The 127,235-nt window shown below is 41.3% G+C and overlaps 1 protein-coding gene across 2 annotated transcripts; it reads left to right on the top strand.

Annotated features, from left to right (window-relative positions):
- The first annotated feature begins 12,937 nt into the window (after positions 1–12,937).
- On the top strand, positions 12,938–123,092 carry LOC128697043 (endoribonuclease Dicer). 2 transcript variants are annotated; one of them, XM_070095264.1, is made up of 13 exons: positions 12,976–13,093; positions 23,195–23,388; positions 28,271–28,332; positions 31,584–31,727; positions 36,692–36,850; positions 37,932–41,099; positions 41,405–41,611; positions 54,086–54,280; positions 54,622–54,740; positions 73,171–73,348; positions 88,251–88,334; positions 92,873–93,052; positions 121,807–123,092. In XM_070095264.1, the coding sequence occupies exons 2-13, from the start codon at positions 23,325–23,327 to the stop codon at positions 121,939–121,941; spliced, it is 4,695 nt and encodes a 1,564-aa protein (XP_069951365.1). In that variant the 5' UTR covers positions 12,976–13,093; positions 23,195–23,324; the 3' UTR covers positions 121,942–123,092. The 2 variants fall into 2 exon arrangements, with proteins under 2 accessions (XP_069951366.1, XP_069951365.1); XM_070095265.1 differs by lacking the exon at positions 23,195–23,388 and having other exon boundaries at positions 12,938–13,093.
- Positions 123,093–127,235: the final 4,143 nt, after the last annotated feature.

Raw genomic sequence — 127,235 nt, 5'->3', positions numbered from 1 at the left:
ACCCCCTAAACGTAGGTGTTACAAATGCCAGCACTATGGCCATGTTGCAGTAGACTGTGGAATACTACATTCTTGGTGTGGTAAGTGTGCTGGGAAACATTCCACTAGAGAATGCACAGTAGGCCCTGACAGCCAAAAATTTATGTGTATTAACTGTAAAGAAGTTGGGGTTACAGTTTCCCACAAGGACTGCAGTCAGAACCCAAACAACCTTCGATATAAACCTGATAACAGTCCTTTAATGGTAACTGAGGATGGGGCCATCCAGTCTACCACAGCCAGATCTGAGACTGAACCTCTGCAAAGTGTGCAAGAACCCCACCTCACTGCAAAGGATTCTGGTTCTCCCAATACACACAACTACAACAGTCAGACGGACACCACACAGGTAACCTCCCTGGAAATTGGAGATGAGTCAGATGCACAGGACCTACCTGCAATGAATGATGAAACAGAGAACACTAATGTAACCATGGTACCTGTTAAGGTGATAGGTGTTAAAGAAAGCACTAACCCAGAAGTGCCATCCTCCGGAGAGGCATTGGATTCGCCTGACCTTCCTCATATTATAACAAATTTCCAGAAAAAAATTGAGCATCTTGAACAGATCCTGATAAGTTTAATAAATATATGTAATCAGGATGATGCTCTTGAGCATGTTGATGATGTCAAAAGTGCAGCAATCTCCGTTCAGCTTCCAGCAATTTGTGAGAAAGAAGCCTTCAAGACTTGCCTTTTAACTGGCTACCAAAATGCCGAAAAATGCTTAAAAATAAAGGTCCTGAAGATAAAGACGTACAAACTATGCTATTTGCTCTTAAGTGTCTGCACACTGTAGTCAAAGCATAATAGTTTTACCATCTTATGAGCAAGAGATTGTAATAACTCACTACAATGGATACATTACAAATCTTTTCATGGAACATTGCTTCCATCAGGAAGCGGTTGCTTGACTTACATCATATTAGTGCAACCAAGAATATTGATGTCATCTGTTTGCAGGAATGTAGATTGAAAGATGGAGCACCTCCACCAAACTTGCCTGGATATGCAGCTTATAACCTAAGGTCAACCAACTGTTGTGTGATGTATGTCAGAAAGAACTTGCCACATTCACTCCTTTCCTTGCAGAGTCGAGTTAACATGCAGTATCATGGTGTCAAAGTATATGCAGGCGATTTTTCCATAAACATTTTTAATCTCTATGCCCCAGCGAACCAGCTTCGACCTGATGCTTTACCAGATCGCATCAATAGTGAACCTACCATCATTCTTGGAGATTTTAATGCCAGACATAAGAATATTGGTGGGTCTATAACAAACACCAATGGAACTAAACTAGTGAGATTGCTAAATGAGCATGATAATGTTCGAATTGTGGGCACTACTGAGCCTACTCACATATATGGTGGCATACTAGATCTGTGTCTTGGATTTAATACATCATATACGATGCATGACTCTGTCATAGTTGATGATCTTCTATCTGATCACTTCCCAAGACTAACAACTGTCAATCTTGATCACATCTCCAGCAATCAAGGAGCTAAATACAGAAGGAGGAAACTTATTCTCAAACCAGAACACAGAAATGGTGAAGCTGGAGATACTGTCCTGGGAGACAGTAATGATGAAGCTGGAGATTTTGTCCAGGTAGTCGGGAATTATACGCAGGAAGGAATACATATAAATGACCACATAGGAGATAGGAGCCATAGTAGGGAAACAAGTGTAGTCAAAGATAAGATAAAACCAATATTGCAAACTAGAAATACCGCAGGAAATAGCAAACAAGAGGACTCCAATAGCAATAGTGAGGATAAATTACCAAAAACAACTGGTGGGAGCTCCATTGTTGGTGCTAGGGAGGATAGAAGTAAGACAGGGAAACATGCACCAACAGGGAATACAGTCACAGAAACCCAAGGCAAGCGGAAACCAAGCCTGTGCACATACTATGCACTTGGTATCTGCTGGCATGGGAAATCTGGAAAAACAGATGGGACGTGCAACTATGACCACCCTAGAAAATGCCATGCCCATATGACAACAGGAAAATGCAAACTCCCTTCCTGTAAGCTTTTTCACCCTGAAATGTGTACCTCTTCAGTACAGGAAAGACTGTGCTATAACTTAAATTGCCAGGCATACCATCTAAAGGGGACAAAAAGATACAAAACATCCAGGCCATGGGAAAACCTGGGTAGCCACAGCCACTCAAGAGGGAGAGGTTTTTTAGTGCCAGGAAGGAAAAAAAACTGGCAGGAAATGGCAGAAATCGTACACCAAATCCAGTCATTCCTGGAGTGGAACCACAGTCGATGGCCTCCACTCCAAACCAACAGATACAGATACTAATGCCGGAAAAAAAATCCCCCCCCAGTACCAACAATACCACCAGTCCGATAACATTCTTCTTTGCAAATATACAGGGTCTAAAGCCAGCAACAAACAACAAAATACCTTTCATCCGTGGACTGCTTGCAGAGGCAAAGGCAATGTTCGCGGCTTTCACTGAGACCCACATAAAGGATCACTTGGACAATGAAATATGGATCCCAGGTTACAACCTATACAGATGTGACAGAGTGAACAGGCAAAAGGGGGGGGTTGGCCTGTACATTGCAGAGTCACTTGTTTGCACAGAACTGCTTAATGCCTCAAATGACGTAGTGGAAGTTTTAGCAGTAAAGGTCGAGAACCAAAACCTAGTCATTGTGGTAGTCTACAAGCCTCCGGATGCAACATCCCAGCAATTCCAGGAACAGCTGTTAAAAATTGACCACTGTCTGGAAAATCTTCCAGCTCCTGCACCCAACATCTTGCTCCTGGGGGATTTCAACTTAAGGCACCTAAAATGGAGGAATATAGCAAATAATATTGTTGCAGAAATAACACCAGGAGGCAGCTCTGATGAAAACTCACACTCACACGAGCTTTTAAATCTCTGCACAAAATTCAATTTAAACCAGCAAATAATAGAGCCTACTAGACTGGAGAATACACTAGACCTCATATTCACTAACAATGATGATCTGATAAGAAATGTCACCATATCAAAAACAATATACTCAGATCACAACATAATTGAGGTTCAGACATGTATGCGAGGAGCCCCAGACCGACAAAATGAGACTAGTCACGAGGGAGCATTCACCAAATTCAACTTCAATAACAAAAACATAAAGTGGGACCAAGTAAACCAAGTCCTAACCGATATAAGCTGGGAAGATATACTAAGCAACACAGACCCAAACTTATGCCTAGAACAGATTAACTCGGTGGCACTCGATGTATGCACAAGGCTTATTCCTCTAAGAAAAAGGAGGAGTAGATGTAAAATAGAAAGAGACAGGCGCTCCCTTTACAGGCGACGGAAAAGAATAACAGAGCGGCTAAAAGAGGTCAATATATCTGAAATGCGCAGGGAGACACTGGTCAGAGAAATAGCAAGCATCGAACTTAAGCTAAAAGAATCCTTTAGGAGTCAGGAATCGCGGGAAGAACTAAAAGCTATAAATGAAATCGAAAGAAACCCAAAGTATTTCTTCTCCTATGCCAAATCAAAATCGAGAACAACGCCCAGTATTGGGCCCCTACTTAAACAAGATGGGTCCTACACAGATGACAGCAAGGAAATGAGTGAGCTACTCAAGTCCCAATATGACTCAGTTTTTAGCAAGCCGCTAACCAGACTGAGAGTCGAAGATCAAAATGAATTTTTTATGAGAGAGCCACAAAATTTGATTAACACAAGCCTATCCGATGTTATCCTGACGCCAAATGACTTCGAACAGGCGATAAATGACATGCCCATGCACTCTGCCCCAGGGCCAGACTCATGGAACTCTGTGTTCATCAAGAACTGCAAGAAGCCCCTATCACGAGCCTTTTCCATCCTATGGAGAGGGAGCATGGACACGGGGGTCGTCCCTCAGTTACTAAAAACAACAGACATAGCCCCACTCCACAAAGGGGGCAGTAAAGCAACAGCAAAGAACTACAGACCAATAGCACTAACATCCCATATCATAAAAATCTTTGAAAGGGTCCTAAGAAGCAAGATCACCACCCATCTAGAAACCCATCAGTTACACAACCCAGGGCAACATGGGTTTAGAACAGGTCGCTCCTGTCTGTCTCAACTACTGGATCACTACGACAAGGTCCTAAATGCACTAGAAGACAAAAAGAATGCAGATGTAATATATACAGACTTTGCAAAAGCCTTCGACAAGTGTGACCATGGCGTAATAGCGCACAAAATGCGCGCTAAAGGAATAACAGGAAAAGTCGGTCGATGGATCTATAATTTCCTCACTAACAGAACACAGAGAGTAGTCGTCAACAGAGTAAAGTCCGAGGCAGCTACGGTGAAAAGCTCTGTTCCACAAGGCACAGTACTAGCTCCCATCTTGTTCCTCATCCTCATATCCGACATAGACAAGGATGTCAGCCACAGCACCGTGTCTTCCTTTGCAGATGACACCCGAATCTGCATGACAGTGTCTTCCATTGCAGACACTGCAAGGCTCCAGGCGGACATCAACCAAATCTTTCAGTGGGCTGCAGAAAACAATATGAAGTTCAACGATGAGAAATTTCAATTACTCAGATATGGTAAACATGAGGAAATTAAATCTTCATCAGAGTACAAAACAAATTCTGGCCACGAAATAGAGCGAAACACCAACGTCAAAGACCTGGGAGTGATTATGTCGGAGGATCTCACCTTCAAGGACCATAACATTGTATCAATCGCATCTGCTAGAAAAATGACAGGATGGATAATGAGAACCTTCAAAACTAGGGAGGCCAAGCCCATGATGACACTCTTCAGGTCACTTGTTCTATCTAGGCTGGAATATTGCTGCACTCTAACAGCACCTTTCAAGGCAGGTGAAATTGCCGACCTAGAAAATGTACAGAGAACTTTCACGGCGCGCATAACGGAGATAAAACACCTCAATTACTGGGAGCGCTTGAGGTTCCTAAACCTGTATTCCCTGGAACGCAGGAGGGAGAGATACATGATTATATACACCTGGAAAATCCTAGAGGGACTAGTACCGAACTTGCACACGAAAATCACTCACTACGAAAGCAAAAGACTTGGCAGACGATGCACCATCCCCCCAATGAAAAGCAGGGGTGTCACTAGCACGTTAAGAGACCATACAATAAGTGTCAGGGGCCCGAGACTGTTCAACTGCCTCCCAGCACACATAAGGGGGATTACCAACAGACCCCTGGCAGTCTTCAAGCTGGCACTGGACAAGCACCTAAAGTCAGTTCCTGATCAGCCGGGCTGTGGCTCGTACGTTGGTTTGCGTGCAGCCAGCAGCAACAGCCTGGTTGATCAGGCGCTGATCCACCAGGAGGCCTGGTCACAGACCGGGCCGCGGGGGCGTTGACCCCCGAAACTCTCTCCAGGTCTCCAGGTAAACTACTGAGCCTACTCACATATATGGTGGCATACTAGATCTGTGTCTTGGATTTAATACATCATATACGATGCATGACTCTGTCATAGTTGATGATCTTCTATCTGATCACTTCCCAAGACTAACAACTGTCAATCTTGATCACATCTCCAGCAATCAAGGAGCTAAATACAGAAGGAGGAAACTTATTCTCAAACCAGAACACAGAGACAACTTTATTAACCACTTGGATCAATGGTATAAGAATTACGAGCCCATTGGCACACAAAAATTTAATGATGATTTAATTACCACTATTGAGAGTGTTCTCATAGATCAAGTGGGCAGGAATAGGAAACAAAGACCCTCCACTATAAATAACAATAAAAACCAATGTAAATACTATAATGATCCACAGCTGCGCAATCTAACACATGCAGCTAGGAGGATTGGTAAAGCATACCGTGAATGTAGAACCCCAGACCTGCTCAGAACGTTCCAAGCTGCACTAACAAATGCAAGGAATAGAAAGGAAGAACTTAGGCAACAGGAATGGGAACAGTTTGTTAGTGGATTAAATAGGTCCACCCCTTTGAGTTTGGCTTGGAAAGGTATAAATAAAATAACCAGGAAAAAGACTGGCAATGTTGCTCATCCCTTTCCTCTTGAAAAAGCAAATGACCTCATAAATGACTGGTCCAAAACATCCAGGCATGAAAACCTTCCATCTCATATTAGAAAAAATTTAGAGAGTACTTCTGAAGAAATGTTGAAACTGATTAATTTTATGAGCCAAAATATTGATGAGAGTGATTGCCTCTTTACCGAGTATGAATTAGATAATGCATTAACCAAAGGTCGATCAACTGCTCCTGGAGAGGATGGTATAACCTATGATATTCTCAGAACTCTAAGGCACGTACCTGATAACCCTTTGTTGGCACTGTATAATCTCAGTTACATTGAGGGCGTTCTTCCTACTTCCTGGACCAATAGTCTCATTGTGCCTATCCCTAAGCCCAACAGCCTGATACATTTAGGCCGATCTCCTTAACTAGTTGTCTTTGTAAAACTTGTGAAAGAATGATGCTTAACAGACTGTACTACAGAATCAGACATCAACTTTCCCCCTACCTCTATGGGTTCATGAAAGGTAAAAGTGTGCAGAACTGTATTTCCACCTTTCTCACTGCACACACCTCTACTAGTTTTACCACTTTTCTTGATCTAAAATCTGCATTTGATATTGCGAACAGAACCGTTATACTACATGAACTAGCCAAAATGAATATTGGTGGTAGCTTACTCTGCTGGATAATAGGATACCTGTCAAATAGAGTATCCTCTGTCCTTTACCAAGGCTTCAGAAGTGATTCTAAAGAAATGTCTTTAGGTACACCGCAGGGAGGAGTTCTTAGTCCCATGCTATTTAATATTCTGATTAATGCTCTCCTAAATGCTCTACCTGCCTCACCTAAACATATAGCTATAAGCTATGCTGATGATATCATGATCCATACAACAGGGCATAAGAAGATGAATATCATTCTTAATGAAGTTCAAGCAATTTGTAATCGACTAGGCCTCATAATATCTTCCTCTAAAACAAAGATATTAACAAGCAACATCCCCCACCCATCTATTTGCAGGGTGAAATCATTAGCTACGTTAAAACTTACAGATATCTTGGTGTAGATGTACCCTTTAACAATTGCACTATACCACAACTAAACAAGAAATGTAAAGCTAGGCTAAATGCTCTCAAAGCTGTTGCTGGCTACAATCCCAACTATGGTGCTAATGTGAGAATCGTGAGAATGATGTACATAGCCTATGTTAGGTCCTTAATTGATTATGCTGCTCCCATGTTGATATTAGCTAGAGAAAGTTCTCTCCGACCCTTGGAGTTAATGCAAAATGAAGCTCTCAGGATTATTCTTGGCTGTCCCAGATCTACAAAAGTTCTTAACATGAGGAAGGAGCTTGGTATTTCTAGTATCAGTGATAGGATTGTTGAAATTAACACTGTACTCGGTATTAGAATGTTGAGAAACGAACCAGACACTCACAGTGAATCTTACCAAGTGTCTAGAGGTAAATACACACAGATCTAAATGGATTGTGAAAACGTGCAATTGCATTAAGTTCTATAACCTGCATGAACTGTATCACTGTAGGCAACAAGAGCATTTCACCCCTCCATGGAAGATGTGTTCATTTAATATCACGTACCTACAAGTCCCTCCCAAGAAGCTCATTGCTAGTAATCCCTTCCTTAAATCTCTTGTTAGAGCAACTGCTCAAGAAGAAATTTCTCACCTAGCTGGTAGTAATAAGTTATCACAAGTTATATACACTGATGGATCTAAACAGGAGTCTTCTGGCAGGGCTGCATCTGCTCTTGTTGCCACCTCCCTAGTTAAGAACGATAATAAATTTGTTGAGTTAGGCATAAGAATTAACAACTGGGCGTCTACACTGCAAACTGAATTGTTTGCAATCCTAATGGCGCTAAAGCTAACCTATGACACTGAGCTTGACTCTATCATCATTACTGATTCTATGTCATCAATGAAGGCTCTTGACTCATATAATGACTCCAACAACATGCTCATTGGAGAAGCCAGGTATAGATACTCAAAAATTAGGGACAAAGGAATTAATGTACAATTGCTATGGATCCCATCACACATTGGATTACTCCTTCATGATAAAGTTGATATGTTAGCCAAGAAGAGTACCCAGAAGGAGAATGTAGAATATAACTTTGGTATAACTGTGTCTAGCATTAGGAATAATATTAGGAGAGAAGTAAATAATGAAAATGATTGTTATAGGAATGCAGTTAGAAGCCTGAGTAGATCTATAACCCACTATGATAACATGAACGTAGATAAGTATGTTTATGGAGCAACTTGCAATGTGAACAGACTGACTGATGTTGTAGTGGCCAGGCTTAGGCTTGGTTACAAGTACTTCTGGCAGTTTGGGAGACACACAGATGATGATCAAACTAAATGTAAATTATGTGATCAGGCATATGGTCACTCTCTTGAACACTATGTGCTTAATTGTCCACTCATTGAGGAATACAGAGACAGACAGTATAATAACCTATGTGACATGTCAAGATATCTTATTAATGAAAATAAGATACCAGATATACTAAGCAAATTTCCTAAATTTGCTTGTAACAGATAAGTGAACTATAGATATGTAGATATAAATCCATATGTATTCCTGTTAACCCTTTGGGGCCTAGTTCCTAGGCCTTTTGTGTATCCATATGCTCTCGCGCTACCGTCCACAGGATGGATATGGGGTGCGCAATAAACTAGCCACTTCTGTGGCAAAATCTAATCTAATCTAGGAGATGAAAGAAGCAAATATGCCTCTAAGGATGTGGAATACAAATTCAATGCAATTAAGGGAACTTATCAAAGAAGATTTCCCTGAAACTGAAATTCCTGATTGCAACAATATGCTGGGACTTAATTGGAACACACAGGAAGATACTTTGAGTCTCAAAAGGATAAACAATAAATAATGCAGTACACTCACTAAACGTAGTTTACTGTCAGAGGTATCACAATGTTTTGATCCTCTAGGACTCGTCTCACCAATTACCATAAAGGGTAAAATGCTTATGCAAGATGCATGGAAGCTCAAAATTGGATGGGATGAGAACTTGAACTCTAGAAATGAGTCAGGCATGGGATGAAATATCCAAGGAGTTTAAACAACTTCATCAAATTAAATTTCCCAGACAAATAGGTCAAGAGGGAAACAATTACACATTACATGTGTTCTGTGATGCGTCAACCAGAGGTTACAGCGCTGTAGCTTACATGAGTAATGCTGAAGGAAGTACACTAATTACTTCAAAGGCCAGGGTAGCACCCTTGAAGGTCAGAACAGTACCACAATTGGAACTGACAGCACTCTATGTAGGTACAAAATTAGCTGTCTATCTCAACAAAGTACTTGATCATCTCACTATTGAGAAAACCGTGATCTGGAGTGATAATGAGGCAGTTCTCCAGTGGTTAAGAAATAATAAGAGTAAGTTGGTCTATGTACAGAACAGAGTAGCAGAAATAAAAGAGATGCAGAGAAATTATCTCTTTCTCCACATCTCTACCCAAAAGAATCCAGCTGACATGTTGTCACGTGGTGTCCCACTCAAGAAATTTGTGGATAATAAATTATGGCTCCACGGACCGAACTGGCTCTCTAATGAAAATAACTGGCCTCAGGAAAAAGCTCACATTATGCCAGAAGAAACAGTCTGCTTGAACACAGCAGAAATAAGTTGTGTAAATACTGCAGACACAACAGAAATAGTCATTGATGGATCTACATACTCATCTTTGGGTAAACTCTTAAGAGTTACAGCTCTTGTCTTTAAATTCATTAAAGGAATAAAACCTGATTATGAATGTCTTGAACCCATTAAATACTGGGTGAAACTAATACAGAAAGATGTTTTATCTACAGAATATAAATTTCTGGAAACACAAGATAAACCCCCAAAGAAACCTGTTATGATTAATTCTTTAGGACTTTATCTCGACTCAGAAAAGATTATAAGATGTCGAGGAAGAATTCATAATTCTTCACTACCTAAAGAAGCCATACATCCAATATTGATCCCCAAGAATCATTGGCTAACAAAACTGTTTGTGCAAAACGCCCACAGTAACGTGTTACATGGTGGGGTAGCTGACACACTTTGTCATATACGACAATCCTACTGGATACCTCAAGGTCGACAAAGTGTGAAAAAACAAATAAAGGACTGTATTACTCGTCACTACGATATGCGAGTATGTCAGTATCCAGGTCCACCTCCATATCCCTCTGAAAGAGTTTGTCATATCACTCCATTTGAGGTGACAGGTGTAGATTACACTGGACCAATAATTTTAACCAAAACAGTTGACAAAGTTCCCATCAAGGTGTACATCTGTTTGTTCACTTGTGCTACAACTAGAGCAGTACATCTAGAAGTAGCCATTGACATGTCTGCTGAAACTTTTATCAAATTATTCAGAAGGTTTGCAGCCAGAAGGGCATGTCCCAGACTGATGATTTCAGATAATGCAACGAACTTTGTTGCTGGTGCTGCTTATATAAGCAAGATCTTTGATCAACCAGAAGTACAACAGATGCTGAATCAACGCAGATGTCGTTGGAGATACATTCCTCCTAAATCTCCATGGCACGGCGGATTTTATGAAAGAATGATCGGCATTGTAAAGCGTTGTTTAAGGAAGACTCTTCATCGTCAGAGAATAGACTTAGAAGAATTCCGTACAGTTGTGACTGAAATAGAAAATAGAGTCAACAACAGACCTCTAACTTATGTTACCAATGATCTGGACAATTTAGAAGTGTTAAGTCCATCTCATTTACTCCATGGCAGAAGGCTCGAACCTGTTCCTCCCATGAATGATAAAGAAATCATAGAGGATCCTACTTATTTCGAACCTGAGCAACTCAGAAGTAAATTCAAACACCTTAATAAAGTGATTGAATGTTGGGAGAAAATTTGGCGAGAAGACTATCTCACCTCATTGAGAGAACACTTCTATGGAGCTGGTGTTCCTGAAAATCATAAGTCCTTAAGACCTGGTGACATAGTGATTATTGACAATGATGGTCCGAGGTCCCAATGGCCACTTGGAAAAATTGTGACCATATATCCTGATGCAAATGGAATCATCAGGACAGTTGATGTTTTGAGCAAAGGTGTAGTGAATAAGCGGACAATAAATAAACTAGTGCCGTTAGAATTACACAGAGTTGGAAACAAAATTAGTGATTCTCCAGAAACCACACAGACTAAAGCTGTTCAGAAAAGACAAGCAGCAGTGGTGGCGAGTGAGAAAATCAAATTAATGTTAAGTGATGAATAGTTCACTTGCAGCGAACCTCTGCCGCCCCCCAGTGTGGAGAAATTTTCTTCAGGAGGGGGGTATCAGCCCCCTTCAGTCCTTTCAGCCTCTTCAGCCCCTTTCAGCCCTGAGGGGCCAAGCCCTCTCAGAAGGGGCGAGCGTCTTGTTTACTGCTAGAGTAATTGATCACAGATGCCGTACTGCTACGTGGTCAACTGACCGCTGATCCTTGCAGTCCAGTGTTGCAAAGTATATTTTAATAAGAGACAGTATATTTCTTATTTTAGCAGGACAATTAAGGAAAATCCTGCTCCCATTTTATTACCATAGTAAAGATAGTGTACATTGTTGTCTATGCTTAAGACAGCAAGAATCAAACATTCTGCTTTGCTTCATTGAGGAAGTGGCAAGGAAACAAGGAGTACTAGGTCAGCTTTTTTTTGTGCTGGGGGCAGTGACAGCAGGGAGCGCTGTGGCGTCATCAGACTAACTTTGACTCTACTACGAGAGACACTGACGCCAGGATAACTAGCAAAGAACACTGATCTGTGCGTTAGTGTGGACAAAGTGTCTCACAAAACACGATAAACACTTACAGAGAAGTGTGATCAACTTCTTAGTGATATTGTGTGAACAGTTATTGATGAGCAGTGTAACAACGAGTGTTGCGATCCAACAGAGTGTAGTGCGACATTCTTCAAAGAACACTATTCTTCAATCAACTCAACAGATATCCGGGCGTAATTACGGGTCAGATACATATACCCAGGTAAGTGTTCTAACTCGTGATGTACTACTATTGACTGTGCAGTTGAGTATAAAGTCGTGAGTTAGAAACTTATCATAAACCCCGGTGATATGCGAACCATTGAGTCCAAACAAGTAGGTATATTGTCAGCCACCAGTGTATGAAATATGCTGACATAACACCCCCTAGGGGTAATTTATATACTTACAAATTATATTTCTTGACAGCCCATGTTGAGATGGTTCCAACAGCTTCTAGACCTCGTCTGCAGGGGCGGCTGTGTAGACGATTTGCTGTCTTTTATCAGCTAAGTGTTCATATTTAAATTTATAAATTAAACATAGCTGGTAAGGCCAATATCTTCAACAATTTCTATTATTATTATTATTATTATTATTATTATTATTATTATTATTATTATTATTATTTTTATTATTATTATTATTATTATTATTATTATTATTATTATTATTATTACTATTATTATTATTATTATTATTATTATTATTATTTTTATTATTATTATTATTATTATTATTATTATTATTATTATTATTATTATTTTTATTATTATTATTATTATTATTATTATTATTATTATTATTATTATTATTATTATTATTATTATTATTAATATTATTATTATTGGTTTGAACTTGGCGCTTCTACCTCATGTTAATGCCGCATTAAACCGTTTATCGTTTATATGGATTTAACGAAGGCATTGCATTATCCATTATTAACAACAGTCCATGAGGGTTTGTTGACAATATTAGGAAGCTACAAATATACAAAAGTAGCATAATATGGGGATGGTTGTATAAAACAGCAGATATATTAAGCGGTGCTGGTGTTACTGGACCGTACATAAACGGTACAGCAGCAGCAGCCTGGTGATAACACGTCTGTCTTATATCCTGGTGTCAGTGCCACAGTGGAGTGCCACCACAGTGCCACCACAGTGCCACCAGTGCCACCAACCATCATACTGGTGGTGCCACAACAACCTGACAACATTAAATAAGGTAATACCAGTGTTACTTCAGCCTCTCAGGTCGACACTAAGATAAATAAGTCTATTTAGGCACGAGATGTGTCACCCGTGTGGGTTTAGCGCTTCATTTTGATTATTATAATAATAGGCACAAGTTCACATAAGTCCAGTTATCGTACGTAGTGTAAATTACCCAGGATAACCCAGTTTCAGGGCAGGATAACCCAGTTTCAAGGCAGGATAACCCAGTTCCAGGGCAGGATAACCCAATTTCAGGGAAAGATAACCCAATTTCAGGGAAAGATAACCCAGTTTCAGGGTAGGATAACTCAGTTTCAGGGCAGGATAACCCAGTTTCAGGGCAGGATAACCCAGTTTCAGGGCAGGATAACAGTTTCAGGGCAGGATAACCCAATTTCAGGGAAAGATAACCCAATTTCAGGGAAAGATAACCCAGTTTCAGGGTAGGATAACCCAGTTTCAAGGCAGGATAACCCAGTTTCAGGGCAGGATAACCCAGTTTCAGGGCAGGATAACACAGTTTCAGGGCAGGATAAGTTTCAGGGCAGGATAACCCAATTTCAAAGCAGGATAACCCAGTTTCAAAGCAAGATAACCCAATTTCAAAGTAGGATAACTCAATTTCAAAGCAGGATAACCCAATTTCAAAGCAGGATAATCCAATTTCAAAGGATAACCCAATTTCAAAGCAGGATCACCCAATTTCAAAGCAGGATAATTCAATTTCAAAGCAGGATCACCCAATTTCAAAGCAGGATAATTCAATTTCAAAGGATAACCCAATTTCAAAGCAGGATCACCCAATTTCAAAGCAGGATAATTCAATTTCAAAGCAGGATAACCCAATTTCAAAGCGGGATAACCCAATTTCAAAGCAAGATAACCCAGTTTCAAAGCAGGATAACCCAGTTTCAAAGCAGGATAACCCAGTTTCAAAGCAGGATAACCCAATTTCAAAGCAGGATAACCCAGTTTCAAAGCAGGATAACCCAATTTTAAAGCTGGATAACCCAATTTCAAAGCTGGATAATCCAATTTCAAAACATACTGCTTTGAAATTGGATCTATCGTTTTGAAATACCCTGTATTTCCATTGGGGTCCTTGATTTTTCAATCCAGTTCTCTGAATTAAGTCTGAATGCCTTCCAACCCCCACACACAGGCACTGCATATTCCATACAAGTTTATCGCTCCCCATGATTATAATACATTTGATTTTTCTTTAGGACTATAGAAAATTATATATTTTTACAGTGGTGTGGTGGGCAGACATGTTGTGAACACGTAAAAAATTATATTGTACGGATTTATCAAAGGATAACCAGTGGAGGCAGGTGCTTTATTCAAATTCAAACTTTATTCTCTATAAGTATTACAATGCTGAGTTTACAGAATTTGGTTATTGTGTGGTTTACATGTAGTAAAATAATAATTACAGAGTGTACCACTGTGAATAGCTTTTGATCCAAAAAACTGGATGTGTCCTTTCCTTTGGATCAGCCCTCTTGCCTAACGGGTTTAGTGCTTCCACACATTATAATACAATCCTGAGATAACACAGTAAAGTCCAGCAGTGATTTATTTTGACGTCGGAGAGATATCCAGGCGACACTCAACCCAGGGGCGAGTTATCCAGGTGACACTCAAGCCAGGGGCGAGTTATGAAGGTGACACTCAACCCTGGGACGAGTTATCAAGGTGACACTCAAGCCAGGGGCGAGTTATCCAGGCGACACTCAACCCAGGAGCGAGTTATCCAGGTGACACTCAACCCAGGGGCGAGTTATCTAGATGACACTCAACCCAGGGGCGAGTTATCAAGGTGACATTCAACCCAGGGGCCAGTTATCCAGGTGACACAACCCAGGAGCGAGTTATCAAGGTGACACTCAACCCAGGGGCGAGTTATCCAGGCGACACTCAACCCAGGGGCGAGTTATCAAGGTGACACTCAACCCTGGGATGAGTTATCAAGGTGACACTCAACCCTGGGACGAGTTATCAAGGCGACACTCAACCCAGGAGCGAGTTATCCAGGTGACACTCAACCCAGGGGCGAGTTATCAAGGTCACACTCAACCCAGGGCCCCAGTTATCCAGGTGACACAACCCAGGAGCGAGTTATCAAGGTGACACTCAACCCAGAGGCGAGTTATCCAGGCGACACTCAACCCTGGGACGAGTTATCAAGGCGACACTCAACCCAGGAGCGAGTTATCCAGGTGACACTCAACCCAGGGCCCCAGTTATCCAGGTGACACAACCCAGGGGTGAGTTATCAAGGTGACACTCAACCCTGGGATGAGTTATCAAGGTGACACTCAACCCTGGGATGAGTTATCAAGGCAACACTCAACCCAGGGGCAAGTTATCAAGGTGACACTCAACCCAGGGGTGAATTATCCAGGCGACACTCAACCCTGGGGCGAGTTATCCAGGCGACACTCAACCCAGGGGTGAGTTATCAAGGTGACACTCAACCCAGGGCCCCAGTTATCCAGGTGACACAACCCAGGAGCGAGTTATCAAGGTGACACTCAACCCAGAGGCGAGTTATCCAGGCGACACTCAACCCAGGGGCGAGTTATCAAGGTGACACTCAACCCTGGGATGAGTTATCAAGGTGACACTCAACCCTGGGATGAGTTATCAAGGTGACACTTAACCCAGGGGCGAGTTATCAAGGTGACACTCAACCCAGGGGTGAATTATCCAGGCAACACTCAACCCAGGGGCGAGTTTTCAAGGTGACACTCAACCCTGGGGCGAGTTATCCAGGCGACACTCAACCAAGGGGCAAGTTATCAAGGTGACACTCAACCCTAGGGTGAGTTAATCAGGCGACACTCAACCCAGGGGCGAGTTATCAAGGTGACACTCAACCCAGGGGCGAGTTATCAAGGTGACACTCAACCCAGGGGCGAGTTATCCAGGCAACACTCAACCCAGGGGGGAGTTATCCAGGCGACACTCAATCCAGAGACGAGTTATCAAGGTAACAACCCAGGGGCGAGTTATCAAGGTGACTCTCAACCCAGGGGCCAGTTATCCAGGTGACACTCAAACCAGGGGTGAGTTATCAAGGTGACACTCAACCCAGGGACAAGTTATCCAGGCAACACTCAACCTAGGGGCGAGTTATCAAGGTGACACTCAACCCAGGGGTGAGTTATACAGGTGACATTCAACCCAGGGGTGAGTTATCCACCCAAGATAACCCAGGGGAATGTTATTCACCCAGGATAGCCCTGGGGAGGATTATCCACCCAGGATAACCCAGGGTAGGGATATCCACCCAGGGTTACCCAGGGTAGGGATATTGCAGAGTCACTTGTTTGCACAGAACTGCTAAATGCCTCAAATGATGTAGTGGAAGTTTTAGCAGTAAAGGTCGAGAACCAAAACCTAGTCATTGTGATAGTCTACAAGCCTCCGGATGCAACATCCCAGCAATTCCAGGAACAGCTGTTAAAAATTGACCACTGTCTGGAAAACCTTCCAGCTCCTGCACCCAACATCTTGCTCCTGGGGGATTTCAACTTAAGGCACCTAAAATGGAGGAATATAGCAAATAATATTGTTGCAGTAATAACACCAGGAGGCAGCTCTGATGAAAACTCACACTCACGCGAGCTTTTAAATCTCTGCACAAAATTCAATTTAAACCAGCAAATAATAGAGCCTACTAGACTGGAGAATACACTAGACCTCATCTTCACTAACAATGATGATCTGATAAGAAATATCACCATATCAAAAACAATATACTCAGATCACAACATAATTCAGGTTCAGTCATGTATGCGCGGAGCCCCAGACCGACATAATGAGATTAGTCACGAGGGAGCATTCACCAAATTCAACTTCAATAACAAAAACATAAAGTGGGACCAAGTAAACCAAGTCCTAACCGATATAAGCTGGGAAGATATACTAAGCAACACAGACCCCAACTTATGCCTAGAACAGATTAACTTGGTGGCACTCGATGTATGCACAAGGCTTATTCCTCTAAGAAAAAGGAGGAGTAGATGTAAAACAGAAAGAGACAGGCGCTCCCTTTACAGGCGACGGAAAAGAATAACAGAGCGGCTAAAAGAGGTCAATATATCTGAAATGCGTAGGGAGACACTGGTCAGAGAAATAGCAAGCATCGAACTTAAGCTAAAAGAATCCTTTAGGAGTCAGGAATCGCGGGAAGAACTAAAAGCCATAAATGAAATCGAAAGAAACCCAAAGTATTTCTTCTCCTATGCCAAATCAAAATCGAGAACAACGTCCAGTATTGGGCCCCTACTTAAACAAGATGGGTCCTACACAGATGACAGCAAGGAAATGAGTGAGCTACTCAAGTCCCAATATGACTCAGTTTTTAGCAAGCCGCTAACCAGACTGAGAGTCGAAGATCAAAATGAATTTTTTATGAGAGAGCCACAAAATTTGATTAACACAAGCCTATCCGATGTTATCCTGACGCCAAATGACTTCGAACAGGCGATAAATGACATGCCCATGCACTCTGCCCCAGGGCCAGACTCATGGAACTCTGTGTTCATCAAGAACTGCAAGAAGCCCCTATCACGAGCCTTTTCCATCCTATGGAGAGGGAGCATGGACACGGGGGTCGTCCCACAGTTACTAAAAACAACAGACATAGCCCCACTCCACAAAGGGGGCAGTAAAGCAACAGCAAAGAACTACAGACCAATAGCACTAACATCCCATATCATAAAAATCTTTGAAAGGGTCCTAAGAAGCAAGATCACCACGCATCTAGAAACCCATCAGTTACACAACCCAGGGCAACATGGGTTTAGAACAGGTCGCTCCTGTCTGTCTCAACTATTGGACCACTACGACAAGGTCCGAAATGCACTAGAAGACAAAAAGAATGCAGATGTAATATATACAGACTTTGCAAAAGCCTTCGACAAGTGTGACCATGGCGTAATAGCCATCTTGTTCCTCATCCTTATATCCGACATAAACAAGGATGTCAGCCACAGCACCGTGTCTTCCTTTGCAGATGACACCCGAATCTGCATGACAGTGTCTTCCATTGCAGACACTGCAAAGCTCCAGGCAGACATCAACCAAATCTTTCAGTGGGCTGCAGAAAACAATATGAAGTTCAACGATGAGAAATTTCAGTTACTCAGATATGGTAAACATGAGGAAATTAAATCTTCATCAGAGTACAAAACAAATTCTGGCCACAAAATAGAGCGAAACACCAACGTCAAAGACCTGGGAGTGATCATGTCGGAGGATCTCACCTTCAAGGACCATAACATTGTATCAATCGCATCTGCTAGAAAAATGACAGGATGGATAATGAGAACCTTCAAAACTAGGGAGGCCAAGCCCATGATGATACTTTTCCGGTCACTTGTTCTATCTAGGCTGGAATATTGCTGCACACTAACAGCACCTTTCAAGGCAGGTGAAATTGCCGACCTAGAAAATGTACAGAGAACTTTCACGGCGCGCATAAAGGAGATAAAACACCTCAATTATTGGGAGCGCTTGAGGTTCCTAAACCTGTATTCCCTGGAACGCAGGCGGGAGAGATACATGATTATATACACCTGGAAAATCCTAGAGGGACTAGTACCGAACTTGCACACGAAAATCACTCATTACGAAAGCAAAAGACTTGGCAGACGATGCACCATCCCCCCAATGAAAAGCAGGGGTGTCACTAGCACGTTAAGAGACCATACAATAAGTGTCAGGGGCCCGAGACTGTTCAACTGCCTCCCAGCACACATAAGGGGGATTACCAACAGACCCCTGGCAGTCTTCAAGCTGGCACTGGACAAGCACCTAAAGTCAGTTCCGGATCAGCCGGGCTGTGGCTCGTATGTTGGTTTGCGTGCAGCCAGCAGCAACAGCCTGGTTGATCAGGCTCTGATCCACCAGGAGGCCTGGTCTCAGACCGGGCCGCGGGGGCGTTGACCCCCGGAACTCTCTCCAGGTAAACTCCAGGTAAATAACCCAGGGTAGGGATGTCCAGCCAGGATAACCAAAGAGAGGGCTATCCTCCCTGGGAAGGGTTGGATGTGGATATAAAATTTCAAGTTGCAGTCAAAGTGTAGACCTAAGAATTTTTCCTTGGTGTGTTTTACGATGGGAGGACCGTTGATCATTAATTGTGACGAAACAGGCTTGTTTTGGAAGAAAATGCCAAAAAGGACCTTCATCATACAGGAGGAAAAGGAACTGCCAGGACATAAACCTATGAAAGACATGCTTACTCTTTTGTTCTGTGCTAATGCTAGTGGTGATTTTAAAGTGAAGCCTTTACTTATGTATCATTCAGAAAATCCCAGAGTGTTTAAGAAAAACAATGTCTTTAAGAACAAGTTATGTGTCTTGTGGAAAGCTAATCATAAGGCATGGGTCACAAGACAATTTTTCAAAGAGTGGGTCCATGAAGTGTTTGGCCCCAGTGTGAAAAAATACCTCCAGGAAAACAAATTGCCACTCAAGTGCCTCCTGTTAAAGGACAGTGCTCCTGCTCATCCTCCAAACTTATTAGATCTCTTGTCTAAGGACTTCAGTTTTATAAAAGTGAAGTTCTTGCCTCCTAACACCACTCCTCTCCTCCAGCCCATGGACCAGCAGGTCATTAATAACTTCAAAAAACTCTACACAAAAGCAGTGTTTGAAAAGTGCTTTGAAGTGACCACAGACACTAAGTTGACCCTAAGAGAGTTCTGGAGGAATTACTTCAACATCTACAGCTCCATAAGCCTTATAGGTAAGGCTTGGGAGGGAGTGACTTCCAGGACTTTGAACTCTGCTTGGAGACAATTGTGGCCAGATTGTGTCCAAAAGAGGGATTTTGAAGGGTTTGAGGCTGACCCTGAGCCTGACCCAGCTCACCCTCTGCCTGTTGTGGACTCTATTGTGGCATTGGGGAACACCCTGGGGTTGGAGGTGAGTAGTGAGGATGTGGAAGAGTTGGTGGAAGACCACAGGGAAGAGCTAACTACTGAAGAGCTGCAAGAGCTTCATCTGGAGCAGTATCAGACCACAGCTGAGGAACTTGCTTCAGAGGAGGAGGAAGAGGGAGTGGATGAGGTGCCTTCTTCAAAGATTAAGGAGATTTGTGCCAAGTGGAATGATGTCCAAATGTTTGTGCAGAAGTACCACCCTGAGCAAGCTGAAACAAGCCATCTTTGCAACAAGTTCAGTGACAGAACCATGTCCCATTTTAGGGAAATGTTAAAGAGGTGCCAGAAATAGAGGACTGTGGACAGTTATTTTGTGAGACAGGGGTCCAGTGACTCTCAAGCTGGTCCTAGTGGCATTAAAAGACAGAGAAGGGAAGTAACCCCAGAGAGGGCTTTACCTGAAGTCCTCACAGAGGGGGATTCTCCTTCCAAACACTAACCCCAAACCCCTCTCTCCTCCTCCCTATCTTCCAGATGCCATCACCAATCTTCAATAAAGGTAAGTAAAAATGTTATTTTATATGTATTACTATACATAATTAAAAACTATAGTATTTGTTGTATGTTTACCTGGAGAGAGTTCCGGGGGTCAACGCCCCCGCGGCCCGGTCTGTGACCTGGCCTCCTGGTGGATCAGAGCCTGATCAACCAGGCTGTTGCTGCTGGCTGCACGCAAACCAACGTACGAGCCACAGCCTGGCTGATCAGGAACTGACTTTAGGTGCTTGTCCAGTGCCAGCTTGAAGACTGCCAGGGGTCTGTTGGTAATCCCCCTTATGTGTGCTGGGAGGCAGTTGAGCAGTCTCGGGCCCCTGACACTTATTGTATGGTCTCTTAACGTGCTAGTGATACCCCTGCTTTTCATTGGGGGGATGGTGCATCGTCTGCCAAGTCTTTTGCTTTCGTAGTGAGTGATTTTCGTGTGCAAGTTCGGTACTAGTCCCTCTAGGATTTTCCAGGTGTATATAATCATGTATCTCTCCCTCCTGCGTTCCAGGGAATACAGGTTTAGGAACCTCAAGCACTCCCAATAATTGAGGTGTTTTATCTCCGTTATGCGCGCCGTGAAAGTTCTTTGTACATTTTCTAGGTCGGCAATTTCACCTGCCTTGAAAGGTGCTGTTAGTGTGCAGCAATATTCCAGCCTAGATAGAACAAGTGACCGGAAGAGTGTCATCATGGGTTTGAAAACCCCCAAGTTGAAGAATTGAGACACTTATGCAACACATGGAAATCTTTATTGAAGAAACGTTTTGCCACACAGTGGCTTCATCAGTCCAATACAAAGTAGAAATGGGTAAAGAGAGGAGAAGTTCGAGGTAATCAGTCCCTCAACCTGGAAACGATGTGTTCAGTCCATCACTCTTGTAGGAAGTGCAGCATAGGGCCAGAGAGGTGGCTTATGTACTGCGGTGAGATGAGTTGTATTTTTTGTGTGAATATTTTTGGGTTTCTGGAACGGATTAATTGTATTTCCATTATTTCTTATGGGAAATATTGCTTCGAATTTCAGACTTTTCGAATTTAGAACTAGCTCCTGGAACGGATTAAGTTCGATTTTTGAGGTTCCACTGTAACAGTAAATCTAACCTAACCAAACCTTCAAAACTAGGGATGCCAAGCCCATGATGACACTCTTCAGGTCACTTGTTCTATCTAGGCTGGAATATTGCTGCACACTAACAGCACCTTTCAAGGCAGGTGAAATTGCTGACCTAGGAAATGTTCAGAGAACCTTCACGGTGCGCATAACGGAGATAAAACACCTCAATTACTGGGAGTGCTTGAGGTTCCTGAACCTGTACTCCCTGGAATGCAGAAGGGAGAGATACACGATTCTATACCTGGAAAATCCTAGAGGGACTAGTACCAAACTTGCACACGAAAATCACTCACAACAAAAGCAAATACTCGGCAGGCGATGCAACATCCCCCCAATGAAAAGCAGGGGTGTCACTAGCAAGTTAAGAGACAATACAATAAGTGTCAGGGGTCCGAAACTGTTCAACTGCCTCCCAGCATACATAAGGGGGATTACCAATAGACCCCTGGCTGTCTTCACGTAGGCACTGGACAAGCACCTAAAGTCGGTACCTGACCAGCCGGGCTGTGGCTCATACGTTGGATTGCATGCAGCCATCAGTAACAGCCTGGTTGATCAGGTGCTGATCCACCATGAGGCCTGGTCACAGACCGTGCCGCTGGGGCGTTGACCCCCGGAACTCTCCAGGTAAACTGCAGGTAACCTAACCTAAAATGCTGAGATCGCTAACCTCGTGAGAGCGTAATTCCATAAATTTTCCATCAAATTTCATACTTTTGGTGTCATTACCATTGGGAAAGGATTCTCCATCATTTCATAAGAAAATTTTTTTTTTTTTTTTTTTTTAATATTTTGCAACACAGAGAGACACTTCATGATTTGGAGTCTCAACAGTCAAAGGGTTAATATCTGTTAAGCAATACAGTGGACCCCCGGTTAACGATTTTAATCCGTGCAAGAGGGCTCATCGTTATGCGAAATAATCGTTATGCGAATGAATTTTCCCCATAAGAAATAATGGAAATCAAATTAATCCGTGCAAGACGCCCAAAAGTATGAAAAAAAATTTTTTTTACCACATGAAATGTTAATTTTAATACACACAAACTGAAAAAGGCATGCACAATTAAATGACACTTACTTTTATTGAAGATCTGGTGATGATTGATGGGATGGGAGGAGGGGAGAGCATTATCTTCTTACTGTTTAGAAGGGGAATCCCCTTCCATTACGACTTGAGGTAGCAAGTCCTTTTCCGGGGTTACTTCCCTTCTTCTTTTAATGCCACTAGGACCAGCTTGAGAGTCACTGGACCTCTGTCGCACAACAAATCTGTCCATAGAGCTCTGTACCTCCCGTTCCTTTACGATTTGTCTAAAATGGGCCACAACATTGTCATTGAAATAGTCACCAGCACGGCTTGCAACAGCTGTGTCAGGGTGATTTTCATCTATAAAGGTTTGCAGTTCAACCCACTGTGCACACATTTCCTTAATCTTTGAAGTAGGCACAATGGATTCCACAACTGGCATAGGCTTCTCAGGGTTAGCCCCAAACCCTTCAAAATCTTTCTTAATTTCCATACTAATTCTCACCCTTTTTACCACAGGGTTGGCACTAGAAGCTTTCTTGGGGCCCATGGTCACTTATTTTCCAGAAACAGCACCGAAAACACTGTAATAATACGAAATATTCCGAGTGTATGCTTGGATGTTACCGCGGAGGCTGGCTGGTAAACAATGGGACGGCCGGCACATGTGAGGCTAGCTGAGGGCACATTGGACGCGTCTCGGACGAAAATCGGTAAGCGGGTTTTTAATCGGTATGCGCGGCAAAAATTTTGCGATAAAAGTAATCGGTATGCGGAAAAATCGCTATGTGATGCCATCGTTATGCGGGGGTCCACTGTATTCAGTTCTTTGTGTGACCCAATTTGTGTTCTCTTCCTTGATTCCCAATTCACAAATTATTATTTGTTAATAGGATACTTTATCTTTAATAATATCTGTATTACCTTTTTCTTTCCTTCTTAAGCACTTAAAATTCTCTTATAATCATACCTAATTTTCCCTTTTCTCCCAAACTACAAATAACAAACTAGTGTATGTTCCTACTACACTACTGTGCAATTCCTTGAACCATCCCTCACTAGCTAGTATCAACTACCTCAAATAATATTCCTATAGTGATACTAATTGCTCAAACTTTATGCTATAAGGCAAATCCTACTCTCAGATTATTTTCATATCTTAGTGACTATATTGTGTGTGCAATTAGTATATATTTCAATTACATTATTGTTCAAGGCCCAAAACTATCTTTTGCTAGCTACTACCAACTACCTCATATTATTTGTACTTTTTATAGTACAATAAATTGCTCAACTTATTATATATAACAAATCAGATCTTACTCCCAAATCAATATTATATCATAGTGACTATCTGTCAATTTAACTTTGTTTACCATTATTTAATTTAGTCCCTTTATATATTTTCTCCTTTATTTTAGTTTTATTTTAACTTTATATAACAACCTTAGTTCATATATTCACAATTGTTAAAATAATCATGGTGCTATTCTCAGATGCTAAAGTGTAATAAGTTCACTATTTTGCCATTATATTCCCTAGCTCATTTATTTGATTACCACTTTATTTGTTCACCACAAATTTTTTTAATCCCTTTTATATTGTCTCCTTTATTTTAGCTTTAAAGAACTACCTTAGCTCAAATTTTTACATTTGTTAAAATAATTCAGGTGCTATTTTATAGCTTTAGAATATTTACTTTGTCTTATACTTAATTCTAACTATAGATTCACTATAAATCTTAGAATAACAAGCATTGATCCTGATACCAACCTCTTATCGAATGACTTAAATGAATCAAACAGTCTCTGTAATTACTACACATCAGAACAATCAAAGGCACTTCTCAGAGCCAATAACAACATAACTGTCTTTAACTACAATATCAGATCTTTAAGCAAACATTACGATGACCTCATAGCATTACTAAATTCTCTGCATGCCAGTATATCCATCATTACTCTCACCGAAACCTGGCTAAAGCCTGATACTACAGATGTCTATGCCATTCCTGGTTACACAGCCATACACAACTGTAGGCCAGATCAACAAGGGGGTGGCACAGCTATATACTACTCAGAACAACTAGAATGTATCACTAATACTTGCACAAGGGATGAACATGGGGAATATATAATAGCTAAATTCAAATCCAAATACTACCTACAAAAACCTCTCACAGTGATAAACATCTACAGAGTACCACAGTCAAACATTAGCCGTTTTAGTGAAAACCTAGGAAGTATGATAACTGATGCACGCATGAACAAAGATCACTTACTACTCTCAGGTGACTTCATTATAAATCTCCTGCAAGACCAGGACCCACACGTTACTGAATTCACAAACTCTATGAGTAACTGCATGTTGCTACCAACAGTAACAAAACCTACAAGAGTTACAGAGACTAGTGTTTCCCTACTAGACCACATCTGAACCAACACCATATTCCCTTTAAAATCAGGCATAATCACAGATAATACCACAGACCACTACCCTACCTTCCTCATAACAAATCTTGGCAAATTACCCCAAGACACTACTAAAGTCACTTTCAGACTTCACAATGAGGCAGCCATTAATAACTTCACAGCAGCAGTGACAAACATTGACTGGCACACTGAGCTAGAAATCTATACAGATATTGACGAATGTATTAATAATTTTCTAAAAAAGACCCGATACCTCTATAACAAGCACTGCCCTAAAAAAAACTAAACAGATGACAGCTAAGAGACTGAACAGTCCCTGGCTAACACCCAGCATCCTCAAATCCATAAATACAAAGCACCTATACGAAAAACAGTACAGAATGGGTCATATAACCAGAGACCAAACAAAACGTTACTCGTCAATCCTAACCAGCCTGATAAGAAGGGCTAAAACATTGTATTATGAGAACAGATTATCCAACTTGCGAGGTGATATAAAAAAGACCTGGAAAACCCTATCAGAAATTCTAGGAACAAAAAAGATATAACGACATAGCGAAATTGAATTAACAAAACCAGATGAACCCCAACTCCCACCAACTGAAACAGCAGACAGACTCAATGATTTCTTCTCCACTATAGGAAAAAAACCTTGCCAATAAAATCCCAAGCTCAGATACCCCACCCAATGACTACCTCACTGGCAACTACCCGAACACACTGTTCCTAGCTCCGACTAACCCAACTGAAGTCTCTCTTATTATCAACACACTAAAAAACAAGACAGGTGATTTAAATACCTTACCACCCTATATATACAAAAAAGCATCACAAGTGCTATCACCAATCATTGCAACATTCTTTAACAAATCCATTGAATCCTCTACCTTCCCTACAGTTCTCAAAATAGCAAGGGTCACCCCGATCCATAAAGGAGGGGACCAAACAGACTTGAATAACTATAGGCCAATATCCAACTTACACCCTCTCTAAAATCTTCGAAAAATTAATTCATAAGCGAACCTATTCCTACCTCATCTCCCACAACATACTCAACCCCTGTCAATTTGAGTTCAGGCCTAATAAAAATACTAATGATGCTATTATACACATGCTAGAACATATATACACCGCAATAGAGAAAAAAGAAGTCCCACTGGGGATCTTCATTGACTTATGTAAAGCTTTTGATACAATTGACCATGACTTGCTCCACATAAAATTGTTGCACTATGGTATAAGAGGGCACTCCCTCAACTACCTAAAGTCGTACCTCAGCAACAGAAGCCAATATGTGTACACAAATGGGGCAAACTCTTCCGCACAGCCAATTACAGTTGGTGTCCCACAGGGAAATGTCCTAGGCCCTCTTCTCTTTCTCATATACATAAATGACCTTCCAAATGCATCGCAACTACTCAAACCCACACTATTTGCAGATAACACTACATACGTCTTCTCTCACCCGAGCCCAGTCACGCTAGCCAATACAGTAAATACCGAATTACAGAAAATGTCTACCTGGATGAGGACTAACAAACTCACTCTAAGCATTGACAAAACCTACTTCATTCAGTTTGGTAACAGAGCTACAGATGTCCCTCTTAACATAATGATAAACGGATCACCTATCACAAAACTCACAGAAGGAAAGTTCTTAGGAATCCACCTTGATAATAGACTCAAATTTCAAACACATATACAACAAATTTCCCAAAAAATTTCCAAGACCGTAGGCATACTATCGAAGATACGGTACTATGTTCCACAGTCAGCCCTCCTGGCCCTATATCACTCACTTATTTAACCCTATCTCACCTATAGAATTTGTGCATGGGGCTCAACAACAATAAACCATCTCAGACCACTAATCACCCAACAAAAGGCTGCAGTCAGAATGATAACAAATTCCCACTATAGGCAGCACACTCCACCAATATTCAAAACTCTAAACCTACTCACAATACAAAACATCCATACTTATTACTGCACCTACTACATACATAGAACACTTAACTCTGATATAAACCCTCCCTTCAACCTTACCAACCTCAACAGAACACATGACCATAACACAAGGCACAGATCACTCTTTGATGTTCCTCGAGTCCATCTCACGCTATGCAAAAACTCAATGCACATAAAAGGCCCTAAAATCTGGAATTCATTACCTGTGAATATAAAAGAAACACTGTTTATAAATTCAAGTCTCTTCTCAAAAATCACTTACCCACAACTAAATAAAAGCTGAATAATTGTATCTCATAAATTGTATCTCATAAATGTTTCTCATTATTGTATCTCATAAATGTCTAACCTGTGACCCAATCAGACTTTGTTATTTTTTAATTACATTACCTAACAAAATACTCCATTCTACTGAATGCTCAGCAACACAGTAAATGACCATATGACCTGTCTTTGTAATACTCATTTGTGCTAAATTGTTATCTGTTTACAATAATGTTTTTACCACTGAATATATCATTGCTTAGTTAATCTTAAGTTAATTTTAAGCCTGCTCACAATGCTCTCCTTACAAGGGGCTTTGGCATGCTGCACTTTAATAGCTGTATTCCTTTGTACTTCTCTGTATCATGTTCAAATTAATAAATAAATAAATAAATAAATAAATAATTATCATAATTTTAAAGATAAAAGAAATTGAAAAAGCATTGATATCAACCAAAATTTTGGTATCTTCCCCCGCTGGCACTTTTAGATGTGGTCTCCAAGTTTTTAGAAAGGATGACATTAGGGCTTTGAGTTGTTTGTTGTGTTATTTTGAAAACTTGGTTAAGTAACTTAAGAGTTACTACATATACACCTACCATCCGACTTACGACCTGCTCGACTTGCGACCACTCGACTTACGACCGTGTTTTTTATGCCAAATTTCTGGGAAATAAACAACTATTTGTGTTGTACACAGTGTTTATCCTAAACCTTACAGTATAAAATACAGTACTAACAACATAAAAAGTAAAGTAAAACATGAAATACCAAAATAAAACAATAAAATAAAGTCATTACAAAAATGTTTTGTTGATATTCAGTAGTAAAGTTTGACTTACGACCATTTCAACTTACGACCGGTTTCTCGGAACTGAACTCGGTTGTCAGTCGGATGGTAGGTGTATATTGACTGTTTGATGTGTTACAGGTGGTTGTGCGATCACCATGGCTACCACACACCATGGTACAAATGCTGAACCGTCAGAGCCAGTAAGTTATACCACACACCTTGATGACCCTCATGATACAACTATCAGAGTCAGTAAGTTATACCATACACCATGACGACCTTTATGGTACAACTGATGAACCATCCGAGCCAGTAAGTTATGCCACTCACCATGACAACCTTGGTACAGCCTTCAGAGTCAGTAAGTTATACCACACACTGTGATGACCTTCATGGTACAACTGATGAACTGTCAGAGCCAGTTACTTATACCACATACCATGATGTCCTAATGGTACAACTGATCAAGCATCAGAGTCAGTAAGTTCTTTCTCATAATTTACTAAGCAGCTATACAATATAGTGCATATTTTGGTACACCAAAGTTTTTTAAATGTAAATCAACCCTGTGCAGCAAGCCAGTCTACCAGAATAACTGTGGGTAGTGGGTGGCTTGTAATAGTGATTATGGTAGATAACAATGAGAGTTGAAGAATAAGACACTTGTTTCACAGGTGTCTTATCTTCATCTTGTTGATTTTCTAAACCATTTATATCATACAACAGTGAGAATGTTTTAACCAATGCACTTTGTCCGTTGATTATGAATCAGTTGGCTCAGTGGATTTTGCTTCATATTTCTAGTGTTAAACTGAAGTGCATTCAAGGATTTTGTGTCATTCATGGGAGGTTAGGTTGCCAGAGCTGCAGTAAATCCTGAGAATGTTGATAGATAGTTTTTAATGTATGATTTATCTTAATGTTTTTGGTTGTACCTTTGATATACCTTTGAAGAATTTCGAGAGTATATTTACTGTCTGAGCCCGGCCATGGGCCAGGCTCGTCTGGTGCAGTTCTTCAGATATTTCTCTGATGAGTTTAACTCTTCAATTGTGGTAGACCCAGAAATAAAAATATGCTGGATGTGTGGCAGAATTTTGAAAAATCTAAAAAAGTGTGTGATAGATTGAAGGGGCACATTTTTCAGAATAGAATAAGATCAAGAAAACTGAAATTTTGTAATTACTTACCATTTTATGGCCTATTGAAGTTGGCATAAATTGATGGTATCTGCAACTTTGTTGTGATGCTGCCTAGAACTATTTACATTTTCTTTGTTTCAAACCATTTTTTTTTTACACATTGTCCCTCTTCCACTGAGGCAGTGTGACCCAAAAAAGAAGAAGCGCAAGTTTCTCTTTTTACATTTGTGTCCCTCTTCCACTGAGGCAGTGTGACCCAAAAAAGAAGAAGCGCAAGTTTTTCTTTTTACATTTGGTTACTAGCCCCTTGCTCCCGGCGTTTTAGTCGCCTCTTACAACATGCATGGCTTACAGAGGAAGAATTCTGTTTCCACTTCCCTATGGTAATGCAATTTTTTTTTTCTTGTTTTGAGTGTATAGTACTAATACCACATTTTCTAATGCTAGTAGAGTTTGTTATTAAAATAAGTTGACAAAGACAACACCATCATAATAAATGTTTACAAATACAATACCTACTTATTTTCTCTTAGTTTTAAAAATAGTTTTTCCACTCTAACACTATATATTGATAAATTTTCATATATTACAGTGTTTCAGGTTATAATATTCCTCAGAAGACTTATAAATTAGACACAGGTGCAACATTTGGATATCTATATTGTGGGAATATTTTGTCACATAGTGGCTTCATCAGTCTTATACAAAGGAAACTGGTGAAGATCAGGAGTAGATTGAGGTAATCAGTCCCTCAGCCTGGAGTTGATGTAATAAGTCCATCAGTCTTGATAAGAATCAAGACTGATATACTGATTACATCTATCTTGATAAGAATCAAGATCGATGGACTGATTACATCGACTCCAGGCTGAGGGACTGATTACCTCAAACTTCTTCTGATCTTCACCATTCTTCCTTGTACTGGACTGATGGAGTCACTGTGTGGTGAAACGTTTCCACAATAAAGATACCCAAGTGTTGCACATATATCTAATTTATCAACTTGTCAGTTCTCTGAACCATTTATCTACAAACAAAAGACTGACTGAGGACTCGAAGTGTCTTTGCCCAGTCTTCTCTTTGTTCAGTAGTTTGTATCTTTGTGCCTTTCTTGTTTGTTTGGTTGTGTGCTGGCACACGTAACATCTCTCTGTGCTTGCTTCTTCTCTATAGCTGCAATTATATCAGTGAAGTGTGAACTAGGCTTTAGAATGGATCACTGGGAGTCTTGCTGGTGAGTCCTTCAAACAGCAACGTTAGTGGTGCAGCAGTTTGTTGAGAGTAATTTACACACCCACATTAATGTGTTCTTTACTGACATATAGAGTCTTTGGTAGGTTTCTAACAATCTTTACTAACATGTAGAGGTCTATGATAGGTTACTAACATTCTTTACTTACATGTAGAAGTCACTGGTGGGTTTCTGTGATCTGTTTTATTGCAGATGAATGGAAATCAGCTAATTTTGGTCTCTTGCTAATTTTCACCTGGGATGGTCTCTTGCTAGTTTGCATCTGAAATATATTGTATGTATGTAGTACTGTATCGTGTAACATATGCAAAAACATTTCATATATCAAAGTACTCGCAACACTTTTGATAGATTCAATATGTTCATCTGACCTGTCGACCAAAATCGGTATTTGTGTCAGTGATGATTGTGACTGCTTTCTGAAGAGGTTCACTGATCTCTCTAACTTTCCTGTTGGTATTATTTCGTGGATTTGTAGGGTTGTCATTGTTGCCATGTCTCTTGTATCATGCCACCGAAGCACCGTCACGTCATTGCTATGAAATATCTGCACTTCTTTTCTATCAGTGTTGGCCATGGAACAATGCTAGTATTTTGCCAAGCCGATGGTCGTTTTCCCGCGGCTGAAGTCGGCACCTCATGTGTCTTGTATGTTTCATTCTGACATCAATGTTGGCATGTTAGCTCACTGTCACTTTTGCGTTCTCCTTCGCCATAAAATATAATGAGTATGATGGAGAGCATGACTTAGTGCAACACTGCCACCAGTCACTGTCATCAACACTTCTACAGTTGCTGTCATCAACACTGCTGCAGTCACTACCATCAACACTGCTACAGTCCTGTAGTCCTGTGTTGGTGAGCCTTGTGTTACTGGATCAAATTTTCCTTTCAGTTTAATTCACATTACCAGGTGTATAATTAACCAGTTGAATAATTAATGAGGTGTGTAATTAATCAGGTGTATAATTAACAAGGTGTATAATTAACTGGGTATGTAATTAACTAGACATATAATTAACCGGGTGTGTAACTAACCAGGTGTATAACGTTTCAGCAAGGAGGTTCGGACTTTACTGCCCGAGCCTACCAGTTAGAACTGTTCGAGGAGGCCAAGAAACAGAACTCCATTTTGGTGTTGGGCACAGGTTCTGGCAAGACTTTCATATCCATCCTTCTTATCAGAGAGCTGGCACACCAGGTATTGTTCATGTCCTTTTATGACAAGTATTGTTGATCTGTTTATGATAGGTATTGTTGATCTGTTTATGATAGGTATTGTTGATGTCATGTTTGAGGCAGGTATTGTTGATGCCATGTTTGAGACAGGTATTGTTCATGTCATGATTAATTAACCCATTCACTGTCTCGTCTTTAGACCACAGCATCCTACTCCTCAAGCTTGATCATTACAGTATAAGAGGGCATGCACTTGCATTTATCAAGTCTTACCTTACTAATTGAAAGCAATATGCCTCTGTCAAGGATGCAACCTCCTCAACAAGACCCCTGGACACTGGTGTACCACAGGGAAGCATTCTTGGCCCCCTCCTTTTCCTTTTATACATCAATGATCTTCCAAGTGTATCTCAGCAACTTACGCCTATTCTCTTTGCTGATGACACAACTTTTGTCATCTCCCACCCTAATCTAGCCTCACTCGACACTATTGCTAATGAGGAGCTCGCAAAAATAGCAGCCTGGATGACTGTCAATAAACTTACACTTAATAAAGCAAGTGAGGTCCAACTAAACATTATGCTTAATAACATTCTTATTGCTATACATATGAGGGAAAATTCCTGGGTCTGCACCTTGCCAGCAACCTGAAATTCATTACCCACATCCTGTACAACAGTAGCTTGGAACCTAACCTGCTGTATAAGCGGGACCCTCCTATACAGCAGTAGCACAGAACCTAACCTGTTGTATAAGTGGGGCCCTCCTGTACAGCAGTAGCCCAGAGCCTAACCTGCTGTATAAGCAGGGCCCTCCTGTACAGCAGTAGCCTGGAACCTAACCTTCTGGATAAGCGGGACCCTCCTGTACAGCAATAGCCCGGAACCTAACCTGCTGTATAAGCAGGGACCTTCTGTGCAGCAGTAGCCCAGAACCTAACCTGCTGTATAATCGGGGCCTTCCTGTATAGGAACCCAGAATGGCATGCTTCCTGTATCATAGTGTCCTCAACACTAGTGAGACACTCACAAGTTGCTACTCCCTCAGATGTTGTAGTTACTATACATAGCTGTAGAAATATTGTATGAAAATAAGATTTACATTTTTGTACTGAAAAATGCCAGAATAGCAAAACAGGTGCCAGATAAATGAACTGTGAGTATAATTGAAAACCACTGCATTAGCGGAACACCGAAAATCGAAGTGCTGTAAAGAGGGACCTTCCTGTATTGTTGATGTCAGGTAAAATCCTTTCACTGTCAAGATCCCCAAAGTTAATATTGCTCCTATTGTCCACTTTAACTCTTTTTGAGGTGGGTCCCATTGTACTATGGTTTTGAAACCCGGGTCAGTCCTGTAGTTTTACTCCACGAGCTCACCTCTCTCAGATAAGGCATGAGCAGTAAATTTGGGCCTAGATATGAGAAACTGGGTCTGTGGTAAGTGTGCACCATATAAAAAAAAATCTTGCGGCACGCAATGCATAATGGAAAAAACTGTGAATTTTTGGTTTAACCCTTTCAGGGTTTCTGACATACTAGTACAGCTTATGCACCAGGGTTATTGATGTACTAGAATGCCTAAATTCTAGCACCTTCAAATCTAGTGAGAGAAAGCTGGTAGGCCTACTTATGAAAGAATGGGTCAATGTGGTCAGTGTGCACAGTATAAAAAAAATCCTGCAGCGCACAGTGCATAATGAGAACAAAAAACACTCCGACCGTGGTTTTGGTTTAAAAGAGCGACTGTGCAGTGTATTTTCGTATGGTATTTATGGTTGTATTCTAGTTTTCCTGGTCTCATTTTATAGAATGGAAGACATATTACAGAAATTGAGATGATTTTGATTGGTTCCATAATGAAAAGTACCTTGAAATTGAGCTCAAAGTAACAGAAATGTTCAATTTTTACCAAATTTCAAAAGTAAACAAATCATGCCAGGCATCCAATACACGTCAACTGGTGAATCTAATATTCTTTCACAAGTGCACTGATATTATTTATACCATTTCTACACCATTTCTATGTAGTAGTCTGCATAACAGTAAATCTTCTATTTTTTGTGAGAATAAAAATTCAAAGTGGAAAGCAAGAGAGATGTAAGAGGGGCGTGGGGATGTGACTAATGAACAGCAAAAATGCTATTTTAGTGCCAGGAATGTCTATCTTGCTTATTCTGGACCCTATTTGGAAATTGGCATCTTTTGAAATTTGTGTGAAATTGGCAAAATTGCCAATTTCTGACCACTTTATTGGATACTTGAAATTGGTAAATGGGTGGTTTCTTGTACTCATTTGATAGAAAAAATGGAGTTCTAATAAAACAGATATGATTTTTGTCAACTAGTACACTGAAATTGGCTGAAAATAGGGCTCAAAGTGGGCAAAATCGCTGATGCATAAACATTGTCGAGACCGCTAACTTCGCAAGAGCATAATTCCGTAAGTTTTCCATCAAATTTCATACTTTTGGTGTCCTTATGATCGGGAAAAGATTCTCTATAATTTCATAAGAAAAAATAATTTTTTTTTTCCGAAAAATTTTCGACCCTGAGGACGAGTTTAGGAGAGGGCCTCTCGACCCTGAAAGGGTTAAAACACCATCTGTGGTGTATTTTTGTATGGTTTTTGTTTGTATTCTCGGTTTCTTGATCTCATTTGATAGGATGGCAGATATTATAGAAATAGAGATGATTTTGATTGGTTTCAGGACTGAAAGTAACTTGAAATTGAGCTCAAAGTAATGGAAATGTTCAGTTTTTGCCGATATTCCAGAGTACACAAATTGTGTCATTCGTCTAATACCCATCCAACTGGTCAGTGTAATATGTGTTCACAAATATGCTCACATTGTTTATACAATTATTACACTACTGTAATAGTCTGCATAACAGTAAATCTTCAATTTTTTTGTGTGAATAAAAATTTAAAATGGTAAACAAGCATAATATAAGAGTGGCCTGGAGACATGACTAATGAACAGAGGAAATGTTATTTTAGTGCCATGAATGTCTACATTGTTTATTCTGGAATCTACTTTGAAATTGGCAGTTTTTTTTATTTTGTTTGAAATTGACCAAATTACTGATTTCTGAGTACTTTATTTGGGTAGTTGAAATAGGTAAATGGGGAGCTTCTTGCACGCAATCAGTAGAATGGGAGGACTACTAGTGAAATAGCTATAAGTTTATTTGACTGGAAGACTGAAATTGGCTGATAATAGGACTCAAAGTGGGAGAAATCGCCGATGTGTAAGCATCGATGCAGTAGCATAAGTCTTCCATCAAATTTTTTTACTTTTGGTTTCATTACATTTGGAAAAAGGTTCTCTATCATTTCTTTTTTTTTTTTTTTTTAATTCTCCGACCCTTAGAGCAAGTTTGAGATCAGGGGTTCCAGCTCTGAAAGGGTTAAAGAAAAATTGTTTTCCTCTTAAATTGTAGAGAATTTTTTTTCTGAAAGTAATGACAAAAAATTAAAAAAATTGATGGAAAGCTTACAGAATTATACAGCGCAAAATTTAGTAGCAGTCTTGGCACAATTTACACATCGACGATTTTGCCCACATTGAGTCCTATTATATATTGATTCCATTGCTCCATTAAGCCAAATTCTTAACTATTTCATTAGTATGCCTTCTGTTCTATGGAATGGGCACAAGAAACCACCCATTCAACTATTACGGCTGCCCTATAACATGCACCGATATCGGTAATTTGGTAAATTTTACACAAAATTTAAAAAATGCCAATTTAAAATTTGAGTGCAAAATAAACAAGGTAGACATTCCTGGCACTAAAATAACATTTCCTCTGTTCATTAGTCATGTCCTCAGGCCTCTCCTATGTTACACTTGCTTTCCATTTTGAATTTTTATTCATAAAAAATAAAAGATTTTTTTTTTCTGGATAATAAAATATAACCAAAAATGATTGGTCATTGTTTATCACATCTCAATAATTGTATCAGACTTATTAAAAACCGATAAAACAGGCTAGGGAGTGTAGGGGGGGGGGGCCTTACCCACCCTCAGGAAAATCGGCAAAAATCAAATTTTTTTGTTACTTTGAGCTCAATTTCAAGTTATTTCTGGTTATGAAATGAACTTTAACTCATCTCTATTTCAGTATCATGTCTTAAATTCCATCAAATGTTACCAAGAAGCAGCCAATAAAAGTATAAAACCATCCTAGAAAATACCTCAAAGTTGCTATTTTAACCCTTAAACTGTCCAAATGTAGATCTACGTTTTTTCAACATTTGAAAGTATGTAAAAAAACGTAGAGCTTCTTTTTCTTTTTTTACATTTGAAAACGTGTAAAAAAACTTTGATCTACTTTTTTTTTTTATTTGAAAATATGTAAAAAACATAGATCTACTTTTGGAGCACTACGCATGTGAATGTAGATCTGTTTGGACAGTTTAAGTGTTAAACCATACACACGGCATGAGTTTTGCTTGTCCCATCATGCACTGATGAGACAAGATTTTTTTTTGTACTATGCACACTCACTATACAGTGAGTGGTAAATTTTGTCTAGGACAAAATTTATCACTCACGAGTTATCTGAGTGAGCTGAGCTCATGACGAAGATCTACGTGACAGACCCTGGCATCAATGATGTATTGTTTATGTTATGTTTAAGACAAGTATTGTTTTTCATGTTTAAGACAAGTATTGTTTATGCAAATTTTTAAGATAGGTATTGTTGATATCATGTTTATGACAGGTATTGTTGATGTCATATTAATGACAGGTATTGTTGATGTCATGTATTAGTTATTATTGATGTCATGTTCATGACAGGTATTGTTGATGTCATGTTTAGTGTCATCTGAATTGTGATGTCTTTACACTTCTGGCAAGACAGTGTTTAAATGAATGATGGTAAATGTGTTTCCTCTTCGTTTGTGTCAACTTACTATGGTGGAGACAGCCAGTGGATTAATAAAACTAACAATAACTCCATGGTTGTTACTGAGCAGATCCGAGGGTCATTGTCGAGCGGCAGTAAGCGGACGGTGTTCGTGGTGAACACAGTGCCGCTGGTGCACCAGCAAGCACTGGCGATAGAAACACATACAGCACTGCAAGTGGGCAAGTACGAAGGATCCATGGGTGTTGACTACTGGACTGACGACCGTGTGAGTTAGTGTATTATTGTATGTTGGTGCAGTGTGAGTGTATGTTGGTACAGTGTATGACTATGTTGGTGTCGTGTATGACTGTTGGTGCACCGTATGACTATGTTGGTACATTGTAGGACTATGTTGGTGCAGTGTATGACTATGTTGGTGTAGTGTATGACTGTTGGTGCAGTGTATGACTATGTTGGTATAGTGTATGACTATGTTGGTGTAGTGTGTGACTATGTTAGTGCAGTGTATGACTATGTTGGTGCAGTGTATGACTATGTTGGTGCAGTGTATGACTGTTGGTACAGTGTATGACTATGTTGGTATAGTGTATGACTATATTGGTATAGTGTGTGACTATGTTGGTGCAGTGTATGACTGTTGGTGCAGTGTATGACTATGGTGGTATAGTGTATGACTATGTTGGTACAGTGTATGACTGTTGGTGCAGTGTATGACTATGTTGGTACAGTGTATGACTATGTTGGTACAGTGTATGACTGTTGGTACAGTGTATGATTATGCTGGTGCAGTGTATGACCATGTTGGTGTATGACTGTTGTTAGTTTACATGAGGTAAGAATTTGTTGTTGTTGAGATGCTACAGTGTATTTCACCGTGTCAAGTCAACACACTTCTGCTGCCAGCACGGTCACTAACTGATTTATGGTGAACGTGTTCCCTTCTTTGTGTCACACTGCTTCAGTGAGAGATGACTGAAGAATGCTCACATGGTTCAACCTTCTCCCCCCTCCTGTGGCCTTGTTCCACACCCATCCTGGTGAATCAGGGTGGTGGGTCCGGCCTTGATCAACCAGTGTGTTACTGCTTGCAAATACTTACAGTATTTATAAGATATACAGTGAGCTCCCTGATAAAGCTCCTCTCTTTACTGTGATTTTCTATATCAAAAAGTACATGAAAAATAGAATAGCTTGTGGTAAAGCCTACATAGCTTGCAATAAAGCTTACATAGCTGGTGGTAAAGCTTACATGGCTTGTGGTAAAGCCTACATAGCTTGTGGTAAAGACTACATAGCTTGTGGTAAGGCTTACATAGCTTATCACTTACTGTTCTCTTGTCTTACAGTGGAAGGATGAGTTGGAGAAGAACGAAGTACTGGTGATGGTGGCACAGATCTTCCAGGATTTAGTTCTTCATGCCAGGCTACCATTATCATCAGTCAACCTCATCATTATGGATGAATGTCATCACACCACAGGGTCCCACCCCATGCGAGAGATCATGAGACAATATGAATCGCTGAAGAGATGTACACCCAAGAAATGTCCTAGAGTTCTGGGTCTGACAGCTTGTGTCATTCATCGTAAGTGTAAAAAGAAGGATGTGAAGAAATTGATGAAGGCGCTGGAAATGGCGATGGATTGTGCATTGGTGACAACTACTGATCAAGAAGAAGTTATTAAGTATAGTACTGGCCCCAAGGAGAGGATCATTTGTTATGAATCTGAAGAGCCTACCGAGTACCAGGAATTAATTAGTGCTCAGCTACAAGGAATTGTAGAAGATGTACTAGAGCAAAGGGATATCGAGTTAAAGTACAAGAAATTAGTCACGAAGAAGATGGACAATATTCGGCATATCATGGGTACTCTGGGAGACTTCTGTGTGGCTCAGGCTATCCAGTATGAGATGGATCACTTTGATGAGATCGAGAAGATTGAGGATGTACCAACTGTTCGAGAATTGATAGTTTTGCTCAGAGACAGGTTGAAGGCAATAAAGGAATACTGTACAGAAATTGAAGCCTCGATGAGTCCTATTGTCCATGTATCCAAGAAGGTGAAGAAGTTGTACGAAATATTTTGTGCATGTAACACAGAGGTGTATGGACTGATCTTTGTGGAGAGGAGAAACACTGCTAAGATTCTCTATGATTTATTATTGAAGGCTGCTGAGCAAAGTGATAATCTTGCATATGTAAAACCTTTGTATGTTATTGGTTCAAACTCCCGTTTAGGTCTTGACATTCGTTTGGCTGAGCTGGAACTTCGCAAGCAGAACGAAACCTTAAATAAGTTTCGTAATGGTGATTGCAATTTTGTTGTTTCAACTAGTGTTTTAGAAGAAGGTGTGGATATTAGGAAGTGCAACATAGTCTTGCGATTTGACAAGCCAATGAACTACCGCGCGTACGTGCAATCAAGAGGTCGAGCTCGAGCACTGCCGTCCAGGTACTTACTGATGGTACAGCACAGCGACCTGCAGGAAATGCTTGAAACAGTGGAAGTTTATAAGGAAATTGAAAACTCACTGATAAATTTGTGTCATGATCGTGAGTTACCAACGAGTAATGAGACCAGGGAGCACTTTGCTGAAGATGAATATATTGCACCATACGAACCTTATGGTCCTGATGGCCCCAAAATCACCCTCAACTCTGCCATTCCACTTATTAATGTGTATTGTGGTAAGTTACCTCAGGACAAGTTTACAGTCCTGGCACCAGAAGTTGTCATCAAGACTACTGAAGAGGGGTGTGTGGCTGAGATAAAGTTACCCATTAATGCTAGCTTCAAGGAGAAGATGAGTGGTGACTGTATGGAGAACAAAGACTTGGCCAAGAAGAGTGCTGCACTCCTTCTCTGTAAAACTTTGCATAAAATGAATGAGTTAGATTGTAACTTGAGGCCAGCTGCGGCTTCGGATGATGGTATGCTAGATGGACTAGTGGAGATTCAGCCAGAACAAGTCGAGGCCGGGGAACCCGAACCTGGCACCAAGAAGCGACGGCAGGTTTATGAGAGAGAGGTATGCCAAGCTTTCACCCATTGCCAAGAAGGAATGTACAAACTTTATTCCATCATCATTCAGCCTTCAGGTCCACAGCTTACTGACTTGCTCATAGATTCCACTAAGAGTGAGGTATCACTGGGATTGATTTGTAAAAAAGACTTATTACATTGTCCATTTCCCCTCTACTGCTCTAAATGGGGAGAGGTGGAAGTCAAAGTGGAATTTATTAAGGAAATTAAAGATCAAAGTCCAGAGTTGATAAGACAAATTGAACACTTTCACAAGGTAGTTTTTGAAACGCTGTTACACATCAATTTTAAGCTGTTTGATTTTAATTCTAGAAATTCTGGTGTATTTATTGTACCATTAGGAAAAGAAAGCACCATTAACCTAGATATTCTAAATCAGATATCTAGTTTGCCATCTCTTAGAGCTAGAGAGCCCATTGTAAATGAACCACAAGCAGGAATTTTCCACTTTGAGAGAGCTTTTTATGAGGATGCTATTATATATCCTTTATATCCAACAGAAGAACCTGAGATTATGTTCTATGTCACACAGATAGTCACTGAATTGAACCCACTATCAGAGTTTCCTGATTTCAAGGATCTCTACTATTCATACTCTGATTACTATAAGCAGAAGTACGGTCAGAGCATCAGTAACATGCAGCAGCCTTTGTTACTCGCAAAACACTTACCTAGAGAGCTCAACTTCTTGAAGAAGCTACCAACGTCTTGTGAGACGATTGACGGGTCTGAGAGTGATTTTCCTATGTGTGCACCTCAGTTCCTTGGCCTCAAAAAGTTATCGAGCAAAAAAAAGAGCAGGAAGCATGAACGTGATTATGCCAAGTTTGTGCCTGAGTTGTGTGGTGTCCTTCCCCTGAAAGCTTCTGTCTGGTGGCAGGTCATGTGCATCCCTTCTATTCTTCATCGTCTCAATAGTCTGAACTTGGCGTACCAGCTCAATGTTGTCATGAATGACTCAAGATTTATACAGAATTCAGACCACAAGAAAATTAATTTAAACTGGCCTGAAGAAATAATTAAAAGGATAAGAAATTCTAGTAAGCAGAATTTGTGTGTATCATTACTGGAAAGAAAGAATGACTACATCCATCCATTTGCGATTGTTCAAGCTCTCACACTTCGTGGATCCAACGATAACTTTGATCTGGAAAGACTGGAAGTTCTTGGAGATTCTTTCCTCAAGTTCATCACGGCAGAGTATTTATTTTTGAAGGAGATCAAGAACCACGAAGGTAGACTCTCTATGCGTCGTGGTAAACTGGTCTGTAACAGCACTCTCTATTCCTTGGCTAAATCCAGAGCAATACCAGAGAAGATCCAGTCAGTCAATTTGTCACCTCCCACCAATGGTTTCCTGCCAGGCTTCATGATAAAACCTGAAGTTGATAAACAGTTTAGAAGCTGCAGTCTTGCTCACTCCATGTGGTCCAATGTACCTGAGTTAAGTGAGATGGACCACATGCAACAGGTCAGTGTTTCCAAGAATTTTCAATGAAATGACAAACATGTTATGGGGAGGCGGGTGGGTTGGCGGGCATGTCACTGTGTGTGTGGAGGGGGGGATATTTGAATTGCAACGTCCACATGCTTTTATCAAAACAGCTATTGATTAAACCATGGTTCATGTGTTGACTTCTGTGAGTTGCCTGATCTTGCTGGGGAAAACATAGTCTTAAATGTCATAGATTTATTGGCTGTATTGTGTATTGAATTTTATTGTTGGGTGACTTACCTAGTTGGGTGACTGTTACGTAGTTTGGGTGACTGTTACAGATGGTTGAAAATTTGGAAATTAGCGAAAATGAGAAGAGTAAGAAGAAAGTGGAGAAATCAGCTTGCTACAACCCCTGGAGTGAACACCTTTTGGCAGACAAAAACATCGCAGACAGTGTTGAGGCTCTGATTGGTGCCTACCTACTGGCTGCCGGCACCAAAGCTGCCGTTACTTTCCTTCATAAACTCGGCCTTGGTGTCTGTAATGTGAGTAACACTATATTGTTCATTACAGTGGCTGCAAAACAATCTACACATTAACAATTTTTGGACAATAAAATGAAAAATGCAACTTAATGTATGCACATGTATTTTATTTTCACTTTTTAGCATCCAACTAGTACTTGGTCATGTTACCAATGTTCTTTATCACCACCTGAAGTCGCCTGGGCATCGAAGTGGCTAGGGTGGAGAACAGGGAGGCGTCCATGTTCATCCAAAGCTTCTTCAGTGTCTCCTTCAGATTCGTGATGTTGGTGGGTCGAGCTTTTGCAATCTCATTTTTCATCACATGCCAGGCATTCTCAATAGGATTTAGGTCAGGGGAATTGCCTGGCCACTCCAAAACACTGACATTATTGTCCTCGAGGAACCTTTTCACTCCTTTTGGCTTATGGACAGGGGCATCATCATGAATAAAAAAAATCACACTCATGAATGTTCCAAAATGCCAGCATGTGGTCCCTTAACACCTCGATATAATTACTTCCCTTCGTCGTAATGTTCTTAGGAAGAAAGTACAGTCCACCTCTGCCCTTATAACCACTGAAAGCACCCCAGACCATAACACTGTCAGGGTGCTTCACTGTTTTCATGGCATACTGTGGGTCATAACGGGACACACTACTGGGATGATGGACGGTCTGACAAGCCGCTCCTGATGAGCCTGAAGGTACTCTCGTCACTGAACATCACCTTCTGCCACTGGTCTGAGGTCCAATCCTTGTACTTATTGCAGAACTGAAGCCGTTTCTTCTTCATGGCTTCAGTTAGCACGGGCTTTGCGGCACATCGAACAGGCATTTTCAGGTCCTTTTTGCAGTCGGTGCTGAATGGTTCGCACTGCAACGTCTTTCAGAAGTGCAGGATGCTTTTTCTTGAGGTCTGCGGCTGTTATGGCACAATCTGATAACGCTTCCCTCTTCAGGATCTTGTCTATGCGAAGAGAATTCATTTTGGGGGCCCCAGACTCCACCTTCCTAGGTGGTACGGTGCCAGGTAGGAGCGAGACAGCTGCTTTCTTGAGGTTGTAAATTGCCATCCTAGCCACCTTCAGGTCTGCAGCTATGCATATCACAGATGTGCCTTGCTCTAATAGGGTGAGTGCACAAGTCTTCTCTACAATTGAAAGTTTAGTTCGACCCATTCTGACCACTTGGAGCAGAGATATAGCATGGCAAAGTTTGTGGTCAAGTGAAAAAATGGGCAATGAGTAACAATGGAGCAATCCTCCTTCCTCATTGAGCTCTGGAAGAGCACTGAAGTGTGGGGTGGTGGGGAATGTTGGAGCAAGACAGGGTCCAGTACACCAAGCCATCACAAGCTCCACCCACTTTTCTTTGGCGGAAATTCAAGTGAAATGTGTACACCAAAATCTAGTGTATAGATTTTTTTGCATTGGAAATGTATAGATTTTTTTGTGGCCACTGTATGTTCAGAGTTTTTACCGTTTTTTCACCATTTTCATACAACAGTTGCATAAAGAAAGGCAACCGGCACTGGATTTTAAGGTAGCTATTGTATGTGCTGTGTATTTATTTTACTTTTTATCTGTTTTTTATGCCTACTTGTATTGAGTGCTTATATATGATGGTGCAAAGCATTATCAGGAATTTTAGGTACATTTAATAAGGAAAAACTGCTTTTATTTTTTTTCCCACCCACCAGCAATTTTTGCTTACTGTACAAGTTCTAGAACCTAAGAGCCATACAAAACAGGGCCATCCTGTTCTCTGATTATTTTCCAGTACAGGAAGGCTGGCCCTGCTTTACAAAGCTTTGCTTTACAGTGCTTTGCTTTACAGTGCTTTGCTTTACAGCAGTTTTCAGTCATATCCATTCTTCATTTATTTGGACTTCCTACAATAAATATATTCACCACTCACTATAAGGTAAGGATGAAAATATTTTAAGGTAAGTAATATGTGTACAGTATGTGCATTTTATAGGCCTAGCTCTATTGCTCACTTAATATATGATAGTATAAACATGTTATCAGGCTTTTATATGCATTTGAAAGTGAAAAAAACTATGATTCACTTTACAGTGATTTTTGCTTTACAGCAGTAGCCTGGAACCTAACCTGCTGTATAAGCGGGGCCCTCCTGTACAGCAGTAGCCTGGAACCTAACCTGCTGTATAAGTGGGGCCCTCCTGTACAGCAGTAGCCTGGAACCTAACCCGCTGTATAAGCGGGGCCCTCCTGTACAGCAGTAGCCTGGAACCTAACCTGCTGTATAAGTGGGGCCCTCCTGTACAGCAGTAGCCTGGAACCTAACCTGCTGTATAAGCGGGGCCCTCCTGTACAGCAGTAGCCTGGAACCTAACCTGCTGTATAAGCGGGGCCCTCCTGTACAGCAGTAGCCTGGAACCTAACCTGCTGTATAAGCGGGGCCCTCCTGTACAGCAGTAGCCTGGAACCTAACCTGCTGTATAGGTGTGGAACGTCTGTGCTGATGGAAAATAATAGTTTTAATTATAATAATTTACAATTTTTTTTTATATTGCCGAGTGCAGGCACTACTGCAGTGACAGCAACATTGATGGAGAGAGAGATATTGTAGATTGTGTTTGAGAGGGCCAGTGTAGTCATTACGACTATCATCCCTTCGTGAAGTGTTCTCTAAACTCACTGTTGTGAGTATCTGTACCACACTACAGTAGCACACTGCACTGCCACACTACACTACCACACTACACTACCACACTACACTGCCACACTACACTGCCACACTACACTACCACACTGCACTACCACACTGCACTACCACACTACACTGCCACACCACACTACACTACCACACTACACTGCCACACTACACTACCACACTACACTACCACACTGCACTGCCACACTACACTACCACACTACACTACCACACTACCACACTACACTGCCACACTACACTGCCACACTACACTATCACACTACACTGCCACACTACACTGCCACTACACTACCACACTACACTACCACACTACAGTGCCACACTACATTACCACACTACCAAACTACACTACCACACTACAGCACACTACCACACTACACTACCAAACTACACTACCACACTACACTGCCACTCCACACTACCACACTACATTACCACACTACCAAACTACACTACCACACTACACTACCACACTGCACTACCGTACTACATTACCACACTATGCTGCCACTCTATACTACCACACTACACTACCACACTACCAAACTACATTACCACACTACCACACTACAGTACCACACTTCAGCACACTACACTACTGCACTACAGCACACTACACTACCACACTACACTGCCACACTTCACTACCACACTATTCTACTACACTACAGCACACTGCACTTCCACACTACAGTGTCACACTACACTACCACACTACAGCACAGTTCACTAGCACACTAAACTACCACACTACACAAACATACTACAGCACAGTATACTAGCACCCTACACTACCACACTACACAAACATACTACAGCACAGTATACTAGCACCCTACACTACCACACTACACTACCACACTACACTACTGCTCTACACCACCACACTACACTGCCACACTACACTACCACACTACACTACCATACTACAGTGTCACACTACAGTGCCACACTACACTACCACACTACAGTGTCACACTACAGTGCCACACAATGCTACCACACTACAGTGTCTCACTACAGTGCCACACTACACTACCACACTAGTGTCTCACTACAGTGCCATGCTACAGTGTCACACTACACTTCCACACTGTAGTGCCACACTCCCACACTACAATGTCACATTACAGTTCCACACTACACAGATGGTTGTGGTGCCCTGTGGCATGGTAGCAAAAGCTCTCACTTCACACAGTGAGGGGTCTCGGTTCAATTCCCGGCAAAGGGGTGGAAACATTGGAAGTGTTTCCTTACACCGGTTGTCTATATTTACCCATCAGTAAAATGGATACCTGGGTGTTAGTTGACTGGTGTGGGTCGCATCCTGGGGACAAAATTGACCTAATTTGCGGGAAATGCTCAGTATAACAAGCGGGTTTCTACATAGTAGTACAGTGGAACCTCAAAAATCCAACCGCTCACAACTCGACCAATTATGTAAGTGTATTTTTGTAAGTGCTTTTATAAGTGTATTTTCGAGGGTCTGAAATGGACTAATCTAATTTACATTATTCCTGATAGGAATACAGTGGAACCTCAAAATTTGAACGTATCACATGTCGAACGTTTCAAAATTAGAACCCTTTTTTCGAACCAACTTTGTCCCTTTTATCGAATGCGCCCCTATTTTCGGACCGCTGGGTATCGGACCTGTTTGCCAGCCCGCTCTGTCCGCGTCCCTGCGCAGGCGCCGTGAGCCAGTCTGGCTTTGTTTATGCTTGAGTGAAAACTAACATGCGCTCTCATTCAAACATTTTACGATTATTTCATTGTGTTTAGTGCTTGTGGGACTGTGAAATAAGCTACCATGGGCCCAAAGAAACTTGCTAGTGGTACCCCTGTGGTAAAGAAAGTGAGAAATACCATAGATGTGAAGAAGGAAATAATACAGAAGTGGAATGATGTCCAAATGTTTGTGGAGAAGTACCACCCTGAGCAAGCTGAAACAAGCCATCTTTGCAACAAGTTCAGTGACAGAACCATGTCCCATTTTAGGGAAATGTTAATAGAGGAACCAGAAACAGAGGACTGTGGACAGTTATTTTGTGAGACAGGGGTCCAGTGACTCTGAAGCTGGTCCTAGTGGCATTAAAAGACAGAGAAGGGAAGTAACCCCAGAGAGGGCTTTACCTGAAGTCCTCACAGAGGGGGATTCTCCTTCCAAACACTAACCCCAACTCCCTCTCTCCTCCTCCCTATCTTCCAGATGCCATCACCAATCTTCAATAAAGGTAAGTAAAATTTTTATTTTATATTTATATACAGAATTGAACACTATAGTATTTGTTGTATGTAAAACTGTAATTAATCTCTATAAAATGTATTTTTTTGTGAATATTTTTGGGTTTCTGGAATGGATTAATTATTAGTACACCTACCATCCGACTTACGACCTGCTCGACATACGTCCACTCGACTTACGACCGTGCATCTGGCAGTTGGGCTGGGCCGGCTGATGCACACCACTGTACAATATTTGACAATACTCGCGGCGGCAATGCGTCATGCAGGCAGCATCAGTTTGAGTAACCCTGCCCTATCAGCAGCATCATACTGTATTAACTGTACTAACTGGACAGTAAATTTCACCATGGCCCCTAAGATGAAGTCTGAATCTTGCACTGGAGATTGTGGCCAAAAAGGCCCTTACTCTCGAACTCTATTTGTTTTCACTGTTGCACATAAACCTGTCTGTATCTGTCTGCCTGTATCTCTGTGTGTTTATCTGTCTGTCTACCTATGTCTATGTCTACCTGTGTGTCTGTCTTTCTGTCTACCTGTGTGTCTGTCTTTATGTCTACCTGTGTGTCTGTCTTTGTCTACCTGTGTCTGTCTACCTGTGTGCATCTTTCTGTCTAACTGTGTGTCTGTCTACTTGTGTGTCTGTCTTTATGTCTACCTCTGTGTGTCATTCTGTCTACCTGTGTGTCATTCTGTCTACCTGTGTGTCTGTCTACCTGTGTATGTGTTTCTGTCTACTTGTGTGTGTGTCTACCTGTGTCTGTCTGTCTACCTGTGTGTCTGTCTACCTGAGTGTCTGTCTACCTGTGTCTGTCTGTCTTTCTGTCTGCTTGTTTGTCTCAGAGCCACTCATTAAGAGTGTAATTGGTCTTGAAGATGCCATATTAACCCTTTGAGGGTCGACAGGCCCTCTCCGAAACTCGTTCTCAGGGTCGGCCAAATTTAAAAAAAAAAAAAATTATTTTTTCTTATGAAAAGATAGAGAATCTTTTCCCGATCATAAAGACACCAAAAGTTTGAAATTTGATAGAAAACTTACGGAATTATGCTCTCGCAAAGTTAGCGGTCTCGGCGATGTTTACGCATCGGCGATTTTGCCCACTTTGAGCCCCATTTTCGGCCAATTTCACTGTACTAGTCGACAAAAAACATGAATATTTCGCTAGAACTCCATTTTTTCTATCGAATGGGTGCAAGAAACCACTCATTTATGAAATGCAACTATCCAGTACAGTGGTCAGAATTTAGCAATTTTGCCAATTTCACACAAATTTCAAAAGATGCCAATTTCGGAATAGGGTCCAGAATAAACAAGAAAGACATTCCTGGCACTAAAATGACATTTCCTCTAGTCATTATTCACGTCTCAAGGCCCCTCTTATATTCTTTTGCTTTCCACTTTGAATTTTTATTTTCACAAAAAATATAAGATTTACTGTTATGCAGACTACTGCATTAGTGTAAAAAATGGTATAAATATTATTGGTGCACTTGTGAAAGAATATTAGACTCACCAGTTGACGTGTATTGCACGCTTGGCACGATTTGTTTACTTTTGAAGTTTGGTAAAAATCGAACATTTCTGCTACTTTGAGCTCAATTTCAAGGCACCTTTCTTTGTAAAACCAGTCAAAATCATCTCTATTTCTGTAATATGTCTTCCATTCTATAAAATGAGACCAAGAAAACTAGAATACAACAATAAATACCATACGAAAATACACTGCAAAGTCGCTGATTTATTAAAAAAAAATGGTCAAAGTTTTTTTTTTCTCATTATGCACTGTGTGCTGCAGGATTTTTTTTAGACTGTGCACACTGACCACATAGACCCATTCTTTCATATGAAGGCCTACCAGCTTTCTCCCACTAGATTTGAGGCCGCTAGAATTTATGAGTACTAGTATGTCAAAAACCCCTACGCGTAAGACGTACTAGTACGACGAAAACCCTCAAAGGGTTAATAATGATAATAACACAATAATAATCACTGAGGCGCATTAAATGTGTATAAAACGTTAATATAGACATTTTGCCTAATCCATCCATGATTTTTTTTTCAGAACTTTATAATAAACATGCTACATAACATATAAACATATAAATTAACAAATATGAGATGTTTTTCTGGTCGGCTTGACAGAGTGAACAAAAACCATTCGTGTCCGGGCTGGTAACAACAACAACAACGTTTGTTTACATAACTCGCGAAACTTCACTGTCATTCTCTCTCTCGTTTATTCATTTAATCTTGTTTACTCGCCTCTCACTCTACATTAAGACTACAGATATTTTAAGGTAAGTAATGAGTGGACACGATTATTATATTATAGTTTAATAATAATATTATTATTAATATTAGCACATATGTATTATTGTAATAATAATAATAATAATTATTAATATTATTATTAATTTAGGGCACTGGAGCACAGATCCACTGTATAGCACTTTGTCTGGATTTTTTGGGTTATCCTAATTTATACTATGTATGATAACTTTACTTACGTGTACCTGTGAGAGAGAGAGAGAGAGAGAGAGAGAGAGAGAGAGAGAGAGAGAGAGAGAGAGAGAGAGAGAGAGAGAGAGAGATACAGAGAGAGAGAGAGCCACATTCAGTCAACCAGTCACCCACCTGGCCTCCCACCCCACCCACCCAGCCACCCACCCGCCCAGCCAGCCAGCTACGTATTACACATGTTCCACAGTTGTTTCTCTTTACTTAGGGTATAGGTTATACTACATTGTGGCAGGATGACACTACCAGTGGTATTCTCCCATTCCACTGTGTCGACAATACATAAAGATAACAGTAACATAGGATACTGTATGCGATGTAAAATTTACAATACAGTTCACTACCATGTATACATTATATACAGTAAATAAATAATTAAAATATAACAATAGCTGAAGGGGGTGGGAGAGTTTCAATGGAGAGGAATAAATGGGATTAGGTCAGGGGTTTCAAACAGAGTTAGAGCTAAAGAAGGAGTAGCAATAATGTTGAAGGATAAGCTATGGCAGGAAAAGAGGGACTACAAATGCATAAATTCAAGGATTATGTGGAGTAAAATGAAGATTGGATGTGAAAAGTGGGTTATAGTAAGCGTGTATGCACCTGGAGAAGAAAGAAGTGTAGAGGAGAGAGAGAGATTCTGGGAAATGTTGAGTGAATGCGTGGGGAGTTTTGAATCAAGTGTGAGAGTAATGGTGGTTGGGGATTTCAATGCTAAAGTGGGTAAAAATGTTATGGAGGGAGTAGTAGGTAAATTTGGGGTGCCAGGGGTAAATGTAAATGGGGAGCCTTTAATTGAGCTATGTGTAGAAAGAAATTTGGTAATAAGTAATACATATTTTATGAAAAAGAGGATAAATAAATATACAAGGTATGATGTAGCACGTAATGAAAGTAGTTTATTAGATTATGTATTGGTGGATAAAAGGTTGATGGGTAGGCTCCAGGATGTACATGTTTATAGAGGGGCAACTGATATATCGGATCATTATTTAGTTCTAGCTACAGTTAGAGTAAGAGGTAGATGGGACAAGAGGAAGGTGGCAACAACAAGTAAGAGGGAGGTGAAAGTGTATAAACTAAGGGAGGAGGAAGTTCGGGTGAGATATAAGCGACTATTGGCAGAAAGGTGGGCTAGTGCAAAGATGAGTAGTGGGGGGGTTGAAGAGGGTTGGAATAGTTTTAAAAATGCAGTATTAGAATGTGGAGCAGAAGCTTGTGGTTATAGGAGGGTGGGGGCAGGAAGAAAGAGGAGTGATTGGTGGAATGATGAAGTAAAGGGTGTGATAAAAGAGAAAAAGGTAGCTTATGAGAGGTTTTTACAAAGCAGAAGTGTTATAAGAAGAGCAGAGTATATGGAGAGTAAAAGAAAGGTGAAGAGAGTGGTGAGAGAGTGCAAAAGGAGAGCAGATGAAAGAGTGGGAGAGGCACTGTCAAGAAATTTTAATGAAAATAAGAAAAAATTTTGGAGTGAGTTAAACAAGTTAAGAAAGCCTAGGGAAAGTATGGATTTGTCCGTTAAAAACAGAGTAGGGGAGTTAGTAGATGGGGAGAGGGAGGTATTAGGTAGATGGCGAGAATATTTTGAGGAACTTTTAAATGTTGAGGAAGAAAGGGAGGCGGTAATTTCATGCACTGGCCAGGGAGGTATACCATCTTTTAGGAGTGAAGAAGAGCAGAATGTAAGTGTGGTGGAGGTACGTGAGGCATTACGTAGAATGAAAGGGGGTAAAGCAGCTGGAACTGATGGGATCATGACAGAAATGTTAAAAGCAGGGGGGGATATAGTGTTGGAGTGGTTGGTACTTTTGTTTAATAAATGTATGAAAGAGGGGAAGGTACCTAGGGATTGGCGGAGAGCATGTATAGTCCCTTTATATAAAGGGAAAGGGGACAAAAGAGATTGTAAAAATTATAGAGGAATAAGTTTACTGAGTATACCAGGAAAAGTATACGGTAGAGTTATAATTGAAAGAATTAGAGGTAAGACAGAATGTAGAATTGCGGATGAGCAAGGAGGCTTCAGAGTGGGTAGGGGATGTGTAGATCAAGTGTTTACATTGAAGCATATATGTGAACAGTATTTAGATAAAGGTAGGGAAGTTTTTATTGCATTTATGGATTTAGAAAAGGCATATGATAGAGTGGATAGAGGAGCAATGTGGCAGATGTTGCAAGTTTATGGAATAGGTGGTAAGTTACTAAATGCTGTAAAGAGCTTTTATGAGGATAGTGAGGCTCAGGTTAGGGTGTGTAGAAGAGAGGGAGAATACTTCCCGGTAAAAGTAGGTCTTAGACAGGGATGTGTAATGTCACCATGGTTGTTTAATATATTTATAGATGGGGTTGTAAAGGAAGTAAATGCTAGGGTGTTCGGGAGTGGGGTGGGATTAAATTATGGGGAATCAAATTCAAAATGGGAATTGACAGAGTTACTTTTTGCTGATGATGCTGTGCTTATGGGAGATTCTAAAGAAAAATTGCAAAGGTTAGTGGATGAGTTTGAGAATGTGTGTAAAGGTAGAAAGTTGAAAGTGAACATAGAAAAGAGTAAGGTGATGAGGGTATCATATGATTTAGATAAAGAAAAAATGGATATCAAATTGGGGAGGAGGAGTATGGAAGAAGTGAATGTTTTCAGATACTTGGGAGTTGACGTGTCGGCGGATGGATTTATGAAGGATGAGGTTAATCATAGAATTGATGAGGGAAAAAAGGTGAGTGGTGCGTTGAGGTATATGTGGAGTAAAAAAACGTTATCTATGGAGGCAAAGAAGGGAATGTATGAAAGTATAGTAGTATCAACACTCTTATATGGATGTGAAGCTTGGGTGGTAAATGCAGCAGCGAGGAGACGGTTGGAGGCAGTGGAGATGGCCTGTCTAAGGGCAATGTGTGGCGTAAATATTATGCAGAAAATTCGGAGTGTGGAAATTAGGAGAAGGTGTGGAGTTAATAAAAGCATTAGTCAGAGGGCAGAAGAGGGGTTGTTGAGGTGGTTTGGTCATTTAGAGAGAATGGATCAAAGTAGAATGACATGGAAAGCATATAAATCTATAGGGGAAGGAAAGAGGGGTAGGGGTCGTCCTCGAAAGGGTTGGAAAGAGGGGGTAAAGGAGGTTTTGTGGGCGAGGGGCTTGGACTTCCAGCAAGCGTGCATGAGCGTGTTAGATAGGAGTGAATGGAGACGAATGATACTTGGGACCTGACGATCTGTTGGAGTGTGAGCAGGGTAATATTTAGTGAAGGGATTCAGGGAAACCGGTTATTTTCATATAGTCGGACTTGAGTCCTGGAAATGGGAAGTACAATGCCTGCACTTTAAAGGAGGGGTTTGGGATATTGGCAGTTTGGAGGGATATGTTGTGTATCTTTATACGTATATGCTTCTAAACTGTTGTATTCTGAGCACCTCTGCAAAAGCAGTGATAATGTGTGAGTGTGGTGAAAGTGTTGAATGATGATGAAAGTATTTTCTTTTTGGGGATTTTCTTTCTTTTTTGGGTCACCCTGCCTCGGTGGGAGACGACCGACTTGTTGAAAAAAAAAAAAAAAAAATAACAATAGAAGTAAATTATGGTAAAAAGAATGAAATAATGATTATACATTACATTACAGTATTATGTAGGTAGTTTATATAGGAAAAGTTTGACATTATGCCCTACCCAGTATGTCGGCAATTTTCAAAGGTTCGACTTACGTCCATTTTGACTTACGACCGGTTGGTTGGAGCCAAGCTTGGTCGTAAGTCGGATGGTAGGTGTATTTCCATTATTTCTTATGGGAAATATTGCTTCGATTTTCAGACTTTTCGAATTTAGATCTAGCTCCTGGAACGGATTAAGTTCGAAATTTGAGGTTCCACTGTAAATTTGTTTGGTAATGGCGCTCGGACAGCCTTCTGGACCAAAGAAAGTTCGATATTTGAGGTTCCACTGTATGTCATTGATGTCAGCTATGGTCTGTATACCTTGTACATGTACAGTGGACCCCCGGTTAACGATTTTAATCCGTGCAAGAGGGCTCATCGTTATGCGAAATAATCGTTATGCGAATTAATTTTCCCCATAAGAAATAATGGAAATAAAATTAATCCGTGCAAGACGCCCAAAAGTATGAAAAAAAATTTTTTTTACCACATGAAATGTTAATTTTAATACACACAAACTGAAAAAGGCATGCACAATTACATGACACTTACTTTTATTGAAGATCTGGTGATGATTGATGGGATGGGAGGAGGGGAGAGCATTATCTTCTTACTGTTTAGAAGGGGAATCCCCTTCCATTAGGACTTGAGGTAGCAAGTCCTTTTCTGGGGTTACTTCCCTTCTTCTTTTAATGCCACTAGGACCAGCTTCAGAGTCACTGGACCTCTGTCGCACAACAAATCTGTCCATAGAGCTCTGTACCTCCCGTTTCTTCAAGACTTTCCTAAAATGGGCCATAACATTGTCATTGAAATAGTCACAAGCACGGCTTGCAACAGCTGTGTCAGGGTGATTTTCATCTATAAAGGTTTGCAGTTCAAACCACTCTGCACACATTTCCTTAATCTTTGAAGTAGGCACAATGGATTCCACAACTGGCATAGGCTTCTCAGGGTTAGCCCCAAACCCTTCAAAATCTTTCTTAATTTCCATACTAATTCTCACCCTTTTTACCACAGGGTTGGCACTAGAAGCTTTCTTGGGGCCCATGGTCACTTATTTTCCAGAAACACCACCGAAAACACTGTAATAATACGAAATATTCCGAGTGTATGCTTGGATGTTACCGCGGAGGCTGGCTGGTAAACAATGGGACGGCCGGCACATGTGAGGGCACATTGGACGCGTCTCGGACGAAAATCGGTATGCGGGTTTTTAATCGGTATGCGGGGCAAAAATTTTGCGATAAAAGTAATCGTTATGCGGAAAAATCGCTATGCGATGCCATCGTTATGCGGGGGTCCACTGTACTTGTAGAAATTAAACGTATTATAATATTATTATTATTAGAATGGCTCAGTTAAATCTTTTCTTGTTTCAGAACCAGTCATTATTACGGAGCCAGCTGGAGGTGCCAAGTGCCGTCCTTAAGGAGGACTACTGGGCCATGAACGAGGTGCGTCGCTACTACAAGAATGCCTGTCTTGACCGTCTTGAACAGAAAATAAAGTACACCTTTACTGATAAGAGCTTTATTGTGCAGGCAGTAACTCACAGCTCCTTCTCTCAGAACACGGTAAAATAACACTTTATTGTTTGTAAAGTAACACTTTATTGTCAGTAAAGTAACACACAGCTTCTGTCAGAACATAAAGTAATGCTTTATTGTTAGTTAAGTAACTCACAGCTCTAAGAATACAGTAAAGAAACACTATTGTTACTTAGTAAGGTAACACTACAAGCTTTATTGTTACTTAGTAAGGTAACACTACAAGCTTTATTGTTACTTTAAAGTAACACTACATGTTACTTAGTAAGGTAACATGGTAATGCTGGTGTTGTTAGTGTTACAGGTGACTGATTGTTACCAGAGACTGGTCACCAGTCATGTCAATAATAATGTTGTTAATGTTGCAGGTGACTGACTGTTACCAGAGACTGGAATTCTTGGGTGATGCTGTCCTGGACTATCTGATCACCGGTCACATCTACAGTCACTATTCTTCATATTCGCCTGGTCAGATAACTGACTTAAGGTTAACAACACTTTGTCAGGTTGTTGTATTAAAAGAATTGTATGAATGTTAAGTGAATATGTGACTGTTGTGTGATTGTTGAGTGAATGTTTTATGAATTTTTGAGTGGATGATGTGTGATTGTTGAGTGCATGTTGTGTGAATGCTGAGTATTGTGTGAATTTTATATGAATTTTGAGTGAACGAGGTGTGAATGTTGAGTGAATGTTATATGAATGTTGTGTGAATGTTGAATGTTTTTAATGTGAACCCTTTCAGTGTCAGTCCCGTAATATTACATCTTGGAAGCCAGTGTCAGTCACGTAATACCATGCCAAAATTCTAGCAGCTTCAAATCTAGCAGGAGAAATCTGGTGAGAGAATGGGTTGGCATGGCCAGCATGCTCAGTATAAAAAAAATCAGGGAGGCCACAGTGCATTGTGGGAGTGATAATTCAGTACGCCTTGTTCACCCATGCCTAGCAGTAAGGATTACCTCACTACCAGGTGAATTGGGACTCTTCCCTTCCCAGGTAATAGTTCTAACACGGACTGAAGTGTCAGTGAAGATGAAATAGTGCTGAAAACCCAGACCATCAACCTTCCACCTTTGGTGCTGAGCCATCTCATTTACGTTCACTTGTACCATAGCGAAAGAGGACTCTCATATTTTCCCGTATCTCAAAGAATAAGTAAGTTTATTCAGGTATACACAAATACAGTTACATAGATTATCATACATAGCAGCATATGTGTAGAGAACCTGGGATAACCCAAAAAAGTCAAAGTGACTTATTTCCAGCGTGGGTGGTGGGGAAGACAGTGTGGGTGTGAGGAAGGCAGTGTGGGTGTGGGAAAGACAGCGTAAGTGGTGGAGAAGGCAGCATGGATGGTGGGGATGATGGTGTGGGTGGAGAAGACAGTGTGGATGGTGAGGATGATGATTTGAGTGGGGAAGACAGCATAGGACAGTGGTATTCATTGCTCGGCTCGCGAGCCGCCAATGATACCATGTCTAATTTTTCTCATTTACTATATTTCACTAGCAGCTCAGTACTACTTAATTTAGTTGAGTTACGCTAACTTGCAGTAGCTGCGGCTCTCTCAATCAATGTGTTTAACCGAAGTGGCTCTCTTGCAAAAATTAGTGAATAACACTGGCATAGGAGGTTGGAAAGACGGCATGTATGTAAATAAGTTTATTCAAGTATACACGAATACAGTTACATAGATTATCACACATTGCAGCATGTGTATTGAACCTAGAATAACCCAAAAATGTCAAAGTGACTTATTTCCAGCATGGGTGGTGGGGAAGACAGTGTGGGTGTTGGGGAAGGCAGCATGGGTGGTGAGGAAGATGGTGTGGGTTTATGTAAACAAGTTTTGTAAACAATATAATGATAACAGTGTTTGTGCAGTTATTGTGTTGCATACAACGAGTGGATATACGTATATACATTAGGTATTATATTGGTCTCACAGGCCACAAAAGTCACTTGAAAAATTAAAATACAGTGGAACCTCTACTTGCGAGCGTGTCCACATGCGAGTTTTTGCAAATATGAGCAGTCGATGGGTTGATTTTTTGCTTCCATACGCGAGCAAAATTTCCACAAGCTAGCAGACCTCAAGGCAGGTTCCTTGACACTGGTGAGGGGCTCTTGCTCATGATCTCGGGAATTGTATCTCATTTGTTTGTTGGACTATCTTATTGAAACTTGGGCAATGTATGACGGAAAGATGCTTCTTAACCCTTTGACTGTCGAGGTCGTATATATACGTCTTACGAGGTACCGTGTTTGACGTATATATACTCATAAATTCTAGCAGCTTCAAATCAAGCAGGAGAAAGCTGGTAGGCCCACATGTGAGAGAATGGGTCTGTGTGGTCAGTGTGCACCATATAAAAAAAATCCTGGAGCATGCATTGCATAATGAGAAAAAAAAACTCCGACCGTTTTTTTATTTAAAATGCCGAATTTATGGTCTATTTTCATATAGTATTTATGGTTGTATTCTCGTTTTCTTGGTCTCATTTGATAGAATGGAAAACATATTATAGAAATAGAGGTGATTTTGATTGATTTTACTATAAAAAGAACCTGGAAATGGAGCTCAAGGTAGGGGAAATGTTTGATTTTTGCCGATGTTCAAAAGTAAACAAATGATGTCATTGTCCAATAAATGTCCAACTAACCATTCTAATATGCAGTCATGAATGGGTTGATGTTATTTATACAATTATTACAGTATTGCAGTAGTCTGCATAAAAGTAAATCTTCTATTTTTTGTTTGAATAAAAATTCAAAATAGAAAGCAAGAGTAATATCAGAGGGGCTTGGAGACATGGCTGACGAACAAAGAAAATGTTATTCTAGAGCCAAGAATGTCTGCATTGTTCATTCTGGACCTTATTTTGAAATTGTCGTATTTTTTAATTTTTGTGAAATTGGCCAAATTGCAAATTTCTGACCACATTATTGGGTAGTTAAAATCGGTAAATGGGCAGTTTCTTGTAGTCAATCGATAGAAAAAATGGATTTCTAAACAAATAGTTATGAGTTTGGTCGACTGGAACAATGGAATTAGCTGAAAATAGGGCTCAAAGTGGGCGAAATTGCCGCTTTGTAAATATCGCTGAGGTCGCTAACTTCACGAGAGCGTAATTCCATCAGTTTTCCATCAAATTTAATTTGTTTTTGGTGTCATTACAATCGGGAAAAAGATTCTCTATCATTTCATAATTTTTTTTTTTTTTTAATTTTGCAACACCAGGAGACACCTCAGGATTGGGGGTTGCGACAGCCAAGGGGTTAATATTTTTCAACACTGAGAACAAGTTTGTGATTAGAGCTCTTGACAGCAAAAGGGTTAATGTTTTATTAGCTAGGGTGGATGTTAGCCAGGGTAACTGTTACCAGATTTATCCAGTCACGAGATAATACAATAATTTTTTTTACCATTTGATGCTTGTGCCACTGAAACTGTTACTATATATACTCATCACTGGAATAATATCAACTATATTGAAAACCTGTTTACAGTGTTACAATGCTTTTTAGCAAGGTATTTGTAGAGTTCAATGCTACTTTTGCCAGAAGTGGTTTCATGTTCCGTGCACCAATATTTCTACCTTTTCCAGCACTGATATTAAAGCAGGGAAGTGTTTTTGGGTCTGATTGAAAGACAAGACAGTGGGAGGATATTACACACTTAGTAAACTGCAGAGAAACTAACAAAAAATATCCTTTTTGGGAGAAATTAAGTTTTATATGACAGTTGTGAAAGTGAAGAATTAAGAGTGGCCGCAGAAATCAGTGGTATTAGAACACAGGGGGATCAGACAGCAGGGCAAGCCTAGCAAAATCAGCAATGCAAGTGTTCCAGCTGGTGCTGTTGGCCCTGGTAATGTCCTGGAAGACAGTGCCTGTAAAGATCTAGAAATGGAAAACTGTGCACCAGCTGGAGATAGTGGTCCTGGTACTTCTGAAGAAACAGGTACAGACATAGTCTTACAAGATCTAGAAATACAAAATAGTGCTTTAGCTGGTGGTATTAAAAATGAGGATGATGCTTTGGGGGATGGTGTTGATATATTACTAGAAATATCTTGTGGTGGTACTGATGCTGTTACAGGTGTTGAAGATAGTGTGGGATCAGATAGAAAAACTGCACCAGTAGAAATCCAAGCCCACACAAATCCTAGCCAACAAATAAATTTTTTTTTTTTTTTTTGTTTTTTTTTTTATTATCACACTGGCCGATTCCCACCAAGGCAGGGTGGCCCGAAAAAGAAAAACTTTCACCATCATTCACTCCATCACTGTCTTGCCAGAAGGGTGCCTTACACTACAGTTTTTAAACTGCAACATTAACACCCCTCCTTCAGAGTGCAGGCACTGTACTTCCCATCTCCAGGACTCAAGTCCGGCCTGCCGGTTTCCCTGAATCCCTTCATAAATGTTACTTTGCTCACACTCCAACAGCACGTCAAGTATTAAAAACCATTTGTCTCCATTCACTCCTATCAAACACGCTCACACATGCCTGCTGGAAGTCCAAGCCCCTCGCACACAAAACCTCCTTTACCCCCTCCCTCCAACCCTTCCTAGGCCGACCCCTACCCCGCCTTCCTTCCACTACAGACTGATACACTCTTGAAGTCACTCTGTTTCGCTCCATTCTCTCTACATGTCCGAACCACCTCAACAACCCTTCCTCAGCCCTCTGGACAACAGTTTTGGTAATCCCGCACCTCCTCCTAACTTCCAAACTACGAATTCTCTGCATTATATTCACACCACACATTGCCCTCAGACATGATATCTCCACTGCCTCCAGCCTTCTCCTCGCTGCAACATTCATCACCCATGCTTCACACCCATATAAGAGCGTTGGTAAAACTATACTCTCATACATTCCCCTCTTTGCCTCCAAGGACAAAGTTCTTTGTCTCCACAGACTCCTAAGTGCACCACTCACTCTTTTTCCCTCATCAATTCTATGATTAACCTCATCTTTCATAGACCCATCCGCTGACACGTCCACTCCCAAATATCTGAATACGTTCACCTCCTCCATACTCTCTCCCTCCAATCTGATATTCAATCTTTCATCACCTAATCTTTTTGTTATCCTCATAACCTTACTCTTTCCTGTATTCACCTTTAATTTTCTTCTTTTGCACACCCTACCAAATTCATCCACCAATCTCTGCAGCTTCTCTTCAGAATCTCCCAAGAGCACAGTGTCATCAGCAAAGAGCAGCTGTGACAACTCCCACTTTGTGTGTGATTCTTTATCTTTTAACTCCACGCCTCTTGCCAAGACCCTCGCATTTACTTCTCTTACAACCCCATCTATAAATATATTAAACAACCACGGTGACATCACACATCCTTGTCTAAGGCCTACTTTTACTGGGAAAAAATTTCCCTCTTTCCTACATACTCTAACTTGAGCCTCACTATCCACGTAAAAACTCTTCACTGCTTTCAGTAACCTACCTCCTACACCATACACTTGCAACATCTGCCACATTGCCCCCCTATCCACCCTGTCATACGCCTTTTCCAAATCCATAAATGCCACAAAGACCTCTTTAGCCTTATCTAAATACTGTTCACTTATATGTTTCACTGTAAACACCTGGTCCACACACCCCCTACCTTTCCTAAAGCCTCCTTGTTCATCTGCTATCCTATTCTCCGTCTTACTCTTAATTCTTTCAATTATAACTCTACCATACACTTTACCAGGTATACTCAACAGACTTATCCCCCTATAATTTTTGCACTCTCTTTTATCCCCTTTGCCTTTATACAAAGGAACTATGCATGCTCTCTGCCAATCCCTAGGTACCTTACCCTCTTCCATACATTTATTAAATAATTGCACCAACCACTCCAAAACTATATCCCCACCTGCTTTTAACATTTCTATCTTTATCCCATCAATCCCGGCTGCCTTACCCCCTTTCATTTTACCTACTGCCTCACGAACTTCCCCCACACTCACAACTGGCTCTTCCTCACTCCTACAAGATGTTATTCCTCCTTGCCCTATACACGAAATCACAGCTTCCCTATCTTCATCAACATTTAACAATTCCTCAAAATATTCCCTCCATCTTCCCAATACCTCTAACTCTCCATTTAATAACTCTCCTCTCCTATTTTTAACTGACAAATCCATTTGTTCTCTAGGCTTCCTTAACTTGTTAATCTCACTCCAAAACTTTTTCTTATTTTCAACAAAATTTGTTGATAACATCTCACCCACTCTCTCATTTGCTCTCTTTTTACATTGCTTCACCACTCTCTTAACCTCTCTCTTTTTCTCCATATACTCTTCCCTCCTTGCATCACTTCTACTTTGTAAAAACTTCTCATATGCTAACTTTTTCTCCCTTACTACTCTCTTTACATCATCATTCCACCAATCGCTCCTCTTCCCTCCTGCACCCACTTTCCTGTAACCACAAACTTCTGCTGAACACTCTAACACTACATTTTTAAACCTACCCCATTCCTCTTCGACCCCATTGCCTTTGCTCTCATTAGCCCATCTATCCTCCAATAGCTGTTTATATCTTACCCTAACTGCCTCCTCTTTTAATTTATAAACCTTCACCTCTCTCTTCCCTGATGCTTCTATTCTCCTTGTATCCCATCTACCTTTTACTCTCAGTGTAGCTACAACTAGAAAGTGATCTGATATATCTGTGGCCCCTCTATAAACATGTACATCCTGAAGTCTACTCAACAGTCTTTTATCTACCAATACATAATCCAACAAACTACTGTCATTTCGCCCTACATCATATCGTGTATACTTATTTATCCTCTTTTTCTTAAAATATGTATTACCTATAACTAAACCCCTTTCTATACAAAGTTCAATCAAAGGGCTCCCATTATCATTTACACCTGGCACCCCAAACTTACCTACCACACCCTCTCTAAAAGTTTCTCCTACTTTAGCATTCAGGTCCCCTACCACAATTACTCTCTCACTTGGTTCAAAGGCTCCTATACATTCACTTAACATCTCCCAAAATCTCTCTCTCTCCTCTGCATTCCTCTCTTCTCCAGGTGCATACACGCTTATTATGACCCACTTCTCGCATCCAACCTTTACTTTAATCCACATAATTCTCGAATTTACACATTCATATTCTCTTTTCTCCTTCCATAACTGATCATTTAACATTAATGCTACCCCTTCCTTTGCTCTAACTCTCTCAGATACTCCAGATTTAATCCCATTCATTTCCCCCCACTGAAACTCTCCTACCCCCTTCAGCTTTGTTTCGCTTAGAGCCAGGACATCCAACTTCTTTTCATTCATAACATCAGCAATCATCTGTTTCTTGTCATCCGCACTACATCCACGCACATTTAAACAACCCAGTTTTATAAAGTTTTTCTTCTTCTCTTTTTTAGTAAATGTATACAGGAGAAGGGGTTACTAGCCCATTGCTCCCGGCATTTTAGTCGCCTCATACGACACGCATGGCTTACGGAGGAAAGATTCTTTTCCACTTCCCCATGGACAATAGAAGAAATAAAAAAGAACAAGAGCTATTTAGAAAAAGGAGAAAAACCTAGATGTATGTAAATATATATATGCATGTGCGTGTCTGTGAAGTGTGACCAAAGTGTAAGTAGGAGTAGCAAGATATCCCTGTTATCTAGCGTGTTTATGAGACAGAAAAAGAAAAACCAGCAATCCTACCATCATGCAAACAGTTACAGGTTTTTGTTTCACAGTCATCTGGCAGGACGGTAGTACTTCCCTGGGTGGTTGCTGTCTACCAACCTACTACCTACTGTTGGAGAATATGACACTAATATCAACTCTTCGGCTTATTTATCTATCAATATTCAACTAATATGACATAATAAATAATATTAATAACATAGAAACATGGAATATACTCTAGAATGAATAAAATAAGTCATTATGTATGTCACAACTGATGTTGTGTTGTTATTGTTGGGTGTATAAGGGCCACTGAGAGCATAAGCCGTCCATAATGGTGGTGAAGGCTGCAGCTGAGGCGGCAGTGTTTTCTGTAGCCCTATATAACTCCAACAATATTAGAGGAGTTAGTAGAACTGCTGAATCACTGAAGAAGGCACCCTCTACCACCATCACAACCACTACCACCATCACTAGCACCCTCTACCACCATCACTACCACTCTCTACCACCATCACTACCACTCTCTACCACCATCACAACCACTACTACCCTCTACCACCATCATTACCACCTTCTTCCACCACCACTTTCGTATTTTTCTACAAACTTTTCCTTGAATTATATAATTTTTCTCACATCCTTTACCAAAGGGCTGGCACTAGAAGCTTTCTTTGGGCCCAAGGTGGCTTATTTAGCAGTCACACACAATAAACAAGTGGCAAAAACAATGACTTATTAAGAAATGTTTCATGTGGCCTGGCAGGATATGTTCACACACCGAGAAACAAAGCTATACTGGCTGAGAATGCGTGTGGGAGGTGGCTTTGTCTGTGTGCTGGGCACTGGACAGGTTCCATCCGATCAACAAAAACAGAGGTAATCGACGAAAACTAAAGCCAAAAATCAATGAAAAAGTCGGCCAAAACCAAAATCGGTGACAACTAAGATCAACGAAAACCAAGGGTCCACTGTATAAAAACATTGGTATTTGCAAATATACAGGGTCAAGCCATCAACAAAACAAAATACCTTTCATCAGTGGACTGCTCACAGAGTCTAATGCAATGTTCGCAGCTTTCACAGAGCCCACACAGGATCACTTTAACAACGAAATATGGATCCTGGGTTATAACTTATTCAGATGTGACAGTAAGAAGAGGCAACAAAGGGAGGTTGGCCTGTATGTCACAAAGTAATTTATTTGCTCAGAACTACTGAACACCACTAATGATGTAAAGAGTGAAAACCAAAACCTTGTCATTGTGGTTGTATACAAGCCTCCGGATACAACTTCCCTATAATTCCAGGAATAGCTTTTGAAAATTGACCACCTCCCAACTCCTCTCCCAAATATCTTGCTCCTGAGTGATTTCAACTTAAGACACCAAAAATGGAGGAATGTAGCAAATAATGTTACAGAGATAACTCCAGGAGGCAGCTCAGCTGAAAATTCATACACATGTGACCTCTTAAATCTCTGTACCAAATTCACCATAAGCCAGTAAATAGTGAAGCCATCAAGACTGGAAAATACACTAGACCTCATCTTCGCTAATAATGATGATCTGATACGAAATATAACAGTATCAAAAACAATACACTCAGATCATAACATAATAGAGGTACATTCTTCTTTCAACACACCGGCCGTATCCCACCGAGGCGGGGTGGCCCAAAAGGAAAAACAAAAGTTTCTCCTTTTACATTTAGTAATATATACAGGAGAAGGGGTTACTAGTCCCTTGCCCCTGGCATTTTAGTTGCCTCTTACAACACGCATGGCTTATGGAGGAAGAATTCTGTTCCACTTCCCCATGGAGATCAGAGGAAATAAACAAGAACAATAACTAGAAAGAAAATAGCAGAAAACCCAGAGGGGTTTGTGTATATATATGCTTGCACATGTATGTGTAGTGTGACCTAAGTGTAAGTAGAATTAGCAAGACATACCTGAAATCTTGCATGTTTATGAGACAGAAAAAAGAACACCAGCAATCCTACCATCATGTAAAACAATTACAGGCTTTCATTTTACACTCACTTGGCAGGACGGTAGTACCTCCCTGGGCGGTTGCTGTCTACCAACCTACTACCTAGGAATAGAGGTACATACTTACATTATAACACTAACACTGTAACACTAACACTGTAACACTAACACTGTAACACCAACACTGTAACACTAACACACACACAGTGGAGTGGAGGAGTCACGCGCGTTTGAGTTCATGTATTGGCGGTAGTTTCTGACTGTACCGTAGGGAACAGAGTGTGGGATATAGGCATGTGCAAACATAAGAGTGCATATAATCACTTAAACCCCGCAAAAAGGAAATGTAAGTGATCACAGAAGAGAAAACACAGATAATAGTGCAAAGTGTTAAGTGCGGGCCCGGATCAAGGAAAGGGAACAGTTGTGTCCCAGGCCTAAATAGTGTTGCCACACATTACTTAGTGGAGTATTTGAAGAATAAGTGCGACTCAAGACCAGGGAGATAAGAGATAAGTATAGATGTGTCAGTAAATGCAGTGAGTGCAGTGAAAAAGCTAGATGAGCTAGTGACTACAGTGCATACAGGAAGGTAGTGGAAAAATTACCGAGAAGTATCAAGCATCTTCAACTACGCAGGACCCAGGTACTGGAGGACCGGCAATGTGATACTTCAGCACCACTGCCAGCCGCATGTAATGTTCACCTAGTTGAGTTGCATGGTGTCAACAGTTACCAGTCTCTAGCTGGAAACTGGGGGTCACTCTCCTGGGGCTATCAGAATTAGAATAAGCAGCATTTAATAGAATTTACTGTGTAGGAGAGTAAAGCAGTTGATGAGAGGTAGCTAATGTGGACACACAGTTCCTCACATAGGCACACACACACATAAACACACACAGTAGGTGAGGCCTAGTGTTACAGAATTGAACGTAATTTTAAGCACACAAGACAGTGCACAGTGGGAACCAAGCGATCGGGTACATATGTAGTACACACGCACACACACATACACAGGATTTCACACCTTGCTGTAAACTGACCTGATAACCCTCCCTACCTCGCTGTTACACCCCACTATCCACCAGGTTCTCTCTCTCTCTCTCTCTCTCTCTTTCTATCTGTCTATCTATCTATCTATCTATCTACCTCTCTCTCTCTACCTATCTCTCTCTCCCCTCTAACATCTCTCCCCCTCTCATCTCTCCCATTTCCCATCTCTCTCCCCTCCTCCCCCCCTCTCCTCTCTCTCTCCCCTCTCTTCCATCTCCCCCTCTCTCCCCCTTCTCCCCTGTCTCTCCCTCTCTCTCTCTCTCTCCCCCCTCTCTCTACCCCTCTCTTTCTCTTCCCCTCTCTCTCTCTCCCCTCTTTTCCTTTCTCACTCTCTCCCCTCTCTCTCTCCTACCTCTCTCTTTCCCTCTCTCTCTCTCTCACTCTTTCCTCTCAAAAAAAAAAAAAGGTGGGGACTCGCAGGAACCAGGGATCAGATGAGAATGGTTCTGGTAGGGAGGAGTGGATGGAGGAGCAATGGCAAAGGATGGAACAAGAGTGGGAGAGAAAATTAGGAGAGCTTTCTGCAAAAATGGAGACAGCTTTCTGTGAAATTGGAAAAGAGGCTGGAGAAGGAGAAGAAGAATTGGGAGGCACAAGTCAAAACTGCAGTAGCCAGGATAAGGGTCTTAGAAGATGAGGTAAACAGGCTGAAGCAAGTTACAGGGGTATTAACCAGAGAAGACACAGCATATGAAGCTGAGAGGCCGAACAGGAAGGAAGGAGATATGAATTATGCTAAGGTCATATCAGCCTGCCAAGAAGGGCCAAGGAATGAAAAGGGAGAGCAGATGGAGAGGGTGATAGGTCAAATACAGAGGCACAACCATGCTACCAAGAGCTACTGAAAAAAAACAAGGTAAAAAATGGCCATGTACAGACAGGAACCAGAATCACAGAGGGAAAGGCAATGGGAGGAGGAAAGGGCAAAATCAGTATTTATTCATGAGCTTCAGGAGAGCGAAGGAAGGACACACACTGAAAGACGGAAGGCAGAAAGAAAGGAGATTGAGAACATCATCACAGAAATAGGTGAAGAAGACATGGATGAGATTTTAAATTTTCAGAGAATAGGGGGGTACTTGAAGGGGAGAAAATGTCTGATCAAGCTGATTTTCAGGACAGAAAGTGCAGAACAGGATCCTCCAAGAGAAACCACAGTTGAAGTACTTGGCAGAGTACAAAAGGGTGTTCCTAGACAGAGACAGAACACAAACAGAACGACAGCAGCTGAGGGAGAGGACAAAAAAAGCGAAAGGAGCTAGGAAGAGAGACAAGGACGGAACCAGCAGAGGTCAATCAGAGCAGGGCAGAGCAACATGGGCAAGCACACACAGAACCATCCCCAGAAGCCCACAACCTATCACACCATCCCAACACAAACTAGAATCCATACTCACAGCTACCACCCCACACACGGCTATAGAATCCCCAGTACACTACCAGGCACCCCACCCTCACAGCCCCCCCAAACCACAGTGTTGGAGAGGAAACTGAAGGTATGGTACACAAACGCTGATGGAATAACAAATAAGTGGGAGGAGTGGCACGAAAGAGTCAAAGAGGCATCACTGGACATCATAGCTCTCACAGAAACCAAACTTACAGGTATGATAGCAGATGCCATCTTTCCAACAGGATATCAGATCCTGAGGAAAGACAGAGGGAATAGGGAGGGTGGAGGAGTGGCACTGCTGATCAAAAACCAATGGAATTTTGATGAGCTGGAGAGAGGAGACAGCAGAGAACCAAGTGATTACTTAGCGGGAACGCTTCACTCTGGAGGTCCCAAAGTGGTAATTGTGGTGATGTATAACCCACCACAGAACAGCAGGAGGCCAAGGCAAGAGTATGATGAGAGCAGTAGAGCGATGGCTGACACACTGGCTGCACTGGCCAGAAGGGCTCATGTGTGCAGGGCAAAGTTACTGATCATGGGTGACTTTAACCACAAGGAAATCGATTGGGAGATCTTGGAGCCACATGGGGGGACCAAGATACATGGAGGGCTAAGATGATGGAGGTGGTACTGGAAAACTTCATGTACCAACACGTAAGGGACACTACAAGAGAGAGAGAGGAGAGGATGAACCAGCAAGACTGGGCCTGGTATTCACCATGAGTAGTGCAAATATTGAGGACATCACATATGAAAGACCCCTTGGGGCCAACAATCATGTGGTTTTAAGCTTTGAATACACAGTAGAGCTACAAGTGGAGGGGGAAGCAGGAAGGCCCGGGCGAATGAAGCCAAACTACAAGAAAGGGGATTTCACGGGAATGAGGAACTTCCTGAACGGGGTTCAGTGGGACAGAGAACTGGCAGGGAAGCCAGTTAATGAGATGATGGAATATGTAACAACAATATGCAAGGAGGCTGAGGAGAGGTTTGTACCCAAGGGTAACAGGAATAATGAAAATGCCAGGATGAGCCAATGGTTCACCCAAAGGTGCAGGGAGGCAAAAACCAAGTGTGCTAGGGAATCGAAGAAGTATAGAAGGCAAAGAACCAGGGAGAATAAGGAGAACAGTCGTAGAGCCAGAAATGAATATGCACAGATAAGAAGGGAGGCCCAATGACAATATGAAAACGATATAGCAGCAAAAGCCAAATCTGACCCGAAGCTGTTATACAGCCACTTCAGGAGGAAAACAACAGTCAAGGACCAGGTAATCAGGCTAAGGAAAGAAGGAGGAGAGACAATAAGAAATGACCATGAAGTATGCGAGGAACTCAACATAAGATTCAAAGAAGTATTCGCAGAGGAGACGGAAGGGGCTCCAGAAAGACGGAGAGGTGGGGTACACCACCAAGTGCTGGACACAGTACACACAACCAAGGAAGAAGTGAAGAGGTTCCTGAGTGAGTTAGATACCTCATAGGCAATGGGGCTGGATAACATCTCTCCACGGATTCTGAGAGAGGGAGCAGAGGTGCTATGTGTACCCCTAACAACAATATTCAATACATCTATTGAAACAGGGAGATTGCCTGAGGCATGGAAGACAGCAAATGTAGTCCCAATTTTTAAAAAAGGAGACAGACATGAAGCACTAAACTACAGACCAGTGTCACTGACATGTACAGTATGGAAAATCATGGAGAAGATTATCAGAAGAGTGGTGGAACTCCTAGAAAGGAATGGTCTCATCAACAGCAGCCAACATGGTTTCAGGGACGGGAAATCCTGTGTCACAAACCTACTGGAGTTTTATGACATGGTGACAGCAGTAAGACAAGAGAGAGAGGGGTGGGTGGATTGCATTTTCTTGGACTGCAAGAAGGTGTTTGACACAGTTCCAAACAAGAGATTAGTGCAAAAACTGGAGGACCAGGCAGGGATAACAGGGAAGGCACTACAATGGATCAGGGTATACTTGTCAGGAAGACAGCAGCGAGTCATGGTATGTGGCGAGGTGTCAGAGTGGGTGCCTGTGACTAGCGGGGTCCCACAGGGGTCAGTCCTAGGACCAGTGCTGTTTCTGGTATTTGTGAATGACATGACAGAAGGAATAGACTCTGAAGTGTCCCTGTGTGCAGATGACGTGAAGTTGATGAGAAGAATTCGTTCGATCAAAGACCAGGCAGAACTATAAAGGGATCTGGACAGGTTGCAGACCTGGTCCAGCAATTGGCTCTGAGAGTTCAACCCCACCAAGTGCAAAGTCATGAAGATTGGGGAAGGGCAAAGAAGACCGCAGACGGAGTACAGTCTAGGGGGCCAGAGACTACAAACCTCACCCGAGGACAAAGATCTTGGGGTGAGTATAACACCAGGCACATCTCTTGAGGCGCACATCAACCAAATAACTGCTGCAGCATATGGGCGCCTAGCAAACCTCAGAACAGCATTCTGACATCTTAATAAGGAATCGTTCAGGACCCTGTACACCATGTATGTTTTTTCAATTCAATTCAAAGTTTATTCTCTATAAGGATTACAATGTTGAATTTACAGAATTTGGTTGTTGTGTGGTTTACATGTAGTTAAATAATGATTACAGAGTGTACCACTAGAACGCCTAGCATGGCTAGGCATTTCGGGCAGACTTAATTTGTAATATTTTAAAATAAAGAATTAAACTATGAGGTAAGTTGGTATTATGGCTAAGTGACTAAATACTAGTTTGTGAGTTTAGCAGTGTGAATGCTTTTGTTTTGGCACAGTACATAGTTTCAGTATTGGAGTATCATAGGATTCATTATTTTAAGATTGAGATTAATATTTCTGTTTATGGTCAAATGGGTGAGTGAGTGTAAGTGTGAACCACCAGGTGGTATTCGTACAGTTAGTTGATGGGGTTTATCAGGGAGATAAGATGTTTTCTAATGGTAGTTTTGAAGGTGATGAATGTGTCTGCAGTTCTAGAGTTCTCAGGTAGGGTGTTCCAGATTTTAGGGCCTTTGACATACATTGAATTTTTGTAAAGGTTTAGTCGGACATGGGGAATGTCGTAGAGATGTTTGTGTCTGGTGTTATGCCTGTGGGTTCTGTCACAACTATCAAGAAAGCGTTTTAGGTCAAGGTTGATATTGGAGTTTAAGGTCCTGTAGATGTAGATTGCACAGTAGTAAGTGTGGATGTACTGAACAGGGAGTAAGTTTAGATCTATGAAGAGTGGGGGGGGGGTGTTGCCAGGGATGGGATTTAGTGATTATTCTTACTGCAGCTTTTTGTTGGGTTATTATTGGCTTTAGGTGTGTGTTGCTGCAGTTGATCCCCAAGCACAAATAGCATAGGTGAGGTATGGATAAATAAGTGAGTGGTATGGTGTGAGAAGGGCATCTTGCGGCATGTAGTATCGTATCTTGGAGAGGATCCCAACTGTTTTGGATACTTTTTTGGTTATGTGTTGGATATGGGTGCTGAAATTCAGGTTGTTGTCAAGATATAGGCCTAGGAATTTGCCCTCATTATGTCTGGTAATTAGAGTGTTGTCGATCTTAATGTTAATTTGTGCATCTCCTGCTCTGCTACCAAACATAATATAGTAGGTTTTGTCAGTGTTAACCCTTTGAGGGTTTTCGTCGTACTAGTACGTCTTACGCGTAGGGGTTTTTGACGTACTAGTACTCATAAATTCTGGCGGCCTCAAATCTAGTGGGAGAAAGCTGGTAGGCCTTCATATGAAAGAATGGGTCTATGTGGTCAGTGTGCACAGTCTAAAAAAAATCCTGCAGCACACAGCGCATAATGAGAAAAAAAAAACTTTGACCATTTTTTTTTAATAAATCAGCGACTTTGCAGTGTATTTTCGTATGGTATTTATTGTTGTATTCTAGTTTTCTTGGTCTCATTTTATAGAATGGAAGACATATTACAGAAATTGAGATGATTTTGACTGGTTTTACAAAGAAAGCTGCCTTGAAATTGAGCTCAAAGTAGCAGAAATGTTAGATTTTTACCAAACTTCAAAAATAAACAAATCGTGCCAAGCGTGCAATACACGTCAACTGGTGAGTCTAATATTCTTTCACAAGTGCACCAATATTATTTATACCATTTTTTACACTAATGCAGTAGTCTGTATAACAGTAAATCTTATATTTTTTGTGAAAATAAAAATTCAAAGTGGAAAGCAAAAGAATATAAGAGGGGCCTTGAGACATGACTAATGACTAGAGGAAATGTCATTTTAGTGCCAGGAATGTCTTTCTTGTTTATTCTGGACCCTATTCGGAAATTGGCATCTTTTGAAATTTGTGTGAAATTGGCAAAATTGCTAAATTCTGACCACTGTACTGGATAGTTGAATTTCATAAATGAGTGGTTTCTTGCACCCATTCGATAGAAAAAATGGAGTTCTAGCGATATATTCATGTTTTTTGTCGACTAGTACAGTGAAATTGGCCGAAAATGGGGCTCAAAGTGGGCAAAATCGCCGATGCGTAAACATCGCCGAGACCGCTAACTTTGCGAGAGCATAATTCCGTAAGTTTTTTATCAAATTTCAAACTTTTGGTGTCTTTATGATCGGGAAAAGATTCTCTATCTTTTCATAAGAGAAAATAATTTTTTTTTTTTTTTTAAATTTGGCCGACCCTGAGAACGAGTTTCGGAGAGGGCCTGTCGACCCTCAAAGGGTTAAGCATAAGTTTATTGGCTGTCATCCAAGTCGATATTTTGATCAGCTCCTCGTTAACAATGGTGTTGAGGGTGGCAAGATTAGGGTGAGAGATGACATAAGTCGTGTCGTCAGCAAAGAGAATGGGTTTCAGGTGTTGGGATACGTTTGGAAGATCATTGATGTATATGAGGAAGAGCAGGGGACCAAGGACACTTCCCTGCGGAACTCCAGTATCAAGTGGCTGTGTTGTTGATGCTGTGTCTTTAATGGTAACATACTGATACCTATTAGTAAGGTAAGATTTGAAATAAGCAAGCGCATGGCCTCTTGTACCGTAATGGTCAAGTTTGTGGAGTAGGATGTCGTGGTCTACTGTGTCAAAAGCTTTTCTTAGGTCAATAAAAATTCCTAGTGGATATTCCTTATTTTCCAATGCTGTGTAAAGCAGAACTAGCATTTTTATGATTACATCATTAGTGCTTTTATTTTTCCTAAATCCAAATTGGCAGGGGTTGAGTATGTTTTGTGCTGTTATAAATGAATATAGTCTCCTGTGCATGAGTTTCTCAAAGATTTTGGATAGCAATGGTAAGTTTGATATTGGCCTATAGTTGTTTAAGTCTGTAGGGTCACCACCTTTATGTATTGGTGTAACCCTTGCCATCTTGAGTAGTTTCAGGAAGGTGCTAGTTTCTAGTGACTTGTTAAAAAGTAATGAAATAGCATGCGAAAGGATATGGGCCACTCGCTTGTACAGTAATGGTGGGACATTAGACAGATTCCCTGAGTTGTTTTTAAGTGACTTTATAATCTCGGTGACTTCCGAGGGCTCAGTTGGTGCAAGATAGAAGGAATTTGGGAAATTCCCATCTAGGTAGTCCCCGGCATGGGCATTAGTATGTGGGATTTTATTGGCGAGATTAGATCCTATGGTTGAGAAGAAGTCGTTTATCTTGTTAGCCGTGTCAGTGGGATGTAGTGGTGTTTCATTAGGTTTAGTTAGGACAATATTCTTGTTTTTTTCAGTTTGTGGGTCCCTAGAATCTGAGAGAGTGTTTTCCAGGTCTTTTTTATATCTCCTCTAGTGTCTGTGAGATATAAAAAAGACCTGGAAAACACTCTCTCAGATTCTAGGGACCCACAAACTGAAAAAACCCAAGAATATTGTCCTAACTAAACCTAATGAAACACCACTACATATTGGAGTATGCGGCACCAGTTTGGAACCCACGCCTAGCCAAGCATGTAAAGAAACTAGAGAAAGTGCAAAGGTTTGCAACAAGACTAGTCCCAGAGCTAAGGGATGTGTCCTACGAGGAGAGGTTAAGGGAAATTGACCTGACGACACTGGAGGACAGGAGAGATAGGGGGGGACATGATAACGGCATACAAAATATTGTGAGGAATTGACAAGGTGGACAAAGACAGGATGTTCCAGAGATGGGACACAGTTGGAAGTTGAAGACACACATGAATCACAGGGATGTTAGGAAGTATTTCTTCAGCCACAGAGTAGTTAGGAAGTGGAATAGTTTGGGAAGTGATGTAGTGGAGGCAGGATCCATACATAGCTTTAAGCAGAGGTATGATAAAGCTCACAGTTCAGGGAGAGTGACCCAGTAGTGACCAGTGAAGAGGTGGGGCCAGGAGCTAGGACTCGACCCTGGCAACCACAACTAGGTGAGTACTGTAACACTAACACTGTGACACACTGACATTCTGACACACTGTAACATAACATTGTGACATGAACACTGTTATACTAACACTGTTACACTGTAACACTCATGATGTGACACAGTAACAGTAACATTGTGATACAGTAACAGTAACATTGTGATATAGTAACACTGACACAATAACAGTAACACTGTGACACAGTAACACTGACACAGTAATGGTAACACTGACACAGTAACAGTAACACTGACACAGTAACATTGTGACACAGTAACAGTAACACTGACACACTAACAATAATACACTGTAGAACACCCTAACAATGTAACACACAATGTAACACTAAGATAGTGTTAATGTAAGTGATGTGTTACAGTAACATATGTACCGTAATTGTTTGTATTGCATTACTTAGTGTAGTTATTTTTGTAGTGAGTTATCTTGTCATTACAGATCATATTTTGTGAAGAATGAAACACTTGCTAAAGTGTCAGCAGACATGAAGCTACACAGACACTTGCAACACATGGCTCCTAAGTTGACAGCTTCCATTGATAAGTTCCTCAGGATCCTTGATGAATCTTATGAAGAAGACACACTCAACACTGAGGAGGACGAAGTTGATGGTGAGGTAAGTTGATTGTGAAGTTGATGGTGAGGTAAGAGGACAGTGGATAAAGCAGCTGGGACAGGGGGTTTGTGTACACCAAGTGTCAACAAGGAGGTGTAAGGAAGGTCATGGTGTGTACACCAAGTGTTTACATTATCATTAATTAGTCACATGGTTAGTTAATAGTCCAAGTCGGACAAAAATGTCATCATGAATTTTGGTCTCCTATGTGTGGTTTATTTGTGTACTGCGTCAGTCATAGTATTGTGCCTTTTTATTCTTCATATTCTTTTTCTAAATTCATAAATGCAACAAAATTCATTACTTTAATCTAAGCATTGTTGACCTATATGCTTCAATATAAACAATGTGTGTATTGTATAGGATGGAATATGATGGAGTGGATAGGCTAACAATGTGGCAGATGTTTCAATTGTTTGGAACAGGTAGTAGGTTACTGTAGTAAAGAGTTTTTATGTGTATAACAAGGCTCAGGGTAAAGCATGTAGAAGAGAGGGTTGTTTAACATGTGTATAAATGGCATTGTAACTGAAGTGAATGATGGGGAGAGGTGTTGCAGAAAAAGATAAAGAATCTTTTACAAAGTTGCAGTTGTCACAGTTGTTCTTTGCTGATGACACTGTGCCTTTGACAGATTCTGAAGGGAAGTTGCAAAGGTTAGTGTAGGTATTTGGAAGGCATGTACAAGAAAGAAATTAAAAGTGAACATAGAAAAGAGGAAGGTGATATCTGAGGGTAACAAAATGCTTGAGCAACTGCAGTATTGGATACCAGGTTGGAGGAAGATAATATGGAAGAAGAGAATGTGCTTACATGACAGTGGATGTGCTGGCAGATGGATGATAGTTCTAACACTGATAGAAGTGGATCTGAAGAGGAATTCTACGGTTTTGAACAATTTGTGACCGAAAGCAATGCTCAAGATATCAAAAATAGTGCTGAAAATCCTGATACCATTCAAGTAGCGATAGTGAGGAATCATATTCACCAGTGACACGTCTGACTTTTTTTGGGTTATCCTAGGTTCTTTACACATATGCTACTGCTATGTATGATAATCTATGTAACTGTATTTGTGTATATCTGAATAAGCTTACTTACTTACGGGGTTCAGGGAAACCGGCAGGCCGGACTTGAGTCCTGGAGATGGGAAGTACAGTGCCTGCACTCTGAAGGAGGGGTGTTAATGTTGCAGTTTAAAAACTGTAGTGTAAAGCACCCTTCTGGCAAGACAGTGATGGAGTGAATGATGGTGAAAGTTTTTCTTTTTCGGGCCACCCTGCCTTGGTGGGAATCGGCCAGTGTGATAATAAAAAAAAAATAACTTACGATGCCACATGCACTTTGGTAGTGTACTATATGCAATTCCAAGGGGACAGAGTACATCCCGGAGTGCATCTCGGAGTACATCCCATGACCCTACACCTGGAATAGACAGTGAAAGTGATGATGATCTGGCTGTAGTTGGGATGGATAGTCCACATGCATCAGCAGGTGGTGGTGCCACAAGCATGCAGCATGCGGCACCAGCCCAGGCTGGGACCCAAGACGCTGACTCAGCAGGTCCAGGACAGAGCGCATCGTCATCCAGCCCCACATCACAACCTGCACAGCCACAGCCAGCTTATGATGTCCAGTACCCACCAGCAAACCACATCTGGGACTGGCAGTGGCAGCTCGTCCATAGGAGCTGCAGAGCTGCAGTCCCCCTAGATGCTCAATGCCAGACATATGACTTCATCAACCTTATGCTAAAATAATTTGCAACTGACAAATATATTACAGGAAAAATCTGTTGTATGTTATTTTCAAGCGAATTTTTTATTTTTTTGTTGAAACGAGATGGAAAATGATTATGAATAGAAGTTTGATAGTATAGGTATTACTGGTGTCACGAGCAGCCACTGGGGATTGGCAGCAAAATTCCAATTTTGTTCCCAATTCCCATCAGTTTGATGACACTCAAAGTGGATTCTTGCCATCTTGTTCCCTTGGAAACACTGCAAGTGAACTGCAATTCTTTGAACTACTCTTTGACCAGCCCTTGATGGAAAATATTGTCAGGGAAAGTAACAAGTATTTGGTTACACCATGGCAAATACAATATCACCACAGTCAAAACTACACCGGCTGAAATGTATTTGTTTTTTGCAACAATAATAATTATGCCTCATGTCTTTCTCTCTTTCAACACACCGGCCGTATCCCATCGAGGCAGGGTGGCCCAAAAGGAAAAACAAAAGTTTCTCCTCTTACATTTAGTAATTTATACAGGAGAAGGGGTTACTAGCCCCTTGCTCCTGGCATTTTAGTCGCCTCTTACAACACGCATGGCTTACGGAGGAAGAAGTCTGTTCCACTTCCCCATGGAGATAAGAGGAAATAAACAAGAACAAGAACTAGAAAGAAAATAGCAGAAAACCCAAACGGGTGTGTATATATATATATATGCTTGTACACGTATGTGTAGTGTGACCTAAGTGTAAGTAGAAGTAGCAAGACGTACCTGAAATCTTGCATGTTTATGAGACAGAAAAAAGGACACCAGCAATCCTACCATCGTGTAAAACAATTACAGGCTTTCATTTTACACTCACTTTGCAGGACGGTAGTACCTCCTTGGGCAGTTGCTGTCTACCAACCTACTACCTAGGATATTTTTTTTTTTTTTTTAGCAAGTCGGCTGTCTCCCACCGAGGCAGGGTGATCCAAAAAGAAAGAAAATCCCCAAAAAGAAAATACTTTCATCATCATTCAACACTTTCACCTCACTCACACATAATCACTGTTTTGGCAGAGGTGCTCAGAACACAACAGTTTAGAAGCATATACGTATAAAGATACACAACATATCCCTCCAAACTGCTAATATACCGAAACCCCTCCTTTAGAGTGCAGGCATTGTACTTACCATTTCCAAGACTCAAGTCCGGCTATATAAAAATAACCAGTTTCCCCTGAATCCCTTCACTAAATATTACCCTGCTCACACTCCAACAGATCATCAGGTCCCAAATACCATTCGTCTCCATTCACTCCTATTGAACACGCTCATGCATGCCTTCTGGAAGTCCTAGCCCCTCGCCCACAAAAACCTCCCTTATCCCTTCCTTCCAGCCTTTTCGAGGACGACCCCTACCCCACCTTCCTTCCCCTACAGATTTAAATGCTCTCCATGTCATTCTACTTTGATCCATTCTCTCTAAATGACCAAACCACCTCAACAACCCCCCACCTTCAGCCCTCTGACTAATACTTTTATTAATTCCACACCTTCTCCTTTTCCACACTCCGAATTTTCTGCATAATATTTACAACACACATTGCCCTTAGACAGGACATCTCCACTGCCTCTAACCGTCTCCTCTCTGCTGCATTCACAACCAAAGCTTCACACCCATATAAGAGTGTTGGTACTACTATACTTTCATACATTTCCTTCATTGCCTCCATAGATAACGTTTTTTTTGTCTCCACATATACCTCAATGCACCACTCACCATTTTGCCCTCATCAATTCTATGATTAACCTCATTATTCATAAATCCATCCGCCGACACGTCAGCTCCCAAGTACAGTGGTCCCTCAATTATCGTCTTTAATCCATTCCTGGAAGTGGGACTATTATCGAAATAGACGATTTTCAAATCAATTTTCCCCATAAGAAATAATGTAAATCCAATTAATTCATTCCAGACACCCAGAAGTATCAACAACAATTTTTTTTTTTTACCTAAAAGATAGATTTACATGCACAAAAGAATGAACATTCAACATGACAGTTACCTTTATTGAAGGCTGTTGTTGATGAATGGAAGACAGGGAGGAGGAGAGAGGGAAGAGAGGTTATTGTTTGGAAGGGGAATCCCCTTCCATAAGGACTCTAGGTCACTTCAGGGGTCACATCCCTAGCATAAATATAGATTTACATGCAGAAAAAAATGCCAAATAAATGTAAAGCACTAATAAAATGTATAAATGAACATTGGTAATAAGGGCAGTTGATGAGTGGAACGGTCTGCCTAGTAGGGTGATCGAAGCTAAAACATTGGGTAGTTTCAAATTTAGGTTGGATAAATACACGAGTGAGAGGGGTTGGATTTGATTTGGACCTGCACCTAAGCTTATTGCTTGGGTAGCATTTGTTCTGTTAGTGGGTTGGATTTGTGAAGGACTGGCCTAGTATTGGCCAGCAGGCTTACTGCAGTGTTCCTCCTTTCTTATGTTCTTATTGGAGACTTGTTTGTGTGAAGGAGGGATGGCAAGTTTATTGTTGGAGAATATGACACTAATATCAACTCTACGGCTTATTTATCTATCACAATTCAACTAATATGACATAATAAACAATATTAATAACATAGAAACATGGAATATACTCTAGAATGAATAAAATAAGTCATTACGTATGTCACGAGAGGTGTTGTGTTATGTTGTTGGGTGTATAAGGGCCACTGAGAGTAAGCTGTCCATAATGGTGGTGAAGGCTGCAGCTGAGGCGGCAGTGTTTTCTGTAGCCCTATATTACTCCAACAACATTGGAGGAGTTGGTAGAATCGCTGAATCACAAAAGAAAGAACCCTCTACCACCTTCTACCACTATTACAACTGTTACCACCATCACTACTACCTTCTACCACCATCAACCACTATCACAACTGCTTCCACTCTACCACCACCACCTTTGTATTTTTCTACAAACTTTTTCATAAATTATGTGTTTCTCACATTCTTTACCAAAGGGCTGGCACTAGAAGCTTTCTTTGGAGCCATGGTAGCTTATTTAGCACTTGCAAGCACAAAAATCAATGGAACTTTATGAAATATTTTGTAGGAGCAAGTGAGGGGACCGTCGCTCACTGGTAAACAATGGCACACTGGCTGGGAAGGCAGGCCCAGGCGGCTCAGAGCGTGAGTACGTGTCCCGGACGAAGGACGATTAGCGAGTTAACGGACCATTTGCGAGCCAATGTTTACACGAAATAACGGAACTCTTTCCGAAATGGACGACTCTCAGGCCGGACGACTATTGAGGGACCACTGTATCTGAAAACATTCACTTCTTCCATACTCCTCCTCCCCAATTTGATATCCAATTTTTCTTTATCTAAATCATTTGATACCCTCATCACCTTACTCTTTTTTATGTTCACTTTCAACTTTCTACCTTTACATACACTCCCAAACTCATCCACTAACCTTTGCAATTTTTCTTTAGAATTTTCCATGAGCACAGTATCATCAGCAAAATGCAATTGTGTCAATTCCCATTTTGTATTTGATTCCCCATAATTTAATCCCACCCCTCTCCCGAACACCCTAGCATTTACTTCTTTTACAACCCCATTTATAAATATATTAAACAACAATGGTGACATCCCTGTTTAAGACCTACTTTTACGGGAAAGTAGTCTCCCTCTCTTCTACACACCCTAACCTGAGCCTCACTATCCTCATAAAAACTCTTTACAGCATTTAGTAACTTACCACCTATTCCATATACTTGCAACATCTGCCACATTGCTCCTCTATCCACTCTATCATATGCCTTTTCTAAATCCATAAATGCAGTGAAAACTTCACTACCTTTATCTAAATACTGTTCACATATATGCTTCAATGTAAACACTTGATCTACACATCCCCTACCCATTCTGAAACCTCCTTGCTCATTCGCAATCCTACATTCTGTCTTACCTCTAATTCTTTCAGTTATAACCCTACCGTACACTTTTCCTGGTATACCCAGTAAACTTATTCCTCTATAATTTTTACAATCTCTTTTGTACCCCTTCCCTTTATATAAAGGGACTATACATGCTTTCTGCCAATCTCTAGGTACCTTACCCTTTTTCATACATTTTATTATTATTATTATTAACACACTGGCCCATTCCTACCAAGGCAGGGTGGCCCAAAAAAGAAAAACTTTCACCATCATTCACTCCATCACTGTCTTGCCAGAAGGGTGTTTTGCACTACAGTTTTTAAACTGCAACATTAACACCCCTCCTTCAGAGTGCAGGCACTGTACTTCCCATCTCCAGGACTCAAGTCCGGCCTGCCGGTTTCCCAGAACCCCTTCATAAATGTTACTTTGCTCACACTCCAACAGCACGTCAAGTATTAAAAACCATTTGTCTCCATTCACTCCTATCAAACACGCACACACATGCCCGGTGGAAGTCCAAGCCCCTCGCAACAAAACCTCCTTTACCTCCTCCCTCCAACCTTTCCTAGGCCGACCCCTACCCCGCCTTCCTTCCGCTACAGACTGATACACTCTTGAAGTCATTCTGTTTCGCTCCATTCTCTCTACATGTCCGAACCACCTCAACAACCCTTCCTCAGCCCTCTGGACAACAGTTTTGGCAATCCCGCACCTCCTCCTAACTTCCAAACTATGAATTCTCTGCATTATATTCACACCACACATTGCCTTCAGACATGCCTCTAGCCTTCTCCTCGCTGCAACATTCATCACCCCTGCTTCACACCCATATAAGAGTGTTGGTAAAACTATACTCTCATACATTCCCCTCTTTGCCTCCAAGGACAAAGTTCTTTGTCTATACAGACTACTAAGTGCACCGCTCACCTTTTTCCCCTCATCAGTTCTGTGATTCACCTCATTTTTCATAGATCCATCCACTGACACGTCCACTCCCAAACATCTGAATACATTCACCTCCTCCATACTCTCTTCCTCCAATCTGATATCCAATCTTTCATCACCTCATCTTTTTGTTATCCTCATAACCTTACTCTTTCCTGTATTCACTTTTAATTTTCTTCTTTTACATACCCTACCAAATTCATCCACCAATCTCTGCAACTTCTCTTCAGAATCTCCCAAGAGCACAGTGTCATCAGCAAAGAGCAACTGTGACAACTCCCACTTTATGTGTGATTCTTTATCTTTTAACTCCACGCCTCTTGTCAAGACCCTCGCATTTACTTCTCTTACAACCCCATCTATAAATAAATTAAACAACCACGGTGACATCACACATCCTTGTCTAAGGCCTACTTTTACTGGGAAATAATTTCCCTCTTTCCTACATACTCTAACTTGAGCCTCACTATCCTCGTAAAAACTCTTCACTGCTTTCAGTTACCTACTTCCTATACCATACACCTGCAACATCTGCCACATTGCCCCCCTACCCACCCTGTCATGTGCCTTTTCCAAATCCATAAATGCCACAAAAACCTCTTTAGCCTTATCTAAATACTGTTCACTTATATGTTTCACTGTAAACACCTGGTCCACACACCCCCTACCTTTCCTAAAGCCTCCTTGTTCATCTGCTATCCTATTCTCTGTCTTACTCTTAACCCTTTCAGGGTCCAAGGCCCAAATCTGGAGTCACGCACCAGTGTCCAAGAATTTAAAAAAAAAAAATTGTTATTTTTTCTTATGAAATCGTAGAGAATCTTTTTGTGAAGGTAATAAAACAAAAAGTACGAAATTTGGTGGAAAATTGACGAAATTATGCTCTCACGAATTTTGATGTGTCAGCGATATTTACGAATCGGCGATTTTGCTGATTTTGGCTCCCATTTTAGGCCAATTACATTATTCCAATCAACCAAATTCTTAGCTATTTCACTAGTATTACTTCTATTCTATTGATTGAGCACAAGAAATCGCCAAGTCAACTGTTTCAACTACAAAATAAAGTGATTGGAAATTGTTAATTTGGCCAATTTAACACAAAGTTCAAAATCTTCCAATTTCAAAATAGGGTCCAGAATAAACAATGTAGGCATTCCTGGCACTAAACTAACATTTCCTCTGTTCATTAGTTATGTTTTGAGGCTTTACAAATAAATTCCATTTTGATTTTTATTCACATAATGAATTTTTATTCACGCCAAGAAATAGAAGATTTACTGTTATGCAATACTGTAATAATTGTATAAATATCATCACCATATTTGTGAATGTATATTAGACCCACCAGCTGACGTGTATTAGACGTGTGAGGTCGTTTGTTTACTCTTGAATATCGGCAAAAATTTAACATTTCCGCTACTTTGAGCTCAGTTTCAAGCCATTTCCAGTGCTAAAACCAATCAAAATCATCTCTATTTCTGTAATACGTCTTCCATTCTATCAAATGAGACCAAGAAATCGTAAATACAACTATTAAAAACATACAAAAAAACACTGCAAAGTTGCTGTTTTAATCGAAAAATCATGATTTCAGTTTTTTTCTCTCATTATACACAGCGTGCTGCAGGATCTGTTTTATGTGGTGCACACATACCACATAGATGTATTCTCTCATATCTAGGCCCAAATGTACCACTCACAGTTTATCAGAGTGAGCTGAGCTCATGGCGTAGATCTACGGTTTGGACACTCACCGTAAAGCCGTAGATCTACGGGAGGGACCCTGAAAGGGTTAATTCTTTCAATAATAACTCTACCATACACTTTACCAGGTATACTCAAGAGACTTTTCCCCCTATAATTTTTGCACTCTTTTGTCTCCTTTGCCTTTATACAAAGGAACTGTGCATGTTCTTTTCCAATCCCTAGGTACCTTACCCTCTTCCATACATTTACTAAATAATAGCACCAACCACTCCAAAACTATATCCCCACCTGCTTTGAACATTTCTATCTTTATCCCATCAATCCCAGCTGCTTTACCCCCTTTCATTTTACCTACTGACTCACGAACTTCCCCCCCACACTCACAACTGGCTCTTCCTCACTCCTACAAGATGTTACTCCTCCTTGCCCTATACACGAAATCACAGCTTCCCTATCTTTGTCAACATTTAACAATTCCTCAAAATATTCCCTCCATTATTCCCTCCATCTTTCCAATACCTCTAACTCTCCATTTAATAACTCTCCTCTCCTATTTTTAACTGACAAATCCATTTGTTCTCTAGGCTTTCTTAACTTGTTAATCTCGCTCCAAAACTTTTTCTTATTTTCAACAAAATTTGTTGATAACATCTCACCCACTCTCTCATTTGCTCTCTTTTTACATTGCTTCACCACTCTCTTAACCTCTCTCTTTTTCTCCATATACTCTTCCCTCCTTGCATCACTTCTATTTTTTAAAAACTTCTCATGTGCTAACTTTTTCTCCCTTACTACTCTGTTTACATCATCATTCCACCAATCGCTCCCCTTCCCTCCTGCACCCACTTTCCTGTAACCACAAACTTCTGCTGAATACTCTAACACTACATTTTTAAACCTACCCCATACCTCTTCGACCCCATTGCCTATGCTCTCATTAGCCCATCTATCCTCCAATAGCTGTTTATATCGTACCCTAACTGCCTCCTCTTTTAGTTTATAAACCTTCACCTCTCTCTTCCCAGATGCTTCTATTCTCCTTGTATCCCATCTACCTTTTACTCTCAGTGTAGCTATAACTAAAAAGTGATATGATATATCTGTGGCCCCTCTATAAACATGTACATCCTGAAGACTACTCAACAGTCTTCTATCTACCAATACATAATCCAACAAACTACAGTCATTTTGCCCTTCATCATATCTTGTATACCTATTTATCCTCTTTTTCTTAAAATATGTATTACCTATAACTAAACCCCTTTCTATACAAAGTTCAATCAAAGGGCTCCCATTATCATTTACACCTGGCACCCCAAACTTACCTACCACACCCTCTCTAAAAGTTTCTCTTACTTTAGCATTCAGGTCCCCTTCCACAATTACTCTCTCACTTGGTTCAAAGGTTCCTATACATTCACTTAACATCTCCCAAAATCTCTCTCTCTCCTCTGCATTCCTCTTTTCTCCAGGTGCATACACGCTTATTATGACCCACTTTTTGCATCCAACCTTTGTTTTAATCCATATAATCCTTGAATTTACAAATTTATATTCTCTTTTCTCCTTCCATAACTGATCCTTCAACATTATTGCTACCCCTTCCTTAGCTCTAACTCTCTCAGAAACTCCAGATTTAATCCCATTTATTTCTCCCCACCGAAACTCCCCTACCCCCTTCACCTTTGTTTCGCTTAGGGCCAGGACATCCAACTTCTTTTCATTCATAACATCAGCAATCATCCGTTTCTTGTCATCCACACTACATCCACGCACATTCAAGCATCCCAGTTTTATAAAGGTTTTCTTCTCTTTTTTTAGTAAATGTTTACAGGAGAAGGGGTTACTAGCCCATTGCTCCCGGCATTTTAATCGCCTCATACGTCACACATGGCTTACGGAGGAAAGATTCTTTTCCACTTCCCCATGGACAATAGAAGAAATAAAGAAGAACACCCTAGATGTATGTATTCCGATATTTGGGAGTGTGTGTGTGTGTGTGTGTGTGTGTGTGTATATATATATATATATATATATATATATATATATATATATGCATGTGCATGTGCATGTGCATGTCTGTGAAGTGTGACCAAAGTGTAAGTAGGAGTAGCAAGATATCCCTGTTATCTAGCATGTTTATGAGACAGAAAAAGACACCAGCAATCCTACCATCATGTAAAACAGTTACAGGTTTCTGTTTCCTAGTCATCTGGCAGGACGGTAGTACTTCCCTGGGTGGTTGCTGTCTTACTCCCCCTGCTTTTAACATTTCTGTCGTGATCCCGTCAGTTCCAGCTGCTTTACCCCCTTTCATTCTACATAATGCCTCATGCACCTCCCCACACTCACATCCTGTTCTTCTTCACTCTTAAAAGATGATATTCCTCCCTGGCCAGTGCATGAAATTACCGCTTCCCTTTCTTCGTCAACATTTAAAAGTTCCTCCAAATATTCTCGCCATCTACCCAAAACCTCCATCTCCCCATCTACTAACTCCCCTACTCTGTTTTTAACTGACAAATCCATTTGTTTTCTAGGCTTTCTTAACTTGTTTAACTCCAAATTTTTTTCTTATTTTCATTAAAATTTCTTGATAGTGCCTCTCCCACTCTATCATCAGCTTTCCTTTTGCACTCTCTTTACCATTCTTTTACTCTCCATATACATACTCTACTCTTCTTATTACACTTTTGCTTTGTAAAATCCTCTCATAAGTTAACTTTTTCTGTTTTATCACACCCTTTACTTCATCATTCCACCAATCACTCCTCTTTCCTCGTGCACCCACCCTCCTATAACCACTAACTTCTGCCCCACATTTTAATACTGCATTATTAAAACTATTCCAACCCTCTTCAACTCCCTTACTACTCATACTTGCACCAGCCCACCTTTCTGCCAATAGTTGCTTATATCTCACCCGAACTTCCTCCTCCCTTAGTTTATTCACTTTCACCTCCCTCTTGCTTGTTGTTGCCATTTTCCTCTTTTTCCCATCTACCTCTTACTCTAACTGTAGCTACAACTAAATAATGATCCGATATATCAGTTGCCCCTCTATAAACATGTACATCCTGGAGCCTACCCATCAACCTTTTATCCACCAATACATAATCTAACAAACTACTACTTTCATTATGTGCTATATCATACCTTGTATATTTATTTATCCTCTTCTTCATAAAATATGTATTACTTATTACCAAACCTCTTTCTACACATAGCTCAATTAAAGGCTCCCCATTTTCATTTACCCCTGGCACCCCAAATTTACCTACTTCTCCCTCCAGAACATTTTTGCCCACTTTAGCATTGAAATCCCCAACCACCATTACTCTCACACTTGGTTCAAAACTCCCCACGCATTCACTCAACATTTCCCAAAATCTCTCTCTCTCCTCTACACTTCTCTCTTCTCCAGGTGCATACACGCTTACTATAACCCACTTTTCACATCCAACCTTTATTTTACTCCACATAATCCTTGAATTAATACATTTATAGTCCCTCTTTTCCTGCTATAACTTATCCTTCAACATTATTGCTACTCCTTCTTTAGCTCTAACTCTCTTTGAAATCCCTGACCTAATCCCATTTATTCCTCTCCACTGAAACTCTCCCACCCCCTTCAGCTTTGTTTCACTTAAAACTGGAATATCCAGCTTCTTCTCATTCATAACATCCACAATCATCTCTTTCTTATCAGTCACACAACATCCACGCACATTCAGACTTCCCACTTTGACAATTTTCTTCTTATTCTTTTTACTAGTCTTTACAGGAAAAGAGGTTACTAGCCCATTGTTCCCGACATTTTAGTTGACTTTTACAACACGCATGGCTTATGGAGGAAAGATTCTTATTCCACTTCCCCATGGATATAAAAGGAAGAGTAATAAGACAAAGAACTGTTAAGATAAAATCAAAGAAAACTCAGATGAGAATGTATAAATAAATGTGTACATGTATGATGAGGGTATCAAATGATTTAGATAAAGAAAAATTGGATATCAAATTGGGGAGGAGGAGTATGGAAGAAGTGAATGTTTTCAGATACTTGGGAGTTGACATGTCGGCGGATGGATTTATGAAGGATGAGGTTAATCATAGAATTGATGAGGGAAAAAAGGTGAGTGGTGCGTTGAGGTATATGTGGAGTCAAAAAACGTTATCTATGGAGGCAAAGAAGGGAATGTATGAAAGTATAGTAGTACCAACACTCTTATATGGATGTGAAGCTTGGGTGGTAAATGCAGCAGCGAGGAGACGGTTGGAGGCAGTGGAGATGTCCTGTCTAAGGGCAATGTGTGGTGTAAATATTATGCAGAAAATTCGGAGTGTGGAAATTAGGAGAAGGTGTGGAGTTAATAAAAGCATTAGTCAGAGGGCAGAAGAGGGGTTGTTGAGGTGGTTTGGTCATTTAGAGAGAATGGATCAAAGTAGAATGACATGGAAAGCATATAAATCTATAGGGGAAGGAAAGAGGGGTAGGGGTCGTCCTCGAAAGGGTTGGAAAGAGGGGGTAAAGGAGGTTTTGTGGGTGAGGGGCTTGGACTTCCAGCAAGCGTGCATGAGCGTGTTAGATAGGAGTGAATGGAGACGAATGATACTTGGGACCTGACGATCTGTTGGAGTGTGAGCAGGGTAATATTTAGTGAAGGGATTCAGGGAAACCGGTTATTTTCATATAGTCGGACTTGAGTCCTGGAAATGGGAAGTACAATGCCTGCACTTTAAAGGAGGGGTTTGGGATATTGGCAGTTTGGAGGGATATGTTGTGTATCTCTATACGTATATGCTTCTAAACTGTTATATTCTGAGCACCTCTGCAAAAGCAGTGATAATGTGTGAGTGTGGTGAAAGTGTTGAATGATGATGAAAGTATTTTCTTTTTGGGGATTTTCTTTCTTTTTTGGGTCACCCTGCCTCGGTGGGAGACGACCGACTTGTTGAAAAAAAAAAAAAAAAAAAAAACATGTATGTGTAGTGTGACCTAAGTGTAAGTAGAAAGATATGTAAATATATAATAGAATATTACTAATATTTAACATTTTTGCATGATTTTTTGTTCTAAAGTTTTGTAAACAACATGATGATGAAAATATTAGTGCAGTTATTGTGTTTAATACAATGAGTGTACATATATACATTATGCATTATATTGGTCTCATAGGCCACAAACTTTACTGGAAAAAAAAATATTAGAAAAGAAAAAAGTAACAAAAAAGCAAAATAAAAAATGCGACTTTACGGAAGTCGCTGATGTTTCCGCCATCCGGTCATTGAGGGTCAACTTCACGCCTCTGTATCTTGGTAAGTACTGATCAGAATTTTTTTTTTATTACCTCTAGAAAAATATCTTTAATTCTATAAGATTTTTTTTTTTTTTTTTTTTTTTTTTCCCCCGAAAATTCTTGGACCCTGGCAGTAACTGAGATTTGGCCTCTGGACCCTCAAAGGGCTAAAAGTTTGATTTATTATTTCAAACTGATTGGGTGATCTTCAGTTTTGTGAAGTGATTGAATAGTGATAGTGAAGACATAGCAAGTTACAGTAGAAATGTAATGGAACAAGATGAATTATTAATTTTCTGTGGGAGTTGAAGAACACTGATAGAGTTGAATTAATTGGTTTTTCTTTGACATATTGTGTTGAGGGTTCAGTTACATTACAGAGATGGTGTTTTTAACAGTAGCTCTGAGTTGATTGGCAGACAGGGGGATCTTTTGATGAGTCAGGCAGTGAATTCCAGATCTTTGGGCCTTTTATGCACCCAGTGAGGAGCAGGGGCACAGTGGCCACAATAAGGGAAACCTGTGTCAACATTCAAGGCCTCAAACTTTTCAGCATCATACCAGAAGATATCAGAAACATGGCTGGTACAAGTGTAGAAGCCTTCAAGAGGAGACTGGACAAGTTTCTTCACCAAGTGCCGGATCAACCAGGCTGTGATGGATATGTGGGGCAGCGGGCCTCCAGCAGCAACAGCCTGGTTGGCCAGGCAAGCACCAGACTAGCCTGGGCCATGGCCAGGCTCTGAGAGTAGAGAGACTCGTAACTCATCAACACTATATCAAAGGTATTGAGTTATTGCACAGGTTGAGTGAGACATGAAGGATGTCACAGAGGGTTTTATGTCTTGCCTGTGTCTGATAAAATACAGTGGACCCCCGCATAACGATATTAATCCGTTCCTGAGAGCTCATTGTTATGCGAAATTATCGTTATGTGAATGAATTTTCCCCATAAGAAATAATGGAAATCAAATTAATCCGTGCAAGACACCCAAAGAGGAGACTGGACAAGTTTCTTCACCAAGTGCCGGATCAACCAGGCTGTGATGGATATGTGGGGCAGCGGGCCTCCAGCAGCAACAGCCTGGTTGGCCAGGCAAGCACCAGACGAGCCTGAGCCATGGCCAGGCTCTGAGAGTAGAGAGACTCGTAACTCATCAACACTATATCAAAGGTATTGAGTTATTGCACAGGTTGAGTGAGACATGAAGGATGTCACAGAGGGTTTTATGTCTTGCCTGTGTCTGATAAAATACGTCTATTTCATTTTTGCTTTCAGGACGTTGATGTTCCAAAAGCCCTGGGTGACTTGGTGGAGGCTATCATTGGTGCTGTCTACCTTGACACTTGTAGATCACTGCAGGTCAGTATTTCTACCTCTACCACTGGAGTGTATGCCACGGTGGTACTCCCACTGTGGAATACACTGCAGGTCATCCTTCCTAACAGTGTTACCACAACAGTGTTTCACCACCAGTGGTAAACCTCAGAACCTAATAAACACTGAAGGTAAATTCACAATGCTGAAACATTAACAAACACTTGACTTTATAATGGTTTATTACACTATGGGATACATTTTACACTAGGGGATACATGTTACACTAGGGGATATATGTTACACTAGGGGATACATGTTACACTAGGGGATACATGTTACACTAGGGGATACATGTTACACTAGGGGGTACATGTTGCATTAGGGGATGCATGTTACACTAGGGGATACATGTTACACTAATGGTTACTAGTGAGCAAAACCCAGTGTTCTCCCTCACTTCTCTAATATATAGTACTGTGTTCAGTATTTTCAGTGTACAATATGTACCTCCACAGTGTACACTATGTACACTATATACACTGTGGAGGTACATATGTATGTGGTTTATGTGCAATAAATGATCTCACAGGATCCAATTAACTACCACACCTTCGACGCATTATCTGAGATGAACACAAGAACAGTAGTGATTACCTTGAGCGATCAGAGTAGTTGTAATGTTGAATGATCAGTTATCTCAGTATTGTGGTACCAGCACTGTTGTTTGAGTGTGAAGCATGGTTGTTATCACAGTATGGTGGTACCAACCCTGTTGTATAGGTGTGAAGCATGGGTTTTAAACATTGCAGCCAGGAGGAGGCTGGAGGAGCATATGGATACACTGTAGGTATCATACAGTGTATGATACACTGTAGGCCTAGGAACTAGGCTCCAAAAGGGTTTACAGGAGTACATCTGGATTTATGTCTACAGTTCACTTATCTGTTGCAAGCAGTTTTAGGAAATTTACTTGTAACAGATAAGTTATCATATAAATAATCTAATGAAATAAAATTCAAAACAATTGAGATTAATTTCCTTTTCCCAGATTTTTGAGTATCTGTATCTGCTTCTCCAGTGAACATGTAAGTCACTATGTGAGTGAAGAGTCTTCAGTAATGATCAGCTGTCATTAATAATCAAAGACTGAAGCTCAGTGTCAAAAGTTAACTTTAGTGTCATTAGGATGACAAACACTTAAATTTACAGTGTAGACACACAGTTGTTAATTCTTATGACTAACTCAACAAAGTTCCTATCGTTGTTAACTGGGAAAGTGAGAAGAACAAGTGCAGCCCTGCTAGCGGACTCCTGCTGAGATCCATCAGTGTACATAATTTGTGATACATTATATTATTACTCCTACTTACACTTTGGTCACACTTCACAGACACGCACATGCATATATATATATACATACATCTAGGTTTTTCTCCTTTTTCTAAATAGCTCTTGTAAATTCAAGAATTATGTGGATTAAAGTAAAGGTTGGATGCGAGAAGTGGGTTATAATAAGCGTGTATGCACCTGGAGAAGAGAGGAATGCAGAGGAGAGAGAGAGATTTTGGGAGATGTTAAGTGAATGTATAGGAGCCTTTGAACCAAGTGAGAGAGTAATTGTGGTAGGGGACCTGAATGCTAAAGTAGGAGAAACTTTTAGAGAGGGTGTGGTAGGTAAGTTTGGGGTGCCAGGTGTAAATGATAATGGGAGCCCTTTGATTGAACTTTGTATAGAAAGGGGTTTAGTTATAGGTAATACATATTTTAAGAAAAAGAGGATAAATAAGTATACACGATATGATGTAGGGCGAAATGACAGTAGTTTGTTGGATTATGTATTGGTAGATAAAAGACTGTTGAGTAGACTTCAGGATGTACATGTTTATAGAGGGGCCACAGATATATCAGATCACTTTCTAGTTGTAGCTACACTGAGAGTAAAAGGTAGATGGGATACAAGGAGAATAGAAGCATCAGGGAAGAGAGAGGTGAAGGTTTATAAACTAAAAGAGGAGGCAGTTAGGGTAAGATATAAACAGCTATTGGAGGATAGATGGGCTAATGAGAGCATAGGCAATGGGGTCGAAGAGGTATGGGGTAGGTTTAAAAATGTAGTGTTAGAGTGTTCAGCAGAAGTTTGTGGTTACAGGAAAGTGGGTGCAGGAGGGAAGAGGAGCGATTGGTGGAATGATGATGTAAAGAGAGTAGTAAGGGAGAAAAAGTTAGCATATGAGAAGTTTTTACAAAGTAGAAGTGATGCAAGGAGGGAAGAGTATATGGAGAAAAAGAGAGAGGTTAAGAGAGTGGTGAAGCAATGTAAAAAGAGAGCAAATGAGAGAGTGGGTGAGATGTTATCAACAAATTTTGTTGAAAATAAGAAAAAGTTTTGGAGTGAGATTAACAAGTTAAGAAAGCCTAGAGAACAAATGGATTTGTCAGTTAAAAATAGGAGAGGAGAGTTATTAAATGGAGAGTTAGAGGTATTGGGAAGATGGAGGGAATATTTTGAGGAATTGTTAAATGTTGATGAAGATAGGGAAGCTGTGATTTCGTGTATAGGGCAAGGAGGAATAACATCTTGTAGGAGTGAGGAAGAGCCAGTTGTGAGTGTGGGGGAAGTTCGTGAGGCAGTAGGTAAAATGAAAGGGGGTAAGGCAGCCGGGATTGATGGGATAAAGATAGAAATGTTAAAAGCAGGTGGGGATATAGTTTTGGAGTGGTTGGTGCAATTATTTAATAAATGTATGGAAGAGGGTAAGGTACCTAGGGATTGGCAGAGAGCATGCATAGTTCCTTTGTATAAAGGCAAAGGGGATAAAAGAGAGTGCAAAAATTATAGGGGGATAAGTCTGTTGAGTGTACCTGGTAAAGTGTATGGTAGAGTTATAATTGAAAGAATTAAGAGTAAGACGGAGAATAGGATAGCAGATGAACAAGGAGGCTTTAGGAAAGGTAGGGGGTGTGTGGACCAGGTGTTTACAGTGAAACATATAAGTGAACAGTATTTAGATAAGGCTAAAGAGGTCTTTGTGGCATTTATGGATTTGGAAAAGGCGTATGACAGGGTGGATAGGGGGGCAATGTGGCAGATGTTGCAAGTGTATGGTGTAGGAGGTAGGTTACTGAAAGCAGTGAAGAGTTTTTACGAGGATAGTGAGGCTCAAGTTAGAGTATGTAGGAAAGAGGGAAATTTTTTCCCAGTAAAAGTAGGCCTTAGACAAGGATGTGTGATGTCACCGTGGTTGTTTAATATATTTATAGATGGGGTTGTAAGAGAAGTAAATGCGAGGGTCTTGGCAAGAGGCGTGGAGTTAAAAGATAAAGAATCACACACAAAGTGGGAGTTGTCACAGCTGCTCTTTGCTGATGACACTGTGCTCTTGGGAGATTCTGAAGAGAAGTTGCAGAGATTGGTGGATGAATTTGGTAGGGTGTGCAAAAGAAGAAAATTAAAGGTGAATACAGGAAAGAGTAAGGTTATGAGGATAAAAAGATTAGGTGATGAAAGATTGAATATCAGATTGGAGGGAGAGAGTATGGAGGAGGTGAACGTATTCAGATATTTGGGAGTGGACGTGTCAGCGGATGGGTCTATGAAAGATGAGGTGAATCATAGAATTGATGAGGGAAAAAGAGTGAGTGGTGCACTTAGGAGTCTGTGGAGACAAAGAACTTTGTCCTTGGAGGCAAAGAGGGGAATGTATGAGAGTATAGTTTTACCAACGCTCTTATATGGGTGTGAAGCGTGGGTGATGAATGTTGCAGCGAGGAGAAGGCTGGAGGCAGTGGAGATGTCATGTCTGAGGGCAATGTGTGGTGTGAATATAATGCAGAGAATTCGTAGTTTGGAAGTTAGGAGGAGGTGCGGGATTACCAAAACTGTTGTCCAGAGGGCTGAGGAAGGGTTGTTGAGGTGGTTCGGACATGTAGAGAGAATGGAGCGAAACAGAATGACTTCAAGAGTGTATCAGTCTGTAGTGGAAGGAAGGCGGGGTAGGGGTCGGCCTAGGAAGGGTTGGAGGGAGGGGGTAAGGGAGGTTTTGTGTGCGAGGGGCTTGGACTTCCAGCAGGCATGCGTGAGCGTGTTTGATAGGAGTGAATGGAGACAAATGGTTTTTAATACTTGACGTGCTGTTGGAGTGTGAGCAAAGTAACATTTATGAAGGGATTCAGGGAAACCGGCAGGCCGGACTTGAGTCCTGGAGATGGGAAGTACAGTGCCTGCACTCTGAAGGAGGGGTGTTAATGTTGCAGTTTAAAAACTGTAGTGTAAAGCACCCTTCTGGCAAGACAGTGATGGAGTGAATGATGGTGAAGGTTTTTCTTTTTCGGGCCACCCTGCCTTGGTGGGAATCGGCCAGTGTGATAATAAAAATAATAAATATATTATTACCAACAGTTAAGTCAAAAATATCTTCTTGATCACCTGTATATGCAAGACAAACTGTTTATTTTTTTTATCTGCTGCTGATGAAGAAGTTAGCTGGACATCTTTGTGAGTTTGTAAAGTGTTTTGTGTTGATCATATTGATCATATATGAAGCAACATAGATCTTTAATTGTAAACACTTTCTTCACAGAGAACTTGGGAAGTTATTGAAATATTAATGGGAGACACACTGAAGAAGAGTCTGGCAGATATTCCAGGCAACAGTATCAGAGAACTCTACGAGGTGGTTAATAAAGTGAAGCCAGGAGACATACGCTTTGAGAAAGTGCCCCGAGAAGAGAACGATGACACCTCGAAATACCTTCTCAAAGTAGGTTGTTAATGGCTTATGTTGCACATACAGTAATTATGTGAAGGATGGGCAAGGACATCACAGTTCAGAGTGTCATCTGAATTGTGATGTCAACACACTTTTGGAAAGACAGAAGACAGTTATGGAGTGAATGATAATTTTTTTTTTTTGTATGTACTCACCTAGTTGAGGTTGCGGGGGTCGAGTCACAGCCCCTGGCCCTGCCTCTTCACTGGCCACTTCTAGGTGTGTGTGTGTGTGTGTGCTTGTTTTCAGCCTACCATGGTGGGAGTTGACCAGACAGATATAACAAATGATTGACTGATTGATTCACAACTCTGCTGAAAATTGAATATCCAAACAGAAATGAGAAAAACTTGGCCAAAGATTTTCAAAGCAAGTGAGGCCTATCATCATTACTTTCATCTTAGATTATTAATTTGATGAGTATTGATAGTTGTCCTATTCCCCGAGCCTGGTCCTGGACCAGGCTTCTCTGCTCATCCAGGCTGCTGTTACTGCTGGTAACTCACTGGCTCACATATCCGCTGTGTCAGCATCCACTGTCAGCAACAGTTTGACTGTTGTACCATGTATACAATAAATGAACACTGTCAACATCCACTGGTACTTACTGTACACATCGTTCATGTGTACCTTCAGAATTCAGTGTAGTGACTGGTCTTGGACTGTGGTCTGGCCTGGTCTGGTCTGGGATTACTGACCAGTTACCTTATGCCACCACACCACACATTGTCAATTCATGTCCAGATCATCTCATTAAATCCTTCATTTGATTACAGTCATCTCCCTTATAAAGCTTCTCTAAACAGTGGACCCTCGCCTAACGATATTAATCCGTTCCTGAGAGCTCATCGTTAGCTGAGTTAATTTTCCCCATAAGAAATAATGGAAATCCAATTAATCCATTCCAGACAGCCAAAAGTATTAAAAAAAAAAAAATTTTTTTCATGAAATATACATTTCCCTACAAAGAAAACAATAAGACATGCACAATAACTACATAAATTAATGTTAAAATGACACTTACCTTTATTGAAGAGTATTGATGAGTGATGAGACACTGTTTTTCTTGCAATCCCCACTTGCATTACAACAAAACATGAGAGTTAGCCTGTCTTTCACAGGCTTGTGTCCTGGGAGTGCCTTTTCCTCCTGAGTAATGTAGGTCCTGTTTGGCATTTTCTTCCAGAACAGGCCTGTTACGTCACAATTGAACACTTGTTGGGGTTGGAATTTTTCAGCTTCACCATGCTTTATCACACTGTGTATGCCACTACAATTCTTAAATCTCTCAAACCAACCTTTGCTGGCCTTAAATTCACCAATATGAGCACTAGTTCCAGGCATTTTTTCCTGTTCACCTGGGTGTTAGCTAACTGTTGTGGGTCGCATCCTGGGGGACAAGATTAAGGCCCATCCAGTGGAAATAAGTTAGACAGTCCTCGATGATGCACTGGCTTTCTTGGGTTATCCTGGGTGGCTAACCCTCTGGGGTTAATCGTTTCTCGGTAATTGTTTCCCGTTAAGCCACACCAACAACACACTCCACATCTTCGAGTAGTACAGCTGACGGTGGTGGAGCAACAGCTGACAGTGGTGCAGCAGCAGCTGACCATGGTACAATAGTATTTCTCACCCTTTTTACCACAGAGTTGGCACTAGAAGCTTTATTTGGGCCCATAGTGGCTTATTTAGCAGTTACAAGCACTATAAACAATGGAATAATACAAAATGTATCGAATGTATGCATGCAACCGGCCACCCTGGGTTGTAAACAATGACGGCAGGGAAGCGTAGGCGCTCAGGCTGGACGGACAGGTTCGGGACGAGTCATGTTGGTCAGAAACAGCTGACAGTGGTGCAGCAGCAGCTGACAGTGGTGCAGCAACAGCTGACAGTGGTGCAGCAACAGCTGACTGTGGTGCAGCAACAGCTGACTCTGGTGCAGAAGCAGCTGACTGTGGTTCAGCAACAGCTGACTGTGGTGCAGCAGCAGCTGACAGTGGTTCAGCAACAGCTGACTCTGGTGCAGCAGCAGCTGACCGTGGTGCAGCAACAGCTGACAGTGGTGCAGCAACAGCTGACGGTGGTGCAGCAGCAGGTGACTAGTGCGGCAACAGCTGACCGTGGTGCAGCAACACCTGACTGTGGTGCAGCAACACCTGACAGTGGTGCAGTAGCAGGTGACCGTGTTGCAGCAACAGCTGACAGTGGTTCAGCAGCAGCTGACAGTGGTTCAGCAACAGCTGACTGTGGTGCAGCAGCAGCTGACCGTGGTGCAGCAACAGCTGACAGTGGTGCAGCAGCAGCTGATGGTGGTGCAGCAACAGCTGACAGTGGTGCAGCAACAGCTGACAGTGGTGCAGCAGCAGCTGACAGTGGTGCAGCAGCAGCTGTGGTGCAGCAACAGCTGACCGTGGTGCAGCAACAGCTGACCGTGGTGCAGCAACAGCTGACTGTGGTGCAGCAGCACCTGACTGTGGTACAACAGTATTTCTCACCCTTTTTACCACAGGGTTGGCACTAGAAGCTTTCTTTGGGCCCATGGTGGCTTATTTAGCAGTTACAAGCACTGTAAACAATGGAATAATACAAAATGTATCGAATGAATGCATGCAACCGGCCACCCTGGCTTGTAAACAATGACGGCAGGGCAGCTGAGACACTCAGGCTGGATGAGCAGGTTTGGGAGGAATCACATTTGGCGAGTTTTTTATTGTGAGGCAAGGCAAAATTTTTGCTTTAAAATGTATCATATAGCGGATTTAACGTAACGCGATGTCATCGTATGGCGGGGGTCCACTGTATACATTATTATTGTAATAAAAAAGAAGCGCTAAACCACAAGAGCTATACAGCTTTGCAGGGCAGGAAGGAAGTGAGAGTATCAGGTGGCAAAAGGGAGAGGGATGATTAGTAGGTTACAGAGAACAGCGGGGCAGTGGATAGTGCAGGGACAGAGGGTAGCAAGAGATTGAGGTAGAAAGGGCTGAGGGGAGTGCAAAAGGTATCATCCGAGTTTGTGGAGTAAATTAGTTATTGTCAAGAAGTCAATGAGAGAGTCAGGATTAAAGGAGGGTCCATCAGCAAGAAGGGAAGGTAAAGAGAGAGTAGAGAGGAGACGATTTTGGAGTTAAATTTTGGGTGCTCGATGTGGCCAACCAATACTGGAACCTGACACTTCTCACAGAGAGGAACATGGTGCCTCTCCATGAGATACCCATGAGTAAGACGAGTGTGGCCAATGCGAAGGCAGGAGAGAGTAGTCTCCCAACCTCGACACTGATGACAAGAAGACGGCCATAACCTATACTTGGTTTAATAGAATGAAGTTTGTTACCGAGTAGATTAGACCAACATTGTTGCCAACGGGTGTGAAGGTGGGTAGCTATTACAGCAAAATAGTCTGTAAATGGAACACCTCTATATGAAACTGGTAGGTCATGTGCTGCTGACCGAGCAGCATTGTCTGCCTGTTCATTGCCCTATACATCAACATGACCAGGGACCCAACAAAAAACAATATCTTTATGCTTGGTAGAGATACGGAGTAGCCAAAGTTGGATATGGAGAACTAGGGGGTGAGGTGTATCAAATTTTCATATAGCCTGTAAAGAAATAAGGGAGTCTGAGACAACCACAAATAATGACACAGGCATAGATGCAATACGGATAAGTGCTGCAAGAATGGCATACAATTCAGCAGTAAAAATGCTAGCCAAAGATAGTAAATGCCCTTGTACGACGCTGTCCGGAAACACTGCTGCGAATCCTATGCCGTCAGTAGACTTAGAGCCATCTGTGTACACTGCGATGGCATGAGAATGAGAGTGGAAATGGTCAAGAAAAAGAGAACGGGAAGCTACCGTAGGCAGTTGGGCTTTCGAGTAAGGGAGTGAGAAAGAACAGACTCGAACAGCTGGAACTTCCCAGGGGGGCAGGAAAAAATGAGATGCTACATGAACATAGAAATATGGTAACTGATGGGAAGACCAGAGCGAATGTAGGCGAAGAGAGAAGGGATGGAGCAAACAGGGGTGGTGAACAAATAAAGAATGTCTACTAATATCTGTAACCATTCTGTAAATGGAAGGATTGCGATTATGAGAGCTTACATAGTAACGAAGGCAATGGGCATCACGGGGATTGGACAAGGATGGAACATTCGCTTCTGCATAGAGGCTCTCAACAGGAGACGAGCGAAAAGCACCAAGGCATAAACGTAATCCTTGGTGATGGATGGGGTTAAGGCTAGAGAGAGTAGCAGGAGAGGCCATTGAATATATCTGGTCACCATAATTGAGTTTCGACAAAATGAGGGCTGAATGTAGGCAAAGGAGAGTTTGACGATCAGCTCCATGAAAGATGAGCAAGGGTTTTAAGAAGGTTCAGCCGGCTGTGACAAGTTTCCTTCAGAGAGGTAATGTGAAGTTTCCAGGATAACCTACGGTCAAAGAGAAGGCCTAGAAACCTGACTGTATCACGTTCAGGGATACGGGAGCCATAGAGGTGCAAAGGATGATCGGAGATGACAGAGCGTTTCGAGAAAGTAATTTGGTGAGTTTTGGTACTGGAAAATTTAAACCCATGCGTGGTGGCCCAGTTGGAAACACGGTCGACTGCATGCTGAAGAGAAAATGTAATGAGGTGACAGTCAGCGCCTGCACAAGCAATAGCGAAGTCGTCAACATAGAGTGATGACCAAATATTGGAGGGAAGACTAGATGCCAAATCATTTATAGCAAGGAGAAAAAGTGTTGTGCTCAGAACACATCCCTGGGGGACACCTTCAGCTTGGACAAAGTCCGGGGAGAGCACGTTATTAACCTGAGCACGGAAATGTCTGTTAGTTAAAAAGTTCTTAAGGATGGATGGTAGATTGCCTCAGAAGCCTAAGGAGTGGGCTTGGGCCAAAATATTGTACCTCCAAGTTGTGTCATATGTCTTCTCAAAGTCAAACAATATGGCAATAATTGAGTTGTTATTCGCAAAGGCATTACGAATATATGTATCCAAGCGTAGTAAGGGGTCTATGGTAGAATGGCCCTTAGGAAAGCCATATTGACAAGTGGAGAGACTGTTGCGTGTCTCTAAATACCCCATTAACCCTTTGAGGGTCGACAGGCCCTCTCCGAAACTCGTTCTCAGGGTCGGCCAAATTTAAAAAAAAAAAAAAATTATTTTCTCTTATGAAAAGATAGAGAATCTTTTCCCGATCATAAGGACACCAAAAGTTTGAAATTTGATGGAAAACTTATGGAATTATGCTCTCGCAAAGTTAGCGGTCTCGGCGATGTTTACGCATCGGCGATTTTGCCCACTTTGAGCCCCATTTTTGGCCAATTCCACTGTACTAGTCGACAAAAAACATGAATATTTCGCTAGAACTCCATTTTTTCTATCGAATGGGTGCAAGAAACCACCCATTTATGAAATTCAACTATCCAGTACAGTGGTCAGAATTTAGCAATTTTGCCAATTTCACACAAATTTCAAAAGATGCCAATTTCCGAATAGGGTCCAGAATAAACAAGAAAGAAATTCATGGCACTAAAATGACATTTCCTCTGGTCATTAGTCACGTCTCAAGGCCCCTCTTATATTCTTTTGCTTTCCACTTTGAATTTTTATTCTCACAAAAAATATAAGATTTACTGTTATGCAGACTACTGCATTAGTGTAAAAAATGGTATAAATATTATTGGTGCACTTGTGAAAGAATATTACACTCACCAGTTGACGTGTATTGCACGCTTGGCACGATTTGTTTACTTTTGAAATTTGGTAAAAATCGAACATTTCTGCTACTTTGAGCTCAATTTCAAGGTACCTTTCATTGTAAAACCAGTCAAAATCATCTCAATTTCTGTAATATGTCTTCCATTCTATAAAATGAGAGCAAGAAAACTAGAATACAACAATAAATACCATACGAAAATACAGTGTAAATTCGCTGTTTTATTCCAAAAAAATGGTCAAAGTTTTTTTTTTTCTCATTATGCACTGTGTGCTCCAGGATTTTTTTTAGACTGTGCACACTGACCACATAGACCCATTCTTTCATATGAAGGCCTACCAGCTTTCTCCCACTAGATTTGAGGGCGCTAGAATTTAGGCGTACTAGTACGTCAAAAACCCTGGGTCGTAAGCCGTACTAGTACGTCCGAAACCCTCAAAGGGTTAAACGTCGATTTACAAGACGTTCCATCACTTTGCAAACTGCACTAGTAAGGGCAATGGGACAATAGTGGGAGGCATCATGTCCCGTAGTACCCGGTTTGCAGAAAGGGAGAACAATGGCAGATTTCCACAGCTGAGGAAGAACTCCTTGTGACCAAATTAGATTGAAGAGGTGTAAGAGGACTGCAAGGGCTAACTGATGTAAATGCTGTAACATCCAAATATGAATGTTGTGAAGCCCAGCTGCCAATGATCAGCAAGCTGAGAGTGTTGCCTCCAGTTCCAGAAGTGTAAAAGGCACATTATAAGAGTCTTCTTGGAAAGAAGGAAAGTCTAAGGGTGCTAACTCGTTGGCAGACTTTGAGGAAAGAAACGAGGGGCATAGATGGAGCCCCTGAGAAATACGGACCAGATGAGTGCCAATTTCAATGGCAATGTCAAGAGGGTTTGCTATATCAACACTGGCAACCTGCAGAACAGGAGCCGGGTCAGGAGAGTATTTACCACTCAGTTTTTGTACTTTTTTCCAGACTGCACTCATAGAGGAAGTCGAGGTGATGGTGGAAACATAATGTTGCCAGCAAGTGCGGTTAGCGTCACGGATGACACAGAGAGCAACCGGTCACTTCTGCTTAAAATCAAGATGTCTCCCTGTGGTTCTATTGTACCGCTTCCTGCCCCACGCAGTGCATTTCAAATGTACTGCCCGATCACAAACAGGAGACCACCATGGCACACACTTCTGAGAATGCCTGCCTGAGGTTTGAGGTACAGAATGAGAAGCTGCGGTTAAAACTGACGTTGAGGTGTAGAAGCTCATCAATGGAGGATGAAGAATTTTTTTTTTTCTTCAACAAGTTGGCCGTCTCCCACCGAGGCAGGGTGACCCAAAAAAGAAAGAAAATCCCCAAAAAGAAAATGCTTTCATCATCATTCAACACTTTCACCACACTCACACATTATCACTGTTTTTGCAGAGGTGCTCAGAATACAACAGTTTAGAAGCATATACGTATAAAGATACACAACATATCCCTCCAAACTGCCAATATCCCAAACCCCTCCTCTAAAGTGCAGGCACCGTACTTCCCAGTTCCAGGACTCAAGTCCGACTATATGAAAATAACCGGTTTCCCTGAATCCCTTCACTAAATATTACCCTGCTCACACTCCAACAGATCGTCAGGTCCCAAGTATCATTCGCCTCCATTCACTCCTATCTAACATGCTCACGCATGCTTGCTGGAAGTCCAAGCCCCTCGCCCACAAAACCTCCTTTACATCCTCTCTCCAACCCTTTCGAGGACGACCCCTACCCCTCCTTCCTTCCCCTATAGATTTATATGCTTTCCATGTCATTCTACTTTGATCCATTCTTTCTAAATGACCAAACCACCTCAACAACCCCTCTTCTGCCCTCTGACTAATGCTTTTATTAACTCCACACCTTCTCCTAATTTCCACACTCTGAATTTTCTGCATAATATTTACACCACACATTGCCCTTAGACAGGACATCTCCACTGCCTCCAACCGTCTCCTCGCTGCTGCATTTACCACCCAAGCTTCACATCCATATAAGAGTGTTGGTACCACTATACTTTCATACATTCCCTTCTTTGCCTCCATAGATAGCGTTTGTTGACTGCACATATACCTCAACGCACCACTCACTTTTTTTCCCTCATCAATTCTATGATTAACCTCATCCTTCATAAATCCATCCGCCGACACGTCAACTCCCAAGTATCTGAAAACATTCACTTCTTCCATACTCCTCCTCCCCAAGTTGATATCCAATTTTTCTTTATCTAAATCATTTGATACCCTCATCACCTTACTCTTTTCTATGTTCACTTTCAACTTTCTACCTTTACACACATTCCCAAACTCATCCACTAACCTTTGCAATTTTTCTTTAGGATCTCCCATGAGCACAGTATCATCAGCAAAAAGTAACTGTGTCAATTCCCATTTTGAATTTGATTCCCCATAATTTAATCCCACCCCTCTCCCGAACACCCTAGCATTTACTTCTTTTACAACCCCATCTATAAATATATTAAACAACCATGGTGACATTACACATCCCTATCTAAGACCTACTTTTACCGGGAAGTATTCTCCCTCTCTTCTACACACCCTAACCTGAGCCTCACTATCCTCATAAAAACTCTTTACAGCATTTAATAACTTACCACCTATTCCATATACAGTGGACCCCCGCATAGCGACTTTAATCCGTGCAAGAGGGCTCATTGTTATGCGAAATGATCGGTATGTGAATGAATTTTCCCCATAAGAAATAATGGAAATCAAATTAATCCGTGCAAGACACCCAAAAGTATGAAAAAAAAATTTTTACCACATGAAATATACATTTTCCTACACACGAAGAGAAGGATACATGCACAATAGTAGAGTAGTACATGCACAATATATATTGTGCATGTACTACTCTACTAAATGAAGAATAAATGACACTTACCTTTATTGAAGATGCAGCAATGACTGATGAGACTCTGTGTCCTGGGAGTGCCTTTTCCTCCTGAGTACTGTAGGTCCTGTTTGGCATTTTCTTCCAGAACAGGCCTTATCACACTGTGTATGCCACTACGATTCTTAAATCTCTCAAACCAACCTTTGCTGGCTTTAAATTCACCAATATGAGCACTAGTTCCAGGCATTTTTCCCTGTTCACCTGGATGTTAGTCGACTGGTGTGGGTTGCATCCTGGGAGACAAGATTAAGGACCCCAATGGAAATAAGTTAGACAGTCTTCGATGACACTGACTTTTTTGGGTTATCCTGGGTGGCAAATCCTCTGGGGTTAATTGTTTCTTGGTATTCTCAATAAGCCACACCAACAACGGTGCTACAGCAGCAGCAGCAGCTGACAGTGCTACAGCAGCAGCAGACGATGCTACAGCAGCAGCAGACGGTGCTACAGCAGCAGCAGACGGTACTACAGCAGCAGCAGACGGTACTACAGCAGCAGCAGCTGACGGTGGTACAACAGCAGCAGCAGCTGACAGTGCTACAGCAGCAGCAGACAATGCTACAGCAGCAGCAGACGATGCTACAGCAGCAGCAGACGATGCTACAGTAGCAGCAGCAGCTGACGGTGGTACAACAGCAGCAGCAGCTGACAGTGCTACAGCAGCAGCAGACGATGCTACAGCAGCAGCTTATGGTACTACAGCAGCAGCAGAAGCTGACTGTGGTACAGCAGCAGCAGCAGCTGACGGTGCTACAGCAGCAGCAGCTGACAGTGCAGCAGCAGCAGCAGCTGACGGTGGTACAACAGCAGCAGCAGCTGACAGTGCTACAGCAGCAGCAGACGATGCTACAGCAGCAGCAGACGGTACTACAGCAGCAGCAGCAGCTGATGGTGGTACAACAGCAGCAGCAGCTGACAGTGCTACAGCAGCAGCAGACGATGCTACAGCAGCAGCAGATGGTACTACAGCAGCAGCAGCAGCAGACGATGCTACAGCAGCAGCAGATGGTACTACAGCAGCAGCAGCAGCTGACGGTGGTACAGCAGCAGCAGCAGCTGATGGTGCTACAGCAGCAGCAGCAGCTGACAGTGCAGCAGCAGCAGCAGCTGACGGTGGTACAGCAGCAGCAGCAGCTGTACCACCAATAGTAGCGATGGTTGATTGGGGTTTATTATACAACCTGGCCAGCTCGGAGACACGCACTCCACTTTCATACTTATCAATGATCTTTTTCATCTCTTTAGTAATTCTCACCCTTATTGCTGTAGGGTTGGCACTAGAAGCTTTCTTGGGGCCCATGGTCACTTATTTTCCAGATAAAATCACCAAAAACACTGTAATAATACGAAATGTTCCGATTTTATGCTTGGATGTTACCGCGGAGGCTGGCTGGTAAACAATGCCACCGGCGGCACATGTGACGCTGGTTAAGGGTGCACATTGGACGCGTCTCGGACGAAGAGCGGTGAGCGGGCTTTTGAGCGGTATGCGAGGCAAAATTTTTGCGATAAAAGCGAGCGGTATGCGGATTGAACGTTATGCGATGCGTACGGTATGCGGGGGTCCACTGTACTTGCAACATCTGCCACATTGCTCCTCTATCCACTCTATCATATGCCTTTTCTAAATCCATAAATGCAATAAAAACTTCCCTACCTTTATCTAAATACTGTTCACATATATGCTTCAATGTAAACACTTGATCTGCACATCCCCTACTCACTCTGAAGCCTCCTTGTTCATCCGCAATCCTACATTCTGTCTTAACTCTAATTCTTTCAGTTATAACCCTACCGTATACTTTTCCTGGTATACTCAGTAAACTTATTCCTCTATAATTTTTACAATCTCTTTTGTCCCCTTTCCTTTTATATAAAGGGATTATACATGCTCTCCGCCAATCCCTAGGTACCTTCCCCTCTTTCATACATTTATTAAACAAAAGTACCAACCACTCCAACACTATATCCCCCCCTGCTTTTAACATTTCTGTCATGATCCCATCAGTTCCAGCTGCTTTACCCCCTTTCATTCTATGTAATGCCTCACGTACTTCCACCACACTTACATTCTGCTCTTCTTCACTACTAAAAGATGGTATACCTCCCTGGCCAGTGCATGAAATTACTGCCTCCCTTTCTTCCTCAACATTTAAAAATTCCTCAAAATATTCTTGCCATCTACCTAATACCTCCCTCTCCCCATCTACTAACTCCCCTACTCTGTTTGTAACTGACAAATCCATACTTTCCCTAGGCTTTCTTAACTTGTTTAACTCACTCCAAAATTTTTTCTTATTTTCATTAAAATTTCTTGACAGTGCCTCTCCCACTCTTATCATCTGCTCTCCTTTTGCACTCTCTCACCACTCTCTTCACCTTTCTTTTACTCTCCATATACTCTGCTCTTCTTATAACACTTCTGCTTTGTAAAAACCTCTCATAAGCTACCTTTTTCTCTTTTATCACACCCTTTACTTCATCATTCCACCAATCACTTCTCTTTCCTCCTGCCCCCACCCTCCTATAACCACAAGCTTCTGCTCCACATTCTAATACTGCATTTTTAAAACTATTCCAACCCTCTTCAACCCCCCCACTACTCATCTTTGCACTAGCCCACCTTTCTGCCAATAGTCGCTTATATCTCACCCGAACTTCCTCCTCCCTTAGTTTATACACTTTCACCTCCCTCTTACTTGTTGTTGCCACCTTCCTCTTGTCCCATCTACCTCTTACTCTAACTGTAGCTAGAACTAAATAATGATCCGATATATCAGTTGCCCCTCTATAAACATGTACATCCTGGAGCCTACCCATCAACCTTTTATCCACCAATTCATAATCTAACAAACTACTTTCATTACGTGCTACATCATACCTTGTATATTTATTTATCCTCTTTTTCATAAAATATGTATTACTTATTACCAAATTTCTTTCTACACATAGCTCAATTAAAGGCTCCCCATTTTCATTTACCCCTAGCACCCCAAATTTACCTACTACTCCCTCCATAACATTTTTACCAACTTTAGCATTGAAATCCCCAACCACCCCTCCATAACATTTTTACCAACTTTAGCATTGAAATCCCCAACCACCATTACTCTCACACTTGATTCAAAACTCCCCACGCATTCACTCGACATTTCCCAAAATCTCTCTCTCTCCTCTACACTTCTCTCTTCTCCAGGTGCATACATGCTTACTTAACCCACTTTTCACATCCAATCTTTATTTTACTCCACATAATCCTTGAATTAATACATTTGTAGTCCCTCTTTTCCTGCCATAGCTTGTCCTTCAACATTATTGCTACTCCTTCTTTAGCTCTAACTCTATTTGAAACCCCTGACCTAATACCATTTATTCCTCTCCATTGAAACTCTCCCACTCCCTTCAGCTTTGTTTCACTTAAAGCCAGGACATTCAGTTTCTTCTCATTCATAACATCCACAATCATCTCTTTCTTATCATTTGCACAACATCCACGCACATTCAGACTTCCCACTTTGACAATTTTCTTCTTATTCTTTTTAGTAATCTGTACAGGAAAAGGGGTTACTAGCCCATTGTTCCCGGCATTTTAGTTGACTTTTACAACATGCATGGCTTACGGAGGAAAGATTCTTATTCCACTTCCCCATGGATATAAAATGAAAAGTAATAAGACCAAGAACTATTAAGATAAAATCAAAGAAAACTCAGATGAGTGTGTATAAATAAACGTGTACATGTATGTGTAGTGTGACCTAAGTGTAAGTAGAAGTAGCAAGACATGCCTGTAATCTTGCATATTTATGAGACAGACAAAAGACACCAGCAATCCTACCATCATGTAAAACAATTACAGGCTTTCGTTTTACACTCGCTTGGCAGTACGGTAGTACCTCCCTGGGTGGTTGCTGTCTACCAACCTACTGAAGAAGTAACCTCACTAAAAGCAGTGAGTTGCGAGTAAAGTTCCCAGTTTGCCCGATCAAATTGCCAGCGAGGGCTACGGAGAGGTGGTGAATATGAAGGAGAAGTAAGAATGATTGGAAAATGATCGCTGTCATGTAAGTCCGGTAGAACAGACCAGGTGAAGTCTAGTGCAGTGGAGGAAGAGCAGACCGAGAGATCGATGCAAGAGAGAGTATGAGTACGAGGATTAAAGTGGGTGGGAGTACCCGTATTTAAAACATGGAGGGGGTGAGAGGCGAGAAAAGCCTCCAACTGAATGCCACGTGAGTCACAGTGAGACCCCCAGAGGAAATTGTGGGCATTAAAATCTCCAAGTAACATAAGTGGTGGCGGTAAGGATGAAACGAGAAAGGCAAAATCTGGGATAGATAATGCCCGAGAAGGAGAGAGATTCACGGAACATATTGTAAACAACTTACTCAAGTGGATACGGGCTGCAGTGTAATGCAGTGAGGTATGAACAAATAGTGGACGGTACAGAATATCATTGCGTAGAAGAAGGGCACTTTCATTAAAGGTCCCAACAGAAAAAGGATCCGAAGAATACAATAAATTATAGCCTGAGATGGGTTGGAAAACAGCCGAGTGTAATTTTGGTTCTTGTAAGCAAACACCAACAGGGGAAAACAGGGAAAGCAGCATCTGAAGCTCACCCCGATTACTCCTGAGGCTTCGGATATTCCACTGTAAATAGGCCATGATTGGCAACGGGAAAAATACCAGGAATCCGCAGGTAAGGGCACCTACGGACTATAGGGGGTTAGAAAAGTCTACATGCGGTGGCATCGGAAAACGTTCAAGTAGCGAAGGAACGGAGCGTTGCGAAGAAAGTTGTGGAGATGGAGGGGAGGGAAGAGAAGGAACAGGAGGTGGATGAGTGTCCATTGAAGGTTTAGTCTCTGCAATAAATTCTGAAATGGCTTCAAGTGTTTCTGAATTCAAAGACATTGTATGGGAGACAATGTTAGAGATAGAAGGAGGGCAAGTAAAGACTGGGACAGTAATGGACTGTACCAAAGGAGGGGGGGGGGATGAAAGAGTGTAGGGGACTGGAGAAGTGTGGGAGGGGACAGAAGAGGCAGAAACATGGGAGGTGGCAGAAGAGGGAGAAACTTGGGAGGGGAAAGGGGTGGAAGGAACAGTACAAGGAGGAGGGTGAACCTCCACACTTGTAATAGAGCCAGTGAGAGGGAAAGAACTAGGCACAGAGACTGGAAAGGTAAAATGCAGAGGTGGAAGAAGGGAAGGAGGGGGCAAAGAAGATTTGAGCAATAGGGAATTTTTTGACTTCTGAGAAGTAGAGGGGCGATTGTTAGAAGGTGTCATATGAGGTCTTGTCGATACCGGGGCTTGAAGATGTGAGAACAGACTGAGGTATTGTAGTAGGGATGCCTGAGCCCAGGACAGCAAAAGAATTAGATAAAGGAGTGACTGTGGGAGGGGTAACCACAGAGGAGGCTGCAGAAGATGGGACCCCAGAAGTGGGGGGACATTTTGAAACACGAGAATAAGAAACACGGGGCAGTGTTCCTTGGAGGCGGAGATGAGAAACTGCCATAGCATAAGGGAGACCTTCTGCCTCTTTGAGGCAATGGATTTCACGCTCATTTAAGTAGACCTGGCAACGGCGAGAGTACGAAGGGTGAGCCTCATGACAATTAAGGCAAGAGTGCAAGACGTATTAGAATGGTCATTGGCACCACAGACTGGGCATTCGGGTATAGATCTGCAATATTTCGCTGGGTGACCAAATTGCCAGTAATTTCTACACTGTCGCGGTGTAGGGATCACCTTTCGAACTTGCAACCGATGTCCTGCTACATAAACAGAGGATGGGAGTTCACGACTGTCAAAAGTTAATCGAGCCACATTGCAAGGGTATCGTCTCCACCTGCGGGCAGGAAGGACATTGTCTACCTCGAGGATTGGGAGATCCTGGAATTCCAGCTGTTCGAGAATGTCATTGCCACATGTCTGAAAATTCTGTTGGACTATGGTATGGGGTAGAATGACAGTACTACTACAAGAATTGAGGGAATGATATTTTTCGATAGTGGCAGGAATAGTATCGATATGTGAAAGAAGAGAAAGATCATGAGCTTGGATAGCATTCTGGACAGTGATGATGCGCATACTGCTCTTAAGAGCATGAAAGGAAATATCTACCAACATGGTGTAGGAGCATCTTGCCAATACTATGGTCGGAAAGATAGTCAATAGAGGAAGTCGGCTGTAATGTAAAGAATTTAGTCCATTGTGCAGTCCGAAACTGAGCGTGGAAAGGAAGTGCATGACATGTTGATCTTTTCTGAGAAGAACGAGAAGGTGGTGAAGTATCATCATCAGGCAGTTGTCATTGGCATTTAGGAGTGGGACCGGAGTTGGTCCGACATGGAACAGGCTGGCGATTCGAAAATTGCCGCACCGTAGAGGGAGAGGCCGGAAGCATAGTCAGAGGAGAGCGGAGGTCAGACAAATCGAAGGAGTCAGTCGAAGCCTCGGTACCTGAAGCGGGTGAGGAAACAGCACCAACAAGAGGTACAGGGGCATCAGGAGTGTCCGAAGAGTGGTCAAAAAATGAGGCAGGGTCAGAATGGGGTGTTGTATCAAGAAGGGGCCTGGGGGTAGTAGGGATCTCCATGATTAGGTTACTCCTTTTCCTTTTCTTTTTGTTTTTAAGAAAAAAGAATGAAAAGAAAATAAAAATAAAAAAAGGAATAAAAAAAGGGGGGAGCGGGGAGGGATAGTTCCTAGGAGGAATGAAAGGGCCAGAAATCTCCCTCTGCACCCAAGAGGACCTCAGAACCACAAGTAACGCAGATGCAGCATGGAACCCGTGCCATACCCTACCCTTCATGCTAGTAAACCAGCAATCCGGGATAGCTACCTCACATCTGCCGAGCAACCTCGGTGGACAAGAGAGGGCGGCCGGATATCCGCCACAAAGCATACCTCCTTCGGCCACCACCCCCGGAATCCGAAAGGTGGCTTCCAGAGATATACCCATCGCCCGAAAGACACCCAAAGCCACCACCCGGGATACCAGAGAGGGATCGGGACATCCCCAGGTGATTCAGATTCCACGGCAAACTACGCCACCTCCAAGAACCTCAACGGAATGGGATGGACCCCGGTACCCTTCCCCCTACCTAGGAACCAGCATGCCTGTTGGAAGAATCCTACAGGAGAAAAAGAGGATGGGAATAAGGGAGGGACGGGGAGCAGGAGGAGGAAAGGGAAAAGGGAGGGTAGGGAGGCAGGGATAGGGAAGGGGGGAATGGGGGGGTAATTAGGTTCGGTCTGAGGAAGGAGACCAACAGGTCTAATTCCTCAGACCAAGAGCCTCTTCACCATGCCTAGGAGCCCCCCTTGAAGAGGTTCTCTATATACAGTCAACTCCTTTATAAAATTTCTCTATATATAGTCAAGTCCCTTATAAAGCTTCTCTATATACAGTCAACTCCCTTATAAAGTTTCTCTATATACAGTCAACTCCCTTATAAAGTTTCTCTATATACAGTCAACTCCCTTATAAAGCTTCTCTGTATATATAGCATATTTGTTTGTAAATGTAATTGAAAAAGTATGTCCAAAATTGAATACCTTGACAGGTCTTTATTATAACACCTTGACAGGTCTTTATTATAACACCTTGACAGGTCTTTATTATACCACCTTGACAGGTCTTTATTATAACACCTTGACAGGTCTTTATTATACCACCTTGACAGGTCTTTATTATAACACCTTGACAGGTCTTTATTATACCACCTTGACAGGTCTTTATTATAACACCTTGACAGGTCTTTATTATACCACCTTGACAGGTCTTTATTATAACACCTTGACAGGTCTTTATTATACCACCTTGACAGGTCTTTATTATACCACATTGACAGGTCTTTATTATAACACCTTGACAGGTCTTTATTATACCACCTTGACAGGTCTTTATTATAACACCTTGACAGGTCTTTATTATACCACCTTGACAGGTCTTTATTATAACACCTTGACAGGTCTTTATTATAACACCTTGACAGGTCTTTATTATACCACCTTGACAGGTCTTTATTATAACACCTTGACAGGTCTTTATTATAACACCTTGACAGGTCTTTATTATACCACATTGACAGGTCTTTATTATAACACCTTGACAGGTCTTTATTATACCACCTTGACAGGTCTTTATTATACCACATTGACAGGTCTTTATTGTACCACCTTGACAGGTCTTTATTATACCACCTTGAAGATCTTTATTATACCACCTTGACAGGTCTTTATAATACCACCTTGACAGGTCTTTATTGTACTGTCCTCATAATACCACCTTGACAGGTCTTTATAATACCTCATTGACAGGTCTTTATTATACCACCTTGACAGTTCTTTATAATACCACCTTGGCAGGTCTTTATTATACCACCTTGACAGGTCTTTATAATACCACCTCGACAGGTCTTTATAATGCCACCTTGACAGGTCTTTATAATACCACTTTGACAAGTCTATAATACCACATTGACAGGTCTATAATACATCCTTGACAGGTCTTTATTATACCACCTTGACAGGTCTTTATAATACCACCTTGACAGGTCTTTATTATACCATCCTCATAATACCACCTTGACAGGTCTTTATTATACCACCTTGACAGGTCTTTATAATACCACCTTGACAAGTCTATACCACCACCTTGACAGGTCTATAATACCTCCTTGACAGGTCTTTATAGTACCACCTTGACATGTCTTAATTATACCATCTTCATAATACCACCTTGACAGGTCTTAATTATACCATCTTCATAATACCACCTTGACAGGTCTTAATTATACCATCTTCATAATACCACCTTGACAGGTCTTAATTATACCTTCCTCATAATACCACCTTGACAGGTCTTTATTATACTACCTTGACAGGTGTTAATTATACCGTCCTCATAATACTACCTTCATCTGATGTCTCCATTTTGAGGCCTCAGTCAATGTTCTCATCATTCAGTCAGTCAAATCAGCAATGATTACAGCCTGGTTTATCTGGAGAGTTTACCTGGAGAAGGTTTTGGGGGTCAACACCCCCGCAGCCCAGTCTGAGACCAGGCCTCATGGTGGATCAGGGCCTGATCAACCAGGCTGTTACTGCTGGCTGCACGCAAGCTGACGTATGAACCACAGCCCAGTTGGTCAGGTACTGACTTTAGGTGCCTGTCCAGTGCCTTCTTGAAGACAGCCAGGGGTCTCTTGGTAATCCCCCTTATGTATGCTGGGAGGCAATTGAACAGTCTTGGGCCCCGGACACTTATTGTGTCATCTCTCAGTGTACTCGTGGCGCCCCTGCTTTTCATCAGGGGAATGTTGCATCTCCTGCTGAGTCTTTTGCTTTCTTAGGGAGTGACCTTGACAGGTCTTTATAATACATCCTTCACAGGTCTTTATAATACCACCTTGACAGGTCTTTATAATACCACCTTGAAGGTCTTTATAATACCTCTTTGAAGGTCTTTATTACACCACTTTGACAGGTCTTTATAATACCTCCTTGACAGGTCTTCATAATACCACCTTGACAGGTCTTTATAATACCACCTTCACAGATCTTTACTATACTACCTTGACAGGTCTTTGCAACACCACCTTGACAGATCTTTATTATACTACCTTGACAGGTCTTTACAACACCACCTTGACAGATCTTATTATACCACCTTGGCAGGTCTTTATAATACCACCTTGACAGGTCTTTATAATACCACCTTGACAGGTCTTTATTATACCACCCTGACAGGTCTTTATTGTGCCACCTTGTCAGGTCTTTATTATGCCACCTTGACAAGTCTTTATTATGCCACCTTGACAGGTCTTTATTATACCACCTTGACATCTTTATTATGCCACCTTGACAGGTCTTTATTATGCCACCTTGACAGGCCTTTATTATGCCACCTTGACAAGTCTTTACTATGCCACCTTGACAGGTCTTTATTATGCCACATTGACAGGTCTTTACTATGCCACCTTGACAGGTCTTTATTATGCCACCTTGACAGGTCTTTATTATGCCACCTTGACAGGTCTTTATTATGCCACCTTAACAAGTCTTTATTATGCCACCCTGACAAGTCTTTATTATGCCACCCTTGACAAGTCTTTATTATGCCACCCTTGACAGTTCTTTATTATGCCACCTTGACAGGTCTTTATTATGCCACCTTGACAAGTCTTTATTATGCCACCCTGACAAGTCTTTATTATGCCACCCTTGACAAGTCTTTATTATGCCACCCTTGACAAGTCTTTATTATGCCACCCTTGACAAGTCTTTATTATGCCACCCTTGACAAGTCTTTATTATGCCACCCTTGACAGGTCTTTATTATGCCACCCTTGACAAGTCTTTATTATGCCACCCTTGACAAGTCTTTATTATGCCACCCTTGACAAGTCTTTATTATGCCACCCTTGACAAGTCTTTATTATGCCACCCTTGACAAGTCTTTATTATGCCACCCTTGACAAGTCTTTATTATGCCACCCTCGACAAGTCTTTATTATGCCACCCTTGACAAGTCTTTATTATGCCACCCTTGACAAGTCTCTATTATGCCACCCTTGACAAGTCTTTATTATGCCACCTTGACAAGTCTTTATTATGCCACTATTGACAAGTCTTTATTATGCCACCCTTGACAGGTCTTTATTATGCCACCCTTGATAAGTCTTTATTATGCCACCTTGACAGGTCTTTATTATGCCACTCTTGACAGGTCTTTATTATGCCACCCTTGACAGGTCTTTATTATGCCACCTTGACAGGTCTTTGTTATGCCACCCTTGACAGGTCTTTATTATGCCACCTTGACAAGTCTTTATTATGCCACCTTGACAGGTCTTTATTATGCCACCCTTGACAGGTCTTTATTATGCCACCCTTGACAGGTCTTTATTATGCCACCCTTGACAGGTCTTTATTATGCCACCTTGACAGGTCTTTATTATGCCACCCTTGACAGGTCTTTATTATGCCACCCGTGACAGGTCTATATTATGTCACCTTGACAGGTCTTTATTATGCCACCCTTGACAGGTCTTTATTATGCCACCTTGACAGGTCTTTATTATGCCACCCTTGACAGGTCTTTATTATGCCACCTTGACAGGTCTTTATTATGCCACCCTTGACAGGTCTTTATTATGCCACCTTGACAGGTCTTTATTATGCCACCCTTGACAGGTCTTTATTATGCCACCCTTGACAGGTCTTTATTATGCCACCCTTGACAGGTCTTTATTATGCCACCCTTGACAGGTCTTTATTATGCCACCTTGACAGGTCTTTATTATGCCACCCTTGACAGGTCTTTATTATGCCACCCTTGACAGGTCTTTATTATGCCACCCTTGACAGGTCTTTATTATGCCACCTTGACAGGTCTATTATGCCACCCTTGACAGGTCTTTATTATGCCACCCTTGACAGGTCTTTATTATGCCACCCTTGACAGGTCTTTATTATGCCACCTTGACAGGTCTTTGTTATGCCACCCTTGACAGGTCTTTATTATGCCACCTTGACAAGTCTTTATTATGCCACCTTGACAGGTCTTTATTATGCCACCCTTGACAGGTCTTTATTATGCCACCCTTGACAGGTCTTTATTATGCCACCCTTGACAGGTCTTTATTATGCCACCTTGACAGGTCTTTATTATGCCACCCTTGACAGGTCTTTATTATGCCACCCATGACAGGTCTTTATTATGTCACCTTGACAGGTCTTTATTATGCCACCCTTGACAGGTCTTTATTATGCCACCTTGACAGGTCTTTATTATGCCACCCTTGACAGGTCTTTATTATGCCACCTTGACAGGTCTTTATTATGCCACCCTTGACAGGTCTTTATTATGCCACCTTCACAGGTCTTTATTATGCCACCCTTGACAGGTCTTTATTATGCCACCCTTGACAGGTCTTTATTATGCCACCCTTGACAGGTCTTTATTATGCCACCCTTGACAGGTCTTTATTATGCCACCCTTGACAGGTCTTTATTATGCCACCTTGACAGGTCTTTATTATGCCACCCTTGACAGGTCTTTATTATGCCACCCTTGACAGGTCTTTATTATGCCACCCTTGACAGGTCTTTATTATGCCACCTTGACAGGTCTTTATTATGCCACCCTTGACAGGTCTTTATTATGCCACCTTGACAGGTCTTTATTATGCCACCCTTGACAGGTCTTTATTATGCCACCTTGACAGGTCTTTATTATGCCACCCTTGACAGGTCTTTATTATGCCACCCTTGACAGGTCTTTATTATGCCACCCTTGACAGGTCTTTATTTTGCCACCTTGACAGGTCTATTATGCCACCTTGACAGGTCTTTATTATGCCACCTTGACAGGTCTTTATTATACCACCTTGACATCTTTATTATGCCACCTTGACAGGTCTTTATTATGCCACCTTGACAGGCCTTTACTATGCCACCTTGACAAGTCTTTACTATGCCACCTTGACAGGTCTTTATTATGCCACCCTTGACAGGTCTTTATTATGCCACCTTGACAGGTCTTTATTATGCCACCCTTGACAGGTCTTTATTATGCCACCCTTGACAGTTCTTTATTATGCCACCTTGACAGGTCTTTATTATGCCACCTTAACAGGTCTTTACTATGCCACCTTGACAGGTCTTTATTATGCCACCTTAACAGGTCTTTATTATGCCACCTTGACAAGTCTTTATTATGCCACCCTGACAAGTCTTTATTATGCCACCCTTGACAAGTCTTTATTATGCCACCCTTGACAGGTCTTTATTATGCCACCTTGACAGGTCTTTATTATGCCACCTTAACAGGTCTTTATTATGCCACCTTGACAAGTCTTTATTATGCCACCCTGACAAGTCTTTATTATGCCACCCTTGACAAGTCTTTATTAAGCCACCCTTGACAGGTCTTTATTATGCCACCTTGACAGGTCTTTATTATGCCACCTTGACAGGTCTTTATTATGCCACCTTGACAGGTCTTTATTATGCCACCTTGACAAGTCTTTATTATGCCACCCTTGACAGGTCTTTATTATGCCACCCTTGACAAGTCTTTATTATGCCACCCTTGACAGGTCTTTATTATGCCACCTTGACAGGTCTTTATTATGCCACCTTGACAAGTCTTTATTATGCCACCCTGACAAGTCTTTATTATGCCACCCTTGACAAGTCTTTATTATGCCACCCTTGACAATTCTTTATTATGCCACCCTTGACAAGTCTTTATTATGCCACCCTTGACAAGTCTTTATTATGCCACCCTTGACAATTCTTTATTATGCCACCCTTGACAAGTCTTTATTATGCCACCCTTGACAATTCTTTATTATGCCACCCTTGACAAGTCTTTATTATGCCACCCTTGACAAGTCTTTATTATGCCACCCTTGACAATTCTTTATTATGCCACCCTTGACAAGTCTTTATTATGCCACCCTGACAAGTCTTTATTATGCCACCCTTGACAAGTCTTTATTATGCCACCCTTGACAATTCTTTATTATGCCACCCTGACAAGTCTTTATTATGCCACCCTTGACAAGTCTTTATTATGCCACCTTGATAAGTCTTTATTATGCCACCCTTGACAAGTCTTTATTATGCCACCGTGATAAGTCTTTATTATGCCACCTTGACAGGTCTTTATTATGCCACCCTTGACAAGTCTTTATTATGCCACCCTTGACAAGTCTTTATTATGCCACCCTTGACAAGTCTTTATTATGCCACCCTTGACAGGTCTTTATTATGCCACCCTTGACAAGTCTTTATTATGCCACCCTTGACAAGTCTTTATTATGCCACCCTTGACAAGTCTTTATTATGCCACCCTTGACAAGTCTTTATTATGCCACCCTTGACTAGTCTTTATTATGCCACCCTTGACAAGTCTTTATTATGCCACCCTTGACAAGTCTTTATTATGCCACCCTTTACAAGTCTTTATTATGCCACCCTTGACAAGTCTTTATTATGCCACCCTTGACAAGTCTTTATTATGCCACCTTGACAAGTCTTTATTATGCCACTCTTGACAAGTCTTTATTATGCCACCCTTGACAAGTCTTTATTATGCCACCCTTGACAAGTCTTTATTATGCCACCCTTGACAGGTCTTTATTATGCCACCTTGACAAGTTTTTATTATGCCACCCTTGACAGGTCTTTATTATGCCACCTTGACAGGTCTTTATTATGCCACCCTTGAGAGGTCTTTATTATGCCACCTTGACAGGTCTTTATTATGCCACCCTTGACAGGTCTTTATTATGCCACCTTGACAGGTCTTTATTATGCCACCCTTGACAGGTCTTTATTATGCCACCCTTGACAGGTCTTTATTATGCCACCTTGACAGGTCTTTGTTATACCACCCTTGACAGGTCTTTATTATGCCACCCTTGACAGGTCTTTATTATGCCACCTTGACAGGTCTTTATTATGCCACCCTTGACAGGTCTTTATTATGCCACCCTTGACAAGTCTTTATTATGCCACCTTGACAGGTCTTTATTATGCCACCCTTTACAGGTCTTTATTATGCCACCTTGACAGGTCTTTATTATGCCACCCTTGACAGGTCTTTATTATGCTACCTTGACAGGTCTTTATTATGCCACCCTAGACAGGTCTTTATTATGCCACCCTTGACAGGGCTTTATTATGCCACCTTGACAGGTCTTTATTATGCCACCCTTGATAGGTCTTTATTATGCCACCCTTGACAGGTCTATATTATGCCACCTTGACAGGTCTTTATTATGCCACCCTTGACAGGTCTTTATTATGCCACCTTGACAGGTCTATTATGCCACCCTTGACAGGTCTTTATTATGCCACCCTTGAGAGGTCTTTATTATGCCACCTTGACAGGTCTTTATTATGCCACCCTTGACAGGTCTATTATGCCACCCTTGACAAGTCTTTATTATGCCACCTTGAGAGGTCTTTATTATGACACCTTGACAGGTCTTTATTATGCCACCCTTGACAGGTCTTTATTATGCAACCCTTGACAAGTCTTTATTATGCCACCTTGACAGGTCTTTATTATGCCATATTGACAGGTCTTTATTATGCCACCTTGACAGGTCTTTATTATGCCACCCTTGACAGGTCTTTATTTTGCCACCTTGACAGGTCTTTATTATGCCACCCTTGACAGGTCTTTATTATGCCACCCTTGACAGGGCTTTATTATGCCACCTTGACAGGTCTTTATTATGCCACCCTTGAGAGGTCTTTATTATGCACCCTTGACAGGTCTTTATTATGCCACCTTGACAGGTCTATTATGCCACCCTTGACAGGTCTTTATTATGCCACCCTTGACAGGTCTTTATTATGCCACCTTGACAGGTCTTTATTATGCCACCCTTGACAGTTCTATTATGCCACCCTTGACAAGTCTTTATTATGCCACCTTGACAAGTCTTTATTATGACACCTTGACAGGTCTTTATTATGCCACCCTTGACAGGTCTTTATTATGCCACCCTTGACAAGTCTTTATTATGCCACCTTGACAGGTCTTTATTATGCCACCCTTGACAGGTCTTTATTATGCCACCCTTGACAGGTCTTTATTGTGCCACCTTGACAGGTCTTTATTATGCCACCCTTGACAACTCTTTATTATGCCACCCTTGACAGGTCTTTATTATGCCACCCTTGACAGGTGTTTATTATGCCACCTTGACACGTGTTTATTATGCCACCCTTGACAGGTCTTTATTATGCCTCCCTTGACAGGTCTTTATTATGCCACCCTTGACAGGTCTTTATTATGCCACCCTTGACAAGTCTTTATTATGCCACCCTTGACAGGTCTTTATTATGCCACCCTTGACAGGTCTTTATTATGCCACCTTGACAGGTCTTTATTATGCCACCTTGACAAGTCTTTATTATGCCACCTTGACAGGTCTTTATTATGCCACCTTGACAGGTCTTTATTATGCCACCTTGACAGGTCTTTATTATGCCACCTTGACAAGTCTTTATTATGCCACCTTGACAGGGCTTTATTATGCCACCTTGACAGGTCTTTATTATGCCACCCTTGATAGATCTTTATTATGCCACCCTTGACAGGTCTTTATTATGCCACCTTGACAGGTCTTTATTATGCCACCTTGACAAGTCTTTATTATGCCACCTTGACAGGGCTTTATTATGCCACCTTGACAGGTCTTTATTATGCCACCCTTGATAGGTCTTTATTATGCCACCCTTGACAGGTCTTTATTATGCCACCTTGACAGGTCTTTATTATGCCACCTTGACAGGTCTATTATGCCACCCTTGACAGGTCTTTATTATGCCACCCTTGACAGGTCTTTATTATGCCACCTTGACAGGTCTTTATTATGCCACCCTTGACAGGTCTATTATGCCACCCTTGACAAGTCTTTATTATGCCACCTTGACAGGTCTTAATTATGCCACCTTGACAAGTCTTTATTATGCCACCTTGACAGGGCTTTATTATGCCACCTTGACAGGTCTTTATTATGCCACCCTTGATAGGTCTTTATTATGCCACCCTTGACAGGTCTTTATTATGCCACCTTGACAGGTCTTTATTATGCCACCCTTGACAGGTCTTTATTATGCCACCTTGACAGGTCTATTATGCCACCCTTGACAGGTCTTTATTATGCCACCCTTGACAGGTCTTTATTATGCCACCTTGACAGGTCTTTATTATGCCACCCTTGACAGGTCTATTATGCCACCCTTGACAAGTCTTTATTATGCCACCTTGACAGGTCTTTATTATGACACCTTGACAGGTCTTTATTATGCCACCCTTGACAGGTCTTTATTATGCAACCCTTGACAAGTCTTTATTATGCCACCTTGACAGGTCTTTATTATGCCATATTGACAGGTCTTTATTATGCCACCTTGACAGGTCTTTATTATGCCACCCTTGACAGGTCTTTATTATGCCACCTTGACAGGTCTTTATTATGCCACCCTTGACAGGTCTTTATTATGCCACCCTTGACAGGGCTTTATTGTGCCACCTTGACAGGTCTTTATTATGCCACCCTTGAGAGGTCTTTATTATGCCACCCTTGACAGGTCTTTATTATGCCACCTTGACAGGTCTATTATGCCACCCTTGACAGGTCTTTATTATTATTATGCCACCCTTGACAGGTCTTTATTATGCCACCCTTGACAGGTCTTTATTATGCCACCCTTGACAGGTCTATTATGCCACCCTTGACAAGTCTTTATTATGCCACCTTGACAAGTCTTTATTATGACACTTTGACAGGTCTTTATTATGCCTCCCTTGACAGGTCTTTATTATGCCACCCTTGACAAGTCTTTATTATGCCACCTTGACAGGTCTTTATTATGCCTCCCTTGACAGGTCTTTATTATGCCACCCTTGACAGGTCTTTATTATGCCACCTTGACAGGTCTTTATTATGCCACCCTTGACAGGTCTTTATTATGCCACCTTGACAGGTCTTTATTATGCCACCCTTGACAGGTCTTTATTATGCCACCCTTGACAGGTCTTTATTATGCCACCCTTGACAGGTCTATTATGCCACCCTTGACAGGTCTTTATTATGCCACCTTGACAGGTCTTTATTATGCCACCCTTGACAACTCTTTATTATGCCTCCCTTGACAGGTCTTTATTATGCCACCCTTGACAGGTGTTTATTATGCCACCTTGACAGGTGTTTATTATGCCACCCTTGACAGGTCTTTATTATGCCACCCTTGACAGGTCTTTATTATGCCACCCTTGACAGGTCTTTATTATGCCACCCTTGACAGGTCTTTATTATGCCACCCTTGACAGGTCTTTATTATGCCACCCTTGACAGGTCTTTATTATGCCACCTTGACAGGTCTTTATTATGCCACCTTGAGAAGTCTTTATTATGCCACCTTGACAGGTCTTTATTATGCCACCTTGACAAGTCTTTATTATGCCACCTTGACAGGTCTTTATTATGCCACCTTGACAGGTCTTTATTATGCCACCTTGACAAGTCTTTATTATGCCACCTTGACAGGTCTTTATTATGCCACCTTGACAGGTCTTTATTATGCCACCTTGACAGGTCTTTATTATGCCACCTTGACAGGTCTTTATTATGCCACCTTGACAAGTCTTTATTATGCCACCTTGACAGGTCTTTATTATGCCACCTTGACAGGTCTTTATTATGCCACCTTGACAGGTCTTTATTATGCCACCTTGACAGGTCTTTATTTTGCCACCTTGACAGGTCTTTATTATGCCACCTTGACAGGTCTTTATTATGCCACCTTGACAGGTCTTCATGATACCACTCATGGTATTAATATCATTGTAGTAATGTCATGGTACCATTGAAGATGTAATATTATGGTAGTATCATGGTAGCAACTAAGTGCACATGTATCATGGTATCAACTAAGTGCACATGTATCATGGTAGCAACTAAGTGCACATGTATCATGGTAGCAACTAAGTGCACATGTATCATGGTAGCAACTAAGTGCACATGTGTCATGGTAGCAACTAAGTGCACATGTATCATGGTAGCAACTAAGTGCACATGTGTCATGGTAGCAACTAAGTGCACATGTATCATGGTAGCAACTAAGTGCACATGTATCATGGTAGCAACTAAGTGCACATGTATCATGGTAGCAACTAAGTGCACATGTATCATGGTAGCAACTAAGTGCACATGTATCATGGTAGCAACTAAGTGCACATGTATCATGGTAGCAACTAAGTGCACATGTGTCATGGTAGCAACTAAGTGCACATGTATCATGGTAGCAACTAAGTGCACATGTGTCATGGTAGCAACTAAGTGCACATGTATCATGGTAGCAACTAAGTGCACATGTATCATGGTAGCAACTAAGTGCACATGTATCATGGTAGCAACTAAGTGCACATGTATCATGGTAGCAACTAAGTGCACATGTATCATGGTAGCAACTAAGTGCACATGTATCATGGTAGCAGCTAAGTGCACATGTATCATGGTAGCAACTAAGTGCACATGTGTCATGGTAGCAACTAAGTGCACATGTATCATGGTAGCAACTAAGTGCACATGTATCATGGTAGCAACTAAGTGCACATGTGTCATGGTAGCAACTAAGTGCACATGTATCATGGTAGCAACTAAGTGCACATGTATCATGGTAGCAACTAAGTGCACATGTATCATGGTAGCAGCTAAGTGCACATGTGTCATGGTAGCAGCTAAGTGCACATGTATCATGGTAGCAACTAAGTGCACATGTATCATGGTAGCAACTAAGTGCACATGTATCATGGTAGCAACTAAGTGCATATGTATCATGGTAGCAACTAAGTGCACATGTATCATGGTAGCAACTAAGTGCACATGTATCATGGTAGCAACTAAGTGCACATGTATCATGGTAGCAACTAAGTGCACATGTATCATGGTAGCAACTAAGTGCACATGTATCATGGTAGCAACTAAGTGCACATGTATCATGGTAGCAACTAAGTGCACATGTATCATGGTAGCAACTAAGTGCACATGTATCATGGTAGCAACTAAGTGCACATGTATCATGGTAGCAACTAAGTGCACATGTATCATGGTAGCAACTAAGTGCACATGTATCATGGTAGCAGCTAAGTGCACATGTGTCATGGTAGCAGCTAAGTGCACATGTATCATGGTAGCAACTAAGTGCACATGTATCATGGTAGCAACTAAGTGCACATGTATCATGGTAGCAACTAAGTGCATATGTATCATGGTAGCAACTAAGTGCACATGTATCATGGTAGCAACTAAGTGCACATGTATCATGGTAGCAACTAAGTGCACATGTATCATGGTAGCAACTAAGTGCACATGTATCATGGTAGCAACTAAGTGCACATGTATCATGGTAGCAACTAAGTGCACGTCTTATTACTCATCAATATTGACGCTGTACTGAGTATTATATTGTCTATAATGTTATTGTACATTAATGTGTTGTGTATATTTCTTGCTAACAGATTGAGGGCTTACCAGACATGTACGGGAAGGGCAAGAATTATAGGACAGCCAAGATTGCAGCAGCAAAGCTGGGACTTAAAAAGTTTCAAGCCTATCTGGCTGAGCAGAATGCCATGCCTGAGCACACTCTGTGAGTGTCTGGCACTTTGTGTGAGTATTTGGCACTGTGTGAGTGGCACTCTGTAAGTGGTACTGTGAAATATTTGGCACTACTAGTGTCTGGCACTGTGTGAGTGGCACTGTAATGTCTGGCACTCTGTGTGAATGGCACTGTGTGAGTGCCTTCAGTTAACCAGTAACTCATCCAAGCCACTCCTGAACCAGTAACTCTGTCATCTCATAACCCAGAACGAACCATCACTTCACTGACTGTACCAGAGTCAGTTTTCAACCACAGACTCAACCACAGATGGCACTTCTCGACAAGTACCTCCACCAGGTGCCGGATCAACCAGGCTGTGGTGGATATATGGACCACCAGGCCACCAGCACCAAAAGCCTGGTGAACCAAGCAAGCACAAGCCTGGTCCAGGTCCACCCTGTGGGAGTAGACATGGAGTAGACCCCAATCCGTCCCAGAGGTAACAAAGAAAGTCTAGGGGGTGGGTCCGAGAGCTGGAGCTCCACCCTAGAGGCTATACCAGATCTATATATTCCAACATGTTTGTGTTGCCTGCATCTCTCTACAGGGGTCGAGCCTCACTACACTGATCCGTCTCTCATTTGCACTCGTAGTTATAATATCTACTGTAAATATTTAAATACTTGTTAAAATATCTCCTTAGTTAAAATCAACATTTGTAGTTAAAATATTTACTTAGTTAAAATATCTATTGTAAATATATCTACTTCATATATTTAAACACCTGTAGTTAATGTATTTACTGTAGATATTTAAACACTTGTAAAAGTAGTTAAGTAATCTACAGCTACCTGATATTTTAAGATATTTTAGCACTTGTAATGGTGGTTAAATTATCTACTGTAGCTGTTAATATACTTGTAAAAGTTAAGGAATTTTTTGAAGATGGTTAAGCACTAGTAGATAAAGTATCTGCAGTAGATATTTCAGCACTAGTGATAGTAGATAAAGTATCTGCGGTAGATATTTCAGCACTAGTGATAGTTATCTACAGTAGATATTTCAGCACTAGTGACAGTAGTTATTGTTCATTGTTTTTATTGTAAATTCTATGTATTTTTTTAAATTAATTAGTAATGTTCTTTTAATAAAATTGTTCATATTCCTGTATAATGCAATATAAATAAATAATTAAGTAAATAATTTTTATTAATACAGCTGTTGTCTCCTGTCAAGGCAGGTGACCTGAAAAAGAAGAATCAAATTTTTCTTCATTTTGCATTAAGTAATTTATACAGTAGCAGGTGTTACTGGCCTCTTGCTCCTGCCATTTTAGGCGCCTTTTATGACTTGCATGGGTTACGGACACACAAAATTGACCTCCACCGTCATTACCATGCTGACGCACTTATTTTATCTGACCTCCTTACTGACAGCCACTTTGACGCAGACTCCCTCTTGGACTTTTCGTCAGCAACTACTTTATTACACCAACTTTCATCATATATTCCCATAAGAGAGGCAATAATTTCATGCACTGGCCAGGGAGGTATAACATCTTTTAGGAGCGAAGAAGAGCCAGATGTGAGTGTGGGGGAGGTGCACAAGGCATTAAGTAGAATGAAAGGGGGTAAAGCAGCTGGAACTGACAGTATCATGATAAAAATGTTAAAAGCAGGGGAAGATAGTGTTGGGGTGATCAGTATTTTTGTTCAATAAATGTATGAAAGATGGGAAGGTACCTAGGGATTGGCAGTGTGTATAGTTCCTTTATATAAAAGGAAGAGGGACAAAAGAAATTGTAAAAATTATAGGGGAATAAGTTTACTGGTAATAAGTAATACATATTTTATGAAGAAGAGGATAAATAAATATACAAGGTATGATATAGCACGTAACGAAAGTAGTTTGTTAGATTATGTATTGGTGGATAAAAGGTTGATGGGTAGGCTCCAGGATGTACATGTTTATAGAGGGGCAACTGATATATCGGATCAATATTTAGTTGTAGCTACAGTTAGAGTAAGAGGTAGATGGGAAAAGAGAAAAATGGCAACAAGCAAGAGGGAGGTGAAAGTGTATAAACTAAGGGAGGAGGAAGTTCGGGTGAGATATAAGTAACTATTGGCAGAAAGGTGGGCTGGTGCAAGTATGAGTAGTGGATGGGTTGAAGAGGGTTGGAATAGTTTTAAAAATGCAGTATTAGAATGTGGGGCAGAAGTTTGTGGTTATAGGAGGGTGGGTGCAGGAGGAAAGAGGAGTGATTGGTGGAATGATGAAGTAAAGGGTGTGATAAAAGAGAAAAAGTTAGCTTATGAGAGGTTTTTACAAAGCAGAAGCGTTATAAGAAGAGTAGAGTATATGGAGAGTGTTACAAAAAACGCGATTCTAAAAGCTTAGAGATCTCCAGTGAATACTAGAAAGGACTGCCCTTCTAGCATCCAGCCTGTTACTGGGCTTTCGTAACAATTAGTCAGTATCCTTGCCCGATTATCCATTAGAATTCAGTATGATTCAATAGTGCTTCAGGATTACAACTGGTAGGCTACTAACTAGATAAATTAAAATTTAATAAATTTATTAGTCATTAAGTTGTCTAGGCGTATATCAAATTAAATTAAATTAATCACAGTAATTAAAATAATATCACTTCTCTCGTATACAATAGTATTGTGCTGAAAGCACATATCACATTTATAATTCTTAAGTACCGTCTGGTACATTAACATTTAATAAGATATTACAAATATGTACAAGTAAGCTTGTGTGTATGTGTATAAGTGCTCTAAGTGGTTCGCTATGTCTCACGACTCGACTAGACTTAAACAAGTGACTGACAAAGTCCTCAAATAAACTAACTTCTTAATCAACTGGCAATCAGAACAGTCTGCTTGAACAATAAAAAGAACGCTAAGCCCAATAGCAATATAGCAAGCAACTGCGACACAGAATCAGGAACAAGGAGATAATATAAAGACACTAAGTAGGGACCATCTGCAGATCCTCCACAAAAGTCACAAAATTCCCATACTACTGAATCTAAGTTCAGCATAAGAAAATCCCGACTGTGACAGTACACAGAAACCAGTACAAGTTAGGTCAGAAGCTACAGCTCAGGACCTGAGTCGCTCAGAGTGTCTGTGCGACACACAACCTCAGTGGAAATAAATGGTATAAAATACCGACACAATGGAAATATAAACACAAATGCAGTATAATGTGATTCTTTATTGACACGTCAATAAAGGATCACATTATACTGCATTTGTGTTTATATTTCCACACAACCTCAGTACAACGTCGAAAATCACCAAGTCTATACAATGTTCTGTGAACAGAGTTCTACAGAACTAACAAGAATAATGAGACAGACACCCCCTCCCTCGATCACGTGATAGCTCCGTGGACAGCTGCAGCTCAGAAACAGAAGCCGGCAGTCTAACGAGCCACAAGCGATAATTACAGTAGTTAGACAATCAAAACTTGAACTGAGCACATAATATGTTACATCCTACCTAACCAAAGGAAGCTAAGTCAAATAACAATATAAAGCAATACATTTACGATTTAGCTATTATCGCAAATACAAGCAATATAAAATTATATGAAAAGGTAATAATTATATATATATACATATTAATCATTGCACCCCATTCAGGGGTTGCAACACCCCCCAACACGACAAACGGCCGCACTAGGAGTTGCATTAATGTCTTTCACATTACTGATTACTCAGGTTACATTACTAACAATATAATATAAACATTCAGAGTCACTCTTGTGCCAAGCACCTCTATAATTTCACAGCGTCCATACAATAAGATATGCCCCTAGTACTAGGGCAGTACACAGTATCGTATCTCTGCATACTCGTGGTTATGTACATCAGTGTAGAGACAGGATAGCATAGACAAGCATAATAGTCTTGTGCTATAGACAGGAGACAGCATTCCACTCTTAAATAGTGGTTGTGGAATGCGAGGCAGTATGGACATCTGAGTATGAAACAGCTTAAGGTGAGTAGTGAGGGGGGGGTCTGCGGCAGGACAGTGTTGCGTCACGCAGTACATCGCCCACACCACACTACCCACTCATCACTCGGCTTATGTCTCCTTCTCACACATATCAGTACTGTGAATATATAAATATAATAATTAGACATGAGTATACAGTGGACCCCTGGATAACGATATTTTTTCATTCCAGAAGTATGTTCAGGTGCCAGTACTGACCGAATTTGTTCCCATAAGGAATATTGTGAAGTAGATTAGTCCATTTCAGACCCCCAAACATACACGTACAAACGCACTTACATAAATACACTTACATAACTGGTCGCATTGGGAGGTGATCGTTAAGCGGGGGTCCACTGTATATAGTTAATATGGGCTGGAGGGATTACGTTACTTTACTGAATTTGACATAGCAAGTAACAAAAGGTATTTGGGCATAAAATTACGCAAATTTTAAATGGGGAAGTGCCCAAATACTTGTCAAAATGTTCTAAGGACACCACAAGAGCTAGAGCCTCATTCTCAATGGTGGCATAATTTTTCTGGTGTCGTTTAAGCTTAGATGAATAGTAACATATAGGATGGAGAATGTCAGTGGATGTTGACTGTTGGAGCAGCACAACACCCACTGCATAGCCACTCGCATCTACATGTATATGCAAAAAGAAAGGAAGATTGAAATTAGGACTCAACACTGGAGCAGAGGAAGCAGATGCTTCAACCTTTTGAACAAATCTGAACCATCACTAGTCCAGATGAACTGAACTTTGCTACTAGTGAACACAGTGAGAGGTGTAGGTGGAGGTGTGTGTGCTGGCTTGCCTGTCACTTGACACACGTGGCAACGTCGCACATCATCAGCTACTGTTTCCTTCATCTTAGGCCAAGTAAAATGTTTTGCCAATTTACCGAGTGTCTTCTTGACACCCAAATGTCTTCCTATGGGACTATTGTGAGCAAAATCAATGGCTTGTTCACGAAATGCAACTGGTAACACTACGAGATGCTTGACTGTGGTGGAAACACTATCAGCTGACAACTTACATGTATTTTTCTCCATCAGTACACCGTTACTATAATAGTAACAATTATCGAGATCCTTTGCTTCACTCTCAGTAACTGCTATATCTCTCAGTCTTTCCAGTGACTGATCAACAAACTGATCCTTGATTAAATCATCATGAGTTAGAAATTTAACGTCAGGTGTGTCCTGACTAGGTTGATGACCGGGGGAGTTGGTGTTAATGACCCTGGGCGCAGAGCGTCACTAAACAACATATTCAAGCCCAAATCATTGTCATCCACTAACTCAACAGGAGACAAGGATGGTTGT

Source organism: Cherax quadricarinatus, chromosome 49, assembly GCF_038502225.1.
Source record: "Cherax quadricarinatus isolate ZL_2023a chromosome 49, ASM3850222v1, whole genome shotgun sequence".
NCBI lineage: Eukaryota > Metazoa > Arthropoda > Malacostraca > Decapoda > Parastacidae > Cherax > Cherax quadricarinatus.
Note: the sequence above shows the minus strand (reverse complement) of the source record. Positions and strands in the feature narration are given on the sequence as shown.

What these genes read in the sequence shown, in the direction of transcription:
- LOC128697043 (XM_070095264.1), top strand. Translation starts at nt 23,325, where the DNA reads ATGGGACGGCCGGCACATGTGAGGCTAGCTGAGGGCACATTGGACGCG. An exon ending in TCAGAGAGCTGGCACACCAG is followed by an intron (nt 31,728 to 36,691) that starts GTATTGTTCATG and finishes GTTACTGAGCAG; the next exon opens with ATCCGAGGGTCATTGTCGAG. An exon ending in ACACTTGTAGATCACTGCAG is followed by an intron (nt 88,335 to 92,872) that starts GTCAGTATTTCT and finishes CTTTCTTCACAG; the next exon opens with AGAACTTGGGAAGTTATTGA.